The following is a 121896-nucleotide window of genomic DNA, read 5'->3' as shown; positions in this document are numbered from 1 at the left end:
TTTTCAAGAAGCCCAAAGGCGCTTTGACAGTGGAAAACATAATGCATAACAATACATGAAAACAACAATTGCAAAAAGACAAGAATCAATAGGGAAATATTTAAAGCAAAAGGAGGGAGAAGGAGAAGAGATAGTCAGGGGTTAAATGCTGTGGGTTGAATGTTGAATGCAGTGTTAAACAGGCCGGGGGGGCCGCGGTGAAGAGATTCACAGAAGTGCGGGTAAACGGCGGGAGTTACTCTAAGCTTCATCCTCATACCGTGTCTTAAGATGCAATATTAATGTGGACTCCCGGTGCTCCTTTTACCTGCACTGGTTCCCATCGGTGTTCGGTTTGAGATTGCCGGGAGCATTCGTACTGTGTATGTATGTATATATATATATATATATATATATATATATACAGTATATATATATATATATATATATATATATATATATATATATATACAGTATATATATATATATATACATACATACATACATACATACATATATATATATATATATATATATATATATATATATATATATATATATATATATATATATAACAGGTTGTAAGATTTATTGCCGTTTTGAGTTATCCTTATATCCTTTATACACCCCTATACTATGGCTACACTCCAATTTCTATTGCACACCGATTAATTGATAAACCGTCTTGCGTATTGGATTTTATTGCACCAAATATTTCCAAATTCTGTTCTACTCCTTCCTTGGAATTGATCATTCCCATTAAACGTCCCTTCGTCAACTCGTGTTGTGAGAGCCGTTGGTGAAAAGAGAAATAAAAAAATTCGCCGATTAATTTCATTTGATGACCCGGAGGTGCTGGAATGCACAATTTTAACCCGAGATGGTCTTGTCATTCCACGTACTCTTCTGTTGGTGAAACCTCGAGTATGAGTTGAATGTGTTTGGTCAAAACGTCTGCAACACAATATAATCAATGAATTAGCCACATTACGACGTTGTGGACAAATATCAATGGAGGTAAACAAATAACATTTGTGAGTTTGTAATCAATTTCTTAATGGTGACAAAGAAAAATGTGATTTTTTTCAGTTAAATAAAAAATGCAGAAAAATTAAGTCATTCATTGACCTTTAAGCATCAAATCACAGACTTGCTGATCGGGTGTGTTTGGGGAGTGGAGGTCATCGGGTCAACCTACTTCTTCACATCGTTTACCTCTGGTGTAATCTCACCTGAATAATTCGCATTATTTACACAACCAGGTTCAGAGGAGGGGAGGGGAGAATGTCAGGGGTCGACACAAGAGCTAATATTCGAGGAAAGGTCTACAGAAAATTAAATTTTTATTTTGTGCTTTATCAGTTAAGGTGGCTAGTTTTAGATCTTGGGTCTTCAGTTTGAGCTTGTGTCCTTCCGAGGTTGGCAAAATGAGTACCAGCTTACTGGAAACAGGGGAGCAGAAAATTAGCAGCAGAGCCCCTAGCAATGATGCAACCAGCAGCCACAAGTTGCATATGAAATAGTAAAGAACCACCTTTAGAGGCCATTTTTCCCCGCAGAGCAGGGGTTGGCCTTATTTGGGTACCGTGGTCCCCTTTGTGAAACGATGTTTTATGGCTGGATGCCCTTCCTGCCGCCAACCCTGTTAGTCGCCTCTTGCGGCACGCAAGGAATTACCTGTAAACTGGTACTCAATTTGCCGACCTCGGAAGGATGACATGCTGAGTCAACCCCCCTGGTGTTAATTCAGAGATTGACCGGGATTCGAACCCAGGATCCTAGGATCCGCTAAGCCAACACCAGGCTATATGAAATAGTAATAAGAGGGAGAATTTCTTTGCAATACATGTCCCCTACCAGTCCCAAAAGCCAAAACGAAATTTAAAATTGGTGAAACACCCTGAAATTCAAACTTGTTCGGTAATTTATCGTAATAAACACATGTACCGAGTTTCAGTTCGGTATATTAAACGGTATGGGGGGGGCGAAAAAAGTCTACAAAACCACAGGTGGGACAGACAGAAGTAGAGTGAACCTATAGACTAATAATTATGTAGATGGCCTGTACAATCGAGTTCCAAAGTGGGAGGGGGCAATTTAAAGTGATAATTTGCTACATATTGAGGGAGGGGTTGGGGGGTGTTGGGAAGGGTTGGGGACTGGGAGGGTTTAAAAAAGGAGTCACAAACTGCATTTAGGAATGTTGGAGGGGAGCACATCCAAAGTGCTTCCATATTTTTTGTGAATTACTGCATTTGTATATATTGTCGCGCAACTCCAATTAACATCAGAGTCGTGGGATAGCCTAAACGGTCTTATTGGAGGCAACTACCCAAACCGGATTCGGCTATGGCCGCGCGGGAGGAAGAAAGAAAATGGAGGCTGCGGCGAAAGCACTTAACTGCAGCACGCCGGCGTAGCTCCGGTCCTGTAAGAGGAAATTAACTCGAGCGGGCACAGGTTTGAATGGGGATGCAAAATAATACAAGGGTTTATTCAAATGAAAAAAGCAAGGACAGGAAAAAGCACGATAATAAAATAAGGTAGCTAAATTGGGATCCCACACACAACAGATTTCAAACACGAGACGAGGGAGATGAATACGAAAATAAAAACGTCATGTAATTGGGTATGCGGAGCTCGGTCTTAGCTGTCTTGTCGGTCTTCAATTCCCGGCCTGGAGGAATACTCCGTCCACCTCGCACGCCCCGCTGGGCCCGAGTCAATGCCCTCGCCGCTGCACACGAGGCCCGTGCACCAAGCTCCAAAGCACCACGAGGTCCCACATCAGGACAGCGAGCTCCACTCAGGCGACACCTCAGCCCAACTCGGATTGTGCAAGACGAAAAAGAGCTGCAATAGCGAGTCACTTTTCTGCGTCTCTCGAACCACTGCCAGAAGCAACTGCTCTGAACAAAACTTCGTGCACTCCAGCGAACTGCCAACTCAACTCGGGCTCCAACTCTGGTTATGGCGCTCGTCACTCAACTTCCAACTCCACTTGAACTGCCCGAATATGGCGCTCGGTCCTCGGTACTCAACTGACTGAAAATGGCGTTCGGCGCTCGGTCATATCCCCGGCCGGTCACGTCAGCATTGGCACACTGCCAACCAATCAGAGCCTCCCCCGACTCGCCGGCTCGCCCCGGGACACGCCCACTGCACCACTCCCACCCTCGTCCTCTGTTCCTTGTGTTGTAGCACGTGCTATGCGAGGGGGATAGGCCTCTCGGAGGTGTAAATGGTGACGGCCATTATTGGTGGTGTCCTGGCCTGCTTTCTTCCTAGGTCATGTCAGGGGAGAGGGCGTTATTAGTGTTGTACTAAGGGATCCTAACCAAGTGTCTATGTGGTCTGCAGTGCCACAAGGGACAAAGGTTTGATTACCAGGTGAGACATACAAGGGCTCTCTCTACTCATTATTCCCTACACTACTTAACACACGAATCTCCTGGTAGATTCACAATTATACACCTTAACCGACCAAAACGCCTACACATGGACTTATTACAGGTAGTGTTCCTTACCGTGACATCCCGAAGCATGGTACCTACTCGGATCTACTCTGCTCTACATATCAGTACCCAAATTCATAACAATATTCTAAACAAACATGCATCGCACGAGAATGTTTTGCTCAGTTATGTGGATTTTTGCTAAAGTTGTGGATGAGTTATGACAAAACTTGGTAGATGAGTTGGTTAGGTCTCAAGAACATGCTGATTAGATTTTGGTTCATGTCCGGAACCACATCCGGTTCATCAGTGGGATCCAAAATAAGTTATGGTGTTCTTTATAGTGCTGAATGAGCAAGAACTACAAGTGATGTCGAGGACGGAGATGTAAATGTGATGACACCTGCATTGACCTTTTGCTTCCCTTCCAGCTTGTCTAATTCAGTTTGTTCCACCTGATTTTATTTATTTATTTTACCCAGATCCAGCTTTGTCTTGCTCCATACCTGATGAATAGAGACAATACAGGAACTGTGTGGGCATCATGCGGACTTTCTTAATGCGGAACTGCAGTTATGAATTTTTCCACCTTTCAAACCATAAATTGTAGCCATTCCAGTAGAACTCACCAATGAATTTAAAACTGATTTTAAAGTGCACAAATGGGATGTAGAACAATAATCCTGCCATGATGAACAAGAAGCAGTACAGGTAAGGTAGCTCGGGGTTGACGACGATTGGAGCGAGCACAAGGTAGACCGACACTATCATCACCAGTCCTGGGATTACTATTGGAACCTGTGAGAAGAGAGAAACAATTATTTATTTATTTTGTTTAAATTTAAAGTTTCATAACTGAAAATTGGTCAAGACATAATTTAGTAGCAATTTCAAGACAAAATTTGCTAAGTGTTGGGAACCCTTGGCTATATGTAAAAGACTGCAATGGACAATCATCATCATCATCTAAGGTGCATCATTCCTACAATAAATTGGATAGACTATCTCCAAACTGCATCCAAATTATTTGGTGAACTGGTCCGAACATGACTTTGTCAATGTGTGTCAAGTCTCCTTCTTGGACTCCGACGGTTCTACCAGAGTGAGCCCCATCCCAAAGAGATGTTGGTGGTCCAACTGATAGTTTTTAGCTCGTCTATGACAAACTCGAGATGAGGTGTTAAAGCCATAATGATGTCCTTCTGGAATCGAGTCCATTAACATTTTTGTATTTTTCCTTACTCCTCCGAGGCAGCTATACGGATCATTTTGAAACTCGACATGATGATTCATGATTTGCATCAATTTTTTTTTTAATTTCCATCCAGGTGGTGAGATAATTAGCTAATTACCTCAAAATATAATCTATGTTTGTATGTCCATCACATATCGCGAGATTCCGTCTTCTCACGAGATGTTTCTTCGGTATTTCATTTCAAACTTTTAATTACCTTCGCCAGTTGAGAGGATATTGCATTTGTGCCCATTTGTCTGTCTGCCTTTGTCCGCACAGAACGTGAATAGGTGTATTAATTACATACGATTGAAAAAGACCCTTTCGAACCCTAAGACCCTTTAAGACCCCTAAAACTCCATTTACCAACTAATGCAGCCAGACTATGCTTGCCCTCCATCAGCAGATGAGCATCTGTCCCACTTGGGACTATTCATTTTTTTTTTATTGGCAGGAAGGTTTGAGGCTTTCAGCTGTAAAATGTAGCCATTCTTACCCTCATTGTTAAAGAGTAATAGATGAAACCAGCAGGATGTTTATGGAAGTATACAAACTGAAGTGGGAAGCGAGGAGAAGCTGACTTGCAGGTGTTAACTCTTTTTCTCTGACAAATGTTACAAAGGTTTAATGCCCAAAACATCAGTCGTTGCTTCACCCAGAGTTCCACACCTCGATCAGTCGTTGCACACCTCGATCAGTTGTTGCACACCTCGATCAACATTTGCACACCTCGATCAACATTGAAGAGGGTGACAAAATTTAAAGACAAAATGCAAAGTTGTTTCCATTGCCAAATTGAGTCAAATATGTCATGGAAACAGACTAGATAAGTCTGTTGTTGGCCTAACGGTCAAGGTGGCTGGCTTGAGATCTTAGGGTCCTGAGTTTGAGCCCCTGTCATCCGTTGAATTAACACCAGGTGCCTTGAATCAGCCTGAAATTCTTCCTAGGTCGGCAAAATGAGTACTAGCTTACTGGTAATGGGGGGCACTGCATCAGCGGCACAGCTGCACCCCTAGAAAACGATGCAGACCAAGCAGCCACAGGCTGCATACGAACCACCACCACAGACTAGAGCAGACAAAATATGACCAAGGTTATGTTTCACAATAAATAGAAGAGCAGAGCCCTGCTTTATACCATCTACCTGCAGTGACTTCTAGTTTTACATGCTTCATTTTCTACATGTACAGATGGTACAGGCAGAATCGATTCACCAAGCTTGTTCCTCACATACTGAGGCGCTCTGAGCGGGCATGGTTTAAAACCAGGATCGACCAATCAACTCTGAGGACGTGAGGACGAAGCACGAGGGTGAAGAAGATGTTTTTACGCAGACTCTCCTCTCGAGGGGCTTGGAGAAAAAATGCGCGATAATGTGGAGTGAGTGAATACTGTACTTCACTGTTTGGTTTCCTTTGGGACTATCAACAGAGTGCTACTTCACCACCCACTCGCTGTTCACATCAACCCGGCAAACTTTTCTACTTCTCGGGATTATTATTTTTCTTCCATTTGTTTGGATCGCCTTTTGTTGGTGGAATATTCATTTCGTTTTAACCGCCACTCGGATTTCCAGCAAGCATCTAATTACAGGCGCTTTGGCTGCTACCCATGTGACCCTGACATTGCAGAGCATCCACCATACTTTAGGGGATATCAAAAGATTATCCGATCACATTTCCTATAAATCGCACAAATGAAATAATTGTGCTTTAAACACAAATTTTGTGAAGCTACTGTGAGTTAGACATACCTTGACCGGCCTGTGTAAGTCTTTTTTGGTGCACCGCATTACAATAAGTGCAAGCATCGTCATTCCGTAGAAAATCCAAACAGCAAAGCTGAAATAATTTATGAGGGTCTCGATATCAGCTGGAATGGTGTATATAATGGACAATATGCACTGCAAGAGAAACAAATTTTCTTTCAAACAATACACATGATTTATATACATATATCTATCTGACGCCATCCATAATATGGCCGCCATCTTGGTTTTCTGGTGGGCCGATTATATCAGGCCTGTAGGCTTCTGCTGATTATACACTGCCCAGGTTTGTTGCATCAGATTTCCATTGGCTTTGTTTGGGTTGAGCATTACTCACGATGAGGGACCCCAACAAATCTAATCAATGTCGAATAAGAATTGTTCGTAAGAATTAATTGTAATAAATTAATTATTAGTTAATTAGGCCTGTCAGCACCCATCAGCAGCATGGAGGCAAAATCTGGACTCCTCGCTGAACAGGGCTGCACTCCACTGTGCTGGCATGCTTGAGTGGTTCTGTATAGGGATCTTTCCCTTTAAATAATGACCCTCATAATGAAATCCTTCAGTTCTCGTGGTTAGACATTCATTTACTGCTGCCTATAGTCACTCTTGAGGCTTCTGACAGGGAAAACAACAAGAAACACGGTATGTGGATCCCTAAAAAAATAACGTTACGTAATTTTTGAATGGCTCATATTGGGGTTAAGCAATCCATGACCGTGAGACGAATCAGGTCGTTCGTTCTGATATAGCCGTGGTGGAGGACGACGTGGATGAGAGGTGTCGAGTTAATTTTTTAATAGCGCATTAAATGTGTTTCCCAATTGCGCTGTTCATCTTTTCAGAGTCCTTTAAATATTTATTTCCCAATCGGCCCGTTACCCAATCTTGTTGCAGGTTTTGACCACAACGTTTCTCTGTTTGCAAACATTTAATCTTGATTAAATCTTGTCGCAGGAAGTGCTCAAAAACTTGGATGCTGTATTACAGCTTTGATAATACATGCAGTATATGGTCCTTTATTAATCCTGTTTTGAAAATAAATCTAGTGAAATATTTATTTTGAATTTTTTTATGGATTGGCCGTTGAAAGACAAATCAATTAGCATGAAAATTGAGTTTTTTTGGGGGGGGTTTTAACTAAAGTCCACCACCATCTTGTCAGGGCAGGTTTTGGGTGCGTGTGCTAAATGTTGCCATGAAAGCTTAAACCTTAAACAGTGTTGCCAAAAACCCATAAGTGGATCATAAGGATAGATTGAACGACCAGTTCGATGAAAGATAGATCAAAAAAAAATTGGCTTATAAAGGCATACACCATTCTCAAGTCAGATGACACATAAGGAGCTAAATGCCCTCTTCCTGCATCGTCATTTCCAGAAAATATATATTCTTAAACCGACTCACATTGAATATGAGTGCAGGTGATGGTGTAAGGAGTTTCACATGAATGAATGAGATCACTTTAATAAGATGTCCTTCTCTTGCTGCCACGTAGGAAAGCCTGGTTAAAGCAAAGAAAATTCCATGTGTGGTGCAGCTGCATCTTGGATGTGTCTAATTGAGCAGCAATAACACAACATGTGTTCGACAAACAAAGCAAATTGTCTGCTATTCATCTCAATAATATATTTTCATGATTGTCTGTTTTATCGTTTTCCTTGTGTGGTCCACTTCCTGAACCTTGGACACTCGTGATTTTTGGCAAAGTTTTGACAGGCATAGTTTACCATTCACTCACAAGTTTATGTGCAAAAGTTTCTCACCGTCCTGCTGTGAAGCAGCTTCCATTAGCAGATCCAATGGTAGAAAATGCGACAAAAACAGGAACCATCCAGGCCATGACACCAAGAACTCTGTCTCCAAATGTCTGCGAACACCAGAAATTGCCTGGAAACCATGAATACTCTTTCTGATCATTCCGTTTCTTTATGAACATGGTGGAGTAGTGCAATGTGATGTGATGATTTACCATAGCAACGGCTTGAGATTGCAGGAGTTCTGACGGAGTCATGACCGTGAAATAAGCAATGTTCATCAGCACGTAACACACCGTTACCAATGGAATCCCGATGATGATGGAGAGAGGAAGATTTCTGTGGGAAAACAGTGCAACAGCGCATTATTTATTTGCACTTTGCATGTGACGCATAATTCAATATTTACGATACAGAAACTCATAAAGTTTTGTGCACACCATCAATACACCTCAATGTGGGCTCTGTTTGTCACGTGCAGGACATCAAGGTGGTACACGAGTTATTGCCTTGTTTGGTTCAGCATGTTTGCGTCCACCATTGCGCATGCAGCTGTGATCCGAGAACGAAGATCCTGCAGGCTTGCCACCTTGATGTTGCAGCCAACGTCTTTGACAAACCCCCACAGTAAAAAAATCAAGCGGGGTTATGTCGGGTGATTGTGGGGGCCAGCGACCTGGAAAATTTTCATTCAGGATGGCTCGAACTACTAAGGCCCAAAGAGGGGGAGCGCCACCCTGTTGAAAAATGATATCGGGTTGCAGGTCTTCAATCTGTGGGACGGGGTAAATTGTTGAGGTCACTGTATCCTCTGCAAAGAAAAACGGAACCACCAAGCAGACATGGAGAAGGCACACCACACATTGACCTTTGAGCTGTTACATATGTGTTCAATGACCACATGGGGGTTTTCAGAGCCCCAGATCCTCACATTGTGCTGGATGACCTTCCCCGATACATGAAAGCAAGCTTCATCTGTGAACATGACCTTTTTCAGGTAATCTTCATTGTCCTCTATGCGACTGAGAATTTCCAAGTTAAACACCTTGTGTTTCGGTTCATCATTTGGTTTGAGTTCCTGCATAATCTGCACCTTGTAGGCATAAAGCTTCAGCTTTTTATACAAAATCATGTGTACAGTGGTGGTTGGTAGTCCCAGTTCTCTGGATGCATCGGATTGATTTCTTGGGACTTTGTTGAAATGTTTCATAAACTCGTTCAACATCTGCCGCACTTGTGCTTGGTCAACCGGTACTTTTCTGTTTCTGACAAATTAAGTCTTCCTAAACCCCTTGTACCACTCTCTGATACTAGTCCGCGATGGCGGATTCCTTCTATACATTGTATGGAAATGACGCTGAACTTGCGTGTCGGATCTCGTCTCGATGAACAATTCGATGCACAGAGTTTTCTCCTGCGGAGTCGCCATTTTCTTCTACATGAAACCACCAGACCTGAAAATGAAGAAAACTTTGGTTTTCTGTATCATATAAAAGAAAGGGTATCGTTGTATCATTTGTGGTACCAAATATATTGTTGAGGATTTGAGAACTGTGTGTGTAATTTGTGTAATTAATTCTTGTAAATACCTCAGCTTTGTGTGTAAAGGTCAAAGGTCGTCCTTAGTTAATCCATCGCACACACGTAGTAAATCATAAGTTCCCTCCGTAGTTATGTCCTTAGTAAATGTCAGTATAAGGCTCTGTGGTCCACTAATTCATTGCGTTGCATCAATTAAATAAGATAGTTCCCCTTTCAAGTTTCCCCCAAATCGTCTCCTCAAAGTGCAAGCGACATTTGGGCTGTTTTCGGCGGCGTTGGCCGCCGTTGCATTGGGCGGTTTTCACTGCCATCATTTTCACCCCAAGACTCCATCGCACACGAGGCCAAGGAGGGGGCAGGAGCCGCCGGATCACGGGCGTGGCACCACCTCGTCATCAAAGGTGGAGCCAAAGAGCCTTGCCCACCAATCAGCGCCGAGGTGAGCAAAAACCGGAGGCGTGGCATAGTAGTTGGCGGATCATCGCGCCATGCGCGATATAAGCGCGGACACAAGCCTTTTCGTGGCAGATGCGTGACCCAGCTGCCAAGAGAGGACGAGACGTGAGGGGGTGCTCATATTGCAGCAATAGGCCGAGACCCTCTAGGCCCTATTGCCGGTTGTGGAGACGCGGAGCTACCAGATGCTGTTCGCTTCGAGCCCGGAACGTGGACCTCGACGGGGTACATTTGCCCGGACCTTCCCGCCCTGCCATCGGCTTGGACCTTCTCCTCCCTCCAGTGATTCCTGCTTACAAATTCCCCATTCGTGTACGTGAGTTTGTTTTGTGTGTCTTGTCCCTGGGTATAAGTTAAGACTGAATAGATAAGCTAATAATTGCACTGTGTCTTCTGCTTCTTCCATTTTCCTGTATATTACCTTGATTGCTCTCTTTTCTTTGGGTTGTGTAAATAATTAATAAATATCTGTTCTTCTGTAACTTTGTCTTCTTCACATTCGGTCGCTTTAGAGGTTTCCAAATTGAGTGTACGTGGCGCGATTCGGCCAACGCATATGAATCGGGTTTATCCCCTTTGATAAACGGCTCACGCCGCAGTTCGCTTCGCTCGGCGCAACCAATCCATTACGCTGCGGCCGTGAGCGGGGGGGTGTTTCCTTGCGTACCGGGAGGCGCTGGTATTTAGGTCATAGGACGTTTGGGCCTAATACCCTACCCAGCGCTGACCGGGCGTGACGTCATACCCCCAGGACCACGTCGGTCAGTCATAGACGAGGGGATTAATCCACCCTCGATAAGGGGGAAAGAGGCCGACGTTGGGTTCCGTAACAATATTAACAACCAAAGTTGTCCAGGACTTTTTGGAACACCCTGCATATCCATATTGTGGAATTGGAGAATTGAAATAAGCTTTAGTGGTTATGGATGAGTCCTTTGATTTTAACAGTTTAACATAGTCCCTTTCCATGCATCCTAAAGTTACAATCGCTTTATTTATTGGTTGCTACCTGGCAACACACTGACTGCTTCAATGTGTGGTTGTTTTTGATACTGATGGAAACTGGACCATCATTGCCAAATATAGCATTGGTGTATTGTGATTTCATCTCCTCTCCTTTAGTATGATTGATGCTTCCTGAATTTTTTTTTATGACAATGGAATAATTGAAATGATAATTAACTTTGTGCAGAATTTTATTTTTAGATCCATAATCTTACTATAAATATAATTCACCAAATGTCTGTCTGTCTGTCTGTTCCCAGGTACCGCAAAAACGGCTCAACCGATCGCAACGATATTTTGGGTGGGTATTCCTGGGACCCCCTGGAGTAAAATAGGCTATATTGTTTTTCCAATTTTCCAAGTTTTCCAATTTTCCAGTTTTTCCAAACACGATGGAATAATATTTACCGATATGAACAGTGATGTGGCTTTTATTGAAATTCGACAAATACTGTATAGATTTTGATGACAATTATGAACCTGCCGCGATTGCGGAAGTGGACAGATTACGCAATGCGCGGGATTGATAATATCCCAATACAACCATCATTTAAAAACAGTATTTTGTTAAAGTATCAATTGATGATTGGAATCGCCATTGACTGGGAATGGAACAGACGTACCTGTTTGTTTGCCAACGGGTACGTTGTTCATGGAAGTCCTTCACAAACTTGCTGTCCATGTCTGACATGCGACTGAAGGTGCTACAGTAATGTGGAATTTATTGGTTTCATGCTTTAGCATTCGCCGTTTCTGCATTGTCTGTTTGCTTCTGGCCTCCCACCCGTGCGTAGCACGGGCACCTCACTAGTCTATATTATAATAGGCGTGTGTGTGTGCATGTGTGTTTGTATGTGTGTGTATATATATGGGTGTGTGTGTGTTTGTGTATGTGTATATTATTTATATATATATATACATATATATATATATATATATATATATATATATATATATATATATATATATATATATATATATATATACATACATACATACATACATACATACATACATACATACATATATATATATATATATATATATATATATATATATATATATATACATATATATATATACATACATACATACATACATATATACATACATATATATATATATATATATATATATATATATATATTGTTACAGATCGCGGTTAAGATGTTATAGACCGAGCGGTGGTGTAAAACCGCGACCTAACAAAACTCACCCGATTCACCCAGACTTTGGCCGTATCGCACCCTAGCTGCTCAATGAGGGAAAAGACAGAAACGACGCAATGCAAGAGGAAAAAGGAAGACAAAAAAAGGTTTGAAATACTACTACATTTATTCCTACTATTTACACACAAGCAAAAAGAAACAATTACGTTTATTTACAAGCACAAGACGCAGGTGACACAGTGCAAATTTAGCTTACCTACAGACTTAATTAAATACCCAGGGACAGAACAAACAAAACGCTGACTCACGCGGGGAATTGCTGAAATGGCAGGATGTGGATGGCTGGAGGGGGAGGGAGGTCCAAGGGGGGTCATGCAGCACAACCGGCGCGTTCAGCAGCCGCCGTTCCTCTTCGGCCCTGCTCCAAACCGCCGTTCAGGCCCCCTTTGGCGGTTGGGTGGTCTGGCTGCTGCGGCCGCCGTCCGCTGCGTTCCCCGGACTTGTCTGGTCCAAACCCTCAACTCTGTCGTGTTTCTCTCACTCCTCACCACCGACTCCTCACCGCAACCAACTGACCACCGACTCCTTTTGCAACCAACTTCCGCAACCAACTCTTCTCTCTCAACAACCCTTTTCTCTCAACAACCCTTCTCCCTCCTGGCCACTTCCGTTTTTGCGCCTTTTATAGCGCCTCCAGCGATTACGCCCCCGGCGCTTTGGACACGCCCATCGGGGGTGCCCACCTCGGCCCTGGTTGGTCGCGCGACCCTCGGGCTCCGCCCTGGATGACGACGGGCGGCCGCGCCCCTCCTCCCCTCTGACGAGGTGGAGACACGCCTTTCTTCTCCGACTCAAAGCCCATGGTCAATGGCGGTTATTGGAGGGGAGGTAATATGAGGTCAATGGTGGTTATTGGAGGGGAGGTAATATGAGGTCAATGGTGGTTATTGGAGGGGAGGTAATATGAGCAATCGAGGCTCGGCAATGACGAGAGGGGATGTAATATGAGGTCAATGGAGGTTTTTGGAGGGGAGGGAAAGGGAGATTTTTGGGGATGGGAAGGAAAGGGGATCTATTCTCTTTCACTGGTGCAATGGAGTACTTTCAATTAATGGGAGACACAGCCTTATCCTAAAACACAGAATAAGAGATAACTATCGAACATGGATATTCTATGATTGGCTGACGTGTATGCTTGTGGACTATGGGACGCCCTTTTGGTCTTTACACAGCTCCGGAGGCAGGAGGCACAGAATAAACAATAATAATAACTAGAACGGGCACTCGGTAGAGCGCATACCTTCGCCGCAGCTACTGTTCTGTACTTGGCATGGGAGTGTAGGGAACAGAACAACAAAAATACGATTTTGACCTTTTCGTGACCTTGACCTTGACCTTTGACCCGATTGCTCCCAAAATCTAATCAAATGTGTCCCGTATAATAACCAATCATCCCACCAAATTTCATGCAATTCGGTTGAATACTTTTTGAGTTATGCGAATAACATACACACACACACACACACAGACATACAAATAAATACACAGCGATCAAAACATAACCTTCCGCTTTTGCGAAGGTAATCATACAGCACACAATCAAAAAAAAAATACAGTCCTCATCTCCGCAACACTGCACCCTCCTCCTCTTAGGCACGTCCCGGGCCTACAACTTTTATTTAGTGTGACACGTAGGTGTAGTTCCCTCTATTTTTAACCTGACCCTGAGTGCGACAGTTTTAAACCATAAATAAATGTGTCCCGCTGCTCCATTGCACCCTAACAGACTTACGCCCACAGTTAACCGAATTGCGGAATGGTCTTCAAACTATACACTGACGGTGGGGAGCATTATTTACAATTGACGCTATTTTTATTTACAAAACTAACCCAGGACCTGTAATTGTTCTTTCTGGGGGGGAGACAGTCTGCTCTGCATCGACGCACCATTAAAAGCACCCAAAAACGCACCAACACACCCTCAAGCACCAATCAGTGCAGTCACCACTGTTCATCAATAAAATAAATCCAACAAACCCAAACCCTGCAGGTGATCTCTTGCTCTTCGGCTCCCTCTGCTGGTTATTATTTTCTTCCAGATGTTGTCATTTCCTTTCATTTTCTTACTGGCGGCCTATTTGAGCATAAAATGAAATGCACCCAACGTGTCCATTTTTACTTTATTTATGGCCCACAGGGCCGACTAGTGTAGTTCACCTGTGGGGCATCGGTGCCCTGTGGCCAAGGTCCGCCAGCAAGATTTCGGGCCCTCATGGCCGGTTCCAGCAGAGGGGCCATGCCCCAACCCATGGGGTCCATACGTGGTGCTCGGCCACAAACATGTGGTCCATAATGTGGTGCATCGGTGCAGACAGCTGGTTCTGGGAATTTCGGGCGCACAATGGCCGACCCACGCACGCTCCCCTCGGCACCCAATGGCGCACAGGTCATGTGGGAGACAAAAGGGGATAGACAAATGAGCGAGGGGTAAGGTCACAAGGGTACACATCAATAAGGCAATGCAAGGCGAAATGCGTACGGAGGGCGAAGTGAGAAAGCTCGTCCCTACCGTACGTCACCCCCCTGTCACCTACCCTTGCCCTCACCCCATATGTACAAAAATCTACACATTTACAAATTTGTCACTACTGTCACGTCTTCCCCATATTTCCTCTATACCAAATTCGTCACCACAATCCCTCTATCCAAAATTTGCCATCACCAAATTCATCATCAATCCTCATAAGGAGGGAGAGATGGAATCACGCACAATGTCACACCCACGTCATGATGCGTCTCACATTCCAAACATTTGCACAATAAAAAATAATAAAACATGGCATGGTGTGGAGTTACCTGTCACCTCAGGTGAGTGGGTGCAGATGGTGCGAGGAGATCCTTCATCCTAACTATCCTCTAAATGACTTTAACACACTTTACACTACCCGGGGTCTTTCCCTGCCAATCCATTGGCCACTTACACTATGGGTTCTAACAACCAATCCCCATTGACCAAACTGTGGTGCTTCTCAATTTGGGGTCTCACTCCCCCGATTCATCTCCCGGTGCCCTCGCACAATTTCTGGGCCGCGACGTGTAACTCTCCCAGCAGGTCTACCCACCTGCACACCTCCACCACTGTAGTTGCCACCCGAGCTTACCTAGCTCCTCACCCTAACCTATCTAACTGGGGCAGGCCCCTCCTGGCTCTGTCACCCCACTCGGTGCCCTCTGGCACTGGGCTACCCGGGTCCGTCCTCCGGATCCTCAGGCCCCATCCACAACAACTACTACCGGCTCCCAGAGCCCACCTGCGGCCTCACCTGGCCGACATCCTCACAGTGGTGGAGCGCCCAACCAACTACACACACTAACAGGCTACACGCCCAGCCATTTCCACGACACTAATGCACCCATCCAAATACCATTCTTTCACCTCGCACCACAGATGCCAATATCCAACCACAATTTACCTATACCCTCTACCTAACACTTGCACTACCCGCCCCGGGTATCCGTGATGGGGGTCCACTCTTCCCCCATTCACACCTTCGCACCATCCACTCCACTCCACAATTTCCACCATACTCACTCCACGACCATCCATTCCAATCCTCCAGACCATTTATTCCATACACCTGTCTTTCATTCGCCTGTCGTTGCACACCTGTGCAATCCTACCTGGTGCCACCTGCACCCTCCTCCTCTTCCTGGACCATTTGGTCAACACAACACGCAATCACCACTACTCCCTCATACACTGCTCCATACACCTGTTCAGTTGCACACCTGTGCAATCACACCTGTTCAATTCTCACACATACGGCATCATCTCATCTAACTACTCCCCTCTGAAACCTGCGCTTCCCAGTCGTCCCTTTAAACTATTGCGCTCCCTCGTCATTATCATCCACACTAATCTACCTGCGTCCCCCCTACAGGTATCAGTCACTAACTAACCTTAACGTCACCTAATGTCATCTTCGCTAGATCCCTACAATATAACCTAACCCACCCAGGCTAGTTTTCACTGCCATCACCCCCATAAGCTATTGCTCCTTTGCCCCACATCATGTGAGGGATGATGGATTTGCCATCCCACCACATTGGGGTCTCTCACTATAAATTTTGTTCGTCCAAATCCAACAAATCAAAAATTTTCCATTTACTGCCAATTCTATTCACTTTTCTAAATTTTGTATCAAATCACTACTATCACTATCACCATTACCCGTCTACTTATTAGGTCCTCTCGGTGCGCCAATTCACATCTACAGCCCGGCTTCGTACAGCCGAGCAATGAACGCGGGTCGTTTTGTGCCAGCGGCTGGATACGTCCCGCCGCACTCGGGGCAGGGACGGGGGCTTACCCGGGCCGAGATCCCACGCACCACCTCGGCGTGGAGCCATCCAATGTCCCGATCTCGACCTGCCGGCACGTCTCAATAGAAAGTGGTCGCCATGACGACCCTTCCTATCGGGCTGCCCGCTCCGCCTAGTGGAGCACGGACGCGGCCGTTCCAAGCGAGGCCCAGCGTGGATCGCGCACGGCGGTCCTTTCGAACCCGCCGTGGCTCGGATCCCCGCTGGTTCTCGCTGCACGCGAAGCCCGGCACGCACCGAGGGCCCGAGTCGGCTATAAGTCGTTCTAACCTTTAACCCGGTTATCGTCGACGCCTCACCTGGATGCTTACAAGCATACGCTACCCCTTTCATGCTCATACATGCAGCCGTTTCCATGCTCTTGGTCGTACCTTCTCTAACACACCTCGGTACACTCATTCCGTCACCGACTTGGTCACACACCTGACCACCGAACACCTTGGCACACATTCGTCGCTCGCACACCTCACCAACACACCTCTCCGCGCCCCTTTCTCGGTCACCTCCTTTTTGACGATCACAGGTGTGCTCTCACCCGCACACCCAACCGCGTGCCTCACGACCAACTCAAATGTGCCTTCCCACACACGCTCTACCATTCCAGGTGTGCATCCTTCCATTCCAGGTGTACATCCTCGCTCACCTGTCATAACCAACTCACGCTCCGTTTCACTCTCACTACTCTCACCTCCATTCTTGACCGCGCACTCACCCTTACTCTCGACAGCACACTCTTTCCTCATGCACCCGTCCGTTACACACCTTTCTCGCGCACACCCTCCCGTTACATCCTCTGTAACACTCACCACAGGTGTACACTCTCTCGTTACATCCTCTGTAACACTCACCACACCGCGCTTCCATGTACCCCCTCGCACACGCGCTTCGACCAACTCACTCTTGACGGCACACTCACTCCTCGGCGTGCACTTTTTCCTCACACACCCCATGGTCGGACATTCTCGCACATCTCTTTTTTCGCACACCTGACCTGTCACACACTTCACCAACGGCCTTTCACGAACACCCGGATCCAAACCAATCCCCAAGCCGACTGAAGCTTTCCTCACATCATATACATTGCCACTCACCTCCGTACTTCGTCTCCGCACCTCCTTTGCCACCTGCAAACTTTTTATTTGGTTAGTGAGCACCTCATCATGATTTGAACACAGACCTTGTACATATTCCATTACCTCCTCCTGGATTTCTCTCTTAGTTTCTGTCCGTCCCTTCTTAATTTCACTCACCTCTTCTTCCACTTCCTCTAGTTTTTGTTTAACCTCTTTTATTTCTTGGTGCGTCTCCTCAAGTTCATCCTCTAGGGCTACCGTGACCGTCTCTATGTGCATCCTCACCTGCCGGTCCTTTGTCTCCATTATCTCTGTCACCTCGTCCACCCTCCTTGTCAGTTCCTCACGTACCATCTGACATTGCCTCTGTGTCGCTATCAAGTCATTTTTAATTTCTTTTTGTGTCGCCTTTAACCCTCCGAGTACTGCAGTGTTCCTTTGAACCTGCTCCACTAACTTCGTTTGTCCCTCTGTCAGCTGTTCCACCTCCTCCGTCAGACCCTCTATGCCCCCTTGTAACTTAGCCATATTATTTCTCACCTCTTTCTCTATACGCTTTTCGCCTCGCTTTACCTCCTCGCGCAGCCCCGAGACCTCCTCACTCACCCCTCGTCGTATTTCCTCCATCTGGTTCCCCATCTGTTCGATTTCCCGGGCGGATTGTTCCCCTATTTCCCGCAATTTGTCCTCCATCCTATTTTCTAACCCCATTAACCCATTTTTCACCCCCTCTAACTGATTCTCCTGGGCAGCCATTCTGTTTTCCACCCCCTTTAACCCATTCTTTACCTCTTTTATCCCGTTGTCTAACCCCTCACCGGTACCCCTCGCTTCGTCCCTCATTACCCCCATTTGGTTTCCCATTACCCCCAATTGCTCACTCTGAGCCCTCGCTTCGTCCCTCATTACCCCCATTTGGCCCTCCAATCGCTCACCCTGAGCATCCATTTTTGCCATCAGTTGGGTCAAGAATAATCTGAGGTCAAACCCGGTTTGCCCAGCGTCCCCAGCCGCCACCGCGGGCTCGCCCTCCGCGGCGCCGCTATTTTGGGACCCTTCAACCACGTGCGCGAGCGCGCCATTTTGCGCGCCTGATATTCCCGCAACCACATTGCCATTTTCCTCCTCCCTTTCTTCCCCGAAGTCCTGGGTTACTTCTAACCCCTCTATCTCTCCCACCGGCATCCCGTCGCCTTGAACAGCCATGGCGCGATTTCAAAATTCGGGTTTTACTTTATAAAACAAAACAAATTTCGTCCGCTCCAAATTTTGACCAAATTTTTTTTTTTCTATTCGTTTTAAAAATTTGGTTCGGGCCTCGAATCCCACTCCCAGACACCAATTGTTACAGATCGCGGTTAAGATGTTATAGACCGAGCGGTGGTGTAAAACCGCGACCTAACAAAACTCACCCGATTCACCCAGACTTTGGCCGTATCGCACCCTAGCTGCTCAATGAGGGAAAAGACAGAAACGACGCAATGCAAGAGGAAAAAGGAAGACAAAAAAAGGTTTGAAATACTACTACATTTATTCCTACTATTTACACACAAGCAAAAAGAAACAATTACGTTTATTTACAAGCACAAGACGCAGGTGACACAGTGCAAATTTAGCTTACCTACAGACTTAATTAAATACCCAGGGACAGAACAAACAAAACGCTGACTCACGCGGGGAATTGCTGAAATGGCAGGATGTGGATGGCTGGAGGGGGAGGGAGGTCCAAGGGGGGTCATGCAGCACAACCGGCGCGTTCAGCAGCCGCCGTTCCTCTTCGGCCCTGCTCCAAACCGCCGTTCAGGCCCCCTTTGGCGGTTGGGTGGTCTGGCTGCTGCGGCCGCCGTCCGCTGCGTTCCCCGGACTTGTCTGGTCCAAACCCTCAACTCTGTCGTGTTTCTCTCACTCCTCACCACCGACTCCTCACCGCAACCAACTGACCACCGACTCCTTTTGCAACCAACTTCCGCAACCAACTCTTCTCTCTCAACAACCCTTTTCTCTCAACAACCCTTCTCCCTCCTGGCCACTTCCGTTTTTGCGCCTTTTATAGCGCCTCCAGCGATTACGCCCCCGGCGCTTTGGACACGCCCATCGGGGGTGCCCACCTCGGCCCTGGTTGGTCGCGCGACCCTCGGGCTCCGCCCTGGATGACGACGGGCGGCCGCGCCCCTCCTCCCCTCTGACGAGGTGGAGACACGCCTTTCTTCTCCGACTCAAAGCCCATGGTCAATGGCGGTTATTGGAGGGGAGGTAATATGAGGTCAATGGTGGTTATTGGAGGGGAGGTAATATGAGGTCAATGGTGGTTATTGGAGGGGAGGTAATATGAGCAATCGAGGCTCGGCAATGACGAGAGGGGATGTAATATGAGGTCAATGGAGGTTTTTGGAGGGGAGGGAAAGGGAGATTTTTGGGGATGGGAAGGAAAGGGGATCTATTCTCTTTCACTGGTGCAATGGAGTACTTTCAATTAATGGGAGACACAGCCTTATCCTAAAACACAGAATAAGAGATAACTATCGAACATGGATATTCTATGATTGGCTGACGTGTATGCTTGTGGACTATGGGACGCCCTTTTGGTCTTTACACAGCTCCGGAGGCAGGAGGCACAGAATAAACAATAATAATAATCATACAGCACACAATCAAAAAAAAAAATACAGTCCTCATCTCCGCAACAATATATATATATATATATATATATATATATATATATATATATATATATATATATATATATATATATATATATATATATATGTGTGTGTGTGTGTGGATGTATATAATGTGTATATGTGCATATATATATATATATATATATATGTGTGTGTGTGTGTGTGTATATATATATATATATATATATGTGTGTGTGCGTGTGTATGTGTGTATGTGTGTGTATATATGGGTGTACGTGTGTGGGTGTACGTGTGTGTATGTGTGTGTGTATATATGTGTGTGTGTGTACGTGTGTGGGTGTACGTGTGTGGGTGTACGTGTGTGTATGTGTGTGTGTCTATATGTGTGTGGGTGTACGTGTTTTTGTGTGTGTATATGTGTGTACGTGTGTGTGGGTGTGCACGCACATGCATTCACATGTTATCAGAAGTAAATACATTGTGTAGATGACATCATTTGTGCATCTGATAAATTGCCAGTAACCATTTTGTGAAACTGAATGTGCAGGTGCAGCATCTAACTGAATATGTCGAAATGTCACACTCGTCCATGCCCGTGGGATTCCCACGGGTGACCCCACTAGTCTTACTATAATAATTCACCAAATGTCTGTCTGTTCCCAGGTACCGCAAAAATGGCTGAACCGATCGCAACGAAATTTTGGGTGGGTAATCCTGGGACCCCCTGGAGTAAAATAGGCTATATTGTTTTTCCAATTTTCCAATTATTCCAATTTCCAATTTTTCGAATTCTCCAGTTTTTCCAAACACGATGGAATAATATGGAATAATATGAACAGTGATGTGGCTTTTATTGAAATTCTACAAATACTGTTTAGATTTTGATTATTTGCGTGTGATATGATTTAACGGATGTTTATATGAATCGTTTAAAATAAATAAAAAGCCTTCAATTTCTGATATTTTGCCTTTTCATTTGGGTCTCCCAATTGAAGCCCCGCCCATAGGGCGGGTACCGTTGTTAGTAGCAATTATTTGGTTTTGTTGATATGAACAGATACCATTCAGCTTCCGTTTCTGGAAAGCACAGACAGTCACTCAAGATCAAGCATTGATTATATGGAGCCTTTGTTGTTGGCTGCTGTAGTCGTATGCCAACTGTACCACAGTTACCCTGTGTTGGCGAAGCGAAAAACAGGGTTAAGCATTCAGGTGCGTTCATGTACCGTGTGCCGTACATGTGCCGTGTGCCGTACGTGTCTGCATTTTAAAAATTCATTTTCTCGGCAACCGTTGGTTTGATTGACACGAAATTTTACCATAGGAGCGCCTCCGCCTGTAGAATATTTTTATTCATAATTATGACGTCATAGGTCACGTGGTACGGATGCCATCTTGGAAAAACCTTACACCTATATATCTCCCAAACCGCTCAATGGGAAAAATTGAAAGATGGCGCATTGTCAAGTACTCACCATGGCGAATAAGATATGTTGATGGTGACGTCATCGGTGCCTTAATTATGACGTCATAATTCGACAAGTACAATGCTTGATCTGATAAGCATGAATAAAACAAAAATTCCTCTGCAACTGTTAGACCGATGGACACGAATTTTTCAGAATATGTGCAGCTCCTCCTGTAGACATTTCTAATGATAATTATAACGTCATAAGTCGCGTGGTACAGACGCCATCTTGGAATAAATCGAAAAACGTTGCACCTCTATATCTCCGAAACCGCTCCATGGAAAAATGTGAAACATGGCTCATTGTCAAGTACTCCCCTTGGTGAATAAGATATGTTAATGATGATGCCATCTGTGCCTTTATTATGACGTCATAATTCGACAAGTACAACACCTATCCGATCATTGTGAATTTGTTTTTCTCAGCAACTGTTGGTCTGGTGGGCACGAAATTTTCACCAGAGGAGCGCCTCATGTAGAATATTTTAATGATAATCATGATGTCATCGGTCATGTGGTACAGACGCCATCTTTGGAAAACCGAAAAATGTTGCACCTCTATTTCTCCAAAATCGCTGTATGGAAAAAATTGAAACATGGCTCGTTGTAAAGAACTCCATATGTGGAATAGGTGTTGTTAATGATGACGTCATTGTTGCCATGATTATGACGTAATAATTCGACAGGGACAAAGCTTAGTCTGATCAGTTTGAAATGTATTGGGCATGATCTATGCAACAATTATATTAGGGAATATAAATTTATGATGTCATCACTCACGTGGTCTGGCAGCCATATCGGATCAAAGAAAACAAATGTTCAAAAACAGAAGAGTTGGCTCACAACAAGTTGACTGCGCAGGGTAAGTATTCTATGAATACCATCTAGTTTTGGAGTTGTATTCAAGGTAAATTGAAAATATTTTCAAAAGGAAGTGTAAATAATCAGCTTCATCAAGTGCAGTGTGAAATCAAAGTTGCACTCAACAAAAAAAGTCTTACCTGAAAGGATTTTGCAACTCTTCTGTGACAAAGTTCAGTTGATTCCTGAAAATGGCAGGTAAAGAAGACATGAATTTTTGAAGTTGATCTGTTGTATGTAACAAATTTATTTATCTCTGCGTGACTTTAAAATGGTACGGTATAAAATAATGCTGTGACGTAATTTTCAATTTATTAAACACCAAAAAATAAATGCTTAAATTAGGTCGAGAATGTTCAACCATTTAAATACTTGTTAAGGTCATTAAACGTTTCACAATTTGTTAGGTGTGTGTGTGTGTGTTGGGGTGTGTTTGTAAGTTTTTTTCGAACCACTGATTCATACATGAAAATATTTAACACTCTCTATGTGGTTTAGACAGCTGGAAATTTGCATACTGATGTATATCAAAACCGAGATTCCAAAAAAACAAAAAACTGTTCATAAGCAAAAGTTGGCCCATGGAGCTTCGCTCTCGCTCACGGATGGTCACCTGACCGAAGATAATGACATGTCAGGTGATCATGTAGACTGTAGAGGCACATTCACTCCCCAAATGAGCTGGTGTTTATCAGTATTATTGCGGTGTGATTAGAGAAGTGTCTGGGATTTTGTCGTTTACAGATATTGCACAGTGTGTACCCGGTTTAGAATAGGTACACCGTTTCCCTGTGTGTCCTAAGAGGCAACGAAAAGGGTTGGCGTCAGGAAGGGCATCCGGCCATAAAACATTGCCTCAAAAAGGGAACCATGACAATTACAACTACATATGGGCAGGGTACAGCCCGAAGTACCCCGTGGGGGACCCCACTCCCTCTCCTCAAAAATAAAAGTGGGGGAACCCGATCGAAGCGAGGGTGGAAATCACTCCGTTTATGATGACGAAACGTCTGATGTCCCACGTGGAGATTGGTTTGTGAGGTTTGGGACATGGAATGGAGGGACAATGACAGGGAGATCAGGAGAAGTGGTGGAAGTATTGGTCAGAAGAAGAGTGGACATATGTTGTGTGCAGGAGACGAGATGGAAGGGAAGTGGTGTGAGAATGGTGAAGGGTAAGCACGAGGCAGGGACAGAAATACAAGTTTGTGTGGCAAGGGTGCCCGGAGGGTGTGAATGGTGTTCAAGGAGTTTGTAGACGGAAGAAGGACTTTGTAGACAGTGTAGTGAATGTGACGAGAGTGAGTGAAAGGTTGATGATGGTGAAAATGATGATTGGAAAGCTCTTGGTGAACGTCATCTCGGGATATGCTCCGCAGGTTGGTCGGAGCGATGAAGAGAAGGACAAGTTCTGGTGTGCGATAGAGAAACTGATGGAAAACATGAAAGATGAGGAAGTTGTTGTGGTAGGAGGAGACCTAAATGGACATGTGGGAAGCAGTATGGACGGTTTTGAGGGAGTTCATGGGGGTTACGGATATGGTGTGAGAAATGGAGAAGGTGAAAGGGTTTTGGAGTTTGCTGATGTAGCTGCTTTGTTGATTTGTAATACTTAGTTCCAGAAAGAGGATAATAAGCTTGTTACATACACATCAGGTGGGTCGACGACAACCGTTGACTACCTGATTGGTGCGTAGGTGAGATAGGGGGCACCTCCGGGACAAAAAGGTGATCCCGGGGGCAGAGGATGTTTCACAGCACCACTTGGTTGTCTGCGACATAAGGGTGAGAGGTGGGAGGAGAGCCAGGCGGGTGAAGTACCAACTGAGAATGAAGGTGTGGAGGTTGAAAGAGGTGACAGTGAGGGAGGCATTAAAGGAGAGGTTGACTATTTTAGAGGATGATTTGGTTGAGCTTGAAAGTGGTTGGATGTCAATGAAAGATAGTCTGTTGGGAGCCGTTGGTGAGGTATGTGGATGGACAAAAGGACCACCGAGGCACTCAGAAACATGGTGGTGGGATGATGAAGTTGGAAAGAGGATTGATGAGAAGAGGAAGAAGTTCAAGGAATGGCAGAAGGTGAAGGGTACGGGGGCAGAAAAGGCAGAGCATGAAAGTTATAAGGCAGCCAAGAAGGCTGCAAAGAAAGAGGTAGAAAAGGCACAGGAGGCATGTAGGAAAATGTTTGGAGAACGCTTGGATTCAGAAGAGGGTCAGAGAGCGGTATTCAGGATTGCAAAGGAGATAGCGAAAGAGAGGGGGGATGTGACGGGGGTGTGTTGCTTGAAGGATGAAGTGGGACAAATCGTTGTGGACCCAGATGGAATTAAAGGAAGATGGAAAAGATATATGGAAATGCTGTTGAATGCAGAGAATGAATGGGATGGCAACATAGAGAGTAACCCAGTTTTAGGACCGGCAGAGAAGCTAACTGAGAAGGAAGTTGAGGAAGCGATAAAAGCAATGAAGAGTATAAAAGCAGGAGGGTCGACGGGAGTTGTGGGAGCTATGTTGAAGGCAGCAGGAAGTTGGGGTGTGAAGAGAATGACAGAGATCTGTAATCTGGTGGTGAAAGAAGGCCGCATTCCAGTGGATTGGGAACCGAGTACCCTTATCCCTCTATACAAGGGGAAAGGTGACCTTCTGGACTGTGGCTCGTATCGAGCGATAAAGTTATTGGAGCATGGAATGAAGGTATTGGAAAGGGAGAGGAGGATAAGGAAGAAGGTGAAGATCTACGAAATGCAGTTTGGATTTATGCCAGGAAGAAGAACAACAGACGTGCTTTTTATTGCAAGGCAGTTTCAGGAGAAGTACATGGCGAAGAGGAAGAAGTTTTTTCTTGGGTTTGTTGATCTGAAGAAAGCATTCGATAGGGTTCCACATGAAGTAGTGACATGGGCATTGAGGAAGTTAGGAGTGGAGGAATGGTTGATCAGAGTAGTGATAGCAATGTACAAAAGAGTGTGCACAGCTCTAAGGACGAAGGATGGGAACAGTGGTGAGTTTGAGGTGAAGGTGAGAGTGCATCAGGGGTAGGTACTAAGTCCACTACTATTTGTAGCTGTGATGGATGTGCTGGCTCGGAATGTAAAGGAGCATTTACCGTTTGAGTTGTTGTGTGCAGATGATCTGGTGTTGATTGCAGAAAGTATGGATGGACTGAAGGAGAAGATGAACAAGTGGAAGGAATGTATGGAGACAAAAGATCTAAAGGTGAATATCGGAAAAACGAAGGTGATGGCAAGTGTTAAAGCATGCGATGAGGTGGAAAGAACTGGGAAGTGGCCGTGTGCTGTGTGCACGAAGGGTGTCGGAGTGAACTCCATTCAATGTACAATGTGCGCTGAGTGGGTTCATCAAAAATGTCGTGGTCTGAGAGGGTCATTAACCAGTGTGGCAGCTACATTCAAGTGTAAGGTGTGCACAGAGGGAGCTGCAGATGGAGGAAATGTTGAGTTGGATCTTGGAGACGGCGTGAAGCTGGAAGGTGTGAAAACATTTTGCTACCTCGGAGACATGTTCAATGGAAAGGGTGGATCAGACTCGTCAACGGTTGCTCGTGTGAGATGTGCATGGAAGAAGTTTCGGGAACTGAGTGGCATGCTGACAAGGAGGGGAGTGTCGTTGAAGCTGAAGGGAAAGGTGTATGCTGCATGTGTGAGAAGCAGTGGCGTACCTAAGGTATGGCAGGTATGGCACGTGCCCTGGGCACCACTTGAAGGGGGGCGCCACTGAGCAGTTTCTATTAAAGTCAGACAAGCCATCCTCGGATCGTGAAAAAAGAATTTTCTTCAGATGTATGATCTGTCTTTGATTATCATGGGTGAGAAGCAATGGGATGGCTAGATTGTTAAACCACTTATATAAATTATGAGGTAAAAATACAGTGCTGGGAGCTACATGACCACATACCTCACAGCACCACTGCTCAGTGCCAACTGGCAGTAAGACCATTCTCCTGCGCAAACTAGGAAGGTAGTCTAGAATTTTGTGCAAAATCTGTGAAATTTAATATTCTTATTAAAAGTGCCATTTCCTTATTTCAGAGCATTGTGTAAGAAGACCATGAAACGTTTCTTTATGAAGAAGAAGGAAAGTGGAGCTGAAGGACGGAAGAGACGAAAGTTGGAGACTGAGGAAGCCAAGAAGTCGAGCAAGTTCTTCATGCCCTTCTTTGAAAAGCCCGGAACAAGTTGTTCGACACGTTCCATGGAGTCGTCTGCACCTGCTACAAGTTTGTGAGATCCGAAGGTGGATCAAGTACAAATGCGTCACAAGCCGAGGAGGAAGTCAAGTCAGATAAATCTGAGTATGACGAGATTAAAAGTGAAGCTGCCAGAGAGAACGTGGACATGACAGGAGGGGAAGATGATGATGGTGGTGGTGGTGATGTTGAGTTTATTGACGAGATTTTACGTGACGAGATTGAACCTGACGACGCTGAACCAAGTGAACTGGATGGTGTCGAAGAGCCTCAAACTGTCATACCAGAAGTGATTGAACAGCATGACATTGGACTTCTGAAGTTCGACAAGGATACTGGAAAAGCAATTCTGCCTGACGCGTTGAGAACAGAAATAATAAAGCTGGGTTCGAAGTATTTCCAGAACAGTGAGGGGCCTTTCCTACCAACAAATAACCGCTCAATGAACAAAACTTGGTTCAAGAGGAAATTGGGAAATGGTCGTGGTGAGGAAGTGACTCGCTCATGGCTGGTCTATTCCCCTTCTAAAAAGTCTGCATTTTGTATCTGTTGTCTTCTCTATTACAGTTCCCGGTCAGACCATCAAGCCTCATTGGAGCAGGAAAGTGGATTCAACCAGTGGAAAGCACCTAAAAGGATTAGTGTTCATGAAAATGCTAAGAATCATCGGGAGTCCTTCACACAGTGGAAAGAAATGGAAAGAAATTTAGCTGAAAACAGAGGAGTTATTGACGCGGAACTTCAGTCACAGATTGAGAAGGAAAAGCAGAAGTGGCGTGATATCTTGACGAGAATCCTTCAATGCATAAAATTCCTTGTGACTCAGAACCTGGCTTTGCGAGGACACAGGGAGTCACTTCAGCTGGACGATGACTCCAATGTGGGAAATTTCCTTGGCTTACTGAAACTACTGGCCATCTTTGACCCTGTCATGAAAGAACACCTCACTCGTGTGGAAAGTCATCCTGGATCCACATCTTATCTTTCACCGGGTGTCCAGAACGAATTCATCCACATGATGGCATCCACTGTTCGCCAGAGTTTACTGAAAAGCATTCGTAAAGCCAAGTACTATGGTCTCATGTTCGACTCGACTCCTGATCAGGCACACCGTGAGCAGATGTCAAAAGTAGTGAGGTACGTGGAAGTTGATTTTGAGCGGAAAGCAGTCCGTGTTAGAGAGTCCTTCCTTGGTTTTATCCAGATAAGCCAGAAGGATGCTGAGAGCTTGGTTGAAGACATCTTGAAACAGCTAGAGAAGGACGAAATGGAGCGACAAGATTGTCGGTCACAGTGCTATGACAACGCTGCTGTGATGGCTGGACACAGAAGTGGTGTTCATCAAAGAATAAGTGAGAAAAACAACCTGGCAGTGTTTGTGAATTGCGACAATCACTCACTCAACATGGTGGGTGTACATGCAGCCAAGCAGGATACAATGATGGCCACGTTTTTTGGAACCATCGAAGCTCTCTTCGTGTTCTTCTCTCGTTCAACACAGCGCTGGGAAAAACTCAAAAACGCCGTGCCTGTGGTTGTTAAGTCGGAGTCCGAAACCAGGTGGAGTGCAAGGACAGAAGCAGTGAAGCCCGTCATCAAGTACCTTGAGGAGATACTTCAAGTTCTCCAGGACATGATAGACAATGAAAACGAGACCAGTGAAACAAGAAGTGACGCAAGTCAGCTGCATAACCGCATGTTGAGTTACGATTTTCTGACTTTGCTAGGATTTTGAAACAAAGTACTCATTCGCATTGACCGTATTCAAAGGAGGCTGCAGGATCCTAGCATGAACTTCCATGATGCTGCCCTAGATTTGAAAGCCCTCCGAGATCATTTTGATGATGAAAAAGAAGTGTTGGTCAGTGAGTCACTCGAAGAAGGACTCGGTCTCTGTCAAGAATGGAATATTGAAGTTGAAACGTCAGAGACGAAAGAAACGAATGGCTGATGAGAACTCGAGAGACGCTGGGTTAACAGCCAAGGAGGAAATGGAAAGAGTCATGAAGGGAACACTCGACCGTCTTCACAGAGAAATGGATGAAAGGTTCGCTCGTTTGCACGAAACTGACGCCAAGTTTGGGTTCCTTCTCGATGTCGAGAAACTGTGTTACGGCGCCGACAGTAACGACCTCAAGAAGAAGTGCGAAAATTTGGGCGAATTGTACAGCTCTGATGTTGATGGACAGCAGTTATATGAAGAAATTTTGGATTGCAGAATGTTGCTATCAAGCCGGGCCAACATGAAAATATCAAGACCTGAAGAGCTTCTCGAATTAATTGTTCAGTATGGAGATGAGAGCGTCTTCCCCAATCTTCGCATTGCTATTCAGATAATGCTAACCATCACAGTTTCCATCGCCAGCTGTGAGAGACCATTCAGCAAGTTAAAACTAATACTTTCGTATTTGAGAGCCTCCATCGGTCAAGGCAGACTCTGTGATCTTGCTCTGCTGAGTGTAGAAAGAGAAGAAACTGAAAAAACTGACTGAGCACATCATGAACCAATTTGCATCAGTGAAAGCAAGGAAGGTGCAGTTGTAATTTTCATGTTGTGCCATAATTTGTTAATTAAAAGATTAACGAGCTTGACTTGTATTTTTGAGCTGATTTTATGGTAAAGTTATCTAAAAGATGGGTGTGAGATGTTTGGACAGGAGCGCAATTTCAGTGCTTGCCAAAGGCGCTATTTTCCGTAGATACGCCCCTGGTGAGAAGTGTTATGATGTATGGGAGCGAGACATGGGTAATGAACGTAGAGCAGCAACGAAGGTTGGAAAGGGTGGAAATGCGAATGGTTCGACGGATGTGCGGAGTATCGTTGAGAGAGAGGAAGACAAATAATGAATTGCGAAAGATGATGGGAATAGAGCCTGTGATGGATGCTGTGAAGAGGAACAGGTCGAGATGGTTTGGTCACGTGTTGAGGAAGCGTGAAAGTGACTGTATGAGAAGAGTGATGGAAATGAATGTAGAAGGAAGTAGAGGACGGGGAAGACCGAGAAAGACTTGGCTAAAGGTGGTGGGAGAAGAAATGCGGGCAAGGGGGTTAACAAGGAGAGATGCAGAAAATAGGGCAAAATGGAGAAGATTGTCATGGGGACCACAAGGCTAACCCCACTCTAGCAGGGAAAATGGCCTTAAAATGCCTGTTGTTGTTGTTGCTGTACAGATATTGCACAGTGTTAAGAAGTTGTAAATATTATTCTTTATGGATGTTGAGCAGTGTTAGGAAGCCATAAAAAAATCGTAAACTGGCAGGCCTTCATCATTACATCATCTACTGAAAGTATGCAAATGAATGTTATGCTGTGCTGTAGTATTTATCGTTGGGTCAAGAATTGAACCCAGACCAGACATAGAATCGCTATCTCTCGAAGAGCAGCTTATTACACAATCACTGATAATGTAAATTCAATCAACGTAACAAGAAGGAAAGTTGCCAGCTTAACATGATAACTCACATTGGCTGCTAATGGCATGCGGTGTGAGAACACATACAACAATATCGCAATCACTGTTTATTTTCACCTTCTACCCAGGAGGCCAAGGGGGTTTACCAGACATGGGCTGTTGTACAAGGTTGTGCCCCAGAAATCATATCTACATGTGCCTAGGAACACAATCTAGGTCAACAACCTTGCCAACAAGCTGCTGGAAATTTGTAAGAGGCACACAAATGTTGCGCATCTTTCATCATCATCATCATCATCGTCAGCATCATCTTTGCGCATCCCTACTTTGTGCAGGGCCCAATATAGCTGCAATTTCATGCACAGGGAAATAGTTTGACTGGGTAGTTCAGATATTAATGACTCAAACAAGCTACATATGTAAATTTACTGCTATTATGATTTCCCCATACAGGATCAAGGTGCACAGCTGACAGAGTTTTGCTGTATGGCTGATTTTTATGAATGATTTAATATTTACTCATTTTCAGACAAGTGTGAAATAATATCAACATGCACTTCTGGATGAGATTTGCTCCAAGTGAAGTTGTGTTCTTAATATATATACTCCTTTGCACTTTTAACTACAATGTCTAATGAATTAGTTTGTGTTTCAGATAACACAGCCGGGAGAAAAATGACCAGTCAAGCTGGGAAGAGGCTGGTTCAAGAGGCACTGTTACTGGAACAACCAAAGAAAAGGCGGGAGGATGGCTGGAACACAGACTATGGCAGATGTCTAATATGTCAAGAACCATCAATGAAAGGACTTAATAATGTCCAGGTGATATCAACAGAAAAGCTTCTTGTGGCTATGTCCTGTCGACGGGATCATATTCACAGAAGATTGCAAAGTGACATTACCCAAGAAAACTGGGTTGGACAAAATTCCCCTAAATGGCATGTAAAATGCAGGAACTGGTACCTGAATGAAAAAAGTTACAAACTGGCAGAAAAAAGGAATCTAGGAGGGCAACCACCAGCGGCTGATGACCCTATGAAAACTTCATCTCTTGGGTCTCATACCACAAGACAATCCACATCAGGATTTGAAGCCAAGAACACTTGTGTCATCTGTAATAAGACATGGTATAGAGGGAAAGAGCCCACCTGTAAAGTGTCTACTACAACCAGCCAACATGCAATCCTTGATCAAGCCAAAAAGCTGAAGAGACAAGATATCTTGCAAAGGCTAATTGGTCAAGGCAATGGTTGGTTGCCAACCAATATGGTTGCCAATGACATCTGCTACCATACACCCTGCATGAATACTTTTAAAGCTAGACGCATCCCCACTATCAGTCCAACACAAAATCTCTATGATGTTGCATTTGAAAGATTAGTCGAACAGCTTGAGACATCACTCTTCCAAAATAAGTGTGGCTTTTTTATGAAAAATCTTCGGGATCAGTATCGGGCAATTCTTCGAGAGCTAGATGTCAAAACTGCAGACTCGTATCGATCAATAACTTTGAAGTGGAAATTGCAACAATGGTTTGGCAAGCGCATTTCAATTATCAACCAAAGCACTGGCGCTGGCTTTATCTGTGCTTCCTCCATACCACTAGGAGATGCTCTAGAAAAACTGAGGTTGTTAGAGGCCAAGAATCAGATTGATGAAAAACAGCAAATAATGCATTGTGCAGCTAAAATTCTGAGAGCTGATATTAAGCAGTGCAAAAAAGAACAAAAATCAGAGCAGTTTACTGAAATTTATTTTGCAGCTGCTGAAAGAATTGTTCCACAAACTTTATTTGATTTCACAACCATGCTGTCTCTGACAAAGCAGGGAAAAAGCACCAAGAGTCTGGATCCCATATTTCAGATTCATCATTACTTCATCCGGCAATTAGGGAGAAAGCACTTGTAATATCGCAGCAACTTATGCAACATGTAGCAGCAGTGCCAACTCCTTTGAGTGTAGCTACAGCTTACTATGTGTATAACCAGACACGTAGCAAGTCACTGATCACTCTGAACAATAGACTTGGCCTAGGAATCAATTATGACACGTTGCAGCGCCAACTGACAACAAAAACCATCAACATCATGCAACAGGTTGAGGAGAATGGGGTGTTTGTCCCAGAAGCTATGGTGCATAATCATGCAAGTTTACATGTTTATGCAATGGACAACCTGGATTGGAAGAAAAACACATTAGAAGGTGGGACTTTCAATGCCACCACAGCCATTATAATTGAGAATCCTGTCATGAGTAGTACCCTCATCACTCATCCTGACAATATTAGTCTTCCTACTTCATCTTTAAGCAGGAAAAAGACCCTTTCAGGTGTTTCTAAAACAAATATCCCTAACTGTCACATTTCAGCCAGTGACAGAAGGAATTCTAGATCACTTTGCAACATTGATGATGTTAACAGTTTGGAAACTGCATCTGATGAGACAGCCGAAGAAATGCTGCTCTTCTGGAGACTTGGAAGACAAGTGAAAACTTCACAACTGCTGCATGTGCCATATGAAGGGGATCCTGATCTCCCTGGTTTTTCAGCATTCTGTGCACAGTTACTCCCACACCACAAGGCCAGCCGGATTGCATACCTCCCTCTCATACCTGCTTCACCAACGGATCCTGCTGTGCTAAAGGAAGAGATGACACGGCTTGTACAAACATCACATGCACTTGGAGATACATGGACTGTCATCACTGGAGACCAGGCCACATATGAACTTGCAGTGGCCATCAGGGACAAACACAAAGATGAGCTTTCCAAGGTAATCCTGCTTTTGGGAGGCTTCCACCAGGCTCATAACTACTTAAAAGCAGTCTGTAAGATTATGAGGGACTCTGGTGTGGAAGATCTTCTTGTAACAGCAGGAATGTGCCAAGAAGGGACAGCTAAGAAGATCTTTGGAGAGAAAGCAGACTATTACCAGTCTATGCATGCCATTAAAATCCTGAATAAAAGCTGAAGATCCTGAAAAAAGAAGTATGGCATCTGTATTGGGAAGCATTTGAAAGCTGGATATCAGAGGAAGACACCCGACTATGGATAGATGCCATTGAGGCAGCACTGAAGAAGCAGTTCGATACGTCTATAGATGCAACTGAACAATTGAAGTCCATCCAAGAATGCCACTCACAGCTTGTAGCACTTCAGCAACACCTGCTGAAATTCCAGGAGACTCTCGCCACCTTACCAACTGCTGTATTCTGGCTCAACTTCCTTGAGATGTCAGATGTATTATTCCGCTTCATCTACCACCAACGGGAAGGTAATTGGCGAGGGCATTTGTGTGAATCAGCTCGAATGCTTCCCTATTTAACAGCTGCAGGGCATTACAAATATGGTCAGCAGTCATTGCCACTCTACTTGTCTGAAATGAAAACACTACTCGACACAGCTCCAGAGGTGCATGAAGCTATGATGAATGGAGCATTTGTTGGTCGGAGAGCAGATGGGAGCCATAATGGTGTATCTCCTGATATGCTTTTAGAGCAAACTTATAATGCTGACGCTAAGGAAGACAGTGGTCTTGATGGCATAACACTCAACACAAATGCTCGCACCAAATGGCTTTATACAAAGCCTGTCACTTCAGCAGTCTCAGCCCAGCTGTTATCATCTATGCCAATGATACTGATATCATTGTTTCAAGTGTGTACTATGCTGCAACTCTGTTGAAGGATCTGCCTGAACTGTGGATTCGAACTACCCAGTCAAACTATTTGCCTGTGCATGAAATTGCAGCTATATTGGGCCCTGCACAAAGTGGGGATGCGCAAAGATGATGCTGACGATGATGATGATGATGATGAAAGATGCGCAACATTTGTGTGCCTCTTACAAATTTCCAGCAGCTTGTTGGCAAGGTTGTTGACCTAGATTGTGTTCCTAGGCACATGTAGATATGATTTCTGGGGCACAACCTTGTACAACAGCCCATGTCTGCTTTCCGAAAATTTTGGGGTTTGGCCCCCTGGGTATTCAGAAAGTTTTTGAAAAAGCCAGAATGAAGACCTCAGTATCAAAGTTCCACTCATTGACGTTTGTCTTCAATTTATAATCACTAGGGCATTGCCCGTACGTGGGTGCCCGTTCCTTGCCAATGCCCGTACTATATATATATCTAAAATTATATCCCCCCCCCCCTCTATTTACATGAAATGGTTTGGTCCATTCGCAACGACCACAGAACCCCCCCCCCCCCTCTATTTACATGCAATGGTTTGGTCCAAAGCGAACGGTTTGGTCCATTCGATGTGATTTGATGATTCGATGTGAATGGTTTGGTCCATTCGCAACGACCACAGAACCCCCCCCTCTATTTACATGAATGGTTTGGTCCATTCGCAAAGCCAAAGCGAACGACCACAGAACCCCCCCCTCTATTTACATGAATGGTTTGGTCCATTCGCAAAGCCAAAGCGAACGACCACAGAACCCCCCCCCCCCCCCCCCCCTCTATTTACATGAATGGTTTGGTCCATTCGCAACGGCAAAGCGAACGGCGAACGGCTAAATCGCCATAGCTCGGTAAGTACTTGTCCGATTAATTTCAAACCTTGAAAAGGCACATCCTCGGGTCCCCAGCAATATACCTGGCAAGTTTCAAGTATATCGGACCGGTAGTTGTCGAGAAACAGCGGTCACAGACAAACGTACAGACGTACAGACGTACAAACGTACAAACGTACAAACGTACAGAGATTACTGGAATTATAGATAGATAAACTTAATCTCTTAGCAATGCCTAGTAGTCCGGCAGCTAAGCTAAATATAGCATAACAATTGTGCATTTTGTGAGGAAAGCACCAAATTTGGCACACTAGTAGACTATCATTTTATGAAAAGATTTGGATATTGGGCCATCTCAGATTCAGAGATTTGATTTTTGCAAGATTTGCAGATTTTGCAGATTTGCAAGCTGAGATTGCAACGCCAGGGACGGCCGACTCCTTCCTGCGAGCTGCCCACGTCACCCGCACAAGAAGAGCTCATCAAATCACTGCAGCGGCACTGCACATCCTGCAACACCGTGCGTATGAACGCCACTGTATGACATATGCTGATGATGCAGAAGACCTGCCTGAGTTCGAAGACTGGTGTCACCAGAGAGGAGAAGACATTCCCAACTTTCAGTACTGGGCAACTGTGCTGGAACTAGAGATGTTGGTACTGGTGTACGTACGTTCTCTGCGGCAGGCTTCATTCACGATGTACCTTGATGCCCTGACGGAACTGGTCCCATGGTTCCATGCCTTAGACCACACACACTATGCCAGGTGGGTCCCTGTTCACCTGAGGGACATGGTTGCATGCCCAATGAAGCACCCAGATGTAGCCAGAGAATTCAGGGCTGGCAACTTCACTGTACAGAAGACGAAGAAGGTGTTCTCTTCGATCCCAATCGAATCGAAATCTTGCAAAAATCAAATCTCTGAATCTGAGATGGCCCAATATCCAGATCTTTTCATAATATGATAGTCTACTAGTGTGCCAAATTTGGTGCTTTCCTCACAAAATGCACAATTGTTATGCTAAGTTGCCCCACTATAACAACCCATCAGAGTGTAAACAGTAGTTGTATGTTATAACTTGACATTTTTAACATGAAAGATTGTTATCCCTGTAAACTGTTAAATACGGAGTCCCTCTAAGTTGGACACATTCTGGATTTGCTTGATTCATTTATCTGCTTGTCGAATAAAAGTACAATCCACTTCATCAGAGAAATAAAGCTCTTTCACAAACCTCTCCATTAAATATAAAAAACATATTTATTTTCTATGCATGTGGGATGCACCTCAACTAATCCTTGCCGTATGCAAGCATGCCCCACTAATATAATATCATGGTCACCGGATTCGGAAGTGGCAATGGATTTCTCTTTATTCGAGCCGCCCAAGAGGAGGAAGAAGAGTTTGTGAAGCAGAACATTATTGTGGTTTTCTCTGAATAAGTTTAGGATTGGTCTGATTGACCTTCACCCTGTTTTTGGAAAGGTGAAGAAGCGACCTCGGAGAGACCGGAGAACTCCATGTGCACCGATGCCTAAGAAACACCTTGAGGAGGAAGAAGAAGGGCCTGGAGAGAGGACATAGGGCAGACCAGGAGGACTCATGTGGACAGGACAGGGTCATGAGGGCTTGCTGAACGGCTGATCATCCCCTAGCGCTCCTCGTGGCTGAATGGTCTCATCTCTGGCTTACTCCGTCTCTGGACTCACTTCGTCACTGACTCTCGTCGTCTTGCTCCTGGTTTTCAAAAGTGGGCTGCATTGAGTCCTGCATCTGCACATCAGAGACAAAGGAAAGTCTCTGGCTGCAAAACTTGGTTTGTGCAAGTGTGATCTGTGGCGCACAGAGTGGATTAGGTTTCTCTTTATTTCTCATCATTGTATACAAGTTTACATGTCCCCATTCTCCTCTGTCTTTTGATTCACTTGTTTTGTCCCGAACTGCTTGTCTCGTGCACCTTCACCCCCTCCCCCTCCCCCAATATTCGACACAAAATAAACCTTTTAAAAGGTAAGAAAATATGTTCGAGACATCTGCTTCACATGCATGTGTGCCATTTATTTCGGCTAATTTGGGCGACCTTGGGAGAAGTGCAGTAGAAGAGACCGTTTGGCCATTGTCCTCGGCAAAAGGTCTCAGTGCTGAGGCATACCACATGTTAACAGAGCCTCAGACATGACCATATATATTGCTGCATTTGTGGGGGTAGGTGATGATATACCATAGTGGAGATAGGACTGTGTTGGGTAGCATGGACGGCATGCGAGTAGGAAGCCCATCTCAATGTATGTAAGTAGAAAAACTGAGCTTAAGGTTGTTCATGTGTTCTTCACACGGAGGGGGGGGGGGGGGGGGTGAAGACATGCTAATTAGGTAGCGTCTAAGAGTAGTTCTCCCAGTATGTGATTGCCTCCTGTGATTTCCCCTATGTTCTAACAATTATTACAAGCCGGCCAGAAAAACCCACATCTTTACAATTGCAACAACAACAATAACCACGAGAGCTCCATTAAACCACAACTACAGGCATAAACTGCGACAAGTAAACCCCACCCAACCAACCGAATAAGGAGCAAGGCCACACCCCCAGAGTGGGTTAAGGGGCGTGGAAACTTTAATAACCGGCAGACCATGTCCCGAGCTTTGTCATTGGTCGAGCCCGACCATGGAGCGATTAACCGGAGCTTAGTGATTGGTCGGGGTGACGTCAAGTTGACGTCATCGAGAGACTCCGAGAACGGAGGAAGAAGAATCTCTCTCTCTCTGTCTCTGTCTCTGTCTCTCTCTCTGTCTCTGTCTCTCTCTCTCTCTCTGTCTCTGTCTCTCTCTCTCTCTCTCTCTCTCTCTCTCTCTCTCTGTCTCTCTCTCTCTTTCAAGTCTATGCTCCAAGCGATAGCACAGATAGAGGAACTTTTTTTAATCAGTCCTTTAATTTCCTGAGACACCTCTCTTCTGATACGTTGTTGTGCTTAGGGGGTGACTTTAACTGTACTTTAAACCCAACTTTAGATAGGAACAGTGCAGAGCCACATCCTGCTTCAAGTAGGCCTCTTTCCAGTATAATTTCGTGGTATGACCTCAACGATGTATGGCGGCAACAACACCCAAATATGCAGCAATTTAGCTGGTGTCGGGTTTTACTAAATCATCTTTCACTTGCTCGTCTTGATAAATTTTATATTCCTAACTCTGCTGTCAACCTTGTGACATATACGGCTATTGTCCCTTCAGGCTTCTCTGATCATTCTTTGGTAAAACTGTGCTTTTCTTTTCCTCGTTTCAAACGCCGCACCCTGTATTGGTCCTTTAACACCTCACTTCTGAGCGATCCTTTCTTTAAATCATCCTTTGTGGTTTTTTGGGACAAGGTTGTGGATTTCCAACATCGTTTCCTAAATCTCTGTCAGTGGTGGGACTATGCTAAAGCACAGATCCGTGTTTTCTGTCAGCAATACTAAACCAATTGCTCTCAAAGTAAACAATTATGTATTGATGCCTTGAAACAAGAAATTCTACGATTGCAGGAAGGTGCTGAGGTCCTCAGTGATGAAAGACGGTGTCAACTCCTCTTTGAAAAACAAACTCTGCTTAAGGAATTAATTCAAGAAAATGGTATTGGTGCCTTAGTCAGGCTGAGAGTGAATGGTTTACTGTCGTCAGACACATGTTGTAAAGATTTCTTTAAGTTTGAGAAAACGACGAAGGCGAGCCAGCAAATGCTTAGTCTTCGGGCTAGTGATGGGCATATTCTTAGTGATAATACGGAGATTGTTCATTTTGTTCGGTCCTATTTTGAGAATGTGTTTTCCTTTAAGCCCAATGATGTGCCTGCAATGCAGAATATTACGACCAATTTACCGCAGATAGATGAGCATCAACGGCATGTCTTGGATGAGAACATTACTCTCGGTGAACTTAAAACTGCGCTAGATGACCTTGCTGATCATAAGGCTCCTGGTTTTGATGGGCTACCAGCTGAATTTTATAAAACCTTTTGGGACATGCTTGGTCCTGCTTTGCACTCAGTGTTTTTATACAGTCTGCGTGAGGGATTGTTACTTCTTAGTTGTCGGCGTGCAGTTGTTTGCCTTATCCCGAGGAAAAACGACCTGCAATTGATACAGAACTGGCGTCCAATCTCTCTTCTCTGCACAGATTACAAGATTTTTGCCAAAACGCTAGCTAACCGTGTAAAGACTGTTCTAAACACAGTTATACATCAGGATCAATCGTACTGTGTTATGCACAGTTGTATGCACGATAACATTTTTTTGGTACGAGACCTGTGGGATTTGTGTGCATTTCAACAACAACATACCGGTCTCTTTTTTATTGACCAAGAAAAGGCTTTTGACTCTGTTAATCATGAGTATTTGTTTCACATTTTAAAGCAATTTGGTTTTGGGGCATCCTTTATTTCATATGCATCCTTATTGTATAATCACATTTTTAGCTTGATCAAAATCAATGATGGTCTCTGTTCACCTTTGCGGATTGGGAGGGGAATTCGGCAAGGCTGTCCCTTATCTGGAATATTGTACTCTCTTTGCATTGAGCCCCTTTTGATTCGTTTACGATCTTCTCTTATGGGATTTTCAGTGACTCCATCAGAAAATCCCATTATCATTTCGGCCTATGCTGATGATGTATGTGTTGCTGTTCACAGCAGTAATGACATTGCTCTGCTATTTGAGTGCCTACGGGTATACTCTCAAGCATGTACAACGCAAATTAATTGGTCGAAATGCAAAGCAGTTTGGGTCGGCGGTACGCCACCTTCTGCCCTTCCAATTCTCCCTATGAATTTGACATGGAAAAAAGAAGGTGTGAAATACCTCAGTGTTTACCTTGGAACCCCAGGCTTTGTCAAAAGGAATTGGGATGGTTTGCTCCACAAAATCAGCAACAAATTAAACAGATGGAGAGGAATTTTGTTGACCTTGTCTTTCCGAGGTCGTGCCCTGGTCATTAACAACCTGGTGGCCCCTCTCTTATGGCATAAAATGATTGCCTTGCCGCCACCTGCAACGTTGGTGTCGTCAATCCAAAAATGTTTACTTGACTTCTTTTGGGATGGCAAACACTGGCTAAAGCCAGAGACTATTTGCCTCCCACTGGCAGAAGGAGGTCATGGGCTTGTGGACATTCTTTGTCGGGTGATGGCCTTCCGAGTCTCCACAGCTCGTCGTTTTATATTTCTGGAGGCCTTGCCCTGGAAATCGACTGCAAACTGTATACTAAAACAAGCCGGCATGCTTGGGTACAATTGTGAACTCTTCTTCATGGAGCTGCAACATGTCGATGCTTCGCTGCTCCCTGACTTTTACCAAGATGTCTTGAATGTCTGGCGGTCCATTTCAATAACTCACCAAATGGGGACATACAACAGTGAAAGGTTCCTCCGGGAACCCCTTTTCTATAATGCTCTTTTTCCTGCTATTCCTCGCTCACGTGCTTTTGTGCAACGTTTTGTGAGTGCTGGCGTGAAAACGACTCGGGACCTTCGTGACTGTAACAGGAACAGTTGGTTCTCCGCAGGACATCTTCAAGTAAGAACTGGCATCAGATCTTTGAGGAGCGTAGCCAAGGTCCTACAGGAAATCCTGTGTGTTTTTAGGCACCTGGGCCTGAGCTCAACCGCCAACATTGGTGACCACCATACACCACCACAGATCTGTGCTAGCTCTAGCCTGCCAGCTGATAGCGCCACAACATCTATCTTGCTATCCTCATCGCCACTTTCCAGCAAGGATAAAAAGAGACTGTATCGTTTGTGTATCTCAGTTCGGTTTCCCTCGTTACAGCCTCTTTCTTTTGGGGCTCGATGGAAAGAGAAACTGCCTTCTGGGTCTCCCTCCCATCCGCAATGGTCTGCAATGTATGTTTCACCGATTGTTAAAAGGACTGGTGATATTGCTTGGAGACTCGCCCATATGGTGTTGCCCTCCAATGTTTTATTACATCGTTTTAATGAGGATAATTCAGTGGAATGCCCCTTTTGTATGATTTCTGAAGACCTTTTCCATGCTTACGTAGATTGTGCAAGACTTTCTCCCTTCTTTGGTTTTTTATCAACCTTTTTTAATCGTATGAACTTTTCTTTTTCTACACGTGTTTTTATTTTTGGAATACCACTTAGTTATAAAAAACACTCTGAGACTGCTCTTGTTAATTTCTTAATTTCTATTGGAAAATTAGCAATCTACAAAACAAGAAAAGCAAAGCTCCTGGCAAATGCTGATATTTTATGTGATGTGGTAATTGTGTTTAAGGCTCTAGTCATGGCAAGGTAACGCTTGGAATTTTCTTTTTGCCAAATGAAAGATGATTTACAAACCTTTGTGGAAAAATGGTGTGCAAAGGATGGGTTTTGTAAACTTCATCATGGTTTGTTAAGTTTTTTATTTTAGTGCTTGGTGTTTTTATTGTTGTTGTTTGGCTGCACATGTTTTGAATTGTGGTGACTTTATTATTTGCATGACTTGTATGGTTTTCTTACCTTTATAATAAAAGAGCTTCAAAAGTCAAAGTCTCTCTTTCTTTTTCTCTCTCTCTCTCTCTCTCTCTCTCTCTCTCTCTCTCTCTCTCTCTCTCGAAGAGAGACACTCTCTGCTTTTGTCTCTGGCTCTCGGCTGCAACTGTCTCTGGTGCGATCGTTGCGATCATGACGGGAACTTTCGGAGCTCGGGTGGACTTTTGCGATCGTAAAGAGGGGGTGTCAGTGGCGGTTTGTGTGTCCGCGTTGTGCTTCCCTGGACAGATGAGGGACCCGAGGGAGGACTGCTCTCAAAAAGGACCTCACTTTCATAGCGTCGAGGAGCGGCCATTTTGTGTGCTTCCCGTATGTGGGGCTTAGAGCTTCAATGACCAGAAAGCTCCTAAAAGTCTCGTTGAGCAAGCTGAGTGCCGGCCAATATAAAAACAACATTGTTTTATTTTTATTCAATCTTTCCCCTTGTCTGTTTTTGTGTCTGAATGGAGACGTCTCACCGTAGGATTTGTTTTACCTCACCATTCATTTTATTTCTGTGATTTAATTTCATTAAATCCATTATTGTACATTTCATTTGTTGTGTCATGTTTCTGTGTTCGTTGGTTTCGGATATAAGCCCCATGAGCTCCGTGCTGGTATGCACCCCATTGCCTTTTGTCCCATGTGCACCAAAAAGTGCTGCCAATTTTCAGCTTGATCGCCTCGGGGTAAAGACTGACCGGCTATCCGTCCAAGCCTGGTCTTCATCGGCCGCGGACTTGACAATATATTGTTGCAAATATGGCATTTGGCCTCCATATCCGCTTGTAAATATTCCCCTATTTCCCCAATATTCCCCAACTATCCCCAATCCCCCATTCCCTAGTCCCATTGCCTGTAAATAACACTCTGTAGAACCGACCTTCCCCTTTTTCCCCCATTAAATGTCGTGCCCAGGTCCACCGCATCTCACGTAGACAACTTTCGGACATCTTGCTAGTTATTCTTAGTCTATGTCAGTTAAGGACTCGTTTCCATTAATTCTGACTCTTCGTTGCACCAGAATGTGATTATATGGCACCAGTAGTGAGTTTAGGACCTTCCCTTACCTCCTCCCATCTTCTTCCCCAAACAACAACTACAACAACAACTACAACAACGGCGCGGTGCGGGGGGAGTGTGCGTCCTCACACCGGCTCGGTTAGCCGCCATGACCATGCGCTCCGACGGGGTTACCACGAAGGGGCTCCCTGTCAGCTCCTCGTCAAGGGCGGAGCCTGGTAACCCTCCCCGCACCCAATAAGAAGGGCGGACCGATTCCATCTGGGGCGGAGCTAACGAGCCGAGGGCGTGTCACTCCCCGCCGGATATACGCAGCGACTTACCGGATGTGACGAGAGATGCGCCCCCAGCTTGAGAAGACAATCACCACATCCGAGCGCTGCGACCTCCCCGCATCTCTAGACCGGACCGGGTCGATCCTGCCCTGAGCCCAGGTGCACCTGGAGCCATCGATTCTGCCTTTCCTTGCCATCAATCCCCGTGTGAGTCAGTTTTGTCCTGTTTATCTGTCGTCTGTCAGGGAATAAGATAAGTGTGTCTAAGTGCCTGTCTTTCTATGCTGTCCCTCTCATTCCTGTAATCTGACCTTCCGCCCTAATATAACCTCCTCCGGAGGTCTTGAGAACTGAACCCTTGGTGTCGTGTCATTTTAACCCAGCCGTTGTGTCCTTTTCCTCAATTGATTTAGCGTAGCGCGACCAGTCAACGTTCGAGTATAATCGGGTAAACGTGCAGGCGCGGTCATACCAAACCGCTCGGTAAACCAACATCCACAACCGCGTCTGTAACAATTGGTGTCGAGGAGTGGAATTCGGACCCGGGACTAAATTTATTAGGCCCAAATTTTGGAACACCAATTGTACCACTAGGGTAACAATTGGTGTTGGAGAGGTAGAATTCGACCCGGAGCGCGTTTCCCGCTCGAAATTATAACGGCGAAATTTGAATATGTTTTACGAAAATAAAAACCCGAATTTTGAAAGTCGCGCTATGGCGGATCAAGACAGCTGGGGTCCGGTAGGGGAGAGTGAGGCAGGGTCGGTCCAGGACCAAATTGAGGGACAGGAGGAGAGCGAAGCAGCGAGGGTAGCAGACGCACAAAATAGCGTCGTTGTGCCCGACATTGCGGGAGCGCAAAATGGCGCCTCGCTGGTCACCGCGCCCGCGACCGTGGCAGCGCCCCTGGTGGATTTGAACCTTTTTTTTATACAAATGAAGGCCCTTATGGCCCAGAATAGCGAGGAAATGAGGGAGGAAATGAGGGCTCAGAGTGAGCGAATGGGAAACCAAATGGGGATAATGGGGAACCGGATGGAGGCTCAGAATGAGCAAATGAGGGTTGATAGTGAGCGATTAGAGGGCCAAATGGGGGTAATGAGGGACGAAGCGAGGGGTACCGGTGAGGGGTTAGACAATAATTTTAAGGGTTTAGACAAGAAATTTGAGGGGTTAGACAACGGGATAAAAGAGGTGAAAAAGGGGTTAATGGGGGTAGAAAATAGAATGGCTGCCCAGGAGAATCAGATAGAGGGAGTGAAAAATGGGTTAGAGGGGTTAGAAAACAGGATGGAAGGCAAATTGAGGGACATGAGGGACCAAGCGGAAAGGGAAGTTAACCAAATGGGGCAGCAGATAGAGGGGGTCAGAATGGGGGTAGAAACCAAACTGGATGCTCACAGGGAGGAAATGGAGCAGATGAGGGTGGCATCTGGGCAGGAGATGCAAGTGATGGGAGAGGCGATCAGAAGAGGAGTGAGTGAGGAGGTCGGAGGATTGCGCGAGGAGGTGAGGCACTGTAAGGAGCACATGGAGAAGGAGGTGAGAGAGGGGACTGTAAAGTTACAAGGGGGCATAGAGGACCTGACACAGGAGGTGGAACAACTGACAGAGGGACAAAAAGGACTAACGGAGCAGGTTCAAAGGAACACTGCGGTATTGGGAGGTTTAAAAGCGACACAAAACGACATAAAAAACGACTTAATAGCGACAAAGAGGGAATGTCAGATGGTACGTGAGGGACTGACAGCGAGGTTGGACGAGGTGATAGAGGTAATGGAGACGAAGGACCGGCAGGTGAGGACGCACATGGAAACGGTCAAGGTAGCCTTGGAGGACGAGCTTGAGGAGACGTACCGGGGAATAAAAGAGGTGAAGCAGAAACTAGAAGAAGTGGAAGAAGGGGTGAGCGAAATTAAGAAGCGACGGAGAGGGGATAAGAAAGAGATAAAAGAGGAGATAAAAGAATTGGTCCAAAGTCTGTGTTTGGATCGTGATGATGTGCTCATTAACCGGATGAGGGATTCGCAGGTGATGGAGGAGAAGCGAAGAGGAAGAGGACCCGGTGTAAGTGGTGACCAATATGGTCGTGCGTATGATGCGCCAGGGGATTTAAGGAGCTTGGGGGTCGAGATAGACCCGGGTGTTCGTGAGAGGCCGTTGGTGAAGTGTGCGACAGGTCTGGTGTGCGAAAGAGGAGGTGTGCGAGAAAGTCCGACTCTGGGGTGTGTGAGGAAAAAGTGCGTGCCAAGGAGTGAGGGTGCTGGCGAGAGTGAGTCGGTCGTAGCGTGTGTGCGAGGGAGCACATGGAAGCGCGGTGTGGTAAGTGTTACAGAGGGTGTGACGAGAGAGTGTGCGCAGGAGTGTGCGCGAGAAAGGTGTGTGACGGACAGGTGCATGGGGAAAGAGTGCGCTATCAAAGGCAAGGAAGAATGCACGCCTGTGGTGAGTGTTACAGAGGGTGTAACGGGAGAGTGTGCGCGAGAAAGGTGTGTAACGGGAGAGTGTGCGCGAGAAAGGTGTGTAACGGACGGGTGCATGAGGAAAGAGTGCGCTGTCAAGAGTAAGGGTGAGTGCGCTGTCAAGAATGGAGGTGAGAGTAGTGAGAGTGACAAGGAGAGTGAGTTGGTTGTGACAGGTGAGCGAGGATGTACACCTGGGATGGAAGGATGCACACCTGGAATGGTAGAGCGTGAGTGGGAATGCACGCTGGAGTTGGTAGTGAGGCACGTGGTTGGGTGTGCGAATGAGAGCACACCTGTGATTGTCGCAGAGGAGGTGACCGAGGAGGGAGTGCGAAGAGGTGTGTTGGTGAGGTGTGCGACCAACGAATGTGTGCCAAAGTGTTCGGTGGTCAGGTGTGTGACCAAGGCTGTGAGTGGAATGAGGGTACCTGGATGTGTAAGGAAAGGTACGAGGAGCATGGGGACGGCTGGATGTGTGAGCAAGGAACGGGCTGCGGGGTGTAAGCGCCCAGGTGAAGCATCGACGGTAACCGGGTTAGAGGTTAGGTCGACTTTTAGCCGAATCGGGCCCTCGGTGTGTGCTGGGCCTCTCTTTGAACGGCCGCGTCCGTGCTCCACTAGGCGGAGCGGTCAGCCCGATAGAAAGGGTCGTCATGGCGACCACTTTTTGTTGAGGCAGTCCGGCAGGTCGAGATCGGGACATTGGATGGCTCCACGCCGAGATGGTGCGTGGGGTCTCGGCCCGGGTAAGCCCCCGTCCCTGCACCGAGTGCCGGACGCATCCAGCCGCTGGCACAGAACATCGGCCGGCTGTGACACCACCGGTGATTCATAAACACTTTATTGGTGCACCGGATGGTGCTGACTGTGTTATGGGGTGGTGCTTTTCGTGCTGGGAAAGGGTGCTCTGCACGTTATTAAAGGCCGTAGGCCACAGAGCACTCGTGGGTTGGTGTATCGATGCTGGCATGCGTGCTCTCTCTATGCATAACATCTGCATGTGTTCCTCCAAAAACAGGTCCTGGATCGTAGTGTAAATAGCAGCGTAGTCTTGTAAATAATGCTCCCTGCCGGCTGTATGTTTAGTTTGCGAATTCTTTCCGCAATTCGGTTATCCTGTGGGTGTGTTTCTGTGAGGAGAAGGGTGCAACGTCGCAGGGGGACATATTTACTCATTTGTGAACATCTGTAAAACTGTCGCACTCAGGGTAGAGTTAATAGTAGAGGGAACTACATCTGCGTGCCACACTAAAGTAGGTAAAAATTTATCGGGTCGGGACGCCCCGAGGGTAGAGAAGGGTGCAATGTTGCAAATATGGCATTTGGCCTCCATATCCGCTTGTAAATATTCCCCTATTTCCCCAATATTCCCCAACTATCCCCAATCCCCCATTCCCTAGTCCCATTGCCTGTAAATAACACTCTGTAGAACCGACCTTCCCCTTTTTCCCCCATTAAATGTCGTGCCCAGGTCCACCGCATCTCACGTAGACAACTTTCGGACATCTTGCTAGTTATTCTTAGTCTATGTCAGTTAAGGACTCGTTTCCATTAATTCTGACTCTTCGTTGCACCAGAATGTGATTATATGGCACCAGTAGTGAGTTTAGGACCTTCCCTTACCTCCTCCCATCTTCTTCCCCAAACAACAACTACAACAACAACTACAACAACAACTACAACAACAACTACAACAACGGCGCGGCGCGGGGGGAGTGTGCGTCCTCACACCGGCTCGGTTAGCCGCCATGACCATGCGCTCCGACGGGGTTACCACGAAGGGGCTCCCTGTCAGCTCCTCGTCAAGGGCGGAGCCTGGTAACCCTCCCCGCACCCAATAAGAAGGGCGGACCGATTCCATCTGGGGCGGAGCTAACGAGCCGAGGGCGTGTCACTCCCCGCCGGATATACGCAGCGACTTACCGGATGTGACGAGAGATGCGCCCCCAGCTTGAGAAGACAATCACCACATCCGAGCGCTGCGACCTCCCCGCATCTCTAGACCGGACCGGGTCGATCCTGCCCTGAGCCCAGGTGCACCTGGAGCCATCGATTCTGCCTTTCCTTGCCATCAATCCCCGTGTGAGTCAGTTTTGTCCTGTTTATCTGTCGTCTGTCAGGGAATAAGATAAGTGTGTCTAAGTGCCTGTCTTTCTATGCTGTCCCTCTCATTCCTGTAATCTGACCTTCCGCCCTAATATAACCTCCTCCGGAGGTCTTGAGAACTGAACCCTTGGTGTCGTGTCATTTTAACCCAGCCGTTGTGTCCTTTTCCTCAATTGATTTAGCGTAGCGCGACTAGTCAACGTTCGAGTATAATCGGGTAAACGTGCAGGCGCGGTCATACCAAACCGCTCGGTAAACCAACATCCACAACCGCGTCTTTAACAATATGTATGTATGTATATATATGTATATATATATATATATATATATATATATATATATATATATTGTGAGAAACCACCGGTGAAACCACCTGTTCTCACAGCCGGGATCGCGACAATATATAGATATATATATATATATATATATATATTGTTGCGAATATGGAATTTGGCCTCCATATCCGCTTGTAAATATTCCCCTATTTTCTCCAATACTCCCCAACTTTCCCCAATCCCCCATTCCCTAGTCCCATTGCATGTAAATAACAATCAGTAGAGCCGACCTCCCCCTTATTCCCCCATTAAATGTCGTGCCCAGGTCCACCGCACCACCCGTAGCCAACTTTCGGACATCTTCCTAGTTATTCTTAATCTATGTCAGTTAAGGCCTCGTTTCCATTAATTATGACTCTTCGTTGCACCAGAATGTGATTATATGGCATCAGTAGTGAGTTTAGGACCTTTCCCATACCTCCTCCCATCTTCTTCCCCAAACAACAACAATAACAACAACTACAACAACAATTACAACTACAACTACGACTACAACAACAGAGGGGCGGGGAGTGTGCGTCCTCACACCGGCTCGGTTACCCGCCATGACCATACGCTCCACGGCGTTACCCCGAAGGGGCTGGCTGTCAGCTCCTCGTCAGGGGCGGAGCCAGTAACCCCCCCACGCACCCAATGAGAAGCAACGTGCCGATTCCATCTGGGGCGGAGCTAACGAGCCGAGGGCGTGTCACTCCCCGCCGGATATACGCGGCCCCGCGCCGGATGTGACGTCAGATGCGCCCCCAGCCTGGAGAGAGAAGTCGCCACCCCTCGAGCGCTGCAATACCTCCACCGCATCTCTTAAACTGGACCGTACGTGATCCTGCCCTGAGCCCAGGTGCACCTGGAGCGATCGCTACCCGCCTGTCCTTTGCATCAAACCCCGTGTGAGTGAGCCTTGTCCCGTTTATCTGTCGTCCGTTGGGGTTAATATAAGTGTGTTTAAGTGCCCACCTTCCTATGTTTCCCTCTTGTCCCTGTAATCTAAACCTTCCGCTTTATTGTAATAACAACCTTTGAGAACCGTATCCCTGGTGTCGTGTCGTATTAATTCCAGCCGTGTGTCTTCTTTTTCCTTCATTGGTCTAGCATAGCGCGATTAGTCAACGTCGAGTATAGTCGGGTAATTTGTGCGGACACGACGGCCATTCCGCTCGGCCCACGTTAACATCAAAGTCGTGTCTGTAACAATTGGTGTCGAGGAGTGAGATTGGACCCGGAGCGCGTTTACGCGCTCGAAATTATAACAGCGAAATTTGATTGTGTTTTACAAAAAAAATAAAAATAAAAACCCGAATTTTGAAAGTCGCGCTATGGCGGGTCAAGACGGCTGGGGTCCGGTAGGGGAGAGTGAAGCAGGGTCGATCCAGGACCAAAATGAGGGACAGGAGGAGAGCGAAGCAGTGAGGGCGGCAGGTTCGCAAAATAGCGCCGTCACGCACGAAGAAGCGGGCGCGCAAAATGGCGCCTCGCTGGTCACCGTGCCCGCGACCGAAGTAGCGCCGCTGGGAAGATTGGAACTTTTTTTTATACAAATGACGGCCCTTATGGAAAAGAATAGTGAGCGATTGGAAAACCAAATGGGGGTAATGGGAAACCAAATGGGGGTAATGAGGGACGAAGCGAGGGCTCGGAGTGAGCAATTGGGGGTAATGAGGGACGAAGCGAGGGCTCAGAGTGAGCAAATGGGGGTAATGAGGGACGAAGCGAGGGGTACCAGTGAGAAGTTAGACAATAATTTTGAGGGGTTAGACAACGGGATAAAAGAAGTGAAAAAGGGGTTAGAGGGGGTAGAAAATAGAATGGCTGCCCAGGAGAATCAGATAGAGGGAGTGAAAAATGGGTTAGAGGGGTTAGAAAACAGTATGGAAGGCAAATTGAGGGACATGAGGGACCAAGCGGAAAGGGAAGTTAAACAAATGGAGCAGCAGATAGAGGGGGTCAGAATGGGGGTAGAAGCCAAACTGGATGCTCACAGGGAGGAAATGGAGCAGATGAGGGTGGCATCTGGGCAGGAGATGCAAGTGATGGGAGAGGAGATCAGAAGAGGAGTGAGTGAGGAGGTCGGAGGAGTGCGCGAGGAGGTGAGGCACTGTGAGGAGCACATGGAAAAGGAGGTGAGAAAGGCGACTGTAAAGTTACAAGGGGGCATAGAGGACCTGACGCAAGAGGTGGAGCAGCTGACGGTGGGACAGACGGAGTTAGTGGAGCAGGTTCAAAGGAACACTGCGGTATTAGGAGGTTTAAAGGCGACACAGAAAGAACTCAAAGATGACTTGGTAGCGACGAAGAGGGAATGTCAGATGGTACGTGAGGGACTGACAACGAGGTTGGACGAGGTGATAGAGGTAATGGAGACGAAGGACCGGCAGGTGAGGACGCACATGGAAACGGTCAAGGTAGCCTTGGAGGACGAGCTTGAGGAGACATACCGGGGAATAAAAGAGGTGAAGCACAAATTAGAAGAAGTGGAAGAAGGGATGAGTGAAATTAAGAAGCGACGGAGAGGGGATAAGAAAGAGATAAAAGAGGAGATAAAAGAATTGGTCCAAAGTCTGTGTTTGGATCGTGATGATGTGCTCATTAACCGGATGAGGGATTCGCAGGTGATGGAGGAGAAGCGAAGAGGAAGAGGACCCGGTGTAAGTGGTGACCAATATGGTCGTGCGTATGATGCGCCAGGGGATTTAAGGAGCTTGGGGGTCGAGATAGACCCGGGTGTTCGTGAGAGGCCGTTGGTGAAGTGTGCGACAGGTCTGGTGTGCGAAAATGGAGGTGTGCAAGAAAGTCCGACTCTGGGGTGTGTGAGGAAAAAGTGCGTGCCAAGGAGTGAGTGTGCTGGCGAGAGTGAGTCGGTCGTAGCGCGTGTGCGAGGGAGCACATGGAAGCGTGGTGTGGTGAGTGTTACAGAGGGTGTGACGGGAGAGTGTGCGCAGGAGTGTGCGCGAGAAAGGTGTGTGACGGACAGGTGCATGAGGAAAGAGTGCGCTGTCAGAAGTAAGGAAGAGTGTCCACCTGTGGTGAGTGTTACAGAGGGTGTGACGGGAGAGTGTGCGCAGGAGTGTGCGCGAGAAAGGTGTGTGACGGACAGGTGCAGGAGGAAAGAGTGCGCTGTCAGAAGTAAGGAAGAGTGTCCACCTGTGGTGAGTGTTACAGAGGGTGTGACGGGAGAGTGTGCGCAGGAGTGTGCGCGAGAAAGGTGTGTGACGGACAGGTGCATGAGGAAAGAGTGCGCTGTCAGAAGTAAGGAAGAGTGGCCACCTGTGGTGAGTGTTACAGAGGGTGTAACGGGAGAGTGTGCGCGAGGAAGGTGTGTGACGGACAGGTGCATGAGGAAAGAGTGCGCTGTCAGAAGTAAGGAAGAGTGTCCACCTGTGGTGAGTGTTACAGAGGGTGTGACGGGAGAGTGTGCGCAGGAGTGTGCGCGAGAAAGGTGTGTGACGGACAGGTGCATGAGGAAAGAGTGCGCTGTCAGAAGTAAGGAAGAGTGGCCACCTGTGGTGAGTGTTACAGAGGGTGTAACGGGAGAGTGTGCGCGAGAAAGGTGTGTGACGGACAGGTGCATGGGGAAAGACTGCGCTGTCAAGAGTAAGGGTGAGTGCGCTGTCAAGAATGGAGGTGAAAGTAGTGAGAGTGACATGGAGCGTGAGTTAGTTGTGACAGGTGAGCGAGGATGTACACCTGGGATGGAAGGATGCACACCTGGAATGGTAGAGCGTGAGTGGGAATGCACGCTGGAGTTGGTGGTGAGGCACGTGGTTGGGTGTGCGAATGAGAGCACACCTGTGATTGTCACAGAGGAGGTGACTGAGGAGGGGGCGCGAAGAGGTGTTTTGGTGAGGTGTGCGACCAACGAATGTGTGCCAAAGTGTTCGGTGGTCAGGTGTGTGACCAAGGCTGTGAGTGGAATGGGTGTACCGAGGTGTGTAAGGAACGGTACGAGGAGCATGGAAACGGCTGGATGTGTGAGCAAGGAACGGGCTGCGGGATGTAAGCATGCAGGTGAAGCATCGACGTTAGACGGGGTAGAGTTTAGAACGACTTATAGCCGAGTCGGGCCCTCGGTGCGTGCTGGGCCTCGCTTTGAACGGCCGCGTCCGTGCTCCACTAGGCGGAGCGGGCAGCCCGATAGAAAGGGTCGTCATGGCGACCACTTTTTGGTGAGGCATTCCGGCAGGCCGAGATCGAGCCATGGGATGGCTCCGTGCCGAGATGGTGCGTGGGATCTCGGCCCGGGTAAACCTCCTTCCCTGCACCGAATGCGGGATGCATCCAGCCGCTGGCACAAAACAACCAGCATCCATTGCTTGGCTTCACGAAGCCGGGCTTTGGACAGGGAGTGGCGCACCGAGAGGTATTAGTGAGTCGACTGGGTGATGAGGTTAGTGTTTTGGACCCAAAATTAGAGAAAGACAAAATTTGATGATTGGCAAGGGATTGGCAGAGTGATGATTGGTAATGGTACAGTGATTGGCAGATGATTGGCAAATTTTTGATTTGTTGAAATTTGATGTGCAAAATTGGTAGTGAGAGACCCCCGATGTGGTGGGATGGCAAATCCACCATCCTTCCCATGTGGGGGGCAAAGGAGCAATAGCTTATGGGGTGTATGGCAGTGAAAACTAGCCCGGGTGGGTTAGGATATTGTGTGTAGGGATCTAGAAGATGACATTAGGTAACGTTAAGATTAGTTAGTGACTGATACCTGTAGTGGGGACGCAGGTAGATTAGTATGGATGATAATGACGAGGGAGCGCAATAGTTTAAAGGGACGACTGGGAAGCGCAAGTTTCAGAAGGGAGTAGTTAGCTGAGATGATGCCGTGTTTGTGAGAATTGAACAGGTGTGATTGCACAGGTGTGCAACTGGACAGGTGTGTGGAGCAGTGTATGAGTAGTGAGTGTGTGGATCAGCGCGAATGCGCTTGGGGAGAGAAGGGTGCAGGTGGCACCAGGTGTGAGAGCACAGGTGTGCAGGTACAGGTGTGTGGAGAGAGTTGGAGTGAGTGGTACGGAGTGGTGTGCATGGTGCGAAGGTGTGGATGGGGGAAGAGTGGACCCCTTTCACGAGTACCCGGGGCGGGTAGTGTAAGTGTTAGGTAGAGGGTGCAGGTAAATTGTGGTTGGATATTGGCATTTGTGGTGCGGTTGCAGAATGGTGTTGTGAATGGGTGCATTAGTGTTGTGGAAATGGCTGGGCGTGTAGCCTGTTAGTGTGTGTAGTTGGTTGGGCACTCCACCACTGTGAGGATGTCGGCCAGGTGAGGCCGCAGGTGGGCTCTGGGAGCCGGTAGAGTTGTGGATGGGGCCCGAGGATCCGGAGGACGGACCCGGGTAGCCCAGTGCCAGAGAGGGCACCGAGTGGGGAGAGTGCCAGTGGGCCTTCCCCAGGTAGTTAGGTTAGGGTAAGGAGCAGGTAAGCTCGGAGGCAACTGCAGTGGTGGAGGTGTGCAGGTGGGTAGACCCACTGGGAGAGGTACACGTCGCAGCCCAGAAATTGTACGAGGGCACCGGGAGATGAATCGGGGGAGTGAGACCCCAAATTGAAGAGCACCACAGTTTGGCCAATGGGAATTGGTTTTTAGAACCCATAGTGTAAGAGGGCCAATGGTTTGGCCGGAGAAAGACCCTGGGTAGTGTAAAGTTGTTAAAGTCATTTAGGAAATAGTTAGGATTGAAGAACCTGTCGCACCATACGCAGCCACTTACCTGTGGTGATGATGATGACTCCACACCTGTGTTTTCTTTGTTCTGTGTGCAGGAAATGAGATTGCTGTGGATTTGTGAGACGCATCACGACGTGGATGAGACATTGGGGTGATTCCATCTCTCCCTCCTTAGGAGGGACTGATGATGAATTGGTGATGGCAAATTTTGATGTGCAGTTGGAGATGGCAAATTTTGATGAGAGTTGAAAATGGCAAATTTGATTGGTTAGGAGGGAGAGAAGACGAATTTGGTTTATGGGAGGAACGGGGAAGACAGTAGGGATGTTTGTCGATTTGTAAAGTAGATGTTTATGGGTAGTGTTGTGTTTTGTGGATGCAGTAAGGGGTAAGGGAGGGGCCATGTAGGTTACCTGGTGGGGGGGGGGGCGTACGATAGGAACGTACCTGTCTCACCTGGTTCCCATGTGCCCCCAGTGTGCATCACCTTACATTGCGTGCACTTTTGCGCCCTTACCACCTTACTCACTTGTTTCTTCTTTTGTCTCCCACCTCCGAGGATCTGGCTTTGGGGTAGAGAGAGAGGAGAGAGAGGTGCTGGCTGCGCAGTTGTGGGCCTGCACTTTCGCTGTTTGCTGCCGGGATCGATACACCATATGGACCGCAATGTTTGTGGCCACCCACAATGGACCGCAGTTCGTTTGCGGCCAAGCACCACCCGGGGATGGACCTATGGGTCAACGTGGCACCTATGCCATACAGGTGAACCACTTTTAGTTACCACCAAGTGCACCACAAGAAGAGCAAGAGACACCTGCAGGGTTAGGGGTTGTCGAATTTATTTTTATTCCAATGAACAATGGTGACTGCACCGATTGGTGGTGGGGTGGTGCTGTTGATGCTCGGGAAGGGTGCTCTGCACGTTATTAAAGGCCGTCGGCCACAGAGCACTCGTGGGTTGGTGTATCGATGTTGGCAAGCGCGCGCTCTCTCTATGCATAACATCTGCATGTGTTCCTCCAAAAACAGGTCCTGGATCGTAGTGTAAATAGCAGCGTAGTCTTGTAAATAATGCTCCCTACCGGCTGTATGTGTAGTTTGCGAATTCTTTCCGGATTCGGTTATCCTGTGGGTGTGTTTCTGTGAGGAGAAGGGTGCAACGTCGCAGGGGGACATATTTACTCATTTGTGAATATCTGTAAAACTGTCGCACTCAGGGTAGAGTTAATAGTAGAGGGAACTACATTGCGTGCCACACTAAAGTAGGTAAAAATTTATCGGGTCGGGACGCCCCGAGGGTAGAGAAGGGTGCAATGTTGCGAATATGGAATTTGGCCTCCATATCCGCTTGTAAATATTCCCCTATTTTCTCCAATACTCCCCAACTTTCCCCAATCCCCCATTCCCTAGTCCCATTGCATGTAAATAACAATCAGTAGAGCCGACCTTCCCCTTATTCCCCCATTAAATGTCGTGCCCAGGTCCACCGCACCACCCGTAGCCAACTTTCGGACATCTTCCTAGTTATTCTTAATCTATGTCAGTTAAGGCCTCGTTTCCATTAATTATGACTCTTCGTTGCACCAGAATGTGATTATATGGCATCAGTAGTGAGTTTAGGACCTTTCCCATACCTCCTCCCATCTTCTTCCCCAAACAACAACAATAACAACAACTACAACAACAATTACAACTACAACTACGACTACAACAACAGAGGGGCGGGGAGTGTGCGTCCTCACACCGGCTCGGTTACCCGCCATGACCATACGCTCCACGGCGTTACCCCGAAGGGGCTGGCTGTCAGCTCCTCGTCAGGGGCGGAGCCAGTAACCCCCCCACGCACCCAATGAGAAGCAACGTGCCGATTCCATCTGGGGCGGAGCTAACGAGCCGAGGGCGTGTCACTCCCCGCCGGATATACGCGGCCCCGCGCCGGATGTGACGTCAGATGCGCCCCCAGCCTGGAGAGAGAAGTCGCCACCCCTCGAGCGCTGCAATACCTCCACCGCATCTCTTAAACTGGACCGTACGTGATCCTGCCCTGAGCCCAGGTGCACCTGGAGCGATCGCTACCCGCCTGTCCTTTGCATCAAACCCCGTGTGAGTGAGCCTTGTCCCGTTTATCTGTCGTCCGTTGGGGTTAATATAAGTGTGTTTAAGTGCCCACCTTCCTATGTTTCCCTCTTGTCCCTGTAATCTAAACCTTCCGCATTATTGTAATAACAACCTTTGAGAACCGTATCCCTGGTGTCGTGTCGTATTAATTCCAGCCGTGTGTCTTCTTTTTCCTTCATTGGTCTAGCATAGCGCGATTAGTCAACGTCGAGTATAGTCGGGTAATTTGTGCGGACACGACGGCCATTCCGCTCGGCCCACGTTAACATCAAAGTCGTGTCTGTAACAATATATATAGATATAGATATATATATATATATATATATATATATATATATATATATATATATATATATATATATATATATATATATATATTGTTGCGGAAATGGCCCTTAGTGGTTTATTAAATATAGAATTAGTTCAGGTCCCCTCTTAGATGTATGTTTACCATAGATCGTCTGTACTGGGATGGTAGTTTTGTGTCGGAAGGTGTAGCAGGCTGTTTTGTGTGGTGCATTGGTGGTGTACAAGAGACGGTTCCCTTTTAATTACATCTTGACAATCAAACAAGGTGCAAGTTCCATTAAGACCGGCCTCGGTTGCAATGCCATGATCGAGGCAATGGATTGACGTGAGAAAGCGCGATTGAGCGGGCAAAAACGACAAGCGCCGTCAAAAACCGGAAGCGGCGCTTCGAGTAGTCGCTGAGCACTGGCGAGGAAGGACGAAGGAGGCGGAAAGACGCATGCGCGGATGGCGTGTGGACAGGCCTTCGTGGCGGGTTCCTGCCGGAGAGCTCTCTCCGTGCGTGATTGAGCGGGAGAAACGGAAAATCGTGCTGATCGCGTGGCCGATAAAGAGAGCGGGTGGCCGCCATTTCGCGACGCTTGATGCGTGGCCGATAAGAGGGCGGGCCGCCATTTGGCAGACTGCAGGCCCAAGCGGGGCCTTCGAATCCGGCGACATCGGCTTGTTACGAGCTGCATTCGCCCTTTTCACATCTTCACCTCTCGTCCATCAACACCACCAAGTACCCCCTGTCTTGTATGAATGTTGTCCAGGCCTAAGGTTTATCTCGTTAGGGTCACCCCGCGAAACCCTTAATTGTAGCTCCCTAGATAAGAGCGGGTTATTACTCATAGTTGAATTATAATGTTATCATGAACGCCTTGCTTGTTTTGTGTACCCTAATGTTCCCCCATTAAATCTGGTTGATTCGTATGGAAGTTGCCGCACTGCATTCATCTGTGTCGCATTGAAGAGCAATCCGCTCGATTTGTAATTAAAACCAAGCTGGCTACAGGTTGCGGCAGACTTCGCTCGGTCTCTGACAAAACCCAACCTGTAGCGACGGGTGTCTCCCCAACTGGCAAGGCACAGGTGTAATTTGGTATCGCGATAGAGGCGCGTAACCCGAGATCTGTGTCGAACCAGCCGGCGTTGCACCCGTGGGACGGCCGTGCCGGGAGGCGCGACCCGTCACCTACAACACTGGTGTCAGGCGTGGGATTTGGACCTGGGGTGCATTTCGCACCCCGAACATCGATTGTGAGAGGCGCGTAAAAAAAAAAAAAAAAAACACACGTCGCTCGCAAATTCCAAATTTGGTTTCATTTTTATTTTGAGTGGATTGGGTGTCAAACTTCGTAATTTATAAAGGAAGATGGAGTCGCAAAATGGCTGCGCGGCTCAGCAGCGTGACACGAGGTGGGAGAGAATCGGTATTAAGAGTGCAACGAGCCGCACATCACGAAGAAAACGCTCCCACCCACCGATCCAAACCACGTGGTCACAGCATGCGTCATGGCAAAATAAGCAGGACGACAATGCGTACATTAACGAGCTTCATGCACGATTGGACGATGCCTGGGAGCAGGTGGAGTGTAAGGACGATTATATTGGGGAGTTACACACGAAATTGCATGAGGCACTACAGCAGGCAAGTGAGGTTCAGGAAAATGAGGAGCAAAGGGAGTCACAACAATTGGTCGATGCACAGGAACGAATTCACTGGACGGAAATGGCCTTGGCCGGCGCATTGCGAGACAACACAGATTCCAGATGGGAACGAGCACGGATTCTCAAATTGGAATTGGAACAACTGAAGGGAGAATTGTCTGAGAAATCAAGCCAGTTTCGGGAATCAGAGTACAGAGGAAATGAACTGGCACGTCAAATGGAAAGTAGCAAGGAATACGGGAAGAGGATGGACAAAAGGAGAGAGGAAGCATGCGAAAGAGTAGAGGAGATAAGTGAGGAAAAAGAGAGGATGGAGAGTGAAATGTTAAGGAACCACACTGTGCAGATTGAACAGATGGAAGCCAAAGCCAGGTTAAAGAATGACATGGATGAAAGGGTAATGAAAGAACAACGAATGAAGCAGGAGAAGGAAATCAATCAATTGAGAGAAACGACGAGATTGGAGAATGAAGAACAAAAGAGACGATGGGATACGAAACAAAAAGAATATGAATTTGAAATTGATCAACTAAAAAGGAACTACACTGTGCAGATCGAACAGGCAGAAGCCAAAGCAAGGTCAAAGAATGAGATGGATGAACGTGTAATGAAAGAACAACGAATGAAGCAGGAAAAGGAAATCAATCAATTGAGAGAAACGACGAGGTTGGAGAATGAAGCACAAGAGGGACGGTGGCATAAGAAACAAGAGGAATATGAATCGGAAATTGACCAATTAAAGGAGAAAGCAAGGGTGGAGTCCGCAGAGATGGAAAGACTCCGGAAAGGTAACGAACAACTAAAAAGGCTCAGAGAGGAAGAACGACTCAACTGGGAAAGAAAATGGAGCCAGGAAGTAGGGCAGCACAATAATGTGGGATGTGTGACGTCATCACAGGGAGGAATGTTAGTGGTGCAGGACTTGATTGGCATCACTCGTCGAATGAAACAACAATTGGAGCAAACCCTGGTGATGGAGACATGGAGGGAGTATACGGGGTTGTTGACTCATGAAACACATTTTGAGCAGGTCCAGCAAGTGAAGCTGACAGGCCCAGAGGAGTTTGGCGAACCAATGATGAGCGACCGGACCGATGTGACTTTGGAACGAAGCAGGTACGTGGGCATCTGCATACATGGTGCGGACGATGAGCTTAAGTTCGCAATTGGATTTGATGTTAATCAAGAGACTCCGTCCGATGGGGTGCACGTATGCGTGACACCTGAATGTGTGGATGGAATGCCTGTGGATGAATGCTGTGAGCCCATAGTCCAGTTTACAGCACCGGGGTGTGCTGTCAAGGCCGAAACGTGTGTGAGTGCGGAGCATGGAATGAGTGGTGACGTAGGAAATAGGTTCGAGGTGCAAGGGGAAATAGAAATTCCACCAGGAGCAGGCTTTAGAAAGGGGATTGTAATTTCTCCCTCAGCTTCACAGGAACTTCGAGGTAGAGCGCAGATGCGTAGCAGGCGGCGTTGGCATGCGTCACATACTCCCTGGACCCATTTTCGAACAAGAGGGGCCCAGCAACGACACCGCCAGGTGTCCCTTGGTCATCGGACCTCTCTGAGGACACGAGGGGTTCGGCTAGCTAAATGGGATTTACCTGTCTTCAGGGAATTAAAGAGAAGAGGGGGAGGCCGCTCCCCCAAGTGGGGTCTACCTGACTTCCGCGAACCCTGGAGAAAAGGAGGGGGTGGACCACGACCCCAATTGAGACGTGACCCTTATGAGCCGTGGCGGAAAGGCGGCGGGGCCATGTAAGGGGTAATGAGGGATTCCTTCCCTCACTCCCTTTCCAATGAGCCACAGAAGCAGGCCAGATTGGAAAGAAAAAAAAGAAAAAAAAAGGGAATTCTTGACTGAAAATAATATCGAGAGAGATTGCAAATTGAGAGACTGACAAGAGACAAGAGTGGCACAAGTGGATGTGCGTGACTATTTAAAAAAAAAAAAAAAAAAAAAAAAGTGAGAGAAATAGTGGGGACATGACATCCCCTGCAAAGTTAAACACCCCTGCAAAAAGTGGAAGGTGTTGGATGGTGTTGTGGACTGGGTGTGTGGCACTGTGGAATGAATGACGAAGGTGTTTGGGATGAATGGCGTGATTGTGTGAATGAGGAGAGTGAGTGCGAACAATGTACCCTGTTGGTAGGAGTCTCCTAACCAAGTGAGTGTAGGTTAGGGGGACTTAGTGGATTTGACGTGGATTCTGGCTGCTGTTCCATTGTGCAGGCGGACTGCTAGGGGTAGGTGCAGCCAAGGTATGGTGGTACTGGCTGGGAGTGTGACATGGTATTGGAAGTTGGTGAGTCGGGAGGGGACACCAGACAGTAGGGTTTAGAGTGCTAAGAGAGCACAGTGCGGGGGCTAGAGAGCCACCCGGTTAGAGTGCTTGGAGAGCACAGTGTGGGGGCTAGAGAGCCACCCCTTATTTAGGAGCGCCAGAGGCGCGCTCAGGTGAACCCCGAGGTCGCTGGGTGTCCCCCACCACCTATTGGAAGCAGGCAAAGAGGCCTAGTTGTAGTCACACTCCCCAGCCAATGAGTTATGCCTGGCACCACCAAGTGAAGAAAAAGAGACAAATAAGGGCCTTGCCCAGGTTTAAAAGAATGGAACAGTGTGCCAGGTTGGAAAAAATGGGTCATTAGGATCATTGTGGCAATGGCAGGGTTTGTGCCATTGGTTAGAGCTTCAAGTAAAAGGTTAGGTTCGATGAACTCTCCTCCGCACCATTCATGTGTGACACCTGGTACGAGTCGTGTTGATGGGAAAGTTGTGAACAAGGGCCAGGTTCGGTCGCCCTCTCCAAGTGCCAGAGAAGCCACCAGTGTGTCATGAGCACACAGATAACAATTGATTAAGAAGCACACCATCCTGTCAGCTAAAAAGTGAAAGGACTTTTAAAAAAGACCATACCAAAACAAGTCGTACCAAGATAAGTCAGGCAAGGAAGGTTAAGGGTACTCTTCATTTTGCCTGGGCTGAGGTCATCACCCCCACTTGCACCCTCAAGAATGCCTCCAGACTGCATTTGCTTACCATCGATAGAACTGTGCCACCTGCTGTCCAAGGCAGGGCTTGTTGCCTGCTGCTGCTCGGTTGTGGGCCATGTGACCGGAGCATTTTGTAGGCCATGTGGCCGGATCATTTTTGTGTGCCATGTGGGCCGAAGCATTTTTGTGGGCCATGGAGGCCAAAGTGCTTTTGCGGGCTGTTGCAGCCGAAGATTCATGCCGTCTTGTGGGCTCAGTGGGCCGAAGGACTCTTTGTGAGATTAGGCCACTGGGCCGACTGAACTCACCTGGTGAGAGGCCAATAAGGCCACGAAGTAAGGAAACCCCTCTGGGGTGAAGACACAACACTGCCGGGAGGAGGCGTGAAGGAGCAAACACGTCAAGAAGCTTTGAAACTCTGAATGTCTTGCTCCGATGTGAATATTGGTGTTGAAAGTAACATTGAATGCCCTCCTGCGCAAATGCATAATTAGAATGTTAAGTATTGTGCATAGAGTGTGGATGTGTTTGTTAGATTAGTGATCCGACACACTAGGATAGGGACATGCCAATCTTACTGATACTTTGCTTCTTGGAGTTAAGTGCTTGCAATGTTGTGGGTTAGAGTAAATGGGAGATTTGTGCTGTACGTTAGACAGGGCCATTCCCGCGGGCTGCCCCTAGTGGAGGCTCGGGAGAGCCTCGGGAGAAAGGTGGGGGTAGTGTTGCGGAAATGGCCCTTAGTGGTTTATTAAATATAGAATTAGTTCAGGTCCCCTCTTAGATGTATGTTTACCATAGATCGTCTGTACTGGGATGGTAGTTTTGTGTCGGAAGGTGTAGCAGGCTGTTTTGTGTGGTGCATTGGTGGTGTACAAGAGACGGTTCCCTTTTAATTACATCTTGACAATCAAACAAGGTGCAAGTTCCATTAAGACCGGCCTCGGTTGCAATGCCATGATCGAGGCAATGGATTGACGTGAGAAAGCGCGATTGAGCGGGCAAAAACGACAAGCGCCGTCAAAAACCGGAAGCGGCGCTTCGAGTAGTCGTTGAGCACGGGCGAGGAAGGAGGCGGAAAGACGCATGCGCGGATGGCGTGTGGACAGGCCTTCGTGGCGGGTTCCTGCCGGAGAGCTCTCTCCGTGCGTGATTGAGCGGGAGAAACGGAAAATCGTGCTGATCGCGTGGCCGATAAGGAGAGCGGGTGGCCGCCATTTCGCGACGCTTGATGCGTGGCCGATAAGAGGGCGGGCCGCCATTTGGCAGACTGCAGGCCCAAGCGGGGCCTTCGAATCCGGCGACATCGGCTTGTTACGAGCTGCATTCGCCCTTTTCACATCTTCACCTCTCGTCCATCAACACCACCAAGTACCCCCTGTCTTGTATGAATGTTGTCCAGGCCTAAGGTTTATCTCGTTAGGGTCACCCCGCGAAACCCTTAATTGTAGCTCCCTAGATAAGAGCGGGTTATTACTCATAGTTGAATTATTTGTAGCTCCCTAATGTTCCTCCATTAAATCTGGTTGATTCGTATGGAAGTTGCCGCACTGCATTCATCTGTGTCGCATTGAAGAGCAATCCGCTCGATTTGTAATTAAAACCAAGCTGGCTACAGGTTGCGGCAGACTTCGCTCGGTCTCTGACAAAACCCAACCTGTAGCGACGGGTGTCTCCCCAACTGGCAAGGCACAGGTGTAATTTGGTATCGCGATAGAGGCGCGTAACCCGAGATCTGTGTCGAACCAGCCGGCGTTGCACCCGTGGGACGGCCGTGCCGGGAGGCGCGACCCGTCACCTACAACAATATATATATATATATATATATATACATATATATATAAACATATATATATATATACATATATATATATAAACATATATATATACATATATATATATATATATATATATACATATATGTATGTATATATATATATATATATATATATATATATATATATATATATATATATATATATATATATATATATATATATATATATATATATATATATATATATATATGTATATATGTATATATATATTTACAGACTTGGCATTTAATATGGAATATTTTTTTTGTGGGGGTGAACTTACTTTTCAACATGACTTAGAACCAAAAGTTCATTGGAATTATGTTGAAATTATTCTGGATTTTGTTAATGTGACCTTTAAAAGAAACAAAAACCACATTTGACATTTCGAAGCAAATAAATAGATCCTTGAAAGTGATGTAAACTGATATCGAACTCAATTCATGGACAGTACTGTGTTAAACTCTGTGCGTTTTCCAGAAGTATCTCTTCATTTTGCACATTAGCCAAAAATCTTTTTTAACAAAAACAAAAGTTAAATTACGACTGGGATTACGGACAGCAAAATTACAGTTCAGTACTTCGTGTAACCCCCACGAGCATTCAGGAGAGCACGTACACGTTGAGGCATGCTGTTCACGAGATTTGCCAAGGTTTGGACAGGAATCGCTTGCCATGCAGTGATAATAGCCTGCTGCAATTCACGCACAGAGGTCGGCTGCTGGTCCAAGTGGTCGATTTGACGCGATAATTCTGCCCACAAGTTCTCTATCGGATTCATATCCGGGGACATGGCAGGCCACTCCATATGCTCTACACCACGGTCAGCAACAAAGTGTTGGATCATGCGAGCACAATGAGGCCGTGCATTGTCATCTTGGAAGCCAAAGTTTCCTCGAAAGGTTGCACGAGCAAATGGAAGCAATGTTTCTTCTAGAATGGGCCTGTACTTGAACTGGTTCAGGTTTCCATTCAGAACAACCATGTCAGTTTTGCCCCCTGCATGAAAAGCAGCCCAAACGGTCACCCCACCACCTCCAGCTTGGACTCTTGGCACTATACAATCTTTGTTGTAGGCTTCATGCACTTGTCTGCGCACTCGGACGCGGCCATCTTGACGATAGACCAGAAATCTAGACTCGTCACTGAAGATCACGTGATTCCAGTGTCCTGGCTGCCATTGACGGTGCTCTCTGGCCCACTGCAATCGGTGCTGGCGGTGTTGTCTGGTCAGGCGTGGCTTTCTCAGGGGACGCCTGGCACAATAGCCTGCTTGAACCAATCGTTGGTTGACTAGCCTTCTGGATACAGGCACATTTGTCAGTTGCTGCCACTCAGCCCTAAGCCGATTAGCTGACTTGGTATGGCCATTGCGGACTAACCGGTGCAGCTGGCGATCATCCCTCCTTGTGGTTCTGCGGGGACATCCTGGCCTCGGTATTGGAGTAGGGACACCCCTCTGAGCATTTCGTTTCAGGATCTTTGACACCTGACCTTGAGTGAGGCCATACTGCCGAGCAGCAATAGCACGCTGTTTCATGCCGTAATTTCGTAAAGCCACCACTCCATGACAAACAGCATTGTCGAGTTGACGGACTATCTCCAGAGGAAGCGGCAATAACTTTTGGAGACGTGCAGCAGTTGTTTTCCACGAATACGGAATGCAACAACCCTTGTATACCCGACTGTGAAGCCAATCATCAAATGCACCTGTCCGTACATTTTGCCACGCCACCTGTGATATAATCCTGTTGCAAAGTGTAAAAGAAACTCACCAGATTGATATACAGAGTTAAGAAAGTAAACCCAAGTCAAGAAAAAATATATATTCCATATTAAATGCCAAGTCTGTATATATATGTGTATGTATATATATATATATATATATATATATATATATATGTGTATGTATATATATATATATATATGTATGTATATATATATATATATATATATATATATGTGTATATATATATATATATATATGTATATATATATATATATATATATATATATGTATATATATATATATATATATATATGTATATATATATATATATATATATATGTATATATATATATATATATATGTATATATATATATGTATATATATATATATATATATGTATGTATATATATATATATGTATGTATATATATATATATATATATATATATATATATATATATATATATATATATATATATACATATATATATATATATACATATATTGTTATGAATTTTGGGGTAGAGTGATATATAGATCAGGTAGATCTGTGTAGGTATCATGCTCCAACTGTCATGAAGAAGAACCATCTCGATGTACATAAGTAGAGGGAGGACCTGTCTAGCCCGGATGTCTGATTAAGTTTGTATATTTGTGATTATATGAGGATGGCCTTGTGTTAGCTAGTTCTAGGGATCATGTTAACTACTACCTTGTTAGTCAAACCTCTGTGATCTATCCTTTGTCCCTAATGGCACTACACATAGACACCAGGAAAGGCTCAATAGCACCACACGCACTAATTAAATCCCCCCCACAACAAAACTCACCGGAAGAAGAGTAGTGCAGGCAGGAAGCGCCCACGCATTGCACCAACATGGCGATAAAACAATGTTCAGGCCGGCTGATGCCATGCCCACCTCACGATGGATTGGTCGAGGGGTTGATGGGGAGATCACACCAATGGTCGGGAGGGCCAATCGGGACGCAGCTGAAGACCAGAGGCAAGAAGGAGCCAGCTGATTGGCCAAGGGGAGATTATAAAAAAGGAGTGTGCCCACCATTTTCTCTCTCCTCTCCCCTCCCCCATCCCCCCAACCCTCTCTCATTCTGGCAACCTTCGTTGCCCGGACGTCGTCCTTCTCCTTGCCTTGGACTCTCTTGCCTTCTCTCTCAATTGCCCCTTACGCCTTCCTCCACCATCGACTCTCTCCTCTTGGTTCCGGACATTGCAAGCGATTGCGCATGGACGAGGGCGGCCGCTGGAACACCACAAGGCCGGGGTGAGCGGGACACCCGGTGAGGCCTAGCAGTGCATGAACGAGGCGGATTGAGGCCTACTTCCCGCCCATGCGCGCTCGGACTGGACGATCGCTGTCAATGCGCCAATTGAGCTGAGTGCACGATAACTTACACATTTATTTTCATTCCTTTACTTCGTCTGTAGTATGTAAGTCTGGTGTGTGGGATCCCAAATGAGGTTTTAGTTTCATTGTCGTGTTTCTCTTGTCCCGGCATTCCGTTAGAATAAATCTTTTCATTATTTTACCCTGTACATTTTACATCGGTTTTCGCTTGAGTTAATTTCCACAGGTTTGAAGACTGCCGGCGGGATCCGTGAGGGAAGTTAGTTTCAACATCCTCATCCTCCTCCTCCTGACCCTCCTCCCTCCCCGCGTGCATGAACTTTGCCATATTTGAACTGAACGCCTTCGGAGTTAAAGCTTGCTCGGCTAATCTGTTTCCTGGTTTTAATCGCAAGGAACACGACATTTGGTGTCAGGCAGTTGGGCTTCGAGCCTCGCGGACACTCAGTGTCCGAAGGTTGCGAGTTCGACACCAGCTGAGGGCAAATTGCGCTCAGCTTTCGGTATTCAAATTTTTTTTTAACGATTGTCTTTCCCTTGTAGAGTCGGAGGTAGTCATAGTACCGGGGTGTCAAATGTTGTAGTTTATTGGGGTGTACGAAGTGCAACATCGCGTTTTAGAAAAATTTAAATATATATATTTTTTTTGAGAAAAAATATACGCGTGGGGAACTATTTTCTCACCGCGGATGGCAGAAGCGAGTGAGATGGCCGAGCGGGTTTGGGATGCTGAAGGCTTTGGAAGTAGGCCGAAGACAAGGGGAGTTGAGAATAGTGGTGGAACCTCCCCCGCTGTGGAGCGATCGGGTCAAGAGACAGACCGGATTGCTTTCCAGGCCAAGATGATAAATTTTATGAAGGGAATGAAGGAGCGACTGAATAACAAAATGGATTCCCAAAGGAATGAATTGAAGGACGAAATGAGGGGAATGAAAAGGGAATTGAAGGGAGATGTGAAGGGAATGAATGAGCAGGTTAATGCTCAAACCAAAAAAATTGCGGGACGGGCGAGGGAATTGAAGGAAAAACAAAAGAATGGTGCCGCTGGGGGCACAGAAGACACCAAGTGTGGCAGAATTTGAAGCAAAACGGGGAGAATTAATAAATGGAATAGAAGAGTGTGCAGCCCAAGCTGATGTGCGTGATGCACAAGAGCAGGGCATTACAACGGGATTTGAATTAAATTTAAAACGGGAGGTGGCACGTTTGGAGGTAAATGGGGAGTGTTCGAATGTAAATAGGGGAGAATCAAATTTAAATGGGGAATGTTTGTTACAGGGAGGCCTGGAAGGTTATTGGGACCGAGTGGATGCCGCAACACACCAGCAGGGGGATGAATTTGGAATTGCGCTGCACCAGGGCAGTTGTGCAGAGCAAGAGGGGGTAGACGTATTGGGGGGGTCTGGGTAATGGAACCAGACATTTATTGATAAAGGCCCGTGGGGGCCAGAACTGATTGGGGGTGATGATGACAATGTATGTGGACAGGAGCGGCTGGATACCTGGGACAATACCATTGGGGAGGACGTTGACCAGGTCCAAGGGAGCTTGGGGGTTGAGGTGAGTCGGTCGGTTGATGAGGTTGAGGTGACCGAGGGGATCCTCACCACAAACTGATTGGGCACCAGAGGCTCCGAAATTAAATACCCAGCAGGGGGAGTGTTTGGGCTCGGAACTGGATTTGGATATGAGAGAATCGGGAAATAGATCCTCGGTAAAACTGGGCCCCATAGGGAATGTGGAACAGCTGCAGGGAGGGGCAGAACACCCCGAGGAGGGGGTTGTTACCCGCAGCTGTGGTTTGGCATGAGAGAGAAATTTTGAAAAGGAAAAAGAATTGATATTTAAATGGGGATTGGATTTGGAACAGCCTTGGTGGGAGTTGGTCCCCAGGCTGCGGAATGCGGACCAGGAGAGGTCATTGGGGATGGCCTCGGGGAAAACTTGCCCCTTTGGGAATTTGGTTATGCCAGCCCAGCTGGGGCTGTGCTGGCGAGATATGGACGTGGGGTCCGACCATGGGTGTCATGGTACGACCTGGGCCCCACGGGGGGGTCTGGTGGAGTGTTGCATCTTTTGTCCATTGGGGCGCCGCCTGAGCGGGTGGCTCGGCCCGGCAGGGTCACTGGACCCTGGTGGGGGTTAGGACCTCCAGGGCGTCCGAGGTGGTTTCTCACAGGCCAGGGATGGCGTATAATGAGGACCACTAGGGGGAGGTGTTGTAGGTCGCGCTTTGGTGGCAGCACCACGGACGGCCACCATGATCCTGATGTGGTGACAGCCCGTGCAAGCTGCCTGACAGCCTCTCCCTGAGCTCTGGGACAGCCAGCATATGGTGACCTGCCATGCTGTGCTGGTCTATGGACGTGGGTCGAACCGCATGGACAGGAATGATTATAGCCCACCGGACAACCATTTGGGCATCTGTGGAACATGATGGTGTGAGAATGATCTTCCACAGATGATCTGTTGTGATTTGTGGACTCTCGGCTTGGGAAGTGAGCCATGGGTTTGATTAATCTGAATGTGTAACGAGCCGAGCATACTGGCCATGCTCGGCTGGCATGTGTATGGAAAAGCACCCTTCTTTGGTGAGATTAGTAAAATGTGAAAAAATATTTGTCACGGATAATCTGAGGGTTAGATGTAAAATTAAGGGTGAATTTTGTGTGAGGGAATGGTGGTCACTGAAACCAGTGGCACCATTATTGATCCAGGTGTGTTAGACCAAAGTGCTGGAGGCTGGGATAAAATTGATAGGGTAGAAGGACACAGCCTTCAACTGGTCATGGGGGCGACTGCGCTGATATTTGGGACGCAGGGTGTGGAGATGTAGTTGGGTAGTCTGGAGGTCAACGTGGTGCTATGGGTGTCCGAGGTGTGCGGACCATGTCTTCTGGGTGAGTCTCCTGGTGGAACATGGCTGTCTGCTGGACCTTGGCATGGTCAAGTGTGGGTGGGCACTGGGGGCTGCAGTTGTGTGGACTGGGCGGTGCAGGGCGATGGACTGGGCGATGTGGGTGGTGCAGGTGACGTGATGTGGATGCCACGCACTGCGACCGCTGCCCCCAGGGCCGAGGTTTTTGGGGAATGGTCATGTTTGTGGGCAGCAGGTGTTCACAACATTGGCCAGCTGGGGCTAGAGCAGCTGTGTTCCTCGCAGGGGGGCCGAAGGATAGATGGTGGGTCGCACCCTTATGGACACTCATGGGCCATGTTGACGTTTCGGATGCTCAGCTTGTCCCGATGGCCCTTGCACAGTAGAGGTGCCGAGCTGTCGTAGCCACATGTAGTAGTGTAGTGATAGTCATCATTGGAGGGGGATCCACATACCTGCTGGTACCATGGGACAAAAGGCAATTTGGTGAGATTGGTAGGCCCAATGGAATAAATTTTGGGATTCTGTAGGGTGGATGGCACTTTGGACCCGACGAACCGGCAAATACCTGCATATCAAGGTCGAGGTAAGGCCTTGATGTTTACTGTCCCAGGGTTCATTACTTGCTTGAGAAATTGGGGACATGTAATTTGGAGTAGGGGGCGGGTGAGAGTGATGGCATGGCCGGTGAGGGGATGAAATGTGTGCCACACCGTGTCTTGTGGGTGGCGTTTGTTTACGTGTAGAGGTTTTGTGTTTTTGTGTGGTCGAGAGGATGGAAATGGAAACTGAGAATGAGTGATGATTATTGTGTTTTGAAAGGTATTGATTAAATGTGACTAGGGATTTCACATGATGGAAGCAGGCCATGGCAAAAACTCTTTTGTACCATCTTTTGAGAATACGTGGTGGAGAATTGAATGGCAGTGGGCTAGGAAAGGTTTTGTGGATTTTGTGGGTGGGGAAGGTGTGTGTGTCCAAGTACGGATCAAGCTCTGGAGGAGCGATGACTGCAGCTCTTCTCTGCAGTGATTACCCCTGCAGCCAGTAGTATCTGGAAATTGGAGTCCGTCGGTGGTGGGGTCTGTTGGGCGCCCTGGGGTGAGAGACTCCCGGCGACCCGTGAGGCTGCAAGGAAGCCTGAGGAAACGGAGCCTGGTGTGTGGAGACCCCTACCGGTGGGTTGACAGCATAAGGTGCTGCTTGGCTGTCATGGGGCCAAGAGGTAAGGGGGGGGGGGGGCGAAGAAGTTGTAAGTCGGGTGACTTGTTTTGGGACTGTGGGCACCACAGCCTGATGCGCCCCCACCATCTTACTTGTGTGGTACCTCCCCGCTGCCTAGTAGAAACGCACGCACATGTGTATGACACCTATATAACATGGTCCTGTGGGGGGGGGGGAGGGGGGGAAGGGGGGGTGAAGTGTGTGTTTGTGATGATTTAGTGTTGTGATGATTTTTGGAATGTGTATGAATGTTTATGGGTTTGTGTTGATGAATGTGGGCGAAATCCACTGAGCCATCACTCACCTGTAACACCAGACAGGGCTCGTGGAAATTTGGAGTGCATTGGGATGGCCCCGCAGGTAAGGTTGTGTCTTGTGGCATCCACCGGGGGATGCAGTCTGTCGGAAGGGGTTGTACAAATGTTTATTGGAATCTTTGAATTTTTGCAAGTTTGGTTCTCCTGATTTCTGCTCATCCATGCTTTTTAAAGCCTCCGGCCTGTGCGTCACTCATGACGCGCTGCACCCCTCCCCTCACACCATTTGTTGAGGTTCCTGTTTGATGTGGGGGAGGTCTGCCCCTCATGACTTGGATCTCGGGAAAAAGGTCCTCCCCCTTCCCTCGAGCAGGAACGAAGCTGTTTCCATGCCTAAAGTAGTGCCGACTGCCCAGCAAAACTCTAAAAAGAACATAAACACTGATTTACAAAGGGCAGTACCGTACATAAAACGAGGACTCGCAGGGATGGTGATTTTAGAAACTGACATGAGGCGGGGTGGACATCGTCTATCTATTACATATAATGACGCATATCTAATATCACAATTAATTACTTTACGCTTACTCGAAGACATTCATTAACAAAAGCGATAATTGCTTTGCCATACATTTCCCCTACCGATGTGATATTTTCTAACACCAAAAATGGCATAACTCGGTGAAAAAATTGACGAAACGCCCTGAAAGTCGAACTTGTTTTGTAACTTATCATATTAAAGGAATGCACCAAGTTTCAGTTGAATATGTTAAAGGGTATGGGAAAAAAGTTTGAAAAACCACAGGTAGGACAGACAGACAGACGGACAGACAGATGGAGAACAAACTTATAGTCCCCTCGGGTGAAACCGGTAAGGGACTAATAAGCCAACTAAACTATACTAAGCAATAATAACCCCAAGGAGTCATTTCCACAACACTATCATTCCTGCCATTGGTGAGAATAGATAGCAAGGGCTGCTAGTTTGGGTGGCATGAACATACCTGCCCTGCTGTCACAATGGCCAATCACCATTTGAAGCCCCATGGGTGGGGATTGTTGGACTGTGTGAGCACACACCTTGCATGACCTCTCACGTAATCTTAATTTTCCCCGACAGTTTCTGAGGCTCATGGAGGAGTTATCACACACAAATAACACAATCACCATTCTCACACACAGACAATATAGGGCTTGATGTCAGACAAATATGGCTGTTGACCTTGGGGAAAATAACTTATTGGAGCCACCACCATCACCATCATTTTGTGCATGTTTCAAATCTGTACACCCAAGGTCAAAATGTTTTTTGCTTGTCAAGTATGATAATTGCCATTTATATATGCATAAATATTTGGATTGTGTACAATAAAAATAGAGGGTAAAACACCTTACTGGTACATTTTGGGACATTGTACAATTTGATACAATGTCATTTTAACTGGTACATTTTGTACGTAAAATGAATTGAACGAAAGTTGTGACATTGGCTATATCAGCTGTTTACTTTTTGAGAGTTTTGTTTGTAATGTTATATATTATGTCGTGGTTCCCCCCATACACTAACACTGGAGTATACAGCATTGTATATCAATGGCAATTCAAAATATACATTTCATTTGTGGTCCAAATTTTTTTTTTCAGTTTACTAGAATATTGTGTGTGCCCACCATCCATCGTATGCCCACAGTCCACTGTAGAAAGCCAGACCAATGGATCCAAAATCAGTCGTTGCTCCATCAAAGGTATTTTGCAGGTTTTGAGTTTTACCTGTTTCATTTGAGTGGAATCAATTAACACACCTCGTGATCAGGAAACATTCCGTACATTTCGAATGCATAATTTCCAAAAATAAATACTGCTCTCCAGAAATGAATACATACTGCTATGCAGGTGTATTGCATAAATCGGCCATCTATTTATTACTGTACAGTGCATTCAGAAAGTATTCAGACCCTTTCACTTTTTTCACATTTTGTTATGTTGCAGCCTTATGCTGAAATCGTTTAAATTCATTTTTTCCCTAATCAATCTACACTCAATACCCCATAATGACACAGAGAAAACAGGATTTTAGAAAGTTTTGCAAATTTATTAAAAAGAAAAAACTGAAATATCACATTGACATAAGTATTCATACCCTTTGCTATGACACTAGAAATTTAGCTCAGGTGCCTCCCATTTCTCTTGATCATCTTTGAGATGTTTCTACACCTTGATTGGAGCCCACCTGTGTTAAATTCAATTGATTGGACATGATTTGGAAAGGCACACACCTGTCTATATAAGGTCTCACAGCTGACAATGCATATCAGAGCAAAAACCAAGCCATGAGGTCGAAGGAACTGCCTGCAGAGCTCAGGGACAGGATTGTGTCGAGGCACAGATCTGGGGAAGCCGACAAAAAAATTCTCTGCTAGATTGAAGGTTCCCAAGAGCACAGTGGCCTCCATAATTCTTAAATGGAAGAAGTTTGGAACAACCAGGACTCTTCCTAGAGCTGGCCGCCCGGCCAAACAGAGCAATCGGGGGAGAAGGGCCTTGGTAAGAGAGGTGACCAAGAGCCCGATGGTCACTCTGGCTGAGCTCCAGAGATCCTGTGTGGAGATGGGAGAAACTTCCAGAAGGACAACCATCACTGCAACACTCCACCGATCTGGGCTATATGGCAGAGTGGCCAGACGGAAGCCTCTCCTCAGTGAAAGACACATGAAAGCTCACAGAATCTTGTTTCTCACAGTCTGAGTCCTTTAGGTGCTTTTTTGCAAACTCCAAGCGGACTTTCCTGTGTCTTTCACTGAGGAGAGGCTTCCGTCTGGCCACTCTGCCATAAAGACCAGATCGGTGGAGTGTTGCAGTGATGGTTGTCCTTCTGGAAGTTTCTCCCATCCCCACACAGGATCTCTGGAGCTCAGCCAGAGTGACCCTCGGGTTCTTGGTCACCTCTCTTGCCAAGGCCCTTCTCCCCCGATTGCTCTGTTTGGCCGGGCGGCCAGCTCTAGGAAGAGTCCTGGTTGTTCCAAACTTCTTCCATTTAAGAATTATGGAGGCCACTGTGCTCTTTGGAGCCTTCAATGCAGCAGAATTTTTTTTTTGAAGGCTTCTCGAGATCCGTGCCTCGACATAATCCTGTCCCTGAGCTCTGCAGTCAGTTCCTTCGACCTCATGGCTTGGTTTTTGCTCTGATATGCATCGTCAGCTGTGAGACCTTATATAGACAGGTGTGTGCCTTTCCAAATCATGTCCAATCAATTAAATTTACCACAGGTGGACTCCAATCAAGGTGTAGAAACATCTCAAAGATGATCAAGAGAAATGGGAGGCACCAGAGCTAAATTTCAAGTGTCATTGCAAAGGGTCTGAATACTTATGTCAATGTGATATTTCAGTTTTTTCTTTTTAATAAATTTGCAAAACTCTCTAAAATCCTGTTTTCTCTTTGTCATTATGGGGTATTGAGTGCAGATTGATGAGGGGAAAAGGGAATTTAAACGATTTCAGCACAAGGCTGCAACATAACAAAATGTGAAAAAGTGAAGGGGTCTGAATACTTTCTGAATGCACTGTATGTTTGCAAAAATTGGAGGATCAGTTTTATCAAAACAGCATTGACACGTAATAAATAGATGCCATTCAAGTTAGAACCAGGAATATTTTGTGCAGCAATTATATGCAATGGTACAAATCTGAAGTTGAAATAAAATTATTCCCAAGAAAACATCTCCAAATTTCAAAGACCATCTGTGTCCACTTTGTATTCAAACTAAACTTGACGAAAACAACAACTAAAAAAAAAAAGTAAAATTTATTAATTACTGCTCTCCATATTCTCATAGTAAAGGTCTGTAAACAATTTGATGACAAAAGCTCAAATATTAAGCTAGAATTAAACATCTCAAAATGCAAGTGGACAAAGTATAGAAATACAGAAGCGATGGAAAATAAATAAATAAATAAAACCCAGCCGTCTCGTGCTGATAAAGCAAATTTGTACGCACTGACCTTGCCCTTTGACAAGACCCAATTATTAATTGACGATGATAATCACTCCCTTTTGCATCTTCAGATGTATATGGCTGCTAAATCAGTTTTGATTCTTGGCTATTGGGCACAATCCTGCATTGGTCGCCACTCCGACACAGGATACTTGAATGGCTCATTCATCCTCATTTTGCAGACCTCAGAAGGATGAAAGGCTTAGTCAACCCACCTGGTGTTAATTCAACGGCATGACAGGGGCTTGAACTCAGGACGTTGCAATCTTGAGCAAGCCACCTTGACCGTTAAGCCAATACCAGGCTTAATTATTAATTAGTCTTCAACATATTCTCATATTGTAGCTTTTCTGAAAAAAACGTTATGGCCTGGACAGACAGACAGACAGACAGACAGACAGACACATGGACACACACTGACACACACAATTATAAAACCCTGTCTCCCGTTGCATGACGGACACGCTAATTAAGGTATTTTGCCATCAGTGTTTCTTGGCCAGACAATTTGATCACAATTGCGAAAGTACACAAGAAAGAGCAATCAGATTGCAGACCCTTGCCTGGATGTGTTTTTAGTTTTTTGTAAGGCTTTTGTGGAAAAAAAAAAATCCTGGCGGCCAATTCACGTGACCGATGACGTCATCGTTTTTTTTTTCCTCCACCAATTTATCCCTAGATGATGCTTAATAAATTTCATCTTGAGCGGATGAAGTTTTTTTACTTGTCGAATTATGACGTCATAATGGTGGCACCTATGACATCATCATTAACATATTTTATTCCCCATGGAGAGTTCTTTACAATGAGCCATGTCTCAATTTTTTTCTATGCAGCACTTTCAGAGATATAGAGGTGCAAAGTTTCTCGGTTTTTCCAAGATGGCGCCCGTACCACGTGACCTATGACGTCATAATTATTTAAAAAATATACAGATGGAGTTGCACCTATGTTGAAAATCTCCTGTCAATCGGACCAACGGTTGCAGATAAATTAATATTTATTCTGTGCGGACAAACAGACAGACAGACAAACAAACAGACAAACGGATTCAAATGCAATGCCCCCTATGGCGAGGGTAAAAATATTTGCAGGAATGTCCTTTTCTATCCAGAACAACGAATGTTTATTGATGGAATTTTCACATACTGTATATGGCTTTGTTGTTGCAGTTTGAAACTGCTGTCATTGCCTTTCTCGCCTCGATAAATAAACTATAAATTGAGGAAGAAGAAGAATTGAGGAAGAAGATTGAGGAAGAAACAATGACTTTAACATTTCCCAATGCACTGTGGTGGTGGTGGTGGTGAGGGGATGCGCTCAGCAAGCGGACTCATCATTTTCCACTTGTTTTTGCACGTGAAACTATATCCACCATTGTTTTTAGAAAAGATTGCATTCTCAACGAACTCTAAATTAAACAAATATCATAACGGCCCACCGTTGAGTTGCCAATGGCCACACAATAATCATGCGATGTCGTGGCTTGTCGAGTATTCCGTACTTTTGTGGCGTCCCGACAATTGTCACGGTCAAAGAGCAAATAGAAACACCATAACCAGAGTCCAAATTCCTCTTCTAATCTACAGGGGGCATTGCTGTACTTATACCAAGGAATCATACTATACTTTGAGAAGTGACTCTGTGTGGTTCCATAACATCTATGCACTCTGGAACTGCTGGATGGAGTGAGTTGAAAACTGGTGGTTGTACTCGGAGTGTGCAAGAAAGTTTGAATAACCGTTTATTTCACGCCATGAGGCACACAGGGCAAAGCAGTGCAATCATGGTCGGGTCGCCACTCCTATGCAGGATGCTCCAATGGCTCATTGTTCCCAGTAGGGCTGGTACTCATTTTGCCGCCCTCGGAAGGATGACAGGCTGAGTCAAGACCCACCTGGTGTTATTTAATGGCATGACAGGGGCTCAAACTCAAGACCCGAAATCCGAGGATCTTAAGCCAACACCAGGCTTGCAGGAAGGTTTTAGGTGATTTAAAAAAAAAAACTTTCATCGTTCTGGGGGTTCAGAGTCGGGGTAAGGCAGTGATTGTCTCCAGGTAAATACGTATTACATTATTGCAACGCTCCCTGTGGGAGGGGGTATTAAAACTCATACTAAAATACCCAACTTATGGGGGAATCATCCCATCTCCACCCGTTGATTCAACCAGCTCTGTGCAGACATTTGGTTAAATAATATTACAGTAGTCAGTCGGTATCGTCCACGTTGTCAGTTTTAGATTTCCCTTGCGAACAAGACAGACTACACCTACTGCTACCACTACCACTTTCTTCTTTAGCAATCCAATATGTTCCAACCTTGTGGGTCTGCCAGAGAACGTTTTTGGCCCAAGTCTTTCATGAACCACCTTGCGAAGCCTAAAGTTTACCAGAAGATGGCAGGAACTTCAAAGTTAGCAAGGGGGTTGGAGATAACTTGCATACCCTGCAGAGGACAGTGTGGGATCTTTAACATCCACCAACTAATGTTAACAGAAGGGTCACCCACTTTAACGTCCATTTGAGGGATGGCACACACATTGATGAATGACCCTCTATGCAAAACTCTAGGAACCACCTTTAGAGGCCATTTTCCCCCGCAAAGCGGGGGGTTGGCCTTGTTTGGGCACCTTGGTCTCCTTTACGAAGCAATGTTTTATGGTCCGGATGCCCTTCCTGCCACCAACCCTGTTAGTCGCCTCTTGCAACACACAGGGAATTACCAGTGAACTGGTACTCAATTTGCCGACCTCGGAAGGATGACAGGCTGTGTTAACCCTCCTGGTCGTTAATTCAGCGATCCACCGGGATTCGAACCCAGGATCCAAGGATCCCAAGCCGGCACCATAACCGCTAAGCCAACACCAGGCTCGAGGCTCATGAAAGAGCTAACATTAATCACACAAAAATTCAAACCGGCACATAAAACATATAATAAGGGGAGCGGTAGACAAGATGGGGAGAGAGGGGGAAGGGCACAAACACAACATTTGAGAGCAGGGACATCGAGAGTTCCTTTGGGAGGGAGAGGGCTTGGGGGGAGGTGGGAGAGGTTTAAAACACATGGACACTACAAGGACTTCCAGGAAAGAAGTTGGAATTTCAAAAAAGTATATCTGGGATGAATTAGCGGGGGTAGAAAAGATCAAGGTTTTGAATGGGGGAAGATAAGAGATGGTGGTGAACAGCTGTTTTAAAGACCTGGAGGGAGGAGAGGGATTGAAGGGAGTGGGGGAGTTTGTTCCAGAGGCGGGAGAAAAGGGGAATGAAAGAGTGAAGGTGAGCAGAGAGCAGACCTTTGTTATGAATGGGTGTGTCATAAAAATTTGAACGTGCTTACTCTTACCTTGACCCATCAGCACAAACCCAGCCACGATAATCACCACCACTATGACGAGCTTAGCAGCTGTGAAAAAATTCTGGGCGTAGGCCGCCAACTTCACGCTCAAGCAGTTGAGGAAGGTGATTGCAACTGGCAGATGTAAGATGGAGAAACCACACAAAATTGCATTTTATTTGGTTGAAGAATGTTCTTCCTTCCTCTTGTGATCATCCTACCAAATCAAAGGTTGTACACTTACCGATGGCAGCAGATGCGAGCGTCTTGATGACGATATCCGGTGGCTTACAATTTGGATAAAAGGGTGCCGTCGCATATTGTGAGAAGCTGAGGCATATTATAGCAGCTGATGATGGTTTGGTTACAATCACTGAGGTCCAGGAGTAGAGAAATGCAGGAATCGGTCCGAATGCTGACATCAAGTATGCATATTCTGCACCAGACTTGGTAATCATTGTGCCCAGTTCTGCATATGAAAGCGCCCCTGGAAAAACACAATACGACGCCATTTCAAGAGTGTACTTTATACAGCACATAGAGCTTATGGAGGACCTGGTAAGTAACTTACATGCAGGCCAAGGATACTTGGAGACAGCAGTGTACTTAATACAGCACATAGAGTTTATGGAGGACCTGGTAAGTAACTAACATGTCGGCCATGGATACTTGGAGACAGCAGTGTACTTAATACAGCACATAGAGCTTATGGAGGACCTGGTAAGTAACTAACATGTAGGCCAAGGATACTTGGAGACAGCAGTGGACTTTATACAGCACATAGAGCTTATGGAGGACCTGGTAAGTAACTAACAGGTAGGCCAAGGATACTTGGAGACAGCAGTGTACTTTATACAGCACATAGAGCTTATGGAGGACCTGGTAAGTAACTAACATGTCGGCCAAGGATACTTGGAGACAGCAGTGCACTTTGACATGAACTAAAGGAACATTTGAGTTGGCCTGCTGAATCTATGGCTCGGGTATCCCAAGCTCAAATACCATATGCTGTCTTTATTTATTTAATAAAGATTTCAAACAGCCTGATCTTTGACCATGAGTTTTGATTCCATCACACGCAACTCTGGAGATGCTGTTGCTCCACTTTAACCAATGTTTGGAGGCTCTAAATAAGAAAACAGACCTTGTCTGCTTCATGAAGGCTCATCGAAGCCAAGATTCCTACACCAGATATGTCCTGTCTTTCTGTTGTCCTTTCATCTCCGTGTTACCTCGTACCTTCTTGGTTGTGTCGTCAAACTTGTGATAGTGTGTCTCTGGCCTAATTATCCACTCCACCACTTGTAAGCATAATCTCATTCGATTTAGTTCTGGCTTGTATTCCTTCTGTCTTGGTTGCATTGCTTTTTGACTCTATTTTACTTCTCCCCTTTCTTCCCCCACTTCCTTTCCGACCCCTCTTCGTTAAAAAAAAACTTGCAAAGAAACACATCACAGTCATTCCACCTGTTATTTCCTTCCTTCCCTCATTCTTTATCCAACTCCTGCGTCCAAACGAACCACGATTTGCGGGTATTTTTCTTTTTCTTTTCTTTTTCTTCTCTGTATACAGAATCGAGGCTCGTGGAAGAGCTAAAATTTATTTCACAAACAAATCAAACAGACAAACAAAATATATAAAAAGAGGGAGCGGAAGACAAGATGGGGAGAGAAGGGGAAGCACACAAACACAACATTTGAGAGCAGGGACATCGGGAGATGTGTGGCAGGGAGAGGGCTTGGGGGGAGGAGGCGTAGGAAGGGGGGGGGGGGGGAGGTGGGAGAAGTATAAAGCACAAGGACACCAAGGACTTCCAGGACAGAAGTTGGTATTTCAAAAAAGTGGATTTGGGGTGAAATTAGCGGGGGTAGAAAAGATCAAGGTTTTGGATGGGGGAAGATAAGAGATGGTGGTGAACAGCTGTTTTAAAGACCTGGAGGGTGGAGTGGGATTGAAGAGAGTGAGGGAGTTTGTTCCAGAGGTGGGAGAAAAGAGGAATGAAGGAGTGAAGGTGAGCAGAAAGTCTTGATTTTGGCAGTTTAACCATAAGAGGGTTGCAGGCAGATCTTGTGTGACCTGTAGGAATATTTGGGGGACAGAGCCCAGAGAGAGAGCTGGGGGGGGCAAGGCCAGAGAGGAGTCGGTAGAAGACGGAAAGACCACCAACCTGCCTGCGGTGAGTGAGTGAAAGGCCCTCGGAGTTAGCTTCATCGCGGGAGATTCCAATGATTCTGAACGCTTTGGTTTCAACACCGTGAAGACGAGCTAGGTGTGAGGCAGGAGCACCAGCCCAGAGGGGAGAGCAGTATTCCATTGAGCTGTGGATGAAAGCCTTGTATGTGGTGAGGAGCTCAGGTGTGCCAAAATGTTGCCAAATGTTGTTGTTGCAGTGTTGCCAAATGTGCCGTGTTGCCCTCGTCATTTGCCTCCTGGACATGAGAGCGACATAATACGAGTTCCTTTGCAAATAACTTAATCACAGGAGGAGGCCATTTTGTCCATCAATACCTGCACCATAGTGGTCAGCTACTGCCTTGGTCATCCCCTGGAAAAGTTTATTCTCTTGAACTTGAAGGCCTCACCATCAGCCATGCCCTTTCCTAGGCAGACCACATGGCAAAGCTGGCATCCCAAGCCAACTGCAGACTGGGCATCCTCTGTCGATCCATGTCTTTCCATGGAAAATCAGAGCTACTCCATTTACAAGGCCTTTGCCCACAGCTCAATAGAGAACTGCTCTCCATTATGGGCTGGTGCCTAGCATCACATCGATCTCTCCTGTATTCTGTGCAATGTAACCCAACTCTAACACAACAATGTTGGGACAGCGCTCCCTTCCAACGTCGACCCACTGGGACAACATTACGCCGGCCCAACGTTGTTTTTTGACGTTGGCACAACGACGGGGCTGACATTGCCCCCAATGCTGGCCCAATGTTGTTGTTGTGGTGTTGCCCCAGTCAGTTCTGTTGAACAGACCAACGGCACGGCGATAGCCGATCGATCTCACAGGAGTGACCCAGAGATCCCTCACATCCAAGATGTTGTGCTCTTGTCTACATGAAGCCAGGGCCGTGCAGTCTTCCATGATGTTTTATTCTGTGCGGAGCTGCATGGCAGTGGTTACAGGTGTCAGTGGTGTCGCCGAGTCTGTTTGTGGTGTAAAAGTTGTGGGTGGTGTCCACAGCAAAGGTGTGAAAGGTGAACACGATCAGACCTGGGGAGTAGTTTCTCTGTGTAAACGATGGGTGGGGATTTTGTGCCCAAGAAACTGTTTGGGCCCATGTTGTTTATTGCGTTTATGGTGATGTGGGTGTGATTGTGTTTTTTGTAGTTTCTGTTGTTTGGTTTGCGGATCTTACGAAAGATGTCACTGTAGTGTCTTTGTGGTGTAGTTTTAATGTGTTTCGGGGCCTGTGGGTGGTTGTACATGTAGTGGTATGGGTGATTAGGGTTGGCATTTGCTGTTGCAAGGAACTGTGCATCTGTCATGTCTAAGTGGTCTTTGATTTTAAGCATTTTTACTTCTGTGTGTTGGTGTTCGATGGGTGTTGTCAATGTGCAACCTGTGATGATGCGAAGGGTTTTATTTTGTATGGTCTGCAGGGTGTTGAGATGTGTTTGATAGGCTAGAGGCCCAAGATGAGCTGGCATTGTTGATGACTGTGATTCTCATGTTCTGTTTGTATGTTAGTGATGTGTCTTCGTGGTGTCCGAAGTCGGTGCCTGTGAGTGCCTTAAGTGTGTTCAGCCTTGGTGTGAATGTTTTTTAATGTTTGTGATCTGAGAATGACATGGATGTGTTAAAAGTGACGGTGTGTGTAATAGGGATGTTGTTCAGTGTGATATGTGGTGTTCTTTGGTGTAATTTCTTATAAGAATGACTGTTGATTTTGAGGGGGTTAATTTTAGTCTGTTGATGGTGAACCAGGTTTGTCCAGGTTTGTCGGGTGCTGAGGAAAGGTTGAAGTTGTGCTGGTGTTGATGTTGCTATTATAGAGGTGATGGTATGTTCTTGGGTGGTTGTGGAATGTCGTGCATGAACAGATTAAAGAGTGTGGGGGAGAGGACTGAGCCTTATAAATAAACACCTTTGGAGGCCATTTTTCCCCACAAGCAGGGGTTGGACCTTTTTCGGGCACCGTGGTTGTTGTTGTTTTTCGGTCCCCTTTTTGAAGCAATGTTTTACGGCCGGATGCCCTTCCTGACGCCAACCCTTTTTGCCGCCTTTAACGACAACCAGGGAATTACCAGTGAACTGGTACTCAATTAGCCGACCTCGGAAGGTATGACAGGCTGAGTCAACCCCCCTGGCGTTAATTCAGCGATCGACCGGGATTCGAACCCAGGATCCTAGGATCCTAAGCTGACACCCTGGCCGCTAGCCCAACACCACCAGCCTTGAGGGACTCCATTTGGAAAGTATCATGTGCGTGATGACCTGCTGTTAAAAATTACAAATGATTTTTTGAATTATCGGTAGTTGGCCAGCCAGAGTTTGTTGTTGCTGTACATGTTTGTGTTGAGCATTTTGTTTGTGAGTAAGAACTTTGTGAGTGTGTTAAACGCTTTGCTGATGTTTACTGTGTTGAGAATAGTGCGTTTTGGTGGTTTTAAATTGTTGAAGCCTTCAAAGGTGTTTTGTGTGAGGGTTGTGAGGTTTTGTGTGAGGTGGAGTGGTTTGATCTGAATCCGTGTTGGATGTGTGAGAGATGGATGTGAGGGTTTAGCCCAACGTTGTTGTTCTCTGGGAAAGCTCTTAAAATTAACAGAATCTTCCACGATGAGGTCGAAGCACATGGATTGTTGCTCTTACGTCACCGGCAGTTCAGTGATACCTTTTTTCTACCCTCTATTCTCCGATATTGCTCACTCTTTTCTCCAGGATGTACGAGTTCTTCAGGAAACTCCCTCCTGGTTGAAATTCCAAAATCCAGGCTGACTTCACACCTCAACCCTTGTTTTAATCCTCACTTCTCCCTTCTATGTATCCTGCACCTTCCAAAGGCTGTTCTCCCATCACCCTCCCATCTCATAGTGCGGGAGCCCAGAAACATTTGTTTCACATCTCGAGTACAAAAGGTTTGAGGCCTGGAATATATGCATCTATGATAGGAGACCCCAAAAAGGCAATTCTTAAGTTCTGCAATTCTGCACAGCAACCAGGGGGCGCCACCAAAGACCCCTAAATGTGACTCTTAATTCACAATTTGAGTACATCTTTCAAACTTGTCTTAAAATGTTCTCTATAGGAATGGAAATCAGAATTCCCAATTCTTAAGTTTTCAATTTGTGTATTAGGTCGCTTAAGAACGACCTAATTAATGCTAATTAACGCTAATTAGCATTTTTAATTCACAATTTGAGTACATCCATGAAACATATGGCAATGTATTCCTTAGGTCATCCTAAATCAAGATCAGTCATTCTTAAGTATCCATTTCATGTATTAACCCACTTAAGAACGCAAAATGTACTCATTGACCCCGTCCCTGGCAAGGTGAGTGTTAATTCACAATTTGAGTACATCTTTCAAATTGGTCCCAAACTGTTCAGTAGATCATCGTGAATCAAGAACAGCAATTCTTATGTGTCCATTTCATGCATCAACCCACTTAAGAATGCAGTCAGTATTGTAACGGAATTTGGGTTGTCACTGGCTGCTATCCCCCCTCCACTCCCTGGCTGGCCCTCCCTTATATGCAAGGGAGGGGCTGGAGTGCTGACCTGAGGGCAGGCCCCAAGTAGACACCCACACCAGTGCTGAGCATGCACACACCTGTCTGGCTGGCCGGATCGAGGGTGTTCAGTTTTGGTTAAGGAAGGAGTTTTGGCCTCCCAGCCAATGGGGAGGCTTCTTCCCTAACTTGAGCCAATTACACCCTAAACAGGAAGTGCCTCTCTACAGAAATGACTGTCCTGCAGTGAATAACTGGGACCAATATACAACATTGTTTGGGGAATAATAACCAGTGACTTAAAGGGAAATATTAACACATTATCAATCCAGGTTTGTGACACTATCTTGAGGGACGAACTTTCTGGGACACCCTGTAGAGGGAGTTGTCGGTTTATCATAGGACCTAATCATGGGGAATCTCCTGCTCTTTCCCTCCATAGATTCTCTGAATCGGCTGCAGAATGTCTGATGTTGCCTGCAATGCCTAGATCACTGCTTAGGTAAGTCAACAAATAGGGTTAGGGTTTGGGGTTAGGTGGCAAAACCCCGGCAGAGGTTGTAGAAGGTGACGACTCCTTGGATGGACATAAATGTGGGGCATTGCTATGGTGAACATCACTGGCGGCTTTAACAGGTGGCGTTTGGGATGAGATGGCGGTAAAGTTCTTGTAACAAGAAACATGGTAACCCTAACCCTAACCCTAACCCTAACCCTAACCTAACCCTAACCCTACCTAACCCAACCCTAACCCTAACCCAACAAACAATACTATGCTGTAGGCCTAATAAGCATTCGGGGCCGATACAGAATTATGTAGCCCTAGGCCTAGGTGGCGCGCAGGAAATGTCCAGGCAGATGAGGGTATCCAAAGTTCTGTATGCATACCGATTTCAGGTTCGAACCACAGCTGAGTAGAAAATAATGACTTATTGCCTCAAAATTTGAAATAACTTCTTTTGGATTTCACTGACCAAAACTGACTGACTCGCCATGCTCACTGACCACCCGCTGTGATTTTATTTTTCAGACAATGATTTGAAACATGCAACCATGGAATCGGCCACCAATACTACGCCTACTGTCCAGCCTACTGTCCAGCCTACTGTTTCATCATTGGAACGCAGATGTATTCTTCACATCCAACGCAGTGCAGACAAGAAAGCTCGTCCAGACGTTCTACCTTTCAAGGATACGCAATGGGAAGCAGTAGAAACAGCAGCAGCTAATAGACGGCAAAAGCAACATTTCCAGGACTCTGTCTTTTGTGGTGTAGTTCAGAGATTGCCTACGTCTCCTGCTGAAATGGATGGTTACCATGTTTCTTGTTACAAGAACTTTACCGCCATCTCATCCCAAACGCCGCCTGTTAAAGCCGCCAGTGATGTTCACCGTAGCAATGCCCCACATTTACGTCCATCCAAGGAGTCGGCACCTTCTACATCATCTGCCGGGATTTTGCCACCTGTTTGTCTATTCTGTGAGAAAAAGATAAAACGACTCAAAGGTGGAAGCGTCGAACTGTTGGGAAGATGTGAAACCATTGAAGCCGGTGTATCGATCCAAAATGCAGCAAAGACATTAAATGACAGTAAGGTTATTCCAAAAGTAGTTATTACGGATTTAATTGCCAAGGAGGCCCACTACCATCATTCATGTAAAAGTGCGTATTTGTTGTCAGCCAATCGAGTTTCCCAAAAGGACACACGTGAAACAAAAACGCCTTCTGAGACCAGTGTGTTGGACATTTTTGCATACATTGAGCAATCTGTAATAATAGACAACAGACCTGAACTTCTTAATTCTGTATATGAACGTTATCTTGATATTTGTTCGGCATCCGCAGAAACGCCCAGGGGAAGCGCCTTCAGCCTCTCTAGGACATTGATGAGTCACTTCAAAGCGCGCATAAAGATAGAGTTCACTTGGGAAAAGGCTTGGAAACATCTTATATAATGCAGAAACCACAGATGATGCAATTCGTGTTGTATATGATTACACATCTACTGATGAGAGAACAATCGCCAAAGCAGCATTGCTTTTGCGCAACCAGTTGCTCAAGGTTGAAAAGGTCGACCTTCCTGAATGTCCGACATTGGAGGATTTAAGAAACGGGGACTCGTCACCCCCAAAACTTGTAGTAGATTTTTTCAATATTTTGTACGGAGGGCTAAAACCAGAGCGATATACAGAGTCAGTAAAGCGCCGCGCAAATTCGTCTAGTCAGGATGCCTTGTTCATTGTACAACGGGGTCGCGCAAAACCTGCAAAACATGTAGCTCTTGGTATGAGTGTTAAGTCGGTCACTGGCAGTAAAAAAATGGTTCAAGTCCTGAACAGGTTTGGTCACTGTTTAAGCTACAACACATTGGAAGAAGTTGAAACTGCCACAGCTGAATCCATTCAAGAACAGAAGCTTGCTTGTCCAAAAGGAACAGTCGTAGGTAAACCAGTCGGATTAGCCTTCGACAATTTCGATGAGATGACTCAAACCATGTCTGGAGCCAATTCGCTGCACGATACCATGGGTATTCTGTACCAAAATGTGCCAGCACCTGATGAAGAACGTGAAGCATCTGCTGTCATGGCAGTTTCAACCTCAACTAGTGCTCGGCAAGTAAAGACAGGCAAAAGGAAGAGAACCCTTGAGAGTACAGATACTGCACTCCAGCCATATAGGAAGATACCAAAGATGACGAAGTTCAGTTACAAAAACACTGCAGTCTACAGCCTTCCAGATGTTAGCAACAAGGCTCGCCACCTGGACCTCGTGTGGATGATGAGCCATGCCATTGGCAATGATGTATTGCCTATTATGTGGGTTGGGTTTAATGCAAGCATTTGCAGTGACCACCTTCCAAAACAAGAGGTTCTATATATGCCAAACTTACGCCAGCCTATCACCAGCCTAGAGGTCGTGCAGGAGACTCTCCTCATCACGCAGAGGTGTGCTAATGAGACGGGACAGAAATACGGAATAGTCAGTTATGATCTGGGCGCAGCCAAGCCGGCACTTCAAATACAAGTGACTGAGAAACCGAAATTTGATAACATTTTCATAATGTTAGGCCCATTCCACATCGAAATGGCTTTCTTCAAGGCTATTGGGAAACTCCTGTCCAACTCTGGAGGACCAGAAATGCTGACTGAATCTGAGGTACTTGCAACCGGATCCTTAAACGGATTTTTGACGGGGAAACATTTCAACAGGTGCAAGAGATTGCACCCCATACTAGCCCTTGCTCTTGAGATGCTACACTTCTCATCCTTCTTAGACTCTTACCCACACAGAGAAGAAACAGAAGCATTGATAAGCAGCATTCAACTGACCACGTGGGAACAGCTTCAGTCTGCTCTAGACTCGGACGTCTTCAAAGCATGCACAGCCGCGTATGAAGCATATACCCAAGTGACAAGATCTGGAGGCCATGGTGCAACCGCCCAGTTTTGGAGAATGTATATAGATTACATTCATAAATACCACGAGCTCGAACGGGCGATTCGAACGAATGATATCGATCTCTATACATACTCACTGACCGGACTCATTGGACTGTTCTTTGCTACAAACCATGTAAATTACAGTCGGTGGCTGACAAAGTTCCAACTCGATTTGATGAACATGGAAGACAGCCATCCTGGCCTACGTCAAATACTGGAAGCAGGCGTCTTTACTGTACGACGAACAGAACATCCATTCAGTAGATGCCCGGTCGACTTGACTCTAGAACAGACGATTAACGCGGATGCAGCTTCGAGAAGAACTGGATTCACTTCTTCAACGAATAATTATGCGGCACGACTTCGCTGGATGCTTACGAAATCCACTAGAGCTTCATTCGTTAGTCTACTCCACGAAATGGCTGGGCTGATAGTCAAAGAAGACACAACTGCTGAACTGAGACCTGCACGAATAAAACGTGACGATAGAGATGTGAAAACCATGGTGAAACAAATCCAGGATAGTTGCAATCCGTTTGGGAACGAAACAGATGCAGATACCATGTTGTACAACATCCATACAGGAAGGGCAACTAGTGAAACAGTTCGCGAAAGTTTACTGAATGTGCCAGCAAGTGGAAGGACATTACACCAGGCATTCATCACAGCATGCGAGGCCGATGACAGTAGGTTTGAACAACCCATAAAGAAAGCTCCTCTCAAAACATTCGTAGACGAATGTGCCAGAAATAGACGAACACCGGATAAGAAAGTGGCAGTTCTGAAGTGTACTCGTGATTTGATGGGCCGCCTAATAATCCTTGCATCAAAGCGTGATGTTGACCTGCAGCATATATTCCAATATCCCCTTACACCAGTACCACTCACGATGTGCAATCCTGATGAGAGCATGGTCAAGACAGATAAAAGTAAGTTGCTTAACTTACTGGAGAGCAAGGAGATCAAAGGAGACGGACCTCAACAGATCAATGCATACGTAGTAGATGGACAATATCTTCTGCACACCCTACCTCCAAACTTACCAAAGCATAATTCATGCATACTAAGTACATTTTTGTGTAGTTTATAAAAAAATAAAACATTGTGTTTGTATACAATCTATGTTTCTCCTTTTTGTCAGTGTGCATTCTTAAGTGGGTTAATACATGAAATGGATACTTAAGAATGACTGATCTTGATTTAGGATGACCTAAGGAATACATTGCCATATGTTTCATGGATGTACTCAAATTGTGAATTAAAAATGCTAATTAGCGTTAATTAGCATTAATTAGGTCGTTCTTAAGCGACCTAATACACAAATTGAAAACTTAAGAATTGGGAATTCTGATTTCCACTCCTATAGAGAACATTTTAAGACAAGTTTGAAAGATGTACTCAAATTGTGAATTAAGAGTCACATTTAGGGGTCTTTGGTGGCGCCCCCTGGTTGCTGTGCAGAATTGCAGAACTTAAGAATTGCCTTTTTGGGGTCTCCTATCATAGATGCATATATTCCAGGCCTCAAACCTTTTGTACTCGAGATGTGAAACAAATGTTTCTGGGCTCCCGCACTATCACCTTTCCCTCCAGGGATTCAACAAGCCAGTGTACTATAATCTCTTGCCATCCCCAATTCTGACCCATAATGTTCAATAGTTTATGACCTACATTATCTTTTCTCACCCAACCGTTTTACTTGCAGATTGCTGATTTTCCTCACCTCCTCTTTCTCTTTTCCTATTCGTTATTTCCCTTATCTAGTGTGGTCAACTGTTGACACACACTTCCCTTCTATTAGTTCATACTCTCCAACAGTTTGCTCTTCTATGTAAAATAAAAGAAAGGATTGATCATGGGATTTTAACCAGGAAACATCAGCTTTGTGCGAGTTATCTGCTCTGATGAGAACATCAAACAAGCCAACCAAAGTCGGTGGTTATTAAAAAATACTTTGCAAAGACACAAATAAAGACATGTATAAACCATGTTTGATTTCAAGACTGTAGTTTACAGTTAAGCAACAAAATTACATTCCTGTGAACACTGACCAAGGGTGGCAAGAATGCCAGAGAGCGTCCAAATGATGAGAGATGGTCCGACAGCACCCGAACTCTCCAGCAACGACTTGGGTGAGATAAAGATTCCAGAGCCAATCATTGTACCCACGATCAGGCAGATTCCACTAATGAGACCCATCTGAAGCATAATCCAAAAAGAAAAGCAAAAATCAGAAAATGCTCCATATTAAGGTGTTGTGTAAATTATTTGAGAATGCATAACACAATGATTTATGATGATGGAACATTAAGAAATTTATGAATGAAAACAAACTCGTTAAACTACAATGGCATAGTCTCACCTCAAGCATTCATTCTGACCAGAAATACCATTTTAAACTGAACACACGTAGTATGGCCTACTGCTATTATATCCCATATACCCGTATCATCCATGAACCCTATTATGTCACAAACATTTTCGGCATAGGTGATGTACGTCATAAATTTGTTTCTTCCTCGCATCGGGTCATAGATCAGATATATGAAGTTTAAGATTTGTCGGATAAGAATTTCAATTCAACCAATTATGGCTGGAATACCACTTCTCTCATGACGTCATCATTGTCACGCTATATATACCTCATGGGGAGTTGATGCCGTATGCCAGGTTTAATTTTTTTTTCATTGAGTGGTTTTAGAGAAAATGATGGATACGTTTTTTTCCATTAATCCAATATGGCTGCCATACCATGTGACCAATGACGTCATAAATTTCATCGTTCACTCACATCGGGTAATATTCCAGATATGTGAAGTTTCACATTTTTCGGATAAGAATTTCAATTCAACCAATTATGGCTGGAATACCACTTCTCTCATGACGTCATCATTCTCACGCTACATATACCTCATGGGGAGTTGATGACGTATGCCAAGTTTAATTTTTTTTCATTGAGCGGTTTTAGAGAAAATGATGGATACGTTTTTTTCCATTAATCCAATATGGCTGCCATACCATGTGACCAATGACGTCATAAATTTCATCGTTCACTCACATCGGGTCATATTCCAGATATAGTCAGGTTCACTATGTTAACAAATATAATTTCGTTCAAAATTTTGGGATTAGCAAACCTGTACATTTTTGGAATCTTCAGAGCATGGAGAATCTGAAAATCAATGTTGGCATTTTAACAGACACCTGCATGGCCGCCATTTTGGATTTTGAAAATGGCCGCCATAAAATACATATTTTGCGCGATCTCGGCTTCTAGTCAACCTAGAGACTTAATTAAATATGCTAATCCTATGTTTTCTGGGTCAAGGAATCCAATAAAGGCCTCAAAATAGTGCTCAGGATTATAGAAAAGCAACAAACAAAGGTGATTGAAAACCATTGTTTTTATATTTGTGATATAACTGTATTACATAATACATGATATTGCAAGTCCTTTGAAGTTATAGGTTGTTATAGGAAGTTATAGGTAGTATCAGATTGAACTATAAGTCCTATACACAGGATCTACGAGGTCTATACCGTTCAGGAATATGCTTTTACAGATCTTCATCACCGTCCTGAGTGTCATTTTCGCAAAGGTGTCTACGCAAATGTAAACATTAATTTTTGGATTCGTCATGCGCTGAATACTCCAAAAATGTATAGTTTTGCTAATCTACCAAAATTTTGAACGAAAAAACATAGTGATCCTGACTAATATGTGAAGTTTCAGATTTTTCGGATAAAGATTTCAATTCAACAAATTATGGCTGGAACACCACTTCACCGATGATGTCATCGTTATCACTCCCACGGGTAGTTGTGAATGAAGCCAGGTGCACAATGTTCAATACAGGAAGTTGTGCAGAGATTTTCACCATGTCTGTTTGTTCCGTCTGTCAACAGGATATCTCAAAGAGTTGTGGACGGATTCGGGCGAAATGTGGTGGACCATTGAGAGATAGGGCCAAACTATATACAGTATAGCACGATATCTCAAAATGTGTGGACGGATTATGACAAAACGTGTTGGATGATTCGGGTAGGTGACAGGAACAAGGCAATTCGATGTTGGTTAAGGTCAGGATGCAGATCCCGGCCTATCAGTGAAATACAAAACAAACTGTTCAGCCTGGCAGAGGAATGCACTCTCGACATGTCCAAAACAACATCACAAGGTAAGTAGAGCACGAAGTTGAACACCTGAATGATTAAAACGAAAACAATGAAGTGTGTGCGATGGGTTCCGCATTATCTCGTGAACCATCAACAACAACAAGACAACACGTTTCTTATACAAGGTACAAATTGAGGGAAGATTTGTCCATATTACACATTGGGCAATATTCCTGGGTCTCAATTTTTTACAGCGTAGCTCATAGGGAAAAGCAGTCTATGTATGTATGTATGTATGTTTTATGTATGTTTGTATGTATGTATGTTTGTATGTATGTATGTATTGTTGCGGATATGGGATTTGCATCCATCCATATCCGCTTGTAAATATTCCCCTATTTCCTCAATACTTCCCAACTCTCCCCAATCCCCCATTCCCTAGTCCCATTTTCTGTAAACAACACTCTGTAGACCCGACCTCCCCCTATTTCCCCCATTAAATGTCGCATCCAGGTCCACCGCATCTCATGTAGACAACTATAGGACATCTTGCTAGTTATTCTTAGTCTATGTCAGTTAAGGATTCGTTTCCATTAATTCTGACCCTTCGTTGCACCAGAATGTGATTGTATGGCACCGTTAGGAAGTTTAGGACCTCCCAATACCTCCCTGCAGCTCTTCCTCACAGTTCTCTTCAGCAGCAACAACAACAACGAGCGCAGGGAGTGCGTGTCCTCACTCCGGCTTGGTTGGTAGGAGTGGTGGAAGGACACCAGGCCTTCCCAACGAGCCGCCATCGGACATGTGCTCGACGGGGTTACCAAACAGGGGCAGAACATGGCTCCCTGTCGGCTCCTCGTCAAGGGCGGAGCCCGGTAACCCCCGCACCCAATGGAAGCGGGGGACCGGCCCCAGTTGGGGCGGAACCAACCAGCCGAGGGCGTGTCACTCCCCGTTGAGCATGCGCAGTAGAGAGATAGGTGACGTCAGATGCGCGCTGAGCTTGAAGCAAGAAAGACATACCCTCCGAGCGCTGTGAGACCTCTGCCGTTCAGTGAGACCTCCCTGCATCTTTGGACTGTGCTTTATCCTGTCCCCGAGCCAAGGTGCACCTTGTGCCATCGATCTACCTGTCCATTCCTGCCATCAACCCCTGTGTGAGTCTGCCTTGTCCGTTTGTCCGTGGTCTGTCTGGGCTTAAATAAGCCTGTATTTAAGTGCCCATCTCTTCTGTGTTCTTTACCTCACTCTACCTTGTTATCTACCCCTTTTCTCCACCACTGTAATTACACCCTCTTCCGGAGGTCTTGAGAACTGTACCCCCTTGCGTCGTTTCATCTTTCCCAGTCGTCGTGTCTTTTCTATCATTGATTTAGCATAGCGCGATTTGGCCAACGTTATAATCGGGTGTAGCTTGTTAATGGTTCGAACTACGGGTTACTAAACCCGCTCGGTAACCTAAAACCGTAGCTCGAACGGCCGTCTCTTCCCTGTCTCACGACCGAGCGTTGCACTCAGGTCCCGGGAAGGCCCATTCCGACTTTCTGGCCCGAATACCCTGGCGGCGCTGCGGGCGGGAGAGAGCGTTGGGACGACCAGGAACGGAGAGTGGTTAGTAGAATGAACGGCGGGTTGATCTCCGCAGGGCAACGAGGGAAGCCCTCTCCGTTTCCGTAACAGTATGTTTGTATGTATGTATGTTTGTATGTATGTATGTTTGTATGTTTGTATGTATGTATGTTTGTATGTATGTATGTATGTATGTATGTAAGTCTCCTCACACGTACACCAATCAGAGCTGAGGATCTGGTCACATGACAGGGGTGATGTGATGTCATTACGGCAGTACGACGGCTGAATCCACAGACCGCCATTTTGATTCCGATGCCGTTCAGGCCGGACATATCGTTGAACCTGTCAAGTATCACAATCTGCATGCTCTACCTTTACGTGTTTCATTCAGTGTGAAACACAAACACTTGAAACACATGTAGTAAAACATGTGAAAATAACGATCTTTTATAACACTCGATTGTTGTCATGGCCGTGGTGGTTGTTGTTGTTTGTGTGTTTTTCTGTGCAGTTTTATATATTTTTCTATTGCTTCGCAAAATATCACTGCTGTATATATGATTTTTTATGCTCATTCCGTGTCCTTCTAAACTAAAGGGTTTCTACTGTCGTAGAATAATAAATGAATTCAAACTGCTGTGTGAATAAACCATACATTAGCGCTTCTTCCTCTTCTTCAAACTCGCAAACAGGCTTTTAGAACTGGCAAACTCGTGATTAACCCTCTGGAGTCGACGATTGCACGTAATTGCGCGGTAAATTTGAATGCGGTTAGAGCCGATAAATTCGGCTTGTCGACATTTCGGCGCATGCGTGAAGCCGATAGAATCGGCTTGTAGACTCCAGAGGATTAAACAAACGATATTTTTATGGTGTAGATGTTTGGTTCCTGTGTTTACAGCGTTTATCTCTCCGCATGTACGTATGACCTATATATATATATATACAGTGTGTGTTTGTTTGTGTTTGTGTGTGTCTGTCTGTCCGCTCACTTATACTTACTTGCCTACAGGTCACAATTTTACCCCGATCTTCACGAGACTTCACCAAATGGTAGGGTTCGTGGTCCGACAAAATCCTATATATTTTGAGGTCAAAAGGTCAGCATAGGCCAAAGGTCAACCACTTATTTCAAATTTCTAAAATCCTCAATTTACATCTGATTGGCTTGAAATTTGAATAGGATTTACATATCGGCTAACTGAATTCAACCACCAACTATTTTTGAGATCAGCGTAGGCCAAAAGGTCAACATAGGCCAAAGGACAACCCCTTTTTTCGATTTTTCTAAAATCCTCAATTTTCATCTGATTGACTTGAAATTTGAATAGGATTTACATATCGGCTAACTGAATTCAACCACCAACTATTCTTGAGATCAGCATAAGCCATAAGGTCAACATAAGCCAAAGGTCAACAACAATTTCAAATTTCTAAAATCCTCAATTTTCATCCAATTGACCTGGAATTCGAATGGGATTTTCATATCAGCGAACTGAATTCTCAACCACCAACTATTTTTGAGATCAACATCGGCCAAAATGTCCACATAGGCCAAAGGTCAACCACTTTCTGAAAATTTCTAAAATCCTCAATTTTCATCCGATTGGCTTGAAATTTGAATAGGATTTTCATATCAGATTACTGAAACCAACCACGAACTATTTTGAGGTCAGCATAGGCCAAAAGGTCAACATTAGCCAAATTTCTAAAATTGTCAATTTTTATCCATTTAACTTAAAATTTGAAGATGATTTGCATATCAAGTCACTGAATTCAACCACTAATTATTTTTGAGGTCTAAAGGATGCTCCCCTGAGTGCCATGCCACTTTGTTCTGTTTTGCCAAGTGTCGCTCTATGAGTGATTTTTCATCTGTGTCTGTTTGTCTATGAGCAGATTATCTCAAAGAATTATGGACGGATTCAGCCGAAACTTGGTGGACACGTTGGATGTGTAACAAGGACGAATTGGTTAGATTTTGGTGACGTTCCGGATCCGGATACTAGAATTTCAAAAGTGATTCTTTACCATTGAGAGTAAAAACGATACATTGCACGATGTTTCAAAACGTTTTGGACGGATTATGACAAAACTTTGTGGATGAGTTGGTTAGGTGAAAAGAACAAGCCGATTAGATTTTGGTTCAGGTCCGAATCCAGATCCGGCCTATCAGTGGGATACAAAACATAAACTGTTCACCAGGCGGAGGTATGCGTTCTACCGAGTGCTGTTATAGTTAATATCTCATATGTTGCTTATTAATTGTCAGTTAATTTAGACCTGTTGTTGTTCCCTCCTCCGATTTTATGTACTGTACTCCATAACAGAGCGTCAGTGCTGCCAAACAGTTTCTTGGCAACAAGTCACGATGGGTGGTTTGCCATCCCTCTCCCAGCCGTAGTTCGGGCAAAAATTTGGAATTTGGTTATGGTGCCCCCAATAGCTCACCTACTCTTTGTAAAGGACACAATATTGGATCTTTAACATCCACCAACTAATGCTGGCGATGTCACAGACATTGATGAATCATCCTGCCTGTGAAACACCGGGATGAGAGTTTATATCTGGGCTGGGATTCAACTCCAGGTCACAAAGTATGCGTGCTTACCTGAAGGTCATCCAATCAGCCCTCATTCATCAAACAGACCTTCAATGTACCAAGCTGATCGAAATGATATGGTATATCTATTCTCACCTCTCTCTTGAGTTTGGTTCCACCATGATTCTCGAAAATGTCACTCTTCGTAATCGAAGAATCGGCACCATCCATAAAGTCGTTCACTTCCATTTTCTTGTTTGAGCTCAGCTTTCTCTCATGCACGTTCTCCATTTCCTTGTCACACTCCATCATCTTTGCAGGTAGCTTCTTGTTGTGGCTGTCGAGATAAAAAGATGAAGGGAATAATCTTCCGGAAAGTTTCTTACTTGAACAGTCCTTTGCCCGTTTGGTTACCTGAGCTTTTGAACCACTGTTTCTCAGTCCAAAGTACTTGTGCAGTTAACACGTGCCTGTGTTTCTGATGTAATATATCAGTTGCTCCACTCAGATTACTTATTAAAAGGTCCTCAATTTGCACCACTAACAGTAAACTTGAATCGGTGTTGCTGCTCATTCTGGATTTCAAAATACTTAAATATGTGCCAAGGCTTTGAACTGTAGCTTTTATCACTGCTTTATGTACTACTCCTCTCCATTTGGGGCAGTACCATGAATACTTGTGCAATGCTGAATTGCAACATTTTTTTGCAGTGCGATATGGCTGAGCGAGTATGGCTGAGTAAAGTTCTAAATCTGGAAAATAAGTAAAATAAAAAAATAAATAGTAAATATATATAAATAATATATTTACTATAATATAATATAATAATAATATATATAATATAATATAATATATAATTAATAATATATTTAGTAAATATATATAAATAATAAAATATATAAATAGTAAATAGTAAATAAATAGGAAAATAAGTAAAACTGGAGTACAAGTTCTAAATCTACTCCGGATACAGAAATTAAATCTTTCTGCTGCTGCGAATCACATCACTTGCATGGTCCTTTTACTGTGTGTCAAACCTTGGACTTTCCTCCATGGATGAATCATATGTAATGGTAATTACCTTTTCCTGTTTTCTGCATTCTTTGCCATATTGTTAAACTCCTTTCCAAAGCTATTGTAAATTTTGCAACAACAAAACAACGCGTTCTCTCTCTCTCTCTCTCTCTCTCTCTCCCTCCCGACAAGTGATTGCTGCTCATGGAAGATAATAAGAAATATTCTATGTTCTCTTTGCATTTTGTACAAGTTGTTCTTTTTTGAAACGTTAAAAGATCAACAATACTTTCTTCAACATGTGAAATAAACAAAATATAATGTCATTGTGTGTGTTGGGAGGGGATGGACGAGGCTGTGTCAAAGCAAATCATGCTTCGTTTATTTAAAAAAAGTTTTTTAAAAACTTCATAAAAACTTTATATAACATTTATTTATATATATATATATATATATATATATATATATATATATATATATATATATATATATATATATTGTTGTGGAAATGAGAATTGTGTTTTTTATTGTTGTAAAAAATATCACCCTCCTTCCTCCAGTTGTTGTGTATAAAGGTCAAAGGGCGTCCTTTAGTTATTTCATAAACATCCACGTTAGCCAATCATAGATTTCCTCCTTGTTGGTAGTTATTTCCTTATTCTGTGTATTAGGTTCAGGCTTTGTCTTCCATTAATTAATACTCCATTGCACCGAATTCAAATAGATAGATCCCCCTTTTCAAATTCCCCCAAAGCCTTTATTACCAACTGCATTTGCCTCCATTGAGCATGCGGTCGGCTCGGAGAAGAAAGGCGTGTCTCCACCTCGTCATAGAGGGGAGGAGTGAGCCAGCCCTTGCCGACCAACCCAGAACGAGGGGTTTGGCTTTGAGAGGGCGTGGGGAGAACCGTCGAGTAGGTTCGCGAAGGTTAAAGGGCGTGGCCTATATAACCCGCACCACGACGCCCCCCCCAGAAGAGACGCGCGCAAGAGAGGGGACGATATATACGAGACGCGCAGGAGAAGAGACGATATACATGCCGCGCAAGAGGTGAGAGAGAGTCCACCACCATCAGTTTGAGTCCACCACCATCAGTTTGAGTCCACCACCATCAGTTTGAGTCCACCACCATCAGTTGAGTCCACCACCACCAGCTTGGAGTCCACCACCACCAGCTTTGAGACCACGCAGTTTCGACCCGCTGTGACGCGGAGCCGGATTGCGGTGGCCGTCGAGGTCCCACCCGACGTCCCATGCGGGATCAAGCTCCAGCTCCGGTTCCCGTTGGACCTTCCTCTCCTTCCACCGAATCGTTCCTGCCTTCATTTCCCCATTCGTGTGAGTTTGATTGTCGTCCGTTTTGTGTGTCTCGTCCTGGGTATAATTAAGACTGTAGGTAAGCTAGCGGTGCACTGTGTCTCCTTGATTCCTTCTGTCTTTATTTTATTATCTTTCCTTCTTCCTTGGTTATTTTGGTCCTGTAAATAGTAGGAATAAATATAGTAGCATTTTCAAACCTTTTTGCCTTCATCTTCCTCTTCTTCACATCCGTGTCTTTGTGATTTCTCCATTGGGCACCTGTGGCACGATTTGGCCAACGTTTATGAATCGGGTTAGTCTTGGTAACAGTTCGTGCCGCGGTTGCTAAACACCGCTCGGCAATCAATTAACATCTGTCCGCGGTACGAATGGGGCTGTGCACCGGCCTTTCCGGAGGTCGCGGTACGGCGTCAGGGACCACGTCGGTCAGCAATAAACAAGGGGTCTAATCCCCCCTCAAAGGGGAACCATAGGCTGACGTTGGGTTCCGTAACTATATATATATATATATATATATATATATATATATATATATATATATATATATATATATATATATTGCTACGGTTTTGAGATTGGCACATGGAAGTCATTAAAGGTTAAATGGTTGCCCCCCCCCCCCCCCATAGTTAGTCACATGAGCAACATAAAGGCCCATTTGTAGTATAGTTATGTCTTAATATGTGTAAGAATAGGCCATTTCCCCTCATAGTGCCTGCGTTGTGTAAAGACAGGAAAATAGGCTCCACTTGCCACCGATTTCCCAGCCACCCTAGCCTCGATCCAGTTTGTTAAGCATTGGCTGCCCACTAGTCGAGTAACACGAGGTAGGCCTAAAAAGGGCGGGGGTGAGCCGCGTTGAGATCGGGAGCGGCAGAAGGCGATGACGGTAAAAGCCACCAGTCAATCAGGGCTCTAGCGGCATGGCGTGAGAGGGCGTGGTGAGGCGCGTTTGGTGAGTTCGAGAAGGTTCGCGGGGCGTGCCTATATAAGTCGCTGCGCAAAGCCCTTGAACAGCACTTGTTGGGAGAGGACGTACAGCGTGGTAAGAGGACTTATCAGCAGGACTTTGATGCAAGAGGATTTGAAGGACTTATTCAGTGGAGACGCCATTGTGAACTGTAACCTTGCAGTATAATGTGCGCGCCCAGGGGAAAAAGGAGAAGCGTTGGCGGTACACGTACGCAGGTGCAGCCAGACGCGCCGGGAACGCATATTGCGCTTTTCAGCCACGCGAGTAAATGCGGTAACAGCCGCGAGTGAATAACCGCCAGCCAAGTCAAAGTCCGCTCCCTACCAATTCGCCCCGCGACAACCCGCTCCGTTCAAACGACACGCGGCGAGCTCCTGCCTTCACCTACTCCAAGGGACGTGCCGGGGACCAGAGAGAGCTGCACGGAAGCCATCCCTGGATGCGCTGGTGAACCTCGTCCTGCCATCTAGACGGGTCAATATACTGCCTGACCCCAAAAAAATTGCAAATTTTTGTTTTATGCTTATTTCTAGTAGTTTATGAAGTGGAAGACAACATATTAAAAGTTGGACAATTTTGACGCATGGGAAAGTCCCTCAGTGACGTCAGAAAACAAGATGGCTGCCGGCAGATAAAACGTAAAAAAATTGACTGATAATCATCAGACCACTAACAATTTAAAGTAAATTTTGCACCAATATTTGTATTATGATCGTTGCTGGTAGTTTATCCAGTGCTAATCCTGAGACCATTCGCAATTTAAAGTAAATATTTGCACAAATATATGTTCTTTGATTGTTTCTGCCAGTCTATGACATGGAAAGCCACATATAAAAAATTGGACAATTTTGACACATGTGGAAGTACCATATGCCTTCTAGTCTTAGATTCCAGTTTCATCGTCCTCCTCCTCCTCCTCTATGTCTGGTTCAACACTCATATTGTCACAGTTGCTGTCCTGGCAATGTCCACATGCACTGGTGCACTCTAATCCATGCTTCCTACATGAACACCTTAGTGTTTTGCACCCCCCTGAACAGTTGCAGTGAATCATCTGAAGTAGTATGTCTGGAGCAGGGCTTTTGTCTGTCATCACTGGAACAAGTTTTCCTCCTTCTACCTTCCATCCCCACTCCGTTGGCTCCATTCCACAACAAAGGCCCATCCATTCCATTACCTGGTAATAGGTCCGCAGAGAATGAAACTTGCAGGCAGCGGATGTGGGTGGCAGTCTTTCAGGAGTGACAAATGCCTTAGCCCTTGCAACCTTTTTGCAGAGAATGTTGTATCTGATCGATGCCAATGAGTCGTTCTGATTTGCTTTAAACAATGCCACCATTGCTCTGCAGCCTGCAGTTTCAATAACATCCTGACTCTGCTGTGGTTTACAGAACACCTTTGAGCTGTCTATCAGTTCCTTTTCTTTCTTGATGATTCTTTGAAACCCTGACTTCTTTCCAATCCCAAAGACACGAGACGTTGCGTCACAGCCAGTTAATGCATGAAGGAACAATATATCTCTGCAGGCTGCATTTCCAAGTATCTGCTGAAGGACTTTGATATTGTAGACATTTGATTTTGCCTTGTCAGAACGGAAATAGAGTTCAATGCAGTTTGTCTCCACCATATAGAAGAGCAGGAGGAGAAGGAGATCTGTATCTTCTCCAATGAGGGTTGTAGATCTGGAAGCCGCATTTGCGACGGCCGCTTTTGCAATCTCAACATCAGCATCTCCCTCTGCTTGGATCACCTCACAGCCTTCCTTGTGCAACACCTCTATAATCAACAGTATCATTGCCTGCTTGTTTGACTCATTCGACAGAAAGTCCTCCTTTTTCCCAACAAATTTTGTTGACTCCGTAATGTTAACCTTGGTGGCATTCTTGTTTCTATTCCGACGTTGATGAGAACAGTCCTTTGTGCTTGGCCCAGCCTCATAACCATCAAACACAACAGTAGCTTTGCCATAGTGTCGTACTGTAAATGAGGCATATTCATCTGCAATGGAACTGTAGGTGAATCCCTCTGTCCACTTTAAGCGGTGAATAAGTGATCCCCCGTCAAGAACATAGTGATCTGTTCCTGGAACTGTCTGGTTGACAGCATTGTCAGATTTGGTTGTAGCATAATTCCTTATTGCCTCCGCCAACTGTGGTTTATCTGGCTGGCGCAGGATGTTTTTTGCCTCAAAAAGAGACATTGGGTATGGGCAGAGTTCATATTTCATCACTTCACCTATCTGGAGATCTCCCGTCTGTGACACCACTAAGAACCTCTGGAATAGTAACGCTGGATCTATTGTGCGGTCCTCAGCAACTTTGACTGCCCTGCTGAATGCAAGTGTCTTGGCTTTAGAACTCCTTTTGTGTGAATAGGAGTAAGCTGGGTGATCATCCATCTTCTTGACAATGTCACTACCTACTTTGAATAGGTCATGAACATTGACATCCTCATTTGCAGTAACCCCTGTGATGATATTGCGCAATGACTTGTCATCAGAAAATGGTGTGAAGCTGTCCAGTTTTTCGGCAACTTTGCCACGATCAGCTTCATCTCGACTCACCCTGGATGTTGTCAACTCCTTATGTTGTTCACTTGTTGAGTAGCTACTCGAGGTCAGTTCTTGCATAGCAAGGTTGTAGGAGGACGATATGGTTGAAGACAGAGTCCAAACTGCTCTCTGGTGCTCTGACATCCCACTTCCTCGAGTCAGCCCCCCTTGGCTTTTCAGTGAGCGCATTAATGTCTGTTCTATCACAAGATCAGAGCCTAGGCCAGCCCAGTATTGGTCACTGCGCCGGATTACATGATAACCAGATTGGAACTTCTGATGAACCTCAGGGTTGTCATCCTCTAACGCAAGCATCTTCTCGAGATAGAGTCGAGCTGACTTCAGGTAATTGGGATGGCCAGCAGCTGCAAATATCGGCAAGCAAGCTGATATGGCTTGGAGATGCATCTCCCAGGACCCCGTCCGATCAGCTGCCACAAGTGCCCTTGCAATTCCCAACATACGCTGGTAGTTGATCCAAAGTGCACTGGTTTTCGAGTCCTTTGCAAGTTTATTCCTTTCCTGATTCAATCTATTGTCAATGAAATGAATGCACTCTGATTGCAACACAGACTCTATAGTGTCACTTTCGACAGTCTCCAGGGAAATGTACAGTCGCTCCAGTTCTGCCACTTGTTCTTGAAACCCAGGGTCAACTTCCACAATCTTGCCAACAACCTGACGTGTAAGACACTGATCCACAAGCAAATGGCCACGAAAAGCACGTTGCACCGCCTTCCCACTCAGCATGTGCACAACAGCATTTTGACCATACACTGTTTCCAGGATCTCTTTCAGTCCACTTCCATCCATCAAACTTCCAATGGCACCCAACAAATTCATTAATGTGTGGAAGCTCCCAAGCAGTAGCACTGCATTATGGATTGGGTTATCAGCAGGAAGAGCATTCACTATCTCAGAGGCCTTCCAAAACAGCGGTTGGTCAAATGTGATGATTGCTGGCATGTTGTGTTTTGATGCAAGTTTGCTCAGGTAATCAAGAGTTGACAAGATGCAGGTTTTGTCACCTGGGTTCATATCAATCATTGGGCGAAACTGTATTGAGGCTTTCCCTGGGTGATCACACTCCTCATGCAGAAAGTGCATCATGCCTTGCCAATTTGGTGCACTCTTTTCGAAGCAAAATGACATCTCCCATAATATGTCAATTGGGCGATCACAAATTGATAACAAAGGGAGGGGCTGAAATTTGAGGTTGCGGTTGACGTGCTCTGCATAGCGGTAATCTATTATATTGATCTTCGTCAGTTCGACGAGCTTCCTGTCAGACATTTTCTTTCTAGATATGATGTGGCTAGATTGACGCCCTGGTGTAATAGCTGCTATCATGCCCATCCCATGAAAGGTACCCTTTCCATCCAACGTTATGATGTTGTGGTCCACATTGTCTCCAGCAAATAACAAGGATGTATCAAGAATGTCGGTGTCACCTCCAAACACATCCGGAGCAAGAGAAGAGGCTGCATTTACTTCAAACCGTTGCACTTCGGAGTAAGATGAGGAAAAGCCAAAGGTTGATAGACTATCTATCAAGAAACGAGACCTATACAAGTGATGCATTTGCACTGCAAGACCAAGCTGCAATGGTGCAATTACAGCCCTTGGACGCACTGCTTGGATGACTGCTTGTCCAATACCAGCAACCTCCCTAGATGTATCTTTCCCGACCAAAAGATGCTGCAGCAAGAATCGCAGGCTAGTTGGGACATACCCCAATGCAGCAGTAAGGCTTAGGTCTGCAGTAGTTGGGTATGTATCCCCATGTGGTGCAACTGTTGTTTTTATGTCACTTTTTATTAGTTTTGCAGCAGTCTGAAGAATTGCACGTTTTTGTGCTTCTTCATCATCTTCTCGTGGTGCATTGTAGTGGTCACGGAGGATCTGGGACATTTTTTCTCTGAATGTCACAATGTCTTTTAAGCCTCTACCCTCTGCCATGAATATAGATTCACCATATCGTTTTTTAAGCTGTTCCTTCATGTATTGGTTCCCATATGCATTGGATTCACTATCGCCCAGGTATTGTTCCATTCTAGCCACGAGGTCTGTAATTGTTAACTGTTCCTCATCATTGTCTTCAAGAAAAGAGCACACCTTATCGAAAGCCTCATTCTGGTCACTGTCCTTAGGCCTTCCCATTTTTCGTCTCTTGTTTGACTCAGTCGGCTTGAACCGTTGTGGAATGTCTCGCATTGTGCGGAAATTAATGTTGCAGGACTTGTGGTACACACAGTCAGCTGCATGGAGATCACCCTCAAAATATTCAATGCGGCCTTGAACAGCAAGGGCCCATTCATCGCTCCTTGTTTTGCAATGAACTGATATAGTTTTAACAAATGCGTCAGTCTTCACGTAGCCAAAACTGGCTGTTTCTGCATGGCCTCGCTTTGGGCCCTCTTCCTTAACTTCAGTGCCGCAGAAAAGGCAATGTGTTTTACTGTCATATGGTCCCAGGGAAATGCGAGCACTCCTCTTGACTGATGGACCTGATTCCGCATGATCCTTCTTGGTTAAAGCAATGTCCTTTTTGTTTATGTGATTCACTCGGCATGATTTGTGAACACTGGTACCAGCTAGAATTCTGATGTCAACACCCCTTCCGGCACTTGCACGGTTGATGCCTTCTGCTCCTTTCTCACGAACTGATACTGTTTCCTCACAGTCCAATCCCCTTTGGCATAAAGGGCAGGTCTCTTTACCATATAAAGAGTTCATTTTCTATCTCTGAAAATACAAAAATGAGATCTTTTAGAAGCATGCAGTCAATTTACATTGGCCATATACATTGAATGCCATCAGAGCATTCTCCGCCCCTGAAACTGAGATATTTATGTAAGATATATATTAGGAGGAAACATACTATGGAATAATCTGCATAGTGGTCATCCCATTGCTTTCTGCATCTGAAATGAATTATATACAAGGGCTCTGTTGCTTAGTCACAAGGTGCACCAGGAAAAGATATGTATAGTCCAGAAGAAAAACATACTGATAGAACCCCCCCCCCCCCCCCCTTCCCCCAATCAACTGGTCCCATTCCTATTAAATAAATATGCATCCCCACAACTCTAGAACCTGGAAAATAAATACCATCATACACTACAGTTGTAGGAGTACAAAATACATGTAGAATATATGGGGCAATTGTATGCATAGGCCTACCTGTCTTTTTGCTACTGCCTTGGCCTTGGTTGTATTGTACTGTATCTCCTTGGTTGTATTGTATTGTATCTCCAATGTTTACCATACAACGTTGTCCAATTGAGTCCTAATTAGGTGTAATTAACTCATTCATGTGGAGTTGTTACTCAGTCAAGCTGCACAACTACCAGTGAGGAATTAGGTCATTAGCCTACATGCTGGGAGGTCATATTGTTAAAGACATGTGTCAGGTAGCAGATGTAAACATTGTTAAAGACACGAAACAAGTGTTATAAAATGTTGCCTTTGCAGCTGGTCTCAGTGGAACAAATTAATTTATATAAACAAAAAGAAACAAAAATAAAAAACCAAAGACGTTTTCGACGTAGTGAATCGTGCATGGTTTTGTGACATTTTTATCATGTCAAAGATTTTTACTTTCCCATGGTCCATTTCTGTCCAACTTTTGATATGTTCCTAAGTAAGTCTTAAAATATAAGGAAATGCAATAAAACTAAAATTTGCAATTTTTTTGGGGTACGGCTGTTCTGGTTGTATATTGACCCGTCTAATCTGCAATCCCTGTGTGAGTGTGTGTGTGAGACGGGCCCGTGTCCTTGGGATTAAGAATAAGACTGTATAAGCTGCGCTGCGTCTCTTCATCCTGTACTGTACATACGTGTAATAATAATTAAACCTGTTATTCCTTTGCTTTCCAATTCGATCGCCTTTGTGATTTCTCCATTGACTAAGCGTGGTATGAATAAGATCGCTCCAATCGGGTCTAGTATTAATAATAGCGCGAATCACGTGTACGCAAACCGCTCGGCGTATCATCGACACACGTGGTTCGTGCGGGGCTTGTCTCCTCTTTTCAGGGCAGCGCGAGTATTTAGGTAATAGCGAATTTGGTCCTAATACCCTATTTGGCGCTGTCTGGAAGGGACGTAATAGGTCCCGGGTCACGCCAGGCCAGTCAAAGACAAGGGGACTAATCCCCCCTTGGTAAGGGGAGAAGGCCGGCGGCAGATCCGCAACAATTGGTGTCGGGGAGTGGGATTTGGAACGCTACTAAATCTTTTTGGACGAATTGGCTCTAAATTACGAGCGACCAAAATTTCGTTTTTAAGGTCCAAATTTAATTCGTGCCATGGCTAGCCAAAGTGATCGGATGCCGGTGGGGGTAAATGATGAGGTAGAGGAAGTAGAATCAATGACCCAGGACCCCCGGGAAGAACTGGAAGAAATTGAGGAGGCAATTGATGAGGGTGCGGCAGAAGAGGTACCAGGGGTAGAAAATGGCGGCGCCTCGCACGTGACAGCGAGGGCCGCGCCCACTGCGCAAGTGGGGGTTATGGACATGCAATCCTATATGAGCACCTTCATGGCGCAATTCATGAATGAAATAAATAAAATAAATGGTAAGATGGATGCCCAAAGTGACAAATCCACCCCGGAGAGGAAAGAAATGGGGGGCCAATTGAAGGAAATGGGTGGCCAAATGAAAAAATGGGGGACAAATGAAAAAATGGGGGACAAATCCACCTGGGAAATAAAATGGTTTGGAAACAAAATAGGTGGCCAAATTAAAAAAATGGGGGAGGACATTGAGCGCAGGTCGATCGGGAAAGTCACATTGGTACGCGACGAGGTCACGCGGTTCGAGGAATGCGTGGAAGGCGAGGTAGAGCAGAGCGCGGCCGGAGTGACCGAGGGGATAGAAATCGTGACTCCAGGTATGGAAAAGCCGACGGCCACCGAATTGGAAAAGCAAATTTTATTGGCGCCGGCGGTCGTCAAGGAAAAAGAAAGAGTCATAGTTGAAATTGGGGCCGAAGAGACGGCAGAGTTAGAAATTAAATCGAAGAAAGAAATGGAATGCACCCAAAGTTTGTGTTCACATCGTGATGTCGAGCTGCCTAACCCCAATGAGAGTTTACAGGTGTTGGCAGGAAAACCGGAAAAGGAGGTCCTTAAGGTGAGTAGGAGCATGTATGGCGCAAAAGTGTTTGGCGGGAAAACATTTTTGGCGCGCTTGGGATCCCGACGAAACCCGGGCGCTCATGGAAGATCCGTGGTGCGATGTACGAGAGTGAATGGCGCGCGTGTGCAAAGGAAGTGTGCACCGGAGCGAGGGTGTGCGATGGCCAAGTGTGTAACGGAGTGTGCGGGAAATGAGTGTGCACTGGAGTGTGTGAGGAACGAGGGTGCACCTGAGTGTGCAAGAGAAGAGAATGAACGAGAGCATGCGGTAACCGGATGCAGGGAGTGTATGGGAGGCGCTGGAGCGCCTCGGTGTGCGAGTAAGGAGTGGGTCGCGTGTGGGTGGGAGAATGCGGCTCAAGCATCGACCCAGACCGGGGGGTTAGCGCGTAGTGTGACGGATAGCCGACGCGAGCTCTCGGTGCTTTGTGTGCAGCGGGGACTGGCGGGGATCGTTGCCGCGGCGGCGTGCACGATTCGGGCCAGGCCCCGCCCTGTATGGTCGGTGCCGTGCCTTGGCGGGAAAGGCGATTGGCACGGTTGGAGGGGGGGTAGGAGAGGTCGGAACTTCGCCCCCTGGCGGCCGCGGTGCTCCGACCGTAGGGGGTTGGGCCATCGTGCCGGGGACCGAAAGGCTCCGCGCAGGGATGGCACCTGGAACCTTGGTCCAACAAAACCTCCTCCCCTGAATCAAAAATGCCGGACGGACCCAACCTACAGGAGACCAACCACCCGCATGCATTGCTCGTCCTTTCGAAGCCGAGCTGTGACGAAAATGTATTGCTGCACGGAGAGGCTCGAGTGGAGTGGATGGATAGCGATAGTGTTGGCGAATGGTACCCGGTGTGGAGGGATGGTCGTTTTACCATCCCTCACTTGGGGGCACATGAGCATTAGATTATGGGGATGGCAGTGTAAACTAGCCGAGGGCGGGCTAGGATATTGTTAGGGATTTAGAGATGACAGTAGGGACAAGATTTAAGGAGTGACTTTTGTACAGGTAGAGGGGACGTAGAGAGATTAGAAGGATGATAATGACGAGGGAGTGCTTAGTGTAAGGGAAGACGGGAAGCACGAGTATTAGAGGGAAGTAGTTAGTTAGATGATGCTGTGTGTGTGTAGTAGTGTGAAGGAAATTGTGTGTGAGGATGAGCTTGAGCAAATGAGGAATTGAATGGGAATCACTGTGTCTATGAGCTTGAGAATGAGGTGCAAATGAGGAATTGGTTGGGGATAACCAGAGGTGGTGTATTAAGGACAAGTGGAATTGTGTTGAGTGAATTGACTTGCATGGGGTGCAAGTGGAGAAAAGGTGTAAGAGCACAAGAGGTGTGCAAGAGAGGTTGGTGTGTGGAATAAATGGTGTGGAGTGAGTGGTGTGGAATGCTTGGTGTGAAGTAAAAGGTGTGGAATGCATGGTGCGAAGGAGTGAATGGGGGGAGATGGGTCCCTTCGCGGATACCCGGGGAGGGTAGTTTAAAGTCAGGTAGAGGGCTGAGGTAAATTGTTTGGATATTGACACCTGTGGTGCAGGAAGTAGCAGGAAGTGCTTGGATGGGTGCATGAGTCTGTGGAATGGCTGGGCGTGTGGGCTTTGTTGGTGCGTATGGTTATTGGAGCACTCCGCCACTGGTAGTTTGTCGGCCAGGTGAGGCCGCAGCTAGGCTCTGGGAGCCAGTCAGAGTAGTGTTCAATGGGGCCCGAGGATCCAGGAGAAGGACCCTTGTATCCCAATGCCAGAGAGGGCATCAGAGGGGTGAGAGAGCCAGGAGGGGCCTTCCCCAATTTAGGTAGTTGCAAGGAGCAAGGTAAGCTCGGGTGGCGACTTCAGTGGCGGAGGTGCGCAGGTAGTTGGACCTGCTAGTGGAGCCACACGACTCAGCCCCGAAATTGTGCAAAGGCACAGTAGTGAAAAATTGGGGAGTAAAACCCAAATTGGATGGCATCACAGGATGGTCAATGGGAATTGGTTTTTAGAACCACATAGTGTAACGATGGCCAACTGAATTGGCAGGGCAAGACCCCAGGTAGTGTAATTGAGTTAATGTTGTTAGAGTATAGTTAGGATGAGAAATCTCTTCGCATCATCCACATCCACTCACCAAGGGAGACAGAACTCCACACCAGGTTTTGTGAACGATCTGAGTGGGTGAGACGCATCTCGACGTGATTTGACATTGTGTGTAATTCCAGCTCTTCCTTCTTGGGAGGGAGTGGAAGACTAATTTGGTTTAGAGGGGGATATGGGAGACAAGACGTAGTGACGGATTTGTAATTTGTAAATACAGAGAAGTGCAAAGGTAGGGTAGGCTGACATGGGGGGGGGTGGGGGGGGGGGGTACGAACGGTTAGGGACGAGCTTGCTCCACTCGCTCGCCCGCGCCCCTCATGTTGCATTGCCTTGTAGTGATGTGTACCCTTGCGTCCTTTCCTTTGCTAACTGTGCTTTGTCTTTCCTCCCCACCCATGAACCCAATTTGGAGGGGAGTGTGCAGGAACACTGAACTGTGCAGCTGCACCTGGTTACACATGTACGGCAATCCTGCTGCATTTTGCTGCACCACAATACACATTATGGACCACACGTTCTGTGGCCTTGCCTTTTTGCTGAGCAGTCATTTGCTGCAAAATTACCTTGCACCTGCGGACCACTGGTTTTAAGTGGCGTCGATGTTGCGCAGTCGGACCACATGAGATTGGCCCTGCTGGCAATAAAAACGGACACGGGTTGAACATTGTATTCTGGTGTGCCAGGAAAGAAGACCTTAAAGTTTTTTTTATTATTGCACACCGAGGATGAAGCAGGAAGCAAGAATATGCAGCCAAGCAGCAAATATGACATTTTAAATGTGAACTTTTTGTGAAATGTGTATTGGTGCATTGGTGCATTGGTGCATTGCTGGGTTTTCTCCCCTCCAAACTTCTTTCCAAAAGAACAGGTACTGGGTTATAGAGATGTAAATAATTAGGTTGGAGTTGTAAATAAGATGCTACCCACCGGCTTTGTTTAGTTTCAAAACAATTCCGCAATTCGGTTAGCTGTGGGTGCGAGTCTGTTAGTTAGTTACACAACGCAGTAGGTGGGACATATTTAGTGTTGTAAAACTGTCACATACAGGGAGTTAGATTAAATGTTGGAGGGGAACCACATCTAAGTGTCACACGTAATTTAAAAACTAGTCCCAAACCTTTCTCAAAACTGGTCGTTCTCACTTGTGTGGGTTTGACTCAGGGACGAGTCTGGCAAGGGAGGGGGGGCAGTGCTACGGTTTTGAGATTGGCACATGGAAGTCATTAAAGGTTAAAGGGTTGCCCCCCATAGTTAGTCACATGAGCAACATATAGGCCCATTTGTAGTACAGTTATGTCTTAGTATGTGGAAGAATAGGCCATTTCCCCTCTTAGTGCCTGCATTGTGTAAAGACAGTAAAATAGGCTCTACTTGCCACCGATTTCCCAGCCACCCTAGCCTCGATCCAGTTTGTTAAGCATTGGCTGCCCACTAGTCGAGTAACACGAGGAAGGCCTAAAAAGGGCGGGGTGAGCGGCGTTGAGATCGGGAGCGGCAGAAGGCGATGATGGTAAGAGCCACCAGCCAATCAGGGCTCTAGCGAGAGGGCGTGGTGAGGCGCGTCTGGTGAGTTTGAGAAGGTTCGCGGGGCGTGCCTATATAAGTCGCTGCGCAAAGCCCTTGAACAGCACTTGTTGGGAGAGGACTTACAGCATGGTAAGAGGACTTATCAGCAGGACTTTGATGCAAGAGGATTTGAAGGACTTGTTCAGTGGAGACGGTACACGTACGCAGGCGCAGCCAGATGCGCTGGGAATGCATATTGCGCTTTTTAGCCACCCGAGTAAATGCGGTAATAGCCGCGAGTGAATAACCGCCAGCCACGTCAAGGTCCGCTCCCTACCAATTCGCCCCGTGACAACCCGCTCCATTCAAACAACACGCGGCGAGCTCCTGCCTTCACCTACTCCAAGGGACGTGCCGGGGACCGGAGAGAGAGCTGCACGGAAGCCATCCCTGGACGCGCTGGTGAACCTCGTCCTGCCATCTGCAATCCCCGTGCGAGTGTGTGTGTGAGACGGGCCCGTGTCCTTGCGATTAAGAATAAGACTGTATAAGCTGCGCTGTGTCTCTTCATCCTGTACTGTACATACGTGTAATAATAATTAAACCTGTTATTCCTTTGCTTTCCAATTTGATCGCCTTTGTGATTTCTCCATTGACGAAGCGTGTTACGAATAAGATCGCTCCAATCGGGTCTAGTATTAATAATAGCGTGAATCATGTGTATGCAAACCGCTCGGCGTATCATCGACACGTGGTTCGTGTAGGGCTTGTCTCCTCGCTTCAGGGCAGTGCGAGTATTTAGGTAATAGCGAATTTGGTCCTATTACCCTATTTCGCGCTGTCTGGAAGGGATGTAATAGGTCCCGGGTCAAGCCAGGCCAGTCAAAGATAAGGGGACTAATATCCCCTTGGTAAGGGGAGAAGGCCGGCGGCAGATCCACAACAATATATATAAGATATCTATATATATATATATATCTGTGCAGCGTCTGTCCTGTCCTGTGTTCTGTGTTGTTGTCTTGTCACTGAACTACTTTCTCAAACTTTTGTGAAATCGTACCAAACTTCTGGTATGCACATCTCTCCCGTCGGTATGTCCTAAGGGTATTTTTTTTGAAAAATGTCCCAATTTTTTTTTTTTTGAATTTTTTGGGGAATTTTTTTTTTCAACTTCAATTGTTCATAAAATGTGATATCACGTATATTACAAATACATTTGTGCAAAATAATTGTTTGAATTATGATTGGTTTAAACCATGACAAAACGGTAACTCGGGTACAGTCATTTATCTATACTAGGGCATGCCCGTACTATATATATATCTAAAATTATATCCCCCCCCTCTATTTACATGAAATGGTTTGGTCCAAAGCGAACGGCTTGCGAGTACGGTGACAATCCCCCCCCCCCCCCTCTATTTACATGAAATGGTTTGGTCCAAAGCGAACGGCTTGCGAGTACGGTGTTTTTTATCGGACCCGTGGAATTATAGATAGTAGTTTTAATTAGTTTTAAAACATAGTTTAACGGCAACATAGTTTTCCAACGTGAAATAAATGAATACGCTCTCAAATGTGCCGTCCGAGGCAGAGTCTGTTCGCCACGTTCGGCACACGTGATAGCTCGCTGCTCTCTGATTGGTTGAATCGTTTTTTGGACATAGCTCGGTAAGTACTTGTCCAATTAATATGAAACCTTGAAAAGGCACATCCTCGGGTCCCCAGCAATATACCTGGCAAGTTTCAAGTATATCGGACCCGTGGTTGTCGAGAAACAGCGGTCACAGACATACAGACATACAAACATACAAACATACACACAGAGATTACTGGAATTATAGATAGATATCTACACATCTGGGCAGTGTCTGTGTTGTCACTTAACGACTCCCTCAAACTTTTGTTTCCGTGGTTGTGAAGTGTTTTTAATAACGTTGTGGTGGTTTTGAATCACGTGGTGGTGAGGTATTTTGAATTATGTGGTGGTGAGGTGTTTTTAAATGACGTGGTGGTGAGGTGTTTTTAAATCACATGGTGGTGAGGTGTTTCTCAATCACATGGTGGTGAGGTGTTTTGATTTACGTGGTGGTGAGGTATTTATAATTACGTGGTGGTGAGGTGTTTTGAATTACGTGGTGGTGAGGTGTTTTGAATTACGTGGTGGTGAGGTGTTTTGAATTACTTGGTGGTGAGGTGTTTTTAAATGACGTGGTGGTGAGGTGTTTTTTAATTTTGTGGCTGTGAGGTGTTTTTTCCGTGTTTTATGGCTGTGAGGTGTTTTTAATTTTGTGGTGGTGAGTTGTTTTTATTACGTGTTTTATGGCTGTGAGGTGTTTTTAATTTCGTGGTGGTGAGGTGTTTTTATTACGTGTTTGATGGCTGTGAGGTGTTTTATTTCGTGGTGGTGTGTTTTTATTACGTGTTTTATGGCTGTGAGGTGTTTTTAATTTTGTGGTGGTGAGGTATTTTTATGACGTGTTTTATGGCTGTGAGGTGTTTTTATAACGTGTTTTATGGCTGTGAGGCGTTTTTAATTTTGTGGTGGTGTTTTTTTTACTTGTTTTATGGCTGTGAGGTGTTTTTATTACATGTTTTATGGCTGTGAGGTGTTTTTAATTTTGTGGTGGTGTGTTTTTTTTACGTGTTTTATGGCTGTGAGGTGTTTTTATTACATGTTTTATGGCTGTGAGGCGTTTTTAATTTTGTGGTGGTGTGGTTTTTTTACGTGTTTTATGGCTGAGGTGTTTTTATAACGTGTTTTATGGCTGAGGCGTTTTTAATTTTGTGGTGGTGTTTTTTTTACGTGTTTTATGGCTGTGAGGTGTTTTTATTACATGTTTTATGGCTGTGAGGTGTTTTTAATTTCGTGGTGGTGAGGTATTTTTATTACGTGTTTTATGGCTGTGAGGTGTTTTTATTACGGGTTTGATGGCTGTGAGGTGTTTTTAATTTTGTGGTGGTGAGGTGTTTTTATTATGTGTTTTGTGACTGTGAGGTGTTTTTATTACGTGTTTTATGGCTGATGAGGTGTTTTTATTACGTGTTTGATGCCTGTGAGGTGTTTTCAATTTCGTGGTGGTGGAGGTGTTTTTAATTTTGTGGTGGTGAGGTTTTGATTACGTGTTTGATGCCTGTGAGGTGTTTTCAATTTCGTGGTGGTGGAGGTGTTTTTAATTTTGTGGTGGTGAGGTTTTTATTACGTGTTTGATGCCTGTGAGGTGTTTTCAATTTCGTGGTGGTGGAGGTGTTTTTAATTTTGTGGTGGTGAGGTTTTGATTACGTGTTTTATGGCTGTGAGGTGTTTTAAATTACTTGGTGGTGAGGTGTTTTGAATTACTTGGTGGTGAGGTGTTTTGAATTACGTGGTGGTGAGGTGTTTTGAATTACGTGGTGGTGAGGTGTAATCGTCCCAAACTTCCAGTCTGCACGTACCTCTCCCCTATGTGTGTGCTGAGGGGTTCTTTCTTGAAAAAAAAACATTCAACCTAAATCTTCAACCTAAATTGCCTATAAAAATGTAATATCACAAACACAACAAATACATTTGTGCAAAGTAATTGTTTGTATTACGATTGGTGTAAATCATGACAACACAACCACTCGGGTACAGTCATTATCCTCAGCTAAAATAAGCCCATTCCTCTGTATCGACGCGCTCGCCGAGCCAAGCTGGTATATATATATATATATTGTTGCTGATATGGGATTTGGCCTCCATCCATATCCGCTTGTAAATATTCCCCTATTTCCCCAACTATCCCCAATCCCCCATTCCCTAGTCCCATTGCCTGTAAATAACACTCTGTAGAACCGACCTTCCCCTTTTTCCCCCATTAAATGTCGTGCCCAGGTCCACCGCATCTCACGTAGACAACTTTCGGACATCTTGCTAGTTATTCTTAGTCTATGTCAGTTAAGGACTCGTTTCCATTAATTCTGACTCTTCGTTGCACCAGAATGTGATTGTATGGCACCAGTAGAGTTTAGGACCTCCCCATACCTCCTCCCATCTTCCTCATGAAACAACAACTACCACAACAGCGCGCGGGGAGTGTGCGTCCTCACTCCGGCTCGGTTAGCCGCCATTACCCATGTGCTCCAGGTTACCTCCAGGTTACGGGGTTACCACGAAGGGGCTGGCTGTCAGCTCCTCGTCAAGGGCGGAGCCCGGTAACCCCCAGCACCCAATAAGAAGCGGCGGGCCGATTCCATCTGGGGCGGAGCTAACGAGCCGAGGGCGTGTCACTCCCCGCCGGATATACGCAGCGACTTACCGGACGTGACGTCAGATGCGCCTCAGCCACGAGGGAGAAACAGACGCCACCTCCAGCGCGACGAGACCTCCCGCATCTCTGGACCGGACCGGGTCGATTCTGCCCCTGCGCCAAGGTGCACCTTGAGCCTCGACTACCTGCCCTTCCTTGCCATCAATCCCTGTGTGAGTCAGTTTTGTCCTGTTTATCTGTCGTCTGTCGGGGTTACTATAAGACCGTATTTAAGTGCCCACCTTACTATGCTGTCTCTCTTGTCCTTGTAATCTAACGTTCCGTAATATTATAACCTCCTCCGGAGGTCTTGAGAACTGTACCCCTGGTGTCGTGTCATTTAATCCAGCCGTTGTGTCCGTTCCTTAATTGATTTAGCATAGTGCGACTCGGCCAACGTTCGAGTATAATCGGGTAAACTGTGCAGACGCGGTCATACCAAACCGCTCGGTAAACCAACATCCACAACCGCGTCTGTAACATTTGGTGTCGAGGAGTTGGATTCGGACCTGGGACTAAATTTGTTAGGCCCAAATTTTGGAACACCAATTGTACCATTAGGGTAACAATTGGTGTTGGGAAGTGGAATTCGATCCGGAGCGCGTTTCACGCGCTCGAAATTATAACGGCGAAATTTGATTTTGTTTTACGAAAATAAAAACCCGAATTTTGAAAGTCGCGCTATGGCAGACCAAGACGGCTGGGTTCCGGTAGTAGGGAGTGAGGCAGGGTCGATCCAGGACCAAATTGAGGGACAAGAGGAGAGCGAAGCAGTGAGGGTAGCAGATTCGCAAAATAGCGTCGTCACGCACGAGGGTGCGGGCGCGCAAAATGGCGCCTCGCAGATGGCCACGGCGACCACGCCCGCGACCGTGGTAGCGCCGCAGGTGGATTCGAACCTTTTTATGTTGCAAATGGGGGCCCTTATGGACAGGCTAGAAGCCAAAATGGGACAAATGGAGAACCGGATGGATGCTCAGGGTGAGCGATTGGAGGGCCAAATGGGGGTAATGGGAAACCAAATGGGGGTAATGAGGGACGAAGCGAGGAGTACCGGTGAGGGGTTAGACAAGAAATTTGGGAAGTTAGACAATAATTTTGAGGAGTTAGACAAGAAATTTGGGAAGTTAGACAATAATTTTGAGGAGTTAGACAAGAAATTTGGGAAGTTAGACAATAATTTTGAGGAGTTAGACAAGAAATTTGGGAAGTTAGACAATAATTTTGAGGGGTTAGACAACGGGATAAAAGAGGTGAGAAATGGGTTAATGGGGGTAGAAAACAGAATGGCCGCTCAAGAGAATCAAATGGAAGGGATGCAAAAGGGGTTAGAGGGGTTAGAAAACAGGATGGAAGGCAAATTGAGGGACCAAGCGGAAAGGGAAGTTAAACAAATGGGGCAGCAGATAGAGGGGGTCAGAATGGGGGTAGAGACCAAACTGGATGCTCACAGGGAGGAAATGGAGCAGATGAGGGTGGCATCTGGGCAGGAGATGCAAGTGATGGGAGAGGAGATCAGAAGAGGTGTGAGTGAGGAGGTCGGAGGAGTGCGCGAGGAGGTGAGGCACTGTAAGGAGCACATGGAGAAGGAGGTGAGAAAGGGGACTGTAAAGTTACAAGGGGGCATAGAGGACCTGACGCAGGAGGTGGAACAGCTGACGGAGGGACAAAAAGAACTAACGGACCAGGTAAAGAAGAACACAGCGGTAATAGGAGGGTTAAAAGCGACACAAAATGACCTAAAAAATGACTTGCTAGCGACGAAGAGGGAATGTCAGATGGTACGTGAGGGACTGACAACGAGGTTGGACGAGGTGATAGAGGTAATGGAGACGAAGGACCGGCAGGTGAGGACGCACATGGAAACGGTCAAGGTAGCCTTGGAGGACGAGCTTGAGGAGACGTACCGGGGAATAAAAGAGGTGAAGCAGAAATTAGAAGAAGTGGAAGAAGGGATGAGCGAAATTAAGAAGCGACGGAGAGGGGATAAGAAAGAGATAAAAGAGGAGATAAAAGAATTGGTCCGAAGTCTGTGTTCGGATCGTGATGATGTGCTCATTAACCGGATGAGGGATTCGCAGGTGATGGAGGAGAAGCGAAGAGGAAGAGGACCCGGTGTAAGTGGTGACCAATATGGTCGTGCGTATGATGCGCCAGGGGATTTAAGAAGCTTGGGGGTCGAGATGGACCCGGGTGTTCGTGAGAGGCCGTTGGTGAAGTGTGCGACAGGTCTGGTGTGCGAAAAAGGAGGTGTGCGAGAAAGTCCGACTCTGGGGTGTGAGGAAAAAGTGCGTGCCAAGGAGTGAGGGTGCTGGCGAGAGTGAGTCGGTCATAGCGCGTGTGCGAGGGAGCACATGGAAGCGCGGTGTGGTAAGTGTTACAGAGGGTGTGACGGGAGAGTGTGCGCGAGAAAGGTGTGTGACGGACAGGTGCATGGGGAAAGAGTGCGCTGTCAGAAGTAAGGAAGAATGCACGCCTGTGGTGAGTGTTACAGAGGGTGTAACGGGAGAGTGTGCGCGAGAAAGGTGTGTAACGGACGGGTGCATGAGGAAAGAGTGCGCTGTCAAGAGTAAGGGTGAGAGTAGTAAGAGTGACACGGAGCGTGAGTTGGTTGTGACAGGTGAGAAAGGAAGCACACCTGGAATGGTAGAGCGTGAGTGGGAATGCACGCTGGAATTGGTAGTGAGGCACGTGGTTGGGTGTGCGAATGAGAGCACACCTGTGATTGTCACAGAGGAGGTGACCGAGGAGGGGGCGCGAAGAGGTGTGTTGGTGAGGTGTGCGACCAACGAATGTGTGCCAAAGTGTTCGGTGGTCAGGTGTGTGACCAAGGCTGTGAGTGGAATGAGTGTACCTGAGTGTGCAAGGAAAGGTACGAGGAGCATGGGCACGGCTGGATGTGTGAGCAAGGAACGGGCTGCGGGGTGTAAGCGTCCAGGTGAAGCATCGACGGTAACCGGTTTAGAGGTTAGAGCGACTTTTAGCCGAATCGGGCCCTCAGTGCGTGCTGGGCCTCGCTTTGAACGGCCGCGTCCGTGCTCCACTAGGCGGAGCGGGCGGCTGGATAGGAAGGGTCGTCATGGCGACCACTTTTTGTTGAGGCATTCCGGCAGGTCGAGATCGGGCCATGGGATGGCTCCGTGCCGAGATGGTGCGTGGGATCTCGGCCCGGGTAAGCCCCCGTCCCTGCCCCGAATGCGGGACGTATCCAGCCGCTGGCACCAAACAACCCGCATTCATTGCTCGGCTTTACGAAGCCGGGCTTTGGACAGGAATTGGCGCATCGAGAGGCATTAGTGAGTAGACTGTGTGATGAGGTTAGTGTTTTGGCCCCAAAATTAGAGAAAAACAAAATTTGATGATTGGCAATGATTGGCAGTAATGATTGGCAGATGATGGGCAGTGATTGGCAAAAATTTTAATTTGTTGAAATTTGATGTGCAAAATTGGTAGTGAGCGATGGGCCCGGTGGGTGAGGGTGGCATCCCTGCCACCCTTCCCATGGGGGGCAAATGCGCAATAGCTTATGGGGTGTATGGCAGTGAAAACTAGCCCGGGTGGGTTAGGTTATATTGTAGGGATCTAGCGAAGATGACATTAGGTGACGTTAAGTTTAGTTAGTGACTGATACCTGTAGTGGGGACGCAGGTAGATTAGTATGGATGATAATGACGAGGGAGCGCAATAGTTTAAAGGGACGACTGGGAAGCGCAAGTTTCAGAGGGGAGTAGTGAGATGAGATGATGCCGTGTGTGTGAGGATTGAACAGGTGTGATTGCACAGGTGTGCAACTGGACAGGTGTGTGGAGCAGTGTGTGAGTAGTGAGTGTTGTGGATCAGCGTGAATGCGCTTGGGGAGAGAAGGGTGCAGGTGGCACCAGGTGTGAGAGCACAGGTGTGCAAGTAAAGGTGGTGTGGAGAGAGTTGGAGTAAGTGGTACGGAGTGGTGTGCATGGTGCGAAGGTGTGAATGGGGGAAGAGTGGACCCCCCATCACGGATACCCGGGGCGGGTAGTGTAAGTGTTAGGTAGAGGGTATAGGTAAATTGTGGTTGGATATTGGCATTTGTGGTGCGGTTGCAGAATGGTATTGTGGATGGGTGCATTAGTGTTGTGGAAATGGCTGGGCGTGTAGCCTGTTAGTGTGTGTAGTTGGTTTGGGCACTCCACCACTGTGAGGATGTCGGCCAGGTGAGGCCGCAGGTGGGCTCTGGGAGCCGGTAGAGTTGTGGATGGGGCCCGAGGATCCAGAGGACGGACCCGGGTAGCCCAGTGCCAGAGAGGGCACCGAGTGGGGAGAGCGCCAGAGGGCCTTCCCCAGGTAGTTAGGTTAGGGTAAGGAGCAGGTAAGCTCGGAGGCAACTGCAGTGGTGGGGGTGTGCAGGTGGGTAGACCGGCTAGGAGAGCTACACGTCGCAGCCCAGAAATTGTACGAGGGCACCGAGAGATGAATCGGGGGAGTGAGACCCCAAATTGAAAAGCACCACAGTTTGGTCAATGGGAATTGGTTTTTAGAACCCATAGTGTAAGAGGGCCAATGGTTTGGCAGAAGAAAGACCCCGGGTAATGTAAAGTTGTTAAAGTCATTTAGGAAATAGTTAGGATTGATGAACCTGTCGCACCATACGCAGCCACTTACCTGTGGTGATGATGATGACTCCACACCTGTTTTCTTTGTTCTTTTTTTTTTTTTTTTTTTTTTTTTTTTTTTGTATACAAGATCGAGGCTCGTGAAAGAGCGAACATTAATCACACAGAAAGACAAACCGACACATAAAACATATAACATCGGGAGCGGTAGACAAGATGGGGAGAGAGGGGGAAGGACACAAACACAACATTTGAGAGCAGGGACCGAGAGACATGGAGACATCGAGAGATCTGAGAGAGGGCGAGGGCTTTGGGGGGGGGGGGCATGGGAAGGGGGCGGTGGGAGAGGTATAAAACATATGGACACTGCCAGGACTTCCAGGAAAGAAGTTGGAATTTCAAACAAGGTGGATCTGGGGTGAATTAGCGGGGGTAGAAAAGATCAAGGTTTTGGATGGGGGAAGATAAGAGATGGTGGTGAACAGCTGTTTTAAAGACCTGGAGGGAGGAGTGGGATTGAAGGGAGTGAGGGAGTTTGTTCCAGAGGCGGGAGAAAAGAGGAATGAAAGAGTGAAGGTGAGCAGAGAGCCGAGATTTCGGCAGTTTAACCATCAGAGGGTTGCTGGCAGATCTTGTGCGACCTGTAGGAATATTTGGGGGACAGAGCACAGAGAGAGCTGGGGGTGCAAGGCCGGAGAGGAGTCGGTAGAAGACAGAAAGACCACCTACCTGCCTGCGGTGAGTGAGTGAAAGGCCCTCAGAGATAGCTTCATCGCGGGAGATTCCAATAATTCTGAAAGCTTTGGTTTCAACAGCGTGAAGCCGAGCTAGGTGTGAGGCAGGAGCACCGGCCCATAGGGGAGAACAGTATTCCATTGAGCTGCGGATGAAAGCCTTGTATGTGGTGAGGAGCTCAGGTGTGCCGAGGAAGGACTTCGCACGACGGAGGATGCCCAGTCGGCGACTGGCTTTGGAGGCCAGCTTGGAAATGTGGTTTTCCCAAGAAAGATCATGGCAGATAGTGAGACCCAAAATCTTGAGCGACAGAACTTCTTGGAGAGGATTGTTGAGAAAGTAGATGGGAGGGTTGTCCAGTCGATCTTTTCGGAGAGACATCGTAAGAGTGTGAGATTTGTCAGGATTGAAAGACATGTTCCACTTGTTTGACCAGTCTGTGATTTTGTCCAGGTCTTCAGAGAGTGAGGAGGCAGCAGACTGCCGATCTGAGGGAAGAGGAATGGAGCGGCAGAGAGTGGTCATCAGCAAAGAGATAGAGAGGATTTTCGAGAGAGTCAGAGAGATCATTGATGAAGACCAGAAAAAGCACGGGGCCCAGAACACTGCCTTGGGGAACTCCAGCCTGAACAGGAAGAGGAGATGAGAGAAACCCATTCAGGGCCACACGTTGACGACGATTAGAGAGGAAGTCCGCCAGCCATGCGTGGAGATTTCCATGGATACCAAAGGAGAGTTTGGTGAGCAGAGCGGGGTGCCAGACCGTGTCGAAGGCACGTGATATGTCGAGGGAGACAGCTCTAATTTCCTGTTTGGCATTGAGGACCTCCATCCATTGTTGAGACAGCAGAAGCAGCATGTCCAGAGTAGAGTGACCTGGTCTGAAACCAAATTGATGATCAGAGATCAAGCCATTGGAGAAGAGGAAAGATTTCATATCCGAAGCAATGATGGATTCCATGACTTTGCTGATAATTGGGAGAAGGCTGATTGGTCTGTAGTTACTAGGATCTGTTTTTGCACCTTTTTTGTGCAAAGCGGTGATGTTGGCTGATTTCCAAGCAGATGGCAGTTGACCTTGAGCAAAAGAGAGGGTGAAGAGAACAGAGAGAGGGTGAGATAGAGCAGCAGAGCAGGATTTTAGGACCCGTGGGCTGATGCCGTCGGGTCCAGTTGCAGAATCAGAGTCGAGGGTTGACAGAAACTTTTCCACCTTGTCAGGAGGAAAGGACACGGAGTCCAGGAGCAGCAGGGTACGACTGGGTATGGTGGGTACAGAGAGGGATGGGTTTGGGACACAAGATTTAGAGGCAAACACAGAGTTGAGGCATTCAGCTTTTTCATGTGCGGAGTCAGCTGTGCAGCCGTTTGAGGTAAGGGAGGGGATGGAGGGGGAACAAACACCAGAAACGGATTTGACCAGACGCCACCAGGATTTGGAAGAGGGAGACAGATAAGAGAGTTCGGTCTTGAGAACGGAGAGATATTGTTTCCTGGCTCTCCTGAGGGTGGACACACACTTGTTTCGGGCTTTGTGAAAGGAAATGAGATTTCCTTCCGTTGGATTTGCTTTCCAGGAGACGAAGGCAAGTTGTTTCTGGGCAACAGCCTCACCACAAGATTCCGTGTACCATGGACGGGAGGAAGGGTATGACAACTGAAGACGAGATGGGATAAATCTGTGCATGAGAGAGAGCAATTTACTTTGGAAGAATTCCCAGGATGAGTTGATGTCAGAGGTGGTAGAGATGGGAGACCAGTCCAGATGATTGATGGCTGCTTGAGGACCGTGCCAGTTGGCCTGAGTGAAATGCCAGACTCGTCGACGCTGAGCAGGCTCCCTGAGGATGGTCAGAGAGATGTCCACTTTAACAAGGACATGATCAGATGATCCGATCGGAGCAGAAGAAGAGCAGCAGACATTTTCAGGGAAGTTAGTCATAACCAAGTCCAGAAGAGAAGATGTTCCGTTGACTGAGATCCGGGTCGGGAAATTGACAGATTGTGTCAGTCCCAGTGAGTCGCAGAAGTCCTTTGCTGAAGAGCCATGGCTGGTGAGAGAGGTACCCACACCCAGCCAACTGGCATGGTGACAATTGAAATCACATATGAGGAAGAGAGAGTTGGGATGAGTAGATAGAAGTTGGTCCATATCATCAGACAGCGAGATGTAGATGGAGTCATCACTGTTTGGTGGACGGTACAACACACATATGAACAAGAGGTGGGAGCGAAGGGGAAGCCGTAGCCAGAGGTATTCCTGGGGGTGAGGTGGAGAGAGTGCAGTGCAGGGCGAGTGAGGAAGAGAGTTTTTGATAAAGATAGCAACCCCGCCTCCAGGACGAGGCTCAGGTCTATCATACCGGAGGAGGGAGTAGCCCGGGAGAGATACTATGGAATCAGAGACATCATAAAGGAGGAAAGTTTCTGTTAAGCAGATCACGTCTGGTTTGACAGAAGCAACCTGTATGGAGAGATCAGTTAAGTTTGAACGAAGGCCCCGGATGTTTGAGGTCCATACCGTTAATGAAGAGGAAGGGGGAGCATCGGATACAGAACAGGGGGGAGGAGGGGTAGGGTAAGATGTGGAAGAGGTGGAAGAGATAGGGAGAGCTGTTGAAGGTGTGTCAGAGATTTCAGAATAGCTCGGAGAAAGGGAAGGATGGGGCGGACAAAAGGTTTGATGGTGATTGGGTGAGCCACAATGAGGTGTTATTTGAGGAGGGGGAAGAGCGAGGCAGAAGGTTGGGGGAGATGGAGGTGAGAGTTTGAAGGGGGAAGAAGCAGGGAGGACGCTTTGAGGAGGGGGAGTGAGAGGGGGGAAATTGAGAAGCAATGAGGGTGGGGAGATTTGAAGGGGAGGGGTGAGGGGGGAGTTTGGGAGGGAAGGGACAAGGGGAGGGATTTGAAAGGGATGGGATATGGGGGAGATTTGGAGGGGAGGGGTGAGGCAGGAGTCTAGGAGGGGAGGGGCGAGGGGGCGTCTTGGCGGGGAGGGGTGAGGGGGTAGTTTAGGAGGGAGGGGGCAAGGGGGGAGATTTGAAAGGGATGGGTGATGGGGAAGATTTGGAGGGGAGGGGTGATGGGGAAGATTTGGAGGGGAGGGGTTATGGGGAAGATTTGGAGGGGAGGGGTGAGATTGGATTTTTGAAAGTGTACGATTTATGGGAAACGAACATTTATTGCAAAATGAGTTTCTTGTGACCTTCGAGTTAAAAATACGTTTAAGGACGCTGGATGGAGGATGGAGTGCAGGAGAGTTTAGGGAATGTAGAAAAAAGGCACTTTTGGAGATGGATATTTTTTTGGGGATGAATTGATTTGGTGAGCAAGTCGAAAGCAGCCTTTTAGAGAAGAAGAAAAAGGTGTTATAA

General features: G+C 46.2%; 2 protein-coding genes across 3 annotated transcripts; one reads left to right on the top strand and one right to left on the bottom strand.

The window, feature by feature from the left end:
• Positions 1-664: 664 nt before the first annotated feature.
• Positions 665-94797, bottom strand: SLC7A9 (solute carrier family 7 member 9). Of its 2 annotated transcripts, XM_068128794.2 has the most exons (13): positions 94766-94797; positions 94508-94688; positions 88173-88320; positions 77246-77488; positions 77011-77136; positions 71338-71437; positions 22939-22983; positions 8415-8538; positions 8209-8312; positions 7850-7946; positions 6425-6574; positions 4064-4232; positions 665-933 (listed from the first exon to the last, which is right to left on the bottom strand). In XM_068128794.2, the coding sequence occupies exons 2-13, from the start codon at positions 94661-94663 to the stop codon at positions 869-871; spliced, it is 1527 nt and encodes a 508-aa protein (XP_067984895.1). In that variant the 5' UTR covers positions 94664-94688; positions 94766-94797; the 3' UTR covers positions 665-868. The 2 variants fall into 2 exon arrangements, with proteins under 2 accessions (XP_067984895.1, XP_067984894.1); XM_068128793.2 differs by having other exon boundaries at positions 94508-94788.
• Positions 11581-32327, top strand: LOC144893697 (uncharacterized). Its single transcript, XM_078785059.1, has 2 exons — positions 11581-11843; positions 31075-32327. The coding sequence occupies exon 2, from the start codon at positions 31095-31097 to the stop codon at positions 32325-32327; it is 1233 nt and encodes a 410-aa protein (XP_078641185.1). The 5' UTR covers positions 11581-11843; positions 31075-31094.
• Positions 94798-121896: the final 27099 nt, after the last annotated feature.

The sequence above is a fragment of the Myxine glutinosa genome, chromosome 9, assembly GCF_964187855.1.
Source record: "Myxine glutinosa chromosome 9, kmMyxGlut1.1, whole genome shotgun sequence".
NCBI lineage: Eukaryota > Metazoa > Chordata > Myxini > Myxiniformes > Myxinidae > Myxine > Myxine glutinosa.
The sequence above is the reverse complement of the archived record's forward strand: the minus strand, read 5'-3'. Positions and strand labels throughout refer to the sequence as shown.

Bases quoted from the DNA above. Each gene is read 5' to 3' on its own strand.
- LOC144893697 (XM_078785059.1), top strand. From the start codon at position 31,095: ATGACCAGTCAAGCTGGGAAGAGGCTGGTTCAAGAGGCACTGTTACTG.
- SLC7A9 (XM_068128794.2), bottom strand. From the start codon at position 94,663: ATGATGGAGTGTGACAAGGAAATGGAGAACGTGCATGAGAGAAAGCTG. The intron at 77,137-77,245 runs GTAAGTGTACAA...TACATCTGCCAG, and splicing joins GCTCGCATCTGCTGCCATCG to TTGCAATCACCTTCCTCAAC. The intron at 8,539-22,938 runs GTAAGACTTTTT...GTTTTCCCACAG, and splicing joins GAGTTGCAAAATCCTTTCAG to AAATCTTCCTCTCTCCATCA.